Source organism: Babylonia areolata, chromosome 27 (genome assembly GCF_041734735.1).
Source record: "Babylonia areolata isolate BAREFJ2019XMU chromosome 27, ASM4173473v1, whole genome shotgun sequence".
NCBI lineage: Eukaryota > Metazoa > Mollusca > Gastropoda > Neogastropoda > Buccinidae > Babylonia > Babylonia areolata.
The window spans coordinates 2,823,270-2,955,769 of record NC_134902.1 but is presented as its reverse complement, the minus strand read 5'-3'; the positions used below and the strand labels follow the sequence as shown (position 1 = coordinate 2,955,769).

Genomic DNA, 132,500 nt, shown 5'->3' with positions numbered 1-132,500 from the left:
GACATTTTCTCTGCAAATACTTTGTCAGTTGACACCAAATTAGGCATAAAAATAGGAAAAATTCAGTTCTTTCCAGTCATCTTGTTTAAAACAATATTGCACCTCTGGGATGGGCACAAAAAAAAATAATAAATGAAGCCTAATTATATGCAAACTGCATTTACTGTTATATTTATATTTTTTGTATTCTCTAAACTTGGCACTTTGATCTGATATTCTGACCCAAAAACAAGAGCAGTCATTATTATCATTTTTTGTTCAAACAGGAACTTCTTTTGCTAGCATGGAAGTTTTATTTATTTTGCAAACGTTTTGGTGCAGATAGTAAAAAAAAGGAAATTACTCTGTAATTAATGCTAGGGGACTTAATTCGCTTTAAACTGATCTTTCTCATCTTAAACATTACATTTTGAAATTATACACAATACATAAAAAGCTTCGATTTTTTTTTCAGTGTATCACAAGTGAGGCTTGAAGGCCTTGCCTCTCTTGTTTGTTTTTTGTTTTTCAAAACTGATCAGTTAAACAGCTTTTCACGTATTCTATGAGTTCTTTATTGTTGTTGTTTTGGTTTTCGGTTGTTTGCTGCTGTTGTGTTTTTTGTGGGGTTTTTTGGTTGTTTTTTTCTCTTTCTAAACTTACCAGTTTAACAGCTTTTCATGTATTCTACGAGTTATTTGCGTAATCTTTATACGTTTGTCGTTTTGCCACTGATCTCTCTTTCTCCGTCTCTTTCTCTCCGTAACTGTATGCGTTGATTCATCCACTTATCTATCAGCTTGTTTTTACTGTTTGTAAATGTTTAATATCAGCTGTTTCTTCTTTTTGTTCATTGATTATAGTGTGTGTGTGTGTGTGTGTGTGTGTGTTTGCCCCTGGCAAAATTTTGTAGAAAAATCCACTTCAATAGGAAAACAAATAAAACCGCAGGCCGAAAAAAAAAAAGGAGGCACTCTCAGTGTAGTGACGAGCTCTCCCCGCGTTGAGCAGTCTGAATTTCACACAGTGAAATCTGTCAAGTAGTGACAAAAAGAATACAGACAAGACAAGACAAGACAGGACATTACAATCTTGAGGTACAGCACTGTGAAAAGCTACAGGGTCTTGCTGGCTTTACAGTAAAATTGTGTTTTAAAATATGAATTTAAAAAAACGTGATCCAGGCGAGATATTAGGTGATGGTGGTGGTGAGATAGTCAGCAAAGTTAACAGTTACCAAGGTGTGGTGGCTCTGTGATAAATGTAGTAAACAAATCTGCCCCATCCTTTCTGTTACTGCCAGAGAAATATAGATCTTTAACTCACTCAGTACGGCCAGTCCTCTCTTCTCCTCTACACAGACCCCTCGGATGTCCAGTGGGTGTCTGAATGACCCAACCTTTAGCATCCGTCGTAAGAATTGTGGTATTCTTTGTCAACATTCACCTCTTCAGTATAAGAGCATTCCGCTTGCAATATTTTGATGATGGTAACTGGGATGAAACGTTGTTAACGTCGTATCTTTCGCCGTTCGTATGGAGAGAGTTAAAGGCTTTTCCTGCAGTGAAACCATGTGATACGCCAAATGACTGTGGGCCTTCAACTGAAAATGACCCCCATTTCACAAACACACATTCCCTCTTGCAATGACCTGCCAGTACCTGAACCCCCTTCGTATGTACACGCATGCAGAAGATCAAATATGCATGTTAACTCTCTCCATACAAACGGCAAAAGAGACGACGTTAACAGCGTTTCACCCCAATTACCATCATCAAAATATTACAAGCGGAAGGCTCTAAAACTGAAGAGGTGAATGCTGACAAAGAATACCACAATTCTGACGACGGAAGCTAAAGGTTGGGTCATTCAGACACCCACTGGACATCCGAGGGGTCTGTGTAGAGGAGAAGAGAGGACTGGCCATACTGAGTGAGTTAAAGATCCTGTAACCCATGTCAGTGTTCGGTGGGTTATGGAGACACGAAAATACCCAGCATGCATGAACCATGATAGAGTCATCGGCAAGTCGATGTTGGTCGTGTAACGGAAAGAAGAACAGAAGTGCACTGCCAACAAGTATGTACAAAATATGACACAGGCAGCAGAAATGTAATTAGACACACACACTCACACATACACACACACAAAAAGCATGTGCACACACACACACACACACACACACACACACACACACACACACACATCAATTCCATTAAGTTTTATTTTTCTGCATGAAATCCATCTTCACTTTCATGCTATCCAAGCATGTACAAAATATGACACAAGCGGCAGAAATGTTATTTGACACACAGACGCTCACATATACATTAAAAAAAAAAAATCCATGTGCACACACACACACCATTCCTTTAAGTTTTATTTTTCTGTATGAAATCCGTCTTCACTTTCATGCTATCCTACAATGTTCACACAACCAGCATACTTTCATGTGATAGAACGCCCACGACGCAAAAACGACTTACTCTACCAATACTGGTCTCCAGTAAACAACTGCATGCTGTGTGCGGAAAACCCAGTTCGTCCTTTCTTGGTGTGGTAAATTCTGCAGCAGTTTCAGTTTCACCAGAGATGCCTACGAAAGATCCTCGGCATAAAGTGGCAAGACAGGGTCTCCAACCTCCAGGTCCTAGAGAGGAGCGGCCTGCCCAGATTCGAAAGCTGAAGGAAGGCCACTGCAAACTTGGAAGACCCTGCAAGCGCTTCAAGGACACCTTGAAGACAAACCTCAAAGCCTGTGACATAGACATCGCTGAGGAGCAGAAAGAGAAACTGATGCCCTTGACCGCTCTCGCTGGAGGACGCTGTGCTCTAGTGGCATAAAGACGTTTGAAAACAAGAGAACGCTGGCCATTAAGGAGAAGCGTGAGCGAAGGAAGCAGGGCTCAACTTCTGGAGACGTTTTCCCTTGCAACACCTGTGGGAAGTGCTGCGCATCCAGAATCGGCCTCTTCTCCCATATGAGGACACACACCGACAGATAAGCCTGCCTGCCTACTCATCCGTCGGTCCGACGGGAGACTCCATCAAATTCTGTCAGTCTCTACAGGACTCGCGCACCATGTACACACACTCTTCTTCCTCTGTTAATCAAACACTACAAACTGCAGCGCCACACACACTCCAAATGACCACAGCCGACATCAACAAATCCAAGGGTCTTGAGTTCCATCCCAGCTCCTCGTGGATTAAAGGAACAGTATCTATCCCCTGGCCCCCTCCCCCTGGTCTTCCAGGTTTAAGATACAGACCTGCAAGTGCCTCAAAACCCCTTTGCCTGTGCACACACACAGAAGATCAAATTCACACGTTAAAGATCAATGAACTCACCAGAGGGTCTCACTGGGTTATGGATTTCACAAAAACACCCGGCATCCATGCCCCAAAAGCAAAGTATGGCTGTTGTCAGGAAATAAGTTGTACAGAATTTTCATTGCTAAAGAAGGTAGATTACCGCCCTTGAGATGACGCAATTCTCAATTGACGTAACTCAAAGTTCCAATGGCATGACTCATTCTGCGCGGGGTGGTTCAGGGCTAATTTGCGCTTGAATATATATACTATATAATCTATAAAATATGTATCTAAATTAATAAATTTTATGTGCTCTGGTGTGTAAATAGTTTAATGAACCGTCCTGGCTTTAAAAAAGTATATCCTTCAGTCAGCGATTTTGGGTAAATTCGATAATTGTTGATAAAGCTGGAACCTTTAACACTTATGTTATTGAAATGGGAGCGAGCGAATGTAAGCGCTTGAATTATTGGATTTTGTGGGGGACATGTGGTTTGAGTTGACCAATCAGAAGAAACCCACGCGCACAGAGCGCGTGAATTGGGCTGTGTAAGAGAGTCGATCATAGAACAGCGAAGAGGAAAGACGTATGAAGGCTTGACGGTTGAAGAAGACCGGTTTATAGCGCCCCAGAGAGTAGGGCATTTGTGACGTTGGAGATGCAGACTGGACAGTCTACACGGTTCCGGGGTGGAGCCAAGTCTTTGGTATAAGGTCAGCCGTGGAGGGTTGACTAGGAACAGCCTCATCGTGTACGTCAGTTCCTTGGAGGAGGAGTAGCTGTTCAGAGGCAAGGAGGTCAGCAAGGAGAGTTGGCCAGTAGTGCCTCGACGACGTCCGCCAGGCTGGAACTGTCCCTAGTGGGCAGTGCGACCACTGCTAGGAGCTGTAGTGGGTGCCGGGGTGTGGAGGTACTGTGTAGTGCCGGGTTTTGTGTTGTTCAGAGGCGTGGTGGAGCGCCCAAATTGTCCATGAGTGTAGGCACTGTGTAGTGTCCTGTTGTGTGGTGTAAAAGCGCGGAGTAGCGCTGGTGTGCTGCCAAGAGTGTAGCAGAAATCTGTGACTAGTGTGAGAGGCTGTTCTACGTGGAGGATTCTTGTGGACTTCTCGACTGCTTCTCGAACTATAAGTGTTATGTGAACTGTACAGGATTCTTTGGACTTTCTCAAATGCTCTTCAGACTAAAGGTACTTGCTGTTGTGTGAGTGATAGACGGTGTATCCTTCTAATAACTGTTAAATTGTGAAGACTGTGAATAAAAGAAAAACAGTAGAATAAATCTGTAAATAAATGTGAGTATTATGACATGAACCAATTTGTATTATCAGTATTTTTATGTGTTAATAAAAATTGGTGGCAGATAACAGGAGTTAGATCTATTATATTTGTGTAAAGTCCCTGGTTAAGAACGCGCGAGTCTGAGCGAGAATTGTGTTATATTGTGTGTTGTCACATAGCCTTTTCTCCCTCAACTATCTCTTCACAGCTGTCTACATGACAGGGTATCAACAGATGTGTAGACCCGCCTCTAGAGAGCAGTAATCCTCTTGGTGTGTATACACATACAAAAAATCAAATATGCATACGCAAAAGATCAAACACACACAGCAAATGATCAAACATACACATTAAAAAAAAATCCAGTAACCCACGTCAGGGGTCTCTGTGGGTTATAGAAACGTGAACACAACCAGCAAACACCCGCCCCCCCACCCCCCCCTGCACCCCCACAAAAAAAACAACAAAGTATGGCTGTCAACATGGCAGGACAGAAAATGGCCACACAGAAAAAACACACTGACAGATCTGCAGGAGTGACCATGGGAAGCCGCAGCCCATGGACGCAGAGAGAAGGGAGGGAGGGAGGGAGGGAGGAAAGAAAGGAAGGAAGGAGGGAAGGAAGGGAGGAAGGGAGGGAGGGAGGAAGGAAGGAGGGAAGGAAGGGAGGAAGGAAGGGAGGAAGGAAGGAAGGAAGGAAGGGAGGGAGGGAGGGAGGGAGGGAGGAAGGAAGGAAGGAAGGGAGGAAGGAAGGAAGGGAGGAAGGAAGCATTCAGGCCGACTTTTCTTTCAGGATGAGGTCCATGTAGGCACAGGTCAGCAGGTCGTCGTCCTTGATTCCCAGCTTCTGCATCAGGTCATGGGCCACCGCCTGGCCTTCCTCTGCCGACTGCCCTTCCTTCAGCATCACCTGTCAACCGACCACGTGTGGGTCTGAGGCAAAAATGTTTCCTGGCTCAGTATCGTACATATATATGACAGTCAGTCGTGTCCGACTATGACCACCAGAACAGCAGAGGAGGCAACTGCTGTTCCGACTATCTGGGCTAGAATTTGATTATAGTGGAGAGTGTCTTGCCCAAGTACATCCCCACTCTCTCGGCCAAGAGGGTTTTAGGACAGTCGGCGTTGGGATGGTTCCCAAAGGCCAACTAGCCCACAAGGCTGCAGCACTAAGAGCCAGTGCAATTTTGCCTCCTAGTTTGAGAGTAGTCCTTCACGAAAGACTAAGCTGTAAACGGTTTCCCATTGACTGGAGAAACCATTGATAATACAGCTCTCACTTTGCTGTTGGCCCAAATGTAAACTTATGTAACATACATACACACACAACAAAGTACCCGGCATTACTGACCAATGGCATTTCAATCTGAGTGGTCTGAGGCAAACCTTTCCTGACTCAATAACATACGTACGCACACATCAAAAAGTACCTGGCATTAATGAAGGTGAATTGATAGGATTGATAGCTGTGTGTCGCCCCAGAAAGCAGAGTATGGCTGCCTACATGGCGGGGTAAAAACGGTCATGCATGTAAAAGCCCACTCGTGTAAATACGAGTGAACATGGGAATTGCAGCCCACGAACGAAGAAGAGGTCCAGAGCAAACAAGAAGAAAGGAAGGCTGGGAGGTTGCGGGTTCCAATCCCAGCGGAGGTGGTTTTTTGGGGCCCGTGGCCGGCTCCTACCCAGAGTTGAGTGTGCTGTGGGCTTAAATGGGGAGACTGGGACCATACAGTCGAGTGTCATCCACTTCAAGGATGCGTCTTTGGGTGTGTTGCTCGAATTACTTGACCAACACTGCAAGTGTCTGTATCTCTCGGGCCTGGTTAACGCCGGGATATCATTATGACAGGAAGCTTAGAGTACAGCCTTGTCACGCAGTCCCAAACCAAAATGGACCTCCATAGCAACATCATCATCGTCATCGTCATCCTCATCTTCCATCGTCATCAATATAAACAAAACAGTCTCAAAGTCTTTGGCCTTTCGTGCCCTGCTCTCATGGTGACCTCAGTTTCAATACCCCTCCACTTCTGTGCTTGGGGTGAGTCCTGTCAATGTCTTCAGTGTCGGCAGATTCATGGGGGGGGCTGTTGTTTGAGGGACGTGGTGGCAGTCTCCACTCTGGGAGGGACGCTCACTCAGTCTGGCTCCGCGACTAAGCCATTATTGTCGTTAGTAGGGGGCTTAGTAGGTGGTGTCCTAAGTACGTTAAAACAGAACAGGCACCACTGAACACCACTGAAGTGACTCAGCAGCAGTGCAGGGTCTCCTCTGGTGTGTGGCCTCCTGGCGATCTAACATTGATGGTTCCCTGCGGACTGCCGACACTGGAACTGTGACGGATGAACCCGGGTGTAGCCGTGTATGGGGGAATGTAAATGAGCGGTGTGGTAGTAATGAAACGGTGCAGATGATGGGGCAGCAAAAAAAAAAAAAAAAACACACACACAAAAATGAAAAAAAAAAAAAAACCCAAGGTAGACAGATCTGACCACCATCATTCATCCTTCCAGTCCAGACACTTTCTGACTAAAAACCCTGGGTACCTCCAGCTCCATGAAGTCGCCCAGACCGTGGACCTGATCGACGTGAACTCTGGTCTGACCCACCATGTACAGAAAGCGTTTCTTCTTCACCACTCCCCGCACACCCAGCGACAGACCCAGCACCTTCTGTCAAAGGACAAACAGAATCAGGCACAATAATAATAATAATAATAATAATGATAATAGGAAATTTTCTATCTAAAATTACGTTTAAATAACATACTTACCGTGACCCAACTAGTGCAGACTCCGGCAGGGGTCTGACATTCCTGTCCTGTGCAAACTACTATCCGCCTATGCGGAGAAAACGTAAGTACTACAGCCGATAACCTCCCGGAAGTAGGTAACCTCCCCTTTGTCCCACTGGCTAGCACCCTCTTTTTCCGGCAGCCATTATGACTCCTGTTCCTGTGCTCTTCATATGGCTAAGTTTTTTTGTATTTTCTGTCTGTCTGTCGATTTCTCTGGTATTTATATGGGGCAAACTCCCCATTTAATGGGCTCCAAGCGCCTTACATAAAACAACACGTACACAATGGTGCACTGGAGTGGAGTGATGGCCCAGAGGTAACGCGTCCGCCTAGGAAGCGAGAGAATCTGAAAGCGCTGGTTCGAATCACGGCTCAGCAGCCGATATTTTCTCCCCCTCCACTAGACCTTGAGTGGTGGTCTGGATGCTTAGTCATTCGGATGAGATGATAAACTGAGGTTCCGTGTGCAGCATGCACTTAGCACACGTAAAAGAACCCATGGCAACAAAAGGGTTGTTCCTGGCAAAATTCTGTAGAAAAAATCCACTTCAATAGGAAAAACAAATAAAACCGCACGCAGGAAAAAATACAAAAGAAATGGGTGGCGCTGTAGTGCAGCGACGTGCTCTCCCTGGGGAGAGCAGCCCGAATTTCACACAGAGAAATCTGTTGAGGTAAAAAGAGAAATACAAATACAATACAAATATTGTATTGTATTGTACTGTATTGCATTGTATTGTATTGTATTGTCACAACATATTTCTCTGAGTGAAATTCAGGCTGCTCTCCCTGTGATGAAAGCATCTCTATAGAGCAAGACCACCTCCTATTTTTAGTGTGTGCGTGTTTTGTTTGTAGCAGCAACAACAGAGCAGAGCAGATGTCGTAGCAGTGACAGTGATAAGAACTGTTACCTTGAGATCCTCCGGGTTTTCCACTTGCACTTTATGAAAGTCGCTGAGTTTGGGCCCCGCCTGGTCCGGTCTGTCATAGTAGATCAGTTCGGCTGGATTGTCCTGCTCACACACACACACACAAACATTCAAACATATACAGACACAAACACAAACACACATACATACACACACGATACACACGTGCACACACAAACATACATACACATGCACACACACACACACACTCATGCACACACACACACACACTCACCCCCGCACACAATACACACACTCATGCATACAAAAACACATACACGCCCATACACAGTAGAAAGCAGTAAGCAAGAGCTCTCTAGAGATGATCAACAGGCTCAACAGCCAAGTAGTTAAAGCATTGGACTTTAACTCACTCAGTACGACCAGTCCTCTCTTCTCCTCTACACAGACCCCTCGGATGTCCAGTGGGTGTCTGAATGACCCAACCTTTAGCTTCCGTCGTCAGAACTGTGGTATTCTTTGTCAACATTCACCTCTTCAGTATAAGAGCGTTCCGCTTGCAATATTTTGATGATGGTAATTGGGATGAAACGCTGTTAACGTCGTCTCTTTCGCCGTTTGTATGGAGAGAGTTAAATCTGAGGGTGTCAGGTTCAAATTTCAGTCACGGTGCCTGGTGAGTAAAGGGTGGAGACACTTTCCAGTCTCCCAGGTCAACAGATGTGAAGACCTGTTGATGCCTGGAACCAGCTTCATGTGTTTTGTATTTGTATTTCTTTTTACCACAACAGATTTCTCTGTGTGAAATTTGGGCTGCTCTCCCCAGGGAGAGCGCGTCGCTACACTACAGCGCTGCCCATTTTTTGGTATTTTTTCCTGCGTGCAGTTTGATTTGTTTTTCCTATCGAAGTGGATTTTTCTACAGAATTTTGCCAGGAACAACCCTTTGGTTGTCGTGGGTTCTTTTACGTGCGCTAAGAGCATGCTGCACATGGGACCTCGGTTTATCGTCTCATCCGAATGACTAATGTAATTACAATGCTCTTACAGAAGATCAAATATTAACGTTAAAGATCCAGTAATCCATGTCAGCGTTTTGTGGATTACATAAACATGAACAAATCTGGCATGCACCCCCTCGAATGGCTGCTTACATGGCTGGGGTAAACAACAGTCACACATGTAAAAGCCCACTCATGTTTACAAGTGAACGTGGAAGTCGCAGCCCACAAAGACAGAAGACAAACAATGAATACAAAAAAATGAATCACACACACACACACACACGTTCTCGCTCTAAAAAGCTAGGCTACACACACAAACTTACACACACACACACGCCACAAAGCATACCTTCAATATTCTCAGTTTCAGTCGACCGTTTTCACACACAAAAAAGGTATCTTCTTGCTCCAATATTTCTCCATCTGAGCCGCTCAGCTCTTGAGCTCTGGTCCTCAGATCAGCACAGTTGTTCACTCGTGCCTTGATTTCCACGTTGCTTGGCATTGTTCACTTTGTCTGCAACAGCAGAAATTAAAAATCTATTACCAGTGAACAACATATGGAGTGATGGCCTAGAGGTAACGCGTCCGCCTAGGAAGCGAGAGAATCTGAGCGCGCTGGTTCGAATCACGGCTCAGCCGCCGATATTTTCTCCCCCTCCACTAGACCTTGAGTGGTGGTCTGGACGCTAGTCATTCGGATGAGACGATAAACCGAGGTCCCGTGTGCAGCATGCATTTAGTGCACGTAAAAGAACCCACGGCAACAAAAGGGTTGTTCCTGGCAAAATTATGTAGAAAAATCCACTTTGATAGGAAAAAAAAAAAATGCACGCAGGAAAAAATACAAAAAAATGGGTGGCGCTGTAGTGTAGCGACGCGCTCTCCCTGGGGAGAGCAGCCCGAATTTCACACAGAGAAATCTGTTGTGATAAAAAGAAATACAAATACAGATATACCATTACGCAGTTTCAGTTTAAAGGAGGTACCGAAGAGTGTGGACTGATCCATTTGAACGACATCACACTGGCTTAAAAATAGATAATAAAGGAAACAGATGCCCAAGAACCTTCGTCGTTCCAACTCCCTCACCTCTTTCAAATGGTCTCAAAACTCACCTCTTCCCTCAGCAGTAAGTTTAGCTGTGGTAGGTCCACTTCTTTGCATGTGGTGTGCTCGACAGTGTGTATACATATGTATGTGCACACATACACACGTATGAATGTGTATTCGTGACTGTATGCTTAATGATCGCACGCACATGTGTGTATGTGCATCTGTGTGTGTATATGTGTGTGACTGTGTGCATCTGTGTGGAGGGTAGCTGCTATGTACATATGTATGTTAAAATGTGTATATATATATATATGTGTGTGTGTGTGTGTGTGTGTGTGTGTGTTTGTGTATGTGTGTAGTTTGTTAGTAACATTTTGGTGTGTGTACTTGACACTGATGTCATGTGATATAAATGTAAAAAAAAAATTTTTTTACCTGTTTTGTAAAGCACCCAGAGCAGATTTCTGGATAATGTGCTTCATAAGTATCCATTATTTTCATTATCATTTATTCCAGGCCTACAGTTCACACAAACCCAACTTGCCAATGAGGCCTAACATGACAATAAACAAACGAAAACCAATATTGTTTCGTGGTACATATCGTGGTACGTGGTGATATAGATCTATCAGAAGTACAAAGAGACCAGATGAAGTGCTTCTGTGCAAGCTATGTTTTGGGTCCCCCCCCCACCCCCACCCGAAGGGATCATCAAGAGTTGTTTCCCTTTGGTTTTCTATACAAAGCACGATGAATGCATGCATCAAACTACAAATATAATGCAGTGGATAATAAACATATATTATGATATAATAATGATAAAAAGTATGAGCATAATCACAAGAAAAGCTTTGTTACCTTAGTGGTCATACAAAAAATTACAAGCAAGCTTTCAACTATTTTGTCATCTTCTCTCACATATGGATGTAAACACATTCCAACCTCATGCGCATAGTGACACCCCCCAACCACAGACATTACATACATAATGATACATTCACATGCAGAGATACACCTTACTTCATTTCAATCATTTGCTTCAAATGTGTATCATTTTCATTATTATATTCTAATTATTCATTTATTTGCTTATCTATTTAATTTCCTATCGTTTAATAGAATCCTAGGTAGACCCTCAAGACCTGGCCAGCAAGTTGAGTCTTGTTGCAACTATATTTGTATTTGTATTTCTTTTTATCATAACAGATTTCTCTGTGTGAAATTCGGGCTGCTCTCCCCAGGGAGAGCCCGTCGCTACACTACAGCGTCACCCTTTTTTTCTTTTTTTTCTTCTTCCTGTGTGCAGTTTAATTTGTTTTTCCTATCGAAGTAGATTTTTCTACAGAATTTTGCCAGGAACAACCCTTTGGTTGCCGTGGGTTCTTTTACGTGTGCTAAGTGCATGCTGCACATGGGACCTCAGTTTATCGTTACATCCAAATGACTAGACTGTAGTCTTGAGTCCAGACCACCACTCAAGGTCTAGTGGAAGGGGAGAAAATATCGGTGGCTAAGCTGTGATTCGAACCAGCACGCTCAGACTCTCTCGCTTCCTAGGCAGACGCGTTACCTCTAGGCCAGCCCTCCATTCTGCATCCTACTTAGCAAGATCAAGACTATGCTTATTGTCAGACATTTGCTTAAAAATTTTTTTTTTTTTAAAGCAGATGTGGTGCTGAAACACACACACAAATCAATTTTTTTTTTCTCCAGATAATGATGCCATGCAGTCACCAGACACACTCTTTGATCAGCTGAAGTGTTGTTTCTTTGTCATTGCATGTGCAACACATTATTAAAGGTGTTAGTGTGTGCACTTCTGTGTGTTTGGTATGTGTGACTGAATGTGTATGAGAACACTTAAAAGCACATTGTACATGAGGGTGTGTGCAAAAATATGTCAACGACAGTGTGTGTGTGTGTGTTGTGTGAAATGTATAGATTTGTGTGTGAATATTTCATGTTTCAAACCGAATCAAAGGCTGTGTAAGTGTGTCACACACAGAGAGAGAGAGAGAGAGAGAGAGAGTCACACACACACATACAGTGACACACACACACACAGTGACACACACAAAGTGAATGGCAGTGGACTGTGGTTTTCACTTTCGGGAGGGTGCGGACTGATCCCTCTACCCGATACCACATCGGCTGCAAAGAAAATAAATGAATAAACAAATAAACAAGGAAATAAAAGGCAGCATGCTGTGTCAAGTACAACGATAATCCCAGAATCTTCAACTTGACGAAGGCGGGCAGATACGAATGAAGATACGAAAGAAGCAGCCGGACGTTTAAACCCCTCCGTCCCTTCTCAGGACACCTCTCCACCACTGGTCTGTGTTCCTACACCCCAACTCTTCCCCCAGAATGACTCATGGGTAACTATTATGTCACATACGACGACTTCGAATTACTACAGCAGTCCGAGTGAACGCCGACGCGTCCATTCCCACAAGCCGAGCAGGAGGCGACTGTCGAGCACACAACTGCTTTCATTATTATTTGATGGCTCAAACTCCCCACAAGCCGAGCAGGAGGCGACTGTCGAGCACACAACTGCTTTCATCATTATTTGAAGGCTCAAACTCTACTATCTAGTTCGTTGTAAAACAGAGTTTGGACGACAAGGTAAGAAATGCTGTGTTGTTTAGGAAAATTTACAATGGATTCAGTCCAGTAGCAACCATACCTTGCTCTGAATGTTTTGCCTTGATCCAAATTTCTTCCTCCGTTTTGTGCTTGAGTGACGAAATTTTTCGCGCGCAAAGTGACAGGCGAATGAATTGGCGTATGAACAAACATTCAAAAATTTAAATGACTAACCATTTGATCTTCAGCCGTTTCTCATCTTTTACAACATCTGTATTTGTCGTATGAAATCACAACACATTCGATGTGTATTTTGTAATATTTTGTCAATATGTGTTTTTGTATAAATTTTGGTAAAAAGATGCTTCCGTGCGACGCTTCCGTCAACAAAACAGAAAGTTGTCATTGTCTTCGTTTCCCACATGTGTGCGGACTCGTCAACATCGGTATTCTCAGAGAGGTTGCTGAAGGACTTGAGACTCAGGTTTGCGCACTTTGGGAACTTGATCAGTAAAGTCCTATTTTAGAATCCTACGCTAAATTGAGGAACTTATTTTACCTGCAATTTTTGTGCATGTATGAAACGATATAGTAGTCGTGTAGGGACTGGCATTTGACTGCCCGGTGGTCGGTTGTCTGTGTGTGTGTGTCTGTGTGTGTCTGTGTCTGTGTATGTCTGTGTGTCCATGGTAAACTTTAACATTGACATTTTCTCTGCAAATACTTTGTCAGTTGACACCAAATTAGGCATAAAAATAGGAAAAATTCAGTTCTTTCCAGTCATCTTGATTAAAACAATATTGCACCTCTGGGATGGGCACAAAAAAAAAAAAAATGAAACCAAATTATATGCAAACTGCAATCACTGTTATATTTATATTTTTTGTATTCTCTAAACTTGGCACTTTGATCTGATATTCTGACCCAACAACAAGAGCAGTCATTATTATCATTTTTTGTTCAAACAGGAACTTCTTTTGCTGAGCATGGAAGTTTTATTTATTTTGCAAACGTTTTGGTGCAGAGGGTAAAAAAGGGAAATTACTCTGTAATTAATGCTAGGGGAATTAATTTGCCACAAGTGAGTCTTGAAGACCTTGCCTCTCTTGTTTTTTTGGGGTTTTTTTAATGTCCCCTTCAATATTGCAACTTGTGCAAGTCAGCAGAAACCAGTCTCTGCCCTTTTGCCCACTCCTGACATCCTTCCATGGAGTGACCACAATCATTTTTTTGATCATTCTGCCCCAGATGGGAGGTCTGCTGAAAGAAGAATGAAATCTATCCTTAAAGAAGAACCATTGTTTGGCAGTACATGGGAAGTGACGGATGTTGTGTTGTTGACAGAAAATGCTGGGCAACATGGGAGAGCAGCAGGGGAAGCATCACGTGGTCTCCATGGTTAGGAGCAGGGAGTACGGCCACACAGGTAACCAGCTGAGGACCTGTCATCGCATCCTGCGCACACTCGTTTGTGGGGTATGTTTCTTTGTCATGATTAACACCCAGACTGCCCTCCTCCTTGATTAGACCACTGAAGAGTTCCGTGCTTGCATGACGTAAAGGGGAGCGTCACTTGATACATGCTCACGAAGCTGATTGGCTCTCAGAAATTGTGAGTGCTACAAAGGTGATTGTGAGAGGCAGAAGGTGCAAAACAGCAGGCTTCTTTTTTTTTTTTTAACTTTTTGCTTCATATTTTGGTGGGTTTTTTTATTGTGAGTACGATGGCACTTATTGTACAGAGCTTGGTTTCAGCAATGGAGGCTATCAACTGAAGAAACGGAGGATGGCACATGTTTGCTGCTTTTGCCTATGTCGATTGCTTGCGATTTCGAGTATCAGTAAATGTGTGTGCGCAAGATCTGAGATGACTGCGGAACTCTCCAGTGGTCTATAAATATCCGAGCTCTCAGAGCCATACGTAACGGATGTATTTGAAAGGGGGAGAACTAGTGACTGATGTCGACAGGCTCAGAAAAGATTCCTAAGAGGGATCTGCTTCCCTTTTTTCCAGCTCATCAAGTCGTACAGGTCTCAGGAAAAAAGAATTGTTTTCATAGCTTTTAGAGGCGTTTGATTGGCTGAGAGCGGACTGGAGCAAGACGGCTCGTCTTTTCACTGTTAGCCACGCAAAATTTGGCCAAGCAGAGCAAACCGATAGGCCTAGTTTGCATCAGTTTGACATGGTAAATATATGTAACACCAAACATGGAGTATAATACAAACTCCTTCTTTTTCCCCTAAAAACTGAAACCAGTCTTTTTTGCTGGTTTTTTGGGGTTTGTTTTTTTTATACAGGGGATGGGTGTGTGGGGGTGCTGGGTATGATACTGTTTTCTGCGTGTCTGTGAATATACATTTGATGTATTTTATAGTCAGATGCATGCACTGGCTTTTGATACTTCATAGCTTCAGTCTTAAAGTTCTAAGTGTTAAATTCCATATAGTTTGGGGGGAAAAAAATGACAGATCTCTTTGTTCCAAGCAAATTGTGTACATTGTGTTGGTGGTTTTCCATGCTTGTCACAACATTGGAATTATTTTTATGATTAAACGCAACATTAGGTTTCCTTTCAGGCACACACGTGTGTGTGTGTGTGTGTGTGTGTGTGTGCTTTTCAAAAGAAATCTTGTTTAACCCCTTGACTGTTGCTGACAAGAATGATGATCAGCGAAGCTGAGCCAAGAGCTGAGCACTTAAATCGTTGGACTTTCAGTCCGAGTGCCACAGGTTTGAATCTTGGTAACAGCGCCTGGTGGGTAAAGGGTAGAGATTTTTCTGATCTCCCAGGTCAACATATGTGCAGACCTGCTAGTGCCTGAACCCCCTTCGTGTGTATGCGCAAGCAGAAGATCAAACACGCACATTTTAGATCCTGTTGTCCATGTCAGCTTTTGGTGGGTTTTGGAAACAGGAACATACCCAGCATGCACACCTTCTTCTTCTTCTTCTTCTGTGTTCACTCGTATGCACACGAGTGGGCTTTTACGTGTATGACCGTTTTTACCCCGCCATGTAGGCAGCCATACTCCGTTTTCGGGGGTGTGCATGCTGGGTATGTTCTTGTTTCCATAACCCACCAAACGCTGACATGGATTACAGGATCTTTAACGTGCGTATTTGATCTTCTACTTGCATATACACACGAAGGGGGTTCAGGCACTAGCAGGTCTGCACATATGTTGACCTGGGAGATCGCAAAAATCTCCACCCTTTACCCACCAGGCGCCGTCACCGTGATTCGAACCTGGGACCCTCAGATTGACAGTCCAACGCTTTAACCACTCGGCTATTGCGCCCGTCATGCACACCCTCAAAAACAGAGCATGGCTGCCTACATGGTAGCAGTTGTGGTGTAGCATATATGGATTTATCCAAATGCAGTGATGCTTCCTAGAGAAACTGAAACTGAAACTGAAATGTGCAGTCAAAGGGTTAAGTAGGAGATTTGTGTTTGTCAGAATGGTAGCTGGGTGCCTTTTTGAAATCCTTTCTTCATGGCATGGCTCTTCATACCTGACCTCTTTCTTTCTTTCTGTTTTTTTCTCCAGGACAACTATATCTTTAGAAAAGTGTGGCAAAAAGATTCCAGGCACATGATCTGCTTTGAAGGGTAAGTCTTATTTATTTGTTTATCAACATATTAAGTTATCTGTATGTTCATTTTCTTATTGTACTGATTGTATTGTTTGTTAGTTAAATGTTGTTATCTTTTGTTTACATCAATGTATTCCTGTTTATAGTTAAAATTTCCATTGTGGTGGGGTTTTTTTGTTGTTTTTTTTTGTTTTTTGTTGTTGTTTTTTGTTAAACATAAATGTATTTAAACAGCGTGAAAACTAAGTTAACCTCTTCGGTTTCTTTGGATTCTCTGGTGTGTGTGTGTGTGTGTGTGTGCATGTGACAGAGAGACAAAGTGCACAGAAAAAGGGACACACACACACACACACACACACACACACACACACACACACACACACACACAGATATATATATATATATATCTATGAAATAAGTCATTGACAGTATTTTTTTTATCTTTTCTTTCCTGCAGGGACAAGGTCTTCATGGACAACTACCAGACCGCATACGATGGGTAGGTATATCTTTAACTGTAACTGATCCCTCCGTTTTTGTTCATAGTTTGCATGACCCTCCCGTATTTTTCTGTTGCTGATTTTTACGGAGGGTGTGCAGCACGCTTTCGTGGGGGACTTTTCGTCGCTTGCAGAGCGGGAAGTTTTTGTGTGTTTTTTTTAACTTTTTTTTAATTTTCCAAAAACATGTATACAATACAGAGAATAGTATCAAACAAACAATATACAACGAACAGTAGCATCTTCCACTACAGAGAGAGAGAGATAAAACAAAATAAAACAAAACAGACTAAACAATGCAAAACAAATCTGTAACAATAACATCAACAACAACAACAACAAAGAAGATTTGTCCAATCATTCAATCAATCAATGTTTACACCTTAATGATTGTAGTAATCATGATGATTTAAGATGACATTAATAATAAATAGCCTGGACCAGTTGTAACATAGCAACAGCATCAGTTGTGTCAACTATTACAGGAATGGTATCTAGGGTAAGGCGAAAGCGAGTGGTGGCATTAATATCATAATGATAAGGAGCATGAGTTTACCGCTTCTGCATTATTGGGAAAGAAAGATTGTAGTTGATCACATTGTAAAGACAACAGCAACCATAAAAGTTCAAGAGCGAGAAGTTGATTATACGACGTCATGGGCAGCCCACAACCATAACACAGCCCTTTGTTTGGATATCTTTTCGGTAGAGTTCGTAAATGAATCGGTTTGAATACGTAACGGCAGATATATGACAAGAAATTACACTCAAAGAAAACATGGAAGACTAAAGCAAATGATGGGTGTAATTGTAAAACCAGCTATCCCATGTAAACGTGCAAAAATAGTCACTGGAAATGTTCAAAATCCTTTTGTCAAAACAGCAATTTGGTTTAAACAGTATTTTATTTGGAACATGTCACAATACAACACAAATATCGATGAACAGGACAACAAGAAAATCTTATATAAAGTCCTGTCCTGTCACATGTACATACTGAATATGTGACGGATGTCATCATAACTAGAAGACGTGAACATACATGAGTTTTGAACAAAAGTAAGCTGAGATATAAATAAAGTGAAGAAAATGAATTAAAAAAACGAGTGGTGGAGGAAGAAGTCAATAGAGAGAGAAAAAGAAGCATCAACGCTGGGGCACAAGCACAGCAAGAATTAACTTGGCCGACAAACAAAGCGGCGAAGGCCAACCGTCCCCCTCAGTCTCCACCCCCCCCCCCCCCCCCCCCCTCCTCTTCACCCCTCTCATACGGTCACTTTATCCAGTTCTCATCAGACCGCATTGGCTGAGTGCCAAGAAAAAAAAAAACGGCAATTTTACGATACACACTTTACCGTGACCCACTAGTGCAGACTCCGACAGGGAGCCCAATACCTCTCCTGTGCAAACTATTATCTGCATCGCTACACTGAGAGCGCCACCCTTTTTTTTTTTTTTTTTTTTTTTTTTTTTTCCTGCAATGTTATTTGTTTTCCTACCGAAATGGAGTTTTCTACAGAATTATGCCAGGGTCAACCCTTTTTGTTGCCGTGGGTTCTTTTACATGCACTAAGTGCACGCTGCACACAGGACCATGCTTTATCGTCTCATCCGAAAGACTAGCGCCCAGACCAACACTCAGGGTCTAGTGGAGGGGGAGAAAATACTAGCGCGTGCAGGGATCGAACCAGTCCGCTCAGATTCTCCCGCTGGATACGTTCTTGTTTCCATAACCCACTGAACGCTGACATGGATTACAGGATCTTTAACATGTATTTGACCTTCTGCATGCGTATGCACACGAAGGGGGTTCAGGCACAAGCAGGTCTGCACATATGTTGACCTGGGAGATCGGAAAAAGTCTCCACCGCTTTTACCCACCAGTTGTCAAGACTGGGATTTGAACCTGGTAGGTAAAAGTCTCCACCCCTTTTACCCAACAGTCGCTGAGACCAGGGTTTGAACCCAGTACCCTCTAAGGCTTTAACCCTTTGAGCCCTGAGTTCCTGAACAATTTTAACCCTTCTGCCTGAGCTCCTGAGCCAAAATTTGCAAATAATTGGTACTTCCGGGAGGTTATCGGCCTGTAGTTTCGTTTTCTCCGCATAGGCGGATAGTAGTTTGCACAGGACAGGAATGTCAGACCCCTGCCGGAGTCTGCACTAGTTGGGTCATGGTAAGTATGTTATTTAAACATAATTTTAGATAGAAAATTTCCTTTTAATGTGTCACGGCAGATATAAAAAGAGTGCCCTGACCACCGCTTTACCGGTGGTAGAAAAAAATGACATAATGCCTAGCCACCGGTTGAGCGGTGCGTAAATACTTGTGGTGTTTTGCTATTGGTTGACTTATATTGAAATCGATCTTTTTTATCCAAAGCACATGCACAAAACACAGTGAAAAGGTGCGGCCATGTTGGTACTACGTTCGCTGACATCGGAATATTACGGTTTTTCTGATTGGCTCTTCAGTATAAGTCAGCCAATAGCAAAACACGGCACAAGTGTTTACGCAGCGCTCAACCGGTGGCTAGGCATTATGTCATTTTTCTCTACCACCGGTAAAGCGGTGGTCAGGGCTCAAAGGGTTAATCATTCAGCTGTTGCGTCCGTCACCACCAGTGACTGAAAGAGAGACTGTTTGCAGGTGTGGGGTACGTTTTAGGGCCCCGGTGAACCGCTTCTCCGGGCAGGATAAGCTTCCAGTCAGGATGTTGGACTGTCTTTTTTCAAGCCCCCCATCTGTGAGTATTATGAGCAGTTTGTGTGTGTCTGTGTGTAGTATGAGCAGTGTGCGTGTGTGTAGTATGAGCAGTTTGTGTGTGTGTGTGTAGTATGAGCAGTTTGTGTGTGTGTGTGTGTGCATGTCTGTTTGTTTTTTTTTGTGGTTGTTTTTTTGTTTTGTTTTTTTACTTTCTTTTGGTACTAAGGCATACATTTTGGTTTGTTCCAGTATAAAGACATGCATTTCAAATAAGCAGTCCCAGGATTCTTTATGTACACTTTTCAGTTACTCCCGCCCATGCAGCATGTAAATTCAGGAAGTGTAACCTTTGTTTGCATTTTGTTTTATAGCAAAAATAAAGACTTTTTTTTTCTTCTTCTTTAATCAATGCATAAAAAAAAAAATGTTGTGTCTGTTCAGACAGAGGCTCAGCACACAGACTCAAAGACTGGAAGTTTAGGGGCGAAACTGTACGGCATCACCCAGGATTCGTTGCTTATCACTGACTACAAGTCAGGTCAAATCATCGTGGTGGCTGAACTCCTAATTGGCAGTACATTAAAGCTGAAGTGAGTGCATAGTAATTTTTTTTTTTTTTTTTTTTTTTTTCAGTGTTTGTTGTGTTGATCTTCTTCTTCTTCTGCGTTCGTGGGCTGCAACTCCCACGTTCACTCGTATGCACACGAGTGGGCTTTTACGTGTATGACCGTTTTTACCCCGCCATGTAGGCAGCCATACTCCATTTTCGGGGGTGTGCATGCTGGGTATGTTCTTGTTTCCATAACCCACCGAACGCTGACATGGATTACAGGATCTTTAACGTGCGTATTTGATCTTCTGCTTGCATATACACACGAAGGGGGTTCAGGCACTAGCAGGTCTGCACATATGTTGACTTGGGAGATCGTAAAAATCTCCACCCTTTACCCACCAGGCGCCGTCACCGTGATTCGAACCCGGGACCCTCAGATAGACAGTCCAACGCTTTAACCGCTCGGCTATTGCGCCCGTCGTTGTGTTGATCATGTGCGGGTCAAACTTGAATGTGGGTTGAGAGACTGTGTCGGTGGTGAGTTACATGCCTGTGGGGGGGCACAAATAATTTGCAGTCGGTTGAACAGAAAGTACTTTTTGCCAGGGACAACCCCCTCTGTTGCTATGGGTTCTTGCTGCTTGTGAGGCCTTGGTTTTGTCCTCTCCTCTGAAAGAGACTAGCACCTTGACCACCACTCAAAGTCGAGTTGGGGGATTCGGGGCGGGGGGTGGGAATAAACTCCTGAAACATACAGGATTCGATCTCATTTACACTGGCTTCCTAGTTGGATGCATTACCAGTAAGCCACTGCTCCACCCATGTATAGTTCTATTTGTACAGGATCAGTATTGACAGTTTTTCAACCCCGCGTTGTGTGGTCATTTGACATCGTTCCTGACGGGCGCAGTAGCCGAGTGGTTAAAGCGTTGGACTGTCAGTCTGAGGGTCCCGGGTTCGAATCACGGTGACGGCGCCTGGTGGGTAATGGGTGGAGATTTTTACGATCTCCCAGGTCAACATATGTGCAGACCTGCTTAGTGCCTGAACCCCCTTCATGTGTATATGCAAGCAGAAGACCAAATACACACGTTAAAGATCCTGTAATCCATGTCAGCGTCCGGTGGTTATGGAAACAAAAACATACCCAGCATGCACCCCCCCCGAAAACAGAGTATGGCTGCCTACGTGGCGGGGTAAAAACGGTCATACACGTGAAAGCCCACTCGTGTGCATACAAGTGAACGCAGAAGAAGAAGAAGACATCGTTCCTGTATTTTTTGTCCAGCCGATTGCACAGAGCAATATCAGGACTGCCCAACTACATAAAAAGTTCAACGTCAAAGATCCTGTAATCCATGTCAGCGTTCGGTGGGTTATGGAAACAAGAAGATACCCAGCATGCACAGCCCTGAAAACGTCGTATGGCTTATGTTGAAATGTAAGGAAGCCGGAAGGAGTTGACGGGGTCTTGTGGTGCAACCATGTGTCTGAAAGACATGGTGCTTGATGGCTGCCAGAAAAAGAGGGCGCTAGCTAGCGGGACAAAGGGGAGGTTACCTACTTCCGGGAGGTTATCAGCCGTAGTTGCTTTCATTTTCTCCGCATAGGCGGATAGTAGTTTGCACAGGACAGGAATGTCAGACCCCTGCCGGAGTCTGCACTAGTTGGGTCACGGTAAGTATGTTCTTTAAACGTAATTTTAGATAGAAAATTTCCTTATGGCTGCCTACATGGCTGGGGTAAAAAAAAAAAAAAAAAAAGACAAAAATGGTCATGCACGTAAAAGCCCTCTTGTGTCCATACGAGTGAACATGGGAGATGCAGCCCAGGGACAAAGTAAGAAGAAGATCTACCAACTTTCCACATTGTTGTTCCTACAAACACTCGACAGGGGTTATGTATCACTAACGACCCCTGTTTAGCGGAGAAATGGAAAGTAGGTGCAGCTAGTGACCTCCCTTAGTACATTACCTCCCTTCTGCATGTCTATGCAGTGCCCCCTGATCTTCCATATTTTAGTGGGATAAAAAAAAAAAAATTATTTAAAAAAAAAAAAGGATTGCTTTTGTTTCTGCGTGTACAGTGTCCCTATATCTTACATGATGATGATGGACGTCAAACGAAAATTCAAAAACACATTCCATCAACAACATAGCCATCCACCTGATGACCAGATGCCTCACCTGCAGCGATTCCAGCAGACAATCATATTCCGACTACGCACGGGGCACTGCCGCCTGCGAGACCACATGTACCGAATGAAGCTGTCACACACTCCTGACTGCCCGTGTAAGACAGGCCCACAAACCCCAGAGCACATCCTGCAGTCCTGCCCCCTGTATCAAGATGCACGGACGCAGCAGTGGCCCTATGGAGCCACACTGGCAGAAAAGCTCTGGGGCACCTCATCAAGACCACCACCTTCATTTCCAGCATAGGACTGCAAGTCTGAGACCATGATCACGGGGAACGCAGAAGAAGAAGAAGATGATGGATATTCTGATGTCCTATCTCTGAAGAGCCCAGAGCATTTACAAATACAATTACTACTTAAACGTAATTTCCTTACACATACGTACATTGATGCAGATACATTTCATAACATTCATTTGCCTCTTACGCATCACAAAATAAACAGGTCACATGCGTGCCCCACACACACACACACACCTTCCATGTTTCAGTGTGTTTTTTTTTAAAAAAAGGATTACTGTGGTTTCAGAGACATCAGCTGGGTGGAGATGGAGGAGAGCTTCGTGGTGTCGTCCACCGTGAGCAAGGCCCAACAGCAGCAGCAGCAGCAGCGTCAGCGTCAGCGACAGCGGCAACGTCAGCGTCAGCGGCAGCGGGATTCAAGTCCTCCAGAGTCAAGGCTGCCCAACGTGGCCATGGTTCTGGCGCTCTTCACCGTGCAGCCCCTCCGTTTCGTCTGCATGCTGCAGATTCAGCGGGACGTGAGTGACAAACGGAGTATGGCTGCCTACATGGCAGGGTAAAAACGGTCACACGATGTAAAAGCCCACTGGTGTATGTGGGAGTAAACGTGGGAGTTGCAGCCCGCGAACAAAGAAGAAGTGGACCAAAAAAATTAATAATAATAATAAATAATAATAAAAAAAATTTTTAATTTTAATTTAGAAATTTTTTTTTTTTTTTAATTTAAAAAAAAAAAAAAAGGAAGTGGAGAGTTCTTCAGGCATCTTGGATTTTTTTCGCATGTAAATTTTGAGCGATGCCAAAGGTGATCAACACAGACAAAAGCAGCAAAACATGCGCTGTCCTCCATTTCATCAGTTGACAGCCTCCATTACCGCAACCAAACTCTGGTCAACGAAGTGCCTTCGTATGCACACACATAAAAAAAAGAGCCAAAAAAATTGACGAAAGAAGCCTGCTGTTTCGCACGTTCTGCCTCTCTCGATCGCCTTTTCTTGCTTGACATTTCTGAGAGCCGATTAACTTTGAGAGCACAGATCGTGTGACGTGCCTCAGTAAGTCGTGTAATGATAACGGAACTCTCACAGTGGTCTAATTGTGTAAGGTAGTGTGGGTTGTGGGGGGGGTAGTGGCGTGTGTGTGTGTGTGTGTGTGTGTGTGTGTGGTCAAAGTGGTGATGGTTCTCTCTCTGGTTCGTCGTGCATCCCTTCTGCTTTGTCTGTATGGCTGGAGATCACAGGTGATGTGAGTGGTGTGTGTGTGTTGGGGGAGGGGGGAGTGTGTGTGTTGCGGGGGGTGTGGGGGCAATATGATTGTGTGTGTGTTGTGGGGGAGGGGAGTGTGTGTGTGTGTTTGGGGGGTGTGGGGACAATATAATGTGTGTGTGTGTTGGGGGAGGGGAGAGTGTGTGTGTTTGGGTGGGTGTGGGGGCAGCATAATGTGTGTGTGTGTGTGTTGGGGGAGGGGAGAGTGTGTGTGTTTGGGTGTGTGTGGGGGCAGCATAATGTGTGTGTGTGTGTTGGGGGAGGTGAGGTGTGTGTGTGTTTGGGTGTGTGTGGGGGCAATATAATGTGTGTGTGTGTTGGGGGAGGGGAGTGTGTGTGTGTGTTTTTGGGGGGGTGTGGGGGCAATATAATGTGTGTGTGTTGGGGGAGGGGAGTGTGTGTGTGTTTGGGTGTGTGTGTGTGTTTGGGGGTGTGTGGGGGCAATATAATGTGTGTGTGTGTTTGGGGGGGGGGGTGTGGGGGGCAATATAATGTGTGTGTGTGTGTGTTTGGGGGTGTGTAGGGGGCAATATAATTGTGTGTGTGTGCGTGTTTGGGGTGGGGAGAGTGTGTGTGTGTTTGGTGATGTGAGTGTTGTGTGGTTTGATGTAGTGTGTGTGTGGGTGGGTGCGGGTATGTGTGGTCCTGTTGTAGGTGTGAGCGTTGTGTGGCTGTGTGTGTGTGTGTTCGTCTGTATGGTGGAGATCACAGTACTCAGTAGTGTGGGTGTTGTGTGCGTGGTGTATGTAGGGGTGTGTGTGTGCACTTATGAACCTCTTCTTAATACAGTGCCGTAACTCTTGCTTTCTGTCATTCCTATTAATGCAGGGGCGCATATTTTGTGTGTGCGACTGTGCGCGTGCATGCATGCGACTGGGTATGCGAACGTGTCGTGTGCACGTGCGTGTGTTGCTTGGGATGTGAGTGTTTTGGTACGGTGTGGCGGTGACCTTTGACACACTCTGATCCTGGTTAACTCTTTCGCAGCCAAGTTTCTGTGTGAAAAACACTCCCCCCGGCGCCAGATATTTGTGACACAATGCTGTCTGTCACGGGCTTCGGTTCATGTCAACACGACACAGTGGACCTGTTCACTTGAAACTAGGTCAGGGGGCGAAGGTTAATCATTGTTCCATGTCAACACAACACAGTTGACCTGTTCACTTGAAACTAGGTCAGGAGGCGAAGGTTAATCATTGTTCCCTGTCAACACAACACAGTTGACCTGTTCACTTGAAACTAGGTCAGGGGGCGAAGGTTAATCATTGTTCCATGTCAACACAACACGGTTGACCTGCTCACTTGAAACTAGGTCAGGGGGCGAAGGTTAATCATTGTTCCATGTCAACACAACACAGTTGACCTGTTCACTTGAAACTAGGTCAGGGGGCGAAGGTTAATCATTGTTCTGTTGCCTGGGAAACTGACTGCAGCTGTCAAACTTTTGTTACAGTGTGATACGCGGCCCTTCTAACATGATCCCTAACTGTCGGCTTAAGTTGCCTGCGGGCGTGGAAGAGTTAAACACGGTCGCTTTTCATTTTCAGGTGTTTGGCCAGGATGTGTCGGGCGCTCAGATAAGAGACGGGCTGCTCGTGGTGACACATCACAATGAGACCGTCTGCTTCTACAACTTCAACCGTCTCCTGGAGGAGCGTAAGGTACTAATCGCTTAGTGTCGGAGTCTTCGGTTTCACTTTACGTCTTTCTACTCCTTGTGATGTGGTCAGGGGGGGGAGGGAGATAGGGAGGGGGAGGGGGGGTGGAAATGTGACTGTGTACATGCATGCTTTTGTGTGTGTATGTTTGCGAATGTGTATGCATGTGTGTGTGTTGTGTATGCAGGAGTATGTGAGTGTTCATATGTGTACGTTTGCACACGTGTGTTTTTGAGAATTAAAAGGAACAATATGGAATATAAGCAAAATGATGGTGGGTGGGCGGGGAGGGGGGGCGGGGGGGGGGGGGGCACTTTGGCATGTTTCCCCAGAAGTCTGATTAAAAAAAAATTCAGATACTGTACCTGTACCTGTAGGTAGAGGGCCCTTACGATTGAGATTGCGCCATAATTTTAGCTCGATCGGCCAAATGAGCTAAGTAAGTCTGTGACCTGATACAAGTCTTCGTCAGATTTGTATTTGCATTTCTTTTTATCACAACAGATTGATCTGTGTGAAATTCGGGCTGCTCTCCCCAGGGAGAGCGCGTCGCTATACTACAGCGCCACCCATTTTTTTTGTATTTTTCCTGCGTGCAGTTTTATTTGTTTTTTCCTATTGGCGTGGATTTTTCTACAGAATTTTGCCAGGAACAACCCTTTTGTTGCCGTGGGTTCTATTACGTGCGCTAAGTGCATGCTAGCACACGGGACCTCGGTTTATCGTCTCATCCGAATGACTAGCGTCCAGACCACCACTCAAGGTCTAGTGGAGGGAGAGAAAATATCAGCGGCTGAGCCGTGATTCGAACCAGCGCACCCAGATTCTCTCGCTTCCTAGGCGGACGCGTTACCTCTAGGCCATCACTCCACTAGATACAAAACATAGGTGTCAGAGAATCGATAAACAGACAGAAATACGAAAAAAAAAAGCCGTATGAAGAGCACAGGATCAGGAGTCAAGATGGCTGCCGGAAAAAGAGGGCGCTAGTCAGGGATGCACAGGGGGGGTAACCTACTTCGGGAGGTTATCGGCGGTAGCTACTTTCGTTTTCTCCGCATAGGCGGGTAGTAGTTTGCACAGGACAGGAAGTCAGACCCCTGCCGGAGTAATGAATGGTAAATGAATAAAGAATACAGAACACATGATGTTTTCCAATTTTATATATTTTCAGTGACATGCTGTTGTTTTGAAATTAGTATTTTGTTTTTTTGTCACGTTTTCAACTTGTTCATTACAAACATTAGTCAGGTGATTTGCACTGAAATATCCTATTTTCTGGACAAATGGATAATACCTGCACTCACAAATTATACCAGAACAACAACAATAAAAATATTTTTTTTAAAAGAAAGCAAAACAAAAAACAGACAGATACACAATGCATTGTGACTTCTCCAAGTGATAACATGGATGTGGGGCCACGCCCTCTCAGTCTCCACCCCCCCTCCTCTTCACCCCTCTCACACGGTCACTTTATCCAGTTCTCATCAGACCGCGTTGGCTGAGTGCCAAGAAAATCACTCACACTGTGTCCTGCTAATAATTTGGTCACTTTCTGTTGTCTGCTACAGCTGTACAGCCGGCATCACTCACTGATAGTCGTGTCTTGGCCAGTCTCTTCATTGCTCCCTTTATTTTCTATCAAATTGTCCGATAAAAGTTCGTTACTGTCTTCTCCAAATTTTCGCTTCAGTTCTGTCTGAGCATCAGCTAAAGAAAGCAATCTTGGTTGATTTAGTGCATCATGATCGCATGTCTTGAGCACGGTGTCCGACATTTTGTTGAGCGAGCGAGGAGAGGAGCCAGGCAAAACACTGCGGCCAGTAACCCAACCAAAACGTTCAGATAAAGGACTGCCCCATGACGTAGATGGAGTTTCTAGCTATGAATAGAATCTAGAAAGATTCCCCGAGCTAAAGCTACCAGTATTTTTGTCAGCGAACTCAATGCAAACCAGGGAACAGTCAGAATATTTCGATGACGAGTTATTTCATCATTGTGGCAACGAAGCGTACATGCTTGCGCTGACGAGTTATCTCGTCATATAAGCAGCCTAGGGGTTAACAATGTAAGTGTGTAAATGAATGAGTACACATGCAACAGGTTTTATGTTGTTGTTTGATGCCAAGGTCACTGTGACTGTCTTCTTCAAATTTTTGCTTCAGTTCTTTCTGAGCATCAGCTAAAGAAAGCAATCTTGGTTGATTTAGTGCATCATGATCGCATGTCTTGAGCACGGTGTCCGACATTTTTTTTTTTTTTTTTTATTATTTATTTATTTATTTATTTACTTGTTTATGTACGCTTACCTATTATTTATTCACCTTTTTTTTTCTTCTTTTTTTTTTTCTTTTTCTCAAGGCCTGACTAAGCGCGCTGGGTTACGCTGCTGGTCAGGCGTCTGCTTGGCAGATGGGGTGTAGCGTTATATGGATTTGTCCGAACGCAGTGACGCCTCCTTGAGCTACTGAAACTGAAACTGAAACTGTGACTGTTAATTGCAATGTGTTACAGATCAAGCCTCAGCTGATTGAAGACGGATCTCGGTTGAAAATCAATATGAAGTTGACAGGTAATATTTTGATCTGGTTAGTTTGGAGAGTGTGTGTGTGTTCGTTGTTTGGTTTTTTTTTGTCTGTATTTCGTGTGAGTGTGTGCGTGTTGTTTGCTCATTTATATGTCTGTGTGTCTGTACATCCACATATAAATACATATATATAGATATGTGTATATAGATAGATATATTTTGTGTGTGTGTGTTTGTGTTTCCCACAGTGCCTTTTAATTCATATTGAGTTGTTTTGTTTGTTTTTTAGCATCCAGAAAATGTCGCTCCCTTGTAATTCTGACTGCATATATACAGGGATGCTGTCGTAGCTATATAACGTTCTGAATTTAGTCTGTTTCAAACTCTCTATGCTTTCTTGGATTGATTTACAAGTCATCAGTGTGTGTATACAGGGATGCTGTGGTGGCTGAATAACGTTCTGAATTTAGTCTGTTTCAAACTCTCTGTGCTTTCCTGGAGTCGTTTACAGGTCATCAGTGTATGCAAATTTGGAACAAAATTGGCACAAGAAGGGAGGAAGTTATTTTATTTCGTCCCCAACTAACTCGTTATGTTACTGATCGGTTTGGATGAATTTAGTTCATAGATTCTTAACATTCATTTTTTGGCGATTTCATTTCTCACCCATGCAAATGGGTGGTCAGTGTGGAAAATGAGAGGCGCTGACTGGCAGTGCCATGTTAAAACACAAAAATTAATCTGTATGTGCTGAGTTGCCAGCTGTTTAAAACACAGAAATTAATCTGTATGTGCTGAGTTGCCAGCTGTTTAAAACACAAAAATTAATCTGTATGTGCTGAGTTGCCAGCTGTTTAAAGAAATTAATCTGTATGTGCTGAGTTGTCAACTGTTTAAAACACAAAAATTAATCTGTATGTGCTGAGTTGCCAGCTGTTTAAAAAAAATTAGTATGTGCTGACTTGCCAACTGTTTGAAACATAAAAATTAATCTATGTGTGCTGAGTTGCCAACTGTTTAAAACATAAAAATTAATCTGTATGTGCTGAGTTGCCAGCTGTTTAAAACACAGAAATTAATCTGTATGTGCTGAGTTGCCAACTGTTTAAAACATAAAAATTAATCTGTATGTGCTGAGTTGCCAGCTGTTTAAAACACAGAAATTAATCTGTATGTGCTGAGTTGCCAGCTGTTTAAAAAAATTAGTATGTGCTGACTTGCCAACTGTTTGAAACATAAAAATTAATCCATGTGTGCTGAGTTGCCAACTGTTTAAAACATAAAAATTAATCTGTATGTGCTGAGTTGCCAGCTGTTTAAAACACAAAAATTAATCTGTGTGTGTTGAGTTGCCAGCTGTTTGAAACACAAAAATTAATCTATATGTGCTGAGTTGTCAACTGTTTAAAACATAAAAATTAATCTGTATGTGCTGAGTTGCCAGCTGTTTAAAACACAAAAATTAATCTGTGTGTGTTGAGTTGCCAGCTGTTTGAAACACAAAAATTAATCTGGATGTGCTGAGTTGCCAGCTGTTTTAACACAAAAATTAATCTGTATGTGCTGAGTTGCCAGCTGTTTAAAACACAAAAATTAATCTGTGTGTGCTGAGTTGCCAGCTGTTTGAAACACAAAAATTAATCTGTATGTGCTGAGCTGTCAACTGTTTTAAACACAAAAATTAATCTGTATGTGCTGAGTTGCCAGCTGTTTTAAACACAAAAATTAATCTGTATGTGTCTGTGCAAAGATTAAAAAAAAGAATTCAATCTCTCAGTTAGCAGATCTGTCCACCTGTTTAAAACACAAGATATAATCTATGTGGTGACCTGTCTGACTGTTTAAAACAGAAGACTAGTCAGGGGTGCAAAGGGGAGGTAACCTACTTCGGGAGGTTATCGGCCGTAGCTACTTTCGTTTTCTCCGCATAGGCGGGTAGTATGATAGTCATGTCCGACTATGACCATCAGAACAGCAGAGGAGGCAACTGCTGTTCCAACTATTTGGGCTAGAATTTGATTATTGTGGAGAGTGTCTTGCCCCAAGTTACATCCCCACTCTCTCGGCCAAGAGGGTTTTAGGACAGTTGGCGTTGGGATGGTTCCCAAAGACCAACTAGCCCACAAGGCTGCAGCACTAAGAGCCAGTGCAATTTAATTACACATACTTAACCGTGACCCAACTAGTGCAGACTCCGGCAGGGGTCTGACATTCCTGTCCTGTGCAAACTACTATCCGCCTATGCGGAGCAGACGAAACTACGGCCGATAACCTCCCGGAAGTAGGTAACCTCCCCTTTGTCCCGCTGGTTATCGCCCTCTTTTTCCCATTGACTGGAGAAAACCATTGATATAGTTTGCACAGGACAGGAATGTCAGACCCCTGCCGGAGTCTGCACTAGTGGGTCACGGTAAGTATGTTATTTAAACGCAATTTTAGGAAGAAAATTTCCTATATAATCTCTGTGCAGACCTGCCAAACTGTTTGAAGCATAAAAATTCATCTCTGTGTGTGTCTGCGTGTGTGTAAAGAGCTGTCAACTGTTTGCTTAAAACACAATGATTAATCTTTGTGTCTGTTTGCAGAGCAGCCTGACTGTTCCAAACACAATGATTAATCTTTGTGTCTGTTTGCAGAGCGGCCTGACTGTTCCAAACACAATGATTAATCTTTGTGTCTGTTTGCAGAGCAGCCTGACTGTTCCAAACACAATGATTAATCTTTGTGTCTGTTTGCAGAGCACCCTGACTGTTCCAAACACAATGATTAATCTTTGTGTCTGTTTGCAGAGCGGCCTGACTGTCTGTTCCAAACACAGAGCGAGGGGAGCAATGTCCAGATCGGAGGGAACCCCTGGCACTATCTCATCTCCCCCAGATACTCACTGGACGTCTTTCAACTGCACTCTCTGAAGACCGGTCAGCTGGTAAGTCCATAAAAAAAAAAAAGTTTGAGTCTTTGTTTTTTTCTTCTCCGTTTGTTGTTGGGCTTCAGCTCCCACGTTCATCCATTTGTACAGGTGGGCTTTTATGCGTGTGACTGTAATGAAGATTTATAAGAATTTGATTCCCATACAAAATCAAGGAGCTCAAAGCATTTACGCAGATAAGAAACAAGTATTTCACAATAATTATCAGGACACACAAACAGCCTCACTCACACACACACACACACACACACACACACACACACACACATATTGAAATCGATCTTTTTTATCCAAAGCACATGCACAAAACACAGTGAAACGGCGCAGCCATGTTGGTACTACGTTCACTGACGTCAGAATATTACGGTTTTTCTGATTGGCTCTTCAGTATAAGTGTCAACCAATAGCAAAACACGACACAAGTGTTTACGCACCGCTCAACCGGCGGCTAGGCATTATGTCGTTTTTTTCTCGACCACCGGTAAAGCAGTGGTTAGGGCTCAAAGGGTTCTTCTTCTTCTGCGTTCGTGGGCTGCAACTCCCACGTTCACTCGCATGTACACGAGTGGGTTTTTACGTGTATGACCGTTTTTACCCCGCCATGTAGGCAGCTATACTCCGTTTTCGGGGGTGTGCATGCTGGGTATGTTCTTGTTTCCATAACCCACCGAACGCTGACATGGATTACAAGATCTTTAACGTGCGTATTTGATCTTCTGCTTGCATATACACACGAAGGGGGTTCAGGCACTAGCAGGTCTGCACATATGTTGACCTGGGAGATCGTAAAAATCTCCACCCTTTACCCACCAGGCGCCGTCACTGTGATTCGAACCCGGGACCCTCAGATTGAACGTCCAACGCTTTAACCACTCGGCTATTGCGCCCGTCGCTCAAAGGGTTAAATCATCCGCACTTTCCCTGCTCCTCTCTCCTCAGTTAGCATGAAAAAGAATGTGTACAAAAAATCATTTGCCCCCTCTCCTCTGCTGTTGCTGTGATAAATGATTCGCTCAAATAATGTTTTTATTCCATTGCCTGTGACTTGTTTATTGTTATGATAAATGATTCGCTCAAATAATGTTTTTATTCCATTGCCTGTGATTTGTTTATTGTTATGATAAATGATTCGCTCAAATAATGTTTTTATTCCATTGCCTGTGATTTGTTTATTGTTATGATAAATGATTCGCTCAAATAATGTTTTTATTCCATTGCCTGTGATTTGTTTATTGTTATGATAAATGATTCGCTCAGATAATGTTTTTATTCCATTGCCTGTGATTTGTTTATTGTTATGATAAATGATTCGCTCAAATAATGTTTTTATTCCATTGCCTGTGATTTGTTTATTGTTATGATAAATGATTCGCTCAAATAATATTTTTATTCCATTGCCTGTGATTTGTTTATTGTTATGATAAATGATTCGCTCAAATAATGTTTTTATTCCATTGCCTGTGATTTGTTTATTGTTATGACACAAAACGATGCATGCACACGCACGGACACACACGCAACACACACACAGTTGTTACACTCTGAATCGTAATGTAATAGTATTTTACCCACATGTTTTTCTTTTTACATAATAATTGATGTGTGCATGGTGATAAGTGAAGGGTGTGTCAGTTGTTTTTTTGTTGTTTTTTTTTGTTTTCTTGCTGACGGGCATTTTATTTTAAATGAGCCTATAGAAAATTTTCTGTTTTTGGTTGAAGCAGATAATAAAGTATTTTGAATTGAATTGAATTGAAAAGAATATAACGACGTGCGCAATAGCCGAGTGGTTAAAGCGTTGGACTGTCAATCTGAGGGTCCCAGGTTCGAATCACGGTGACGGCGCCTGGTGGTTAAAGGGTGAAGATTTTTACGATCTCCCAGGTCAACATATGTGCAGACCTGCTAGTGCCTGAATCCCCTTCATGTGTATATGCAAGCAGAAGATCAAATACGCACGTTAAAGATCCTGTAATCCATGTCAGAGTTCGGTGGGTTATGGAAACAAAAACATACCCAGCATGCACACTCCCAAAAACGGAGTATGGCTGCCTACATGGCAGGGTAAAAACGGTCATACACGTAAAAGCCCACTCGTGTGCATACGAGTGAACACAGAAGAAGAAGAAAAGAATATAACAAAATAAAACAAAGGAACTAGTCAAGCAGTAAAGTTACAACAAAGTGCCAGTGGGGCTCCTAATTAAACTCTGAACTATTTCAAACACACGATGATTCTCATATAAAACGGTTCTAATGGAAGCAGGTGGATCTGCAGATTTTGTAAATGAAATAGGTAGATATGTTTTGTAACTGTTCACATTTATGGATGATATGCTCAGGGATAATTTTGTGTGTGTGTGTGGCTGTTTTGAAGGTGGAGAACGGCGTGTTACAAACGTCCACATCCGGCATCGAGAGGGATAGAGCAATATTTCATACAGACGACACCAACCGCGTCATTCACATCTGTCGCAATGAAGCCAGGTATGATGATATGTTGAGGTGATCTGCTGGGACTCACCTGTTATTGTTGTACATCCTTTTTTCTCTCTCTCTCTCTCTCTCTCTCTTTTTAGAGTTAAAGTATTGTCCCCTTTTTTCTCTCTCTCTCTCTCCCTCCTTTGTAAACTTGCTGTTGTAATGTATTTCTCTTTGAGCACAACAGATTTCTCTGTGTAAATCTGGGCTGTTCTCCCCAGGGAGAGCGTGTTGTGGCAGTGAGAGTGAAGCCCTTTGTCTCTTTCCTGCCTGCAGGTGGATCTGTTTTCCGTTCAAAGTGGATTTCACTACACATACTTTACCGTGACCCACTAGTGCAGACTCCGGCAAGGAGTCCGATTCCTGTCCTGTGCAAACTACTACCCGCCTATGCGGAGAAAACGAAAGTAGCTACGGCCGATAACCTCCGGAAGTAGGTTACCTCCCCTGTGTATCCCTGACTAGCTTCCTCTTTTTCCGGCAGCCATCTTGACTCCTGATCCTGTGCTCTTCATACGGCTAAGTCTTTTCTTATTTCTGTCTGTCTGTCGATTCTTTGACACTGATGTTTTGTATCTGATGAAGACTTGTATCAGGTCACAAACTTACTTAGCTCGTTTGGCCGATCGAGCTAAAATTATGGCACAATCGCAATCGTAAGGGCGTTCTACCTCGGGTTTCTACAGGATTTTGCCAGGGACAATCCTTTTCTTAGTATCTACTTGTATCATGTGTGTGTCGGTTTTAACTTCGTATCTATGTGTATCATGTGTGTGTAGGTTTTACCTTTGTATCTGCGTGTCATGTGTGTGAGTAGGTTTTAACTTCGTATCTATGTGTATCATGTGTGTGTCGGTTTTAACTTCGTATCTATGTGTATCATGTGTGTGTAGGTTTTACCTTTGTATCTGCGTGTGTCATGTGTGTGTGTAGGTTTTAACTTCGTATATGTATCATGTGTGTGTAGGTTTTAATTTCTATGTGTATCATGTGTGTGTCGGTTTTAACTTCATATCTATGTGTATCATGTGTGTGTCGGTTTTAACTTCATATCTATGTGTATCATGTGTGTGTAGGTTTTAATTTCTTATCTATGTGTATCATGTGTGTGTAGGTTTTAATTTCTATGTGTATCATGTGTGTGTCGGTTTTAACTTCATATCTATGTGTATCATGTGTGTGTAGGTTTTAATTTCTTATCTATGTGTATCATGTGTGTGTAGGTTTTAACTTCATATCTATGTGTATCATGTGTGTGTAGGTTTTAATTTCTTATCTATGTGTATCATGTGTGTGTAGGTTTTAACTTCGTATCTATGTGTATCATGTGTGTGTAGGTTTTAACTTCGTATCTATGTGCATCTTGTGTGTGTAGGTTTTAACTTCGTATCTATGTGCATCTTGTGTGTGTAGGTTTTAACTTCGTATCTGTGTGCATCTTGTGTGTGTAGGTTTTAACTTCGTATCTACGTGTGTCATGTGTGTCGGTTTTAACATCGTATCTGTGTGTATCATGTGTGTGTAGCAACGGTCAGAGACTCAGTGCGGTGGAGCGGTTCACATACCTTGGCAGCACACTGTCACGAAATGCGACCATCGACGATGAAGTGAACGTCAGGATTGCAAGAGCAAGCGCAACTTTTGGTAGACTCAATGCAAATGTCTGGAACAGAAGAGGCATTAGTCTTGAGACCAAGCTAAAGGTCTACAGAGCAGTAGTTCTCCCCACACTACTGTACACCTGCGAAACTTGGACAGTGTACCAACGACATGCCAAGAAGCTGAACCACTTCCACACAACATGCCTCAGGAAGCTACTGAACATCAAGTGGCAAGACAGGACCCCAGACACAGAGGTGCTCGCAAAAGCCACCCTTCCCAGTATCTTCACCATCCTGATGCAGTCCCAGCTTCGCTGGGCTGGACACGTGGCGCGCATGCCAGACCATCGGCTGCCCAAAAGGCTCTTCTATGGCGAGCTGCAACAAGGGAAGAGATCACATGGAGGTCAGAAGAAGCGCTTCAGAGATACTCTGAAAGTCTCTCTGAAAGCGTTTGATATCATCCCTGACTCCTGGGAGGAATCTGCAGTGGACCGTGACAAATGGCGTGCTGCTGTGCACAAAGGCGCCAAGTTGTGCGAGGCCAACAGGACTGCTGCAGCTGTTCAGAAGAGGCAGGCCAGAAAGTCACGGGCAAACAAGCTCCCTGACAAGGGTATGCCTGTCTTTGTCTGCCCCAACTGTCAGCGAACATTTCGTGCGCAGATTGGACTATTCAGCCATCTGCGCATTCACAGATAGATTCATGAGCATCCTCCCCCCCACCCCACCACCACCCTCCCCCCATTCCCCAGCTGGATGACAACGATGGTCATCATCGATCTCGGTGGACACACCACCACCAACCTACTTAGGGAGGTTATCGGCCGTTGCTACTTTTGTTTTCTCCGCATAGGCGGGTAGTAGTTTGCACAGGACAGGAATGTCAGACCCCTGCCAGAGTATTAGGAAGAAAATTTCCTTTCATTAACATTATTTCTTTGTATACGTTTTGGATTTGGTCTTGCAGGTTCCTGAGTTTCCATGAGAAAGACGGCAAAAGTGTCCTGACTCACGACTTCACCATCACTGGGAGAGATCAGATTCACCATGTATGTATATTTCTTTCTTTTTTTATTTTTTCTGCCCCATAATCTGCATCATTTTAGTAGCATTACTCCCTTTTTTTCTGCCCCATAATCTGCATTATTTTAGTAGCATTACTCCCTTTTTTCTGCCCCATAATCTGCATCATTTTAGTAGCATTACTCCCTTTTTTCTGCCCCATAATCTGCATCATTTTAGTAGCATTACTCCCTTTTTTTCTGCCCCATAATCTGCATCATTTTAGTAGCATTACTCCTTTTTTTCTGCCCCATAATCTGCATCATTTTAGTAGCATTACTCCCTTTTTTTCTGCCCCATAATCTGCATCATTTTAGTAGCATTACTCCCTTTTTTTCTGCCCCATAATCTGCATCATTTTAGTAGCATTACTCCCTTTTTTCTGCCCCATAATCTGCATTATTTTAGTAGCATTACTCCCTTTTTTTCTGCCCCATAATCGGCATTATTTTAGTAGCATTACTCCCTTTTTTTCTGCCCCATAATCGGCATTATTTTAGTAGCATTACTCCCTTTTTTCTGCCCCATAATCGGCATTATTTTAGTAGCATTACTCCCTTTTTTTCTGCCCCATAATCTGCATTACTTTAGTAGCATTACTCCCTTTTTTCTGCCCCATAATCTGCATCATGTTAGTAGCATTACTCCCTTCTTTTTTCTGCCCCATAATCTGCATCATTTTAGTAGCATTACTCCCACACAGTTTCTTCTTCTTCCTCGTTCGCCTCCCGTTAGATGAGCAGCCCGGTGTCCTCGATGAAGGCTGCCGTCCGTCGCAGCTCCTCCAGGGTGCCGTACAGTTTGGCTTCCACTGCTGTCGGTGTTGGCCAGTACTTCCTCCAGGATGCTGCATGCGTCCTACAATCTTGAAGGATGTGGTCGGTTGTCACTGGTCCTCACCACAAGGGCACTCTCCACTCTGTCCAGTGCCAAATTTTGTGCGCATGTGGTGGAGCAGGCGGTTGTGTCCAGTCCTCAGGCAGAAGATCTTGACCTGTTCCCGTCGTTCCAGCAAATGGTATCTGTCTTCTGGGTTATATTTTGGGTGCTGGAGGCGCCACTTTATTCCTTGCTGTGCCTTGATGGTTGTCTTGATTTCATCATATGACACCAGTTTGTTGGCCTGCTCCTTCTGTGCACCGTCTTTTGCCAGAATGTCTGCTTTTTCGTTGCCTCTGATGCCACAGTGTGCTGGAACCCATTGTATCACCACTTTCTCCACTCTGGCACTCAGGGCAACAAGGGCTGAAGTGAGATGGTTCTGTTCTTTGCAGCACTCCCACACAGCTCATTCCAAGTCCTCCCCCACACAGCCAGTCCACAGGGATCTATCAGTGTTAGGTCGCCAGGAGGCCACACACCAAAGGAGACCCTGCACTGCTGCTGAGTCGCTCCAGTGGTGCCTGTTCTGATTTAATGTGTGTAGCCTCTGCTGACGACAGTAGTCGCATTCACGTTGCCGGACTGAGCGAGTGTCCCTCTTAGAGTGGAGACTGCCGCTATGTCCCTTCAACGACAGTCCTCTACACAGATGGTTTTTTTTTTTTTTTTTGTAGATATAGTATTTATTCTTACACCAAAGCGATCATGTTTGTTTGGTATGTACACTTCTTCTCCATAGGGTTTTTTGTTTTGTTTGTTTGTTGTTGGTTTTTTTGGTAATATTTCTTTTCATACCAAAGAGAATCATTCATTCTATATGTTCATTTCTTATACAGATTTTTCTTTCTTTGATATTTATTTTCATGCCAAAAAAAACACATTTATTCTCTATGTGCATTTCTTCTCCAGAGTTTAAAAAAAAAATTATGTAACATTTATTTTAATTATACATACTTAACCGTGACCCAACTAGTGCAGACTCCGGCAGGGGTCTGACATTCCTGTCCTGTGCAAACTACTATCCGCCTATGTGGAGAAAACGAAAGTAACTGTTGTCATTTTTATACCAAAGAGAGCATGTTCAATCTTTATATTTATTTCTCGTGTAGAGTTTGTTTTTCATGTTGTTGTTTTTGACTCACTTGTGTAAACAAAGTAAGTCTATGTTTTAACTAGGTGTTCGGTTGTCTGTGTGTGTGTCTGTGTGTCCGTGGTAAACTTTAACATTGACATTTTCTCTGCAAATACTTTGTCAGTTGACACCAAATTAGGCATATAAATTAGGAAAAATTCAGTTCTTTCCAGTCATCTTGTTTAAAACAATATTGCACCTCTGGGATGGGTACAAAAAAATAAATAATGAAGCCTAATTATATGCAAACTGCATTTACTGTTATATTTATATTGTTTGTATTCTCTAAACTTGGCACTTTGATCTGATATTCTGATCCAACAACAAGAGCAGTCATTATTATCATTTTTTGTTCAAACAGGAACTTCTTTTGCCATGGAAGTTTTATTTATTTGCAAACGTTTTGGTGCAGATAGTAAAGAAGGGAAATTACTCTGTAATTAATGCTAGGGGACTTAATTTGCTTTAAACTAATCTTTCTCATCTTAAACATTACATTTTGAAATTATACTCAATACATAAAAAGCTTGGGATTTTTAAAAAGTGTATCACAAGTGAGTCTTGAAGGCCTTGCCTCTCTTGTTTTTTTTTTTCTTTCAATGATGTAGCTAATTCATCTGTCTCTGTTTCGTCCCACTTTACTAGCAATGGTCAACGCAAATTCTCCCCGACCTGACGTCTTCGGGCCGGAGGGTGAAGCGTCGGTTTCATGATTTTGTGATGTACAAGGACTACGTGGTGAGTCCAGCGTCCTCTGACAGTCTTTGTTGTGAATGTTGCCCTTGACCTTGTGTACCTGGGTTTGAGGATCTGTCCTTGACCTTGTGTGCCTGGGTTTGACGATGTGTCCTTGACATTGTGTACCTGGATTTGATGATCTGTCCTTGACCTTGTATACTTCTGTTTGATGATCTGTCCTTGTCCTTGTGTACCTGGGTTTGACAATCTGTCCTTGACCTTATGTACCTGGGTTTGATGATCTCAGACACTCCTTTTGATGCTGACGTAGACATGTGAATCGGATGCCCAGTGTTACCACATGATTGTGTAACTGAGTTAGTAAAAGTTTAGAACAACAAGTAATCCTTTGCCTGTTATTAGACAGCATTTTTTAAAATTTACCCAAGAGGTGAAAGAATCTTATGATAAATGCTTCTCAAATGACATCTCTGAGAATTTCACTATTTAACTGTGTGCCCTTTTTTTTTTTTTTGAAAGCATCACATAAAATGTTTATCTAGATATTATACAACCTGCCTTAATTCCATTTGATTATAGTGCTAAAACTCGAAATCTGTTGTGTCTTCTGTGTACAGTTCTTTTTAGTAAAATTTTGTCTGTTGATAGGGGGTGGGGGGGGGGATTTGTTTGTATTGTTAATGAAATATTACTTGTTAATGTGTATTTGAGTGATTGTACAAAAGGGCTTTTTTCTAGTTTATGACATCACTCTTTTTGTTTGTATGGTCTTTGTGAAAGATGAATGTATGTAACGTTTCAGTGCACACAGGGGACATACAAAGCATACTCTTTTTTTTTTCTTTTTTTTTTTTTCTGCTATCTGCACCGTTTCAGTGACATTACTCCCATTCCAGTCACTCCAGCCCTGGCCAACCACTAAGGCCATCTCAAGGCTGTTGCCACGTTCCAAAGTATCTAGTAATTACAAGTGTACCCTTAGATGGTTCTCCCAATCATCAAGGCACAGCGAGGAATAAAGTGGCGCCTCCAGCACCCCAAATATAACCCAGAAGACAGATACCATTTGCTGGAACGACGGGAACAGGTCAAGATCTTCTGCCTGCGGACTGGACACACCCGCCTGCTCCACCACATGCGCACAAAATTTGGCATTGGACAGAGTGGACAGTGCCCTTGTGGTGAGGACCAGTGACAACCGACCACATCCTTCAAGACTGTAGGACGCATGCAGCATCCTGGAGGAAGTACTGGCCAACACCGACAGCAGTGGAAGCCAAACTGTACGGCACCCTGGAGGAGCTGTGATAGACAGCAGCCTTCATCGAGGACACCGGGCTGCTCATCTAACGGGGGGCGAACGAGGAAGAAGAAGAAGATGGCTCTCCGACCATTGCTGAAGACTCTTCCATCAGACTTAGTGAAATGCTGCTGAATATTACAGAAACCTCTTGGTGAAAAGCCGGAACTGGCCATGCAGTACCGAAGCCATTTTGCGAAAGTTCGCTCGATTTCCGTCACCTGTGAAGAAACCTTGGCAAGACCAGCGCGCATGTGGGTGAGCACAGACTTTGAACACGGACTGCATCTGGCTGTCAAATGATGAGCACCCAGTGGCAGCCGTCAGTCAGCTCTACCCAGGTAGGCAGGGTGTGGTGCAAATGACCCCAAGTTCGTAAAACACTTAGAGCTTGGTCTCCGACCGAGGATAGGCGCTGTATAAGTATCCATATCAAATCGAATCAAATCAAATCGAACGTGTGTGTGGGGGGCTTTCAGTTCATCCAGGATGTGTGTTACGAGGACGAACTGGACCTGATGACGGTGTCGTTTCTGGGCGATACATTCGACGCCACTGCCAGGATGGGGCTATACCACAACACCACCGGTGAGCAGCTGAAATTCATCACCCTGGACATGCCACCGGACTATGTGAGTGTCTACCGCTGTGTTGAGAGAGGGTGCTTTTGGTTTGGTTGGGGTTTGTTTCTTCTTTTTTTTTCTTCTTTTTTTGGGGGGAGGGGGGGGGCGGTGGGGGTTGTCTGCTTTGTTTGGTGTTTCTTTGAGTCAGTCACATTTTATTTGGGGACAAGATGTGGGGGGGAGCGGGGCATGAATATGTATATATATAGAGAGAGAGATATATAGATATGTATATATACTTGTGTGTGTGTGTCGGTATGGGAACAATCCTCTCTCTTTCTCTCTCTCTCTCTCTCTCTCTCCCTCTTTCTCTGTCTCTCCCATCTTCATTGGAAATTTGTCTTGTTCCTTCACTTTTTCTTTTCCTTCTATTTTTTATAACTTGTTTTGTTTGGTTTTTCTTCTTTGTTCTCAACAGCTTGTTGTGTTTGTGTATGTGTGTGTGTGTGTGTGTGTGTGTGTGAGTAACTGTTGATATCTGGAAATTTGCAGTATCGACTTAGTGTATTACTACACATGTATGTGTTGTTTTTTCGTGTGTAGAGGTATGTTGTATTGTATTTCACTTCTTTTTTTTCTTTTTTTTTCGTCACAACAGATATCTCAGTGTGAAATTCGGGCTGCACTCCCCAGGGAGAGTGCATCACTACACTTTTTTTTTCCTGCGTGCAGTTTTGTTTGTTTTTCCTATAGAAGTGGATTTTTCTATTTTCTACAGAATTTTGCCAGGGACAATTTTTGTTACCATGGGTTCTTTTACGAGCACAAAGTGCATGCTGCACATGGTACCTCGGTTTATCGTCTCATCCAAATGACTAGCATCCAGACCACCACTCAAGGTCTAGTGGGGAGAGGGGGGGGGGGGGGGGGGGAGAAAATTGACTGCCGGTGTTATTCGAACCAGCGCGCTCAGATTCTCTCGCTTCCTAGGCGGACGCGTTTCCACTAGGCCATCACTCCACGGATTTATTATTATGCACTGTTGTATATGTATTGTTTCATGTGAGGTGCTTAGAGCCTGTTATGATTACGGGGAGTTTGCTTCACATGAGTACTACCAGTTATTATCAGTGTTATTGCTATTATTATATGTTTTACATTTATCTGCTTATTTATCATCACTGTTGTCTTTTTTATTTATTTATTTTATTTTGTTATTCTTCTTCTTTTTTCTTTTTTTTTGGTACGCTTATAGTTAACTTCATCAAGTTTTTGCACTGTATAAATATTACCATTAGTAGTAGTAGTTCTTTTTTTATGTATTTATCTATTATTTTTATTTACTTATTTCTGGGTTGTTGTTTTTTGGTGTTTTTTTAATAATTTATTTTATTTTATTTGTTTATTTATTTATTATTATCTTTTTTTCCTTCTTTTTTTTTTCTCAAGGCCTGACTAAGCGCGTTGGGTTACGCTGCTGGTCAGGCATCTGCTTGGCAGATGTGGTGTGGCGAATATGGATTTGTCCGAACGCAGTGACGCCTCCTGGCTCCTGGAGCTACTGATACTGATACTGATACTTATTATATTCGCATGACTAGACTGAGATTTTCCTGTCAAAGTTGGGAGAAAGGGCAAGACGAGGGAATGGAAGCCAGACCCGCGGGGAGCACTGCATGTAAACCATTCTTCTAACACCGCCCCCCCCTCTCTGTGTTGCAGTTCAAGGAGAGCCGAATGGCACTGGACAGGGACACTATCGTCCATGTGATCAAGTTAAAGAACAACCATTTCCGTGTCCAGGTCTACCGACTGTTTGAAAACGCTGCCCCTGACGAGTTCGGAAAGACTCAAAAGCCGCCGGAAGGTATTTTGTCCAATCACAATTTGCCAGGACGACGACGACGACGACGGGGATGGGTATCCACTGACTCTGACAGTGATTGATGGTTTTTGCGGCGTAGATGGGACTGAAGTCTTACTCAGTGAGTGAGTCAGTAGTGAGTGATGGGCTGGTTTCTTCCACTTGCGTATGCGGAGTTTGATTTCCGGTTATGGCACTACATGGTGGGGGAATGGTGGTGGTTTTTCTGATCTCTTCGCGTGTGTGTGTGTGTATGTTTTCGTTTTAATTGTATCTTTTGGTTTTCATTTCGACGGGCGCAATAGCCGAGTGGTTAAAGCGTTGGACTGTCAATCTCAGGGTCCCAGGTTCAAATCTCGGTGACGGCGCCTGGTGGGTAAAGGGTGGAGATTTTTACAATCTCCCAGGTCAACATATGTGCTGACCTGCTAGTGCCTGAACCCCCTTCGTGTGTATATGCAAGCAGAAGATCAAATACACACATTAAAGATCCTGTAACCCATGTCAGCGTTCGGTGGGTTATGGAAACAAGAACAAACCCAGCATGCACACCCCCGAAAACGGAGTATGGCTGCCTACATGGCGGGGTAAAAACAGTCATACACGTAAAAGCCCACTCGTGTGCATACGGGTGAACGCAGAAGAAGGTTTTCATTTCGAATGTACCTTCTGCTTGCAGAAGACTTAAGGGTCAAAACTGTTATCGCACTTCTTTTTGTCACAACACATGGCTGTGTGGAAATTCGTGCTGCTGTCCCAAGGGGAAAGTGTGTCGTTGCAGTGCTGGGCTATCCATAGTGTGTGTTGTCTTGTTTCTTGTTTTTCAGTCCTTGTCCGAACTGTTGGAGCACAGGAAATTTTTGTGTTTTTTGAAAGTTGTTTTCTTTTTATCTGATCTGGGGTATGCTAATTCTTGGTAGTCATTATTTTTTTTGCATGTTTATAACTGGATCTGTATGTCATATCACTCAGCAGAGAATTTTGTTTTTTGTTTTTTTTTAGTTCTGGGGTTGTTTTATTGTTAACAAGTTGAAAGGATTGTGCCATAGTTTGATAGGTGTTGGACTTCTGATCCAGTGATCAGAAAACGGAGTATGGCTGCTTACATGGCGGGGTAAATAAACAAACTGGTCATACAGGTAAAATGTTAAATGTCTGTCTGAGTTTGTGTGTGTGTGCGTGTCAGAAATCTGAGTGAACAACAACAGGAAACGAATGATGAGCGCCCAGGGACAGCTGTCAGATGGTTCTACCCAGATAGGCAGCCTGTTGTGCAAATGACTCGGTGTTTGTAAAGTGCTTAGAGGTTGGTCTGTGACTGATAAGCGCTGTTTAACTCACTCAATACGGCCAGTCCTCTCTTCTCCTCTACACAGACCCCTCGGATGTCCAGTGGGTGTCTGAATGACCCAACCTTTAGCTTCCATCGTCAGAATTGTGGTATTCTTTGTCAACATTCACCTCTTCAGTATAAGAGCGTTCCGCTTGCAATATTTTGATGATGGTAATTGGGGTGAAACGCTATTAACGTCGTGTCTTTCGCCGTTCGTATGGAGAGAGTTAAGTATCCATATCATCATCATCATCATCATCATTTCACCTGTTGATTGCTTCCAACATTCCTATCATCTTCTGTTAGGAGCTGTTGATTCTATGAGGGTAAATGAGGCAGGCAACTCTGTGATTAAAATGAACTCTTGATATGAACACCTCAACTAATAGGGCATTCACAGCTTGATCATTGATCTACAGTCATCAGCTTATGCAAAACCTGTTTCTGTCTTGATTTCTATCACATTAATCAGTGTCACTTTATTTTAGGCAAAGTGGTCAGCAGTGTTATGTCCTGTTATTTTGACATTGTTTCTGCTGATCTTTAGCAGTGAAGCTTTTGTGTATTGGTGCCGACAGAATTATACAAATGAATAATTGTCAATTTAGTATGAAACATAACTGTGCACAAGAGATGGAAGGCACTGTGTGATATTGTATACCGTACCAATAGTGCATTGATTCAGTAATATCCAAAAATAGTATCACGGGGTTTATGCTACTTATCAGTAGTTGGGGTTGTTTTTTTTTCTCTCTTCTTCTTCAGAGTTCTTTATCCCTACCTTATCGATAATCTGCACTCAATCAGTGGCATTTCTCCAGTGCTTCTCAAACTGCCACACCAGTGTTTGCTTGCCACAGTCTCAGTGCCAGCAGTCCACAGGAATTTCTAGGATTTCTATCACATTAATCAGCGTCACTTTATTATCAGTCCACAGCAGTCCATCAATGTTTACTATTTCGCCGTCAAGTTTCTGTTTGAAAAACGCCAGTGCCAAGTATTTTAGACTCGACACTGTCACACAATTCACTTGTTTTAGAACATAGTGGCTTTATGACAGCAGGGAAAACTGTTTGTTTGAGACGACCCCTTGATATCATCTTAAGTCACACATGGTGAACTGTCTAGTTGACTTGAGTTACCTGTGGCAGCAAGAGTTTGATCACCAGGAGGCTGCACACTTGAGGAGACCCTGCACTGCTGCCTAGTCACCTTTATGGTATTCAGCAGTGTCTGTTCTGAATGGAAGTTTGTAGGACACCACCTTCTAAGCCCACAACTGATGACAATAATCGCTGTGTCACAGAGCCCGACTGAATGGGTGGCCACCACATGAATCTGCTGATACTTAATGCTATGTTCAGAGATGCCAACCCCTGTCAAATGTTTGTTGGAACAATCAGGAAATCTGGAAGGAACATTCAGAATTTGGTAGGAACACTTTGACTCCGAGCAACATTAGCAAACATACATAGCTTAATCCACCAGTCACAGACGCTGTCTGACTGAGACACAACCAGATTTAACCATGTTCTCTCTTGTTCGGGCAAATGTTTGTCCTGATTCATCTGACGTCATGATTGATAGGTCTAGAGCATGTGGGTAATGTTACAACAGGAAAGCATGTGACTATGCTATGTAGTCAAAAATTAGCTTGTCAGAACAGTTTTGACGTTTGCGTAGACGGGCGCAATAGCCGAGTGGTTAAAGCGTTGGACTGTCAATCTGAGGGTCCCGGGTTCGAATCACGGTGACGGCGCCTGGTGGGTAAAGGGTGGAGATTTTTATGATCTCCCAGGTCAACATATGTGCAGACCTGCTAGTGCCTGAACCCCCTTCGTGTGTATATGCAAGCAGAAGATCAAATACGCACGTTAAAGATCCTGTAATCCATGTCAGCGTTCTGTGGGTTATGGAAACAAGAACATACCCAGCATGCACACCCCCGAAAACGGAGTATGGCTGCCTACATGGCGGGGTAAAAACGGTCATACACGTAAAAGCCCACTCGTGTGCATACAAGTGAACGCAGAAGAAGAAGAAGAAGACGTTTGCGTAACATCGGAACAAACTGTAATTGAGCGTAACAGAATACGGCAAAATCATAAGTTGGCATCTCTGCGTGTCGGGACTTAACCCTTCAGGCAGTAGCGTGAAAGTGGAGGAGACAGTAACCAAGATCACCATGAAAGGGCATGAAAGCCACAGAATCTAGGACTTTTTTTTTTTTTCTTTTACATGCTGATCATGACTGGGGATGACTGCGGTGGTCCATTTCAGGTTAACGGCTTTGCTTCATGACTGTAGCGTACACTTTTGATAACTGTATCCTAACCTGTACTTGTTTCAGGGATGACATTAACCAGGCCCTTGACCATGTTACATTTGATATTTAAGCCACTTATTGACAGTGCAGTGCCTTGCTCAGTTTTGACTGTAAAATGGCATAGTTCTTTGTGTTACAAGAGTTGTGTGTCTGACTTTGGGATTTGTATATTAGAATCAAGAATAGTCTAGAGAGTTTGGCGTATCGTTTGTGGTTGACAAAAATGTGATAATTTTCTAGAAATATTTGGTGCACGATTTGTTGTAAGAGTCATGAAGAAGTGAACAGTGCCAGACACCGTTGTAAAAAAAAAAAAAAAAAAAAAATTATCGTGTTGAAAGAGTGGTTTTATAGAGTAAATGTATTAGACAGATTTTGTGTGTTACTGTGTACTTTCACTTTCTCAGGTCATTGGAACTTAACAAGACTTTCTTAGGATATATATATTGATTGTGTGTGTGTGTGTGTGTGCATTATTACGTTTTGTCACAACAGATTGCACTGTGTGAAATTTAGTCCACTGTCCCTTTAGAGGGCATTGCCACCTTTTTATATATTTTCTTCTTTTTTTTTTTTTACTACTGTCTGTATTTGTTTTACAAAGTAGATTTTTTTAAACAGAATTTTGCCAGAACAATCGTGATGTTGCTATGGGTTCTTATATATGCACTAAGTGCATGTGTCTTACGAGACTTTGGTTTATCACATCATCTTGACTTGCAATATTTTATGACGAAAATGTGGTGTGTCTTTTGTATGCAATGTTTGCAAATAAGCATATGCTTTGAAGATGAGTTTGATAAATTCATCAGTTTTTGTATACAATATTTGCGTCTTGATGTTTGCTTTGAAGACCGCTGCTTATTCATGCATGCTTTGAAAATGGGTACAAAATAAATGCATCAGTTTTTGTATGAAATGTTTGCCTGTTCATTTATGCATTGAAGATGAGTAGAATATAAATGTGTTTCTGTACGAAATGTTTGCATATTGATGTGCACTTACAAAGGAGTTGGATATAAGTCTTTAAATGCATAATTATTTAATTAATTTTTTGCATATTAATGAATGCTTTCAAGATGATAACAAGAGGAGGAGTTGTGTGAAATGTTTGCTTACTGATATATCCTTTGTTATTGATGTATCCTTTGAAGATGTATGCATTCTGATGAATGCTTTGAGTATGGTATAAATGCACGTTTTCTTTTTATGAAATGTTTGCTTATTGATGTATCCTTTGAAGATGTGTGCATACTGATGAATGCTTTGAAGAGTATGGTATAAATGCTGAAAGGTTTTTTTTTTTATGAAATGTTCACTTGATACATCCCTTGAAGATGAATACATATTGATGTTTTGAAGATGAGCAAGATCAGATATAAATGCATTGTTTTTGTATGAAATGTTTGCTTATTGATGAAAGCTTTGCAGATGAGTGGACAACTGAAAAGGAATAAACATGAGATTGAAATTTCAGTAACAAAACCGGTCTTTTGCCTCCATGTTATTTCCATCCTTCCCCTGTTGGGATGCCGAGGGTCTTTCAGTATAAATACTATCCCCGCCTTCTGGAAATTCTGTGCTGGAAATTTCCTCTTTTCTATCACTCTTATTTAACAACACATACTTAACCGTGACACTCACTCTTATTTTCTGCCCTTTTTTTTTCTTTATTCATTGTTGTCTCCATTTTCTGCCTTCCCAGTCCATTCCTCTTTCTTGTTTTCAAGCAAGTCTAGACACTTTTTTCCCTTTTTGGAGAGTCTGTGATGTACTATCTGTGCCGTTTTGCTCTAGCGACAAGGTTGTGAGATGTCAACACTGGGATGAGCACTAGCTGCCCATTCTGCAGTGTTATTTGCCTTTATGGCCTTTTTTTTTTGTTTGGCATTAAGTATTGTTTTTCTTTCCTTTTTTGATTTTTTTTAAATCTGGGGATGATAAACTTTAGCGGAATGGCTGGCATCCTCAGCAAGGCCTAGTCTTATTTGCCATTAAGGAGCTAAATGGTTAGGATACTATGTCATGAACTGTTTTCTGGATTTGTCTGTTTTTTGGGGGTGTTTTTTTTTTGTAGATGTGACAGTTTTGTGTTGACACGGTTGAGCGTTTGTATGGTTTGACAGTCCTGATACGGCCCTGTGCTGTGGGCTGCACTATAAGCAAAAAGAATAATTTCCATCCTTTGTTTTTCTTGTTTTCCAGGGGTTTTTTGAGGGGGGGTGGAGGTTCTGAAGCATCTTCGGTGTAGTGTATATGGAACATTCTGCACGCTTTGATGCCTTCCTGAAAATGGCAACTGTTCATTCTGAGTGCAATCATTTCCGAGTTGGGTGACAAGCTTTGAAAGAATGATTACCGAGTGTGGTGTCAAAATCACTGTATATAATAAATCATTAAAAAAAGGTTCCACATTCTGTACTTGCATGTGTCCGATTATTTAAAATAACTTTAGTTCTTTCTTAACATGTCTTATGCTGAGAGAGAGAAAACTTAGATTGGTCTCTTTTCCATGTCTGTCTTTTACAAGTAACAAAAAAAAAAAAAAAACACTGGGGAGGATATAAGCGACATCAGAAGAAACATACAGGTCTTAGAGACGAGTGTCTGCCAGGCACTAGCATCAAACACATGACCGAAATAATGAACTTCCCAAAGTGCCAAAGGCTTTAGTGCCTCCACTGACAACAGCAACTTTCTTCCCTTGGTGTGTGTGTGTGTGCTACTATTCACGTGTCTTTGTATGTGATTTCTTCAAAATATTTTCTTAAACAATACCAACAAAACAAAATGGAGGCTGTTGAGGATTATTATAGAGCTGACCGGCATACTGAATTGGAAGGAGGCAGAAGGGTTGTTTGTATCAAGACCTATCCATAAAACAATTGCCGGACATTTTCTGTTCTCCAAATGATCATTTTCAAAGGAACTGTTCAAGACAGGAAAGTGAACTAGGCAGGTGAAATGGAACTCCCCCAAGAAACAAAAGTTGTAAAAGTTGTGATTCGGAGTTGTTGGTGGTTTTTTTTTTCTGTAGATGAATTCCATCCTATAATAGAGTATCAAAACTTTAAAAATCCTTCTTGTATTTCCAAAGTTAAAAAAAAAACCCTTTCTTCCCTTGGTTCCGTCCGTTCCTTCCACCACATGGAGGTTCCTTCCAGTTTATCGAAACCATAATAAGAACCTTATTATCGAAACCACCGATAATCTTCACCATACCCCACTCCCAAGCAAGTAGGTTTCTGCATGTTGCTCCAACCAGCTTTCACATCAATTCCGGTTTTTTCTTTTAGGAAGAAAATTCCCCCCCTTTTTTTTTTCCCATGCAACAAACCCTACCCTCCTATTTCAATTTCTCTTGACAAGCACAGAAAGTTAAAACACCATGGGATTCAAACAACAGAATTCACAAACCCCCAAAGATGAAAATGAATGCACCAAATACCTGACTATCATTTTTTGTTGTTTTTTTCAATTTTACCCTGCACACTGCACTTTTGCTTCATTCCTTCACAAAGAAAGGATTTACTTTAAATATTTGGTAAAGCATCTAAGGGAACCACCCCCCCGCCTGCCCCACCCCCAGCCCCCCTCCTAAAAATGTTTTACCTAATTTACTACCACGACCAAGTGATACAGACGTCGGCAGGGGTCCAATTCCTGTCCACTGCAATGTACTACTCCGCTCAGGTAGAGAGACTGAAAGTTTAGCCCTATGGAGAGCACAGGACAGGAGTCATAATGGCTGCCCGAAAAAGAGGGCGCTAGCCAGCGGGACAAAGGGGAGGTTACCTACTTCCGGGAGGTTATCGGCCGTAGTTTCATTTTCTCCGCATAGGCGGAGAGTAGTTTGCACAGGCAGGAATGTCAGACCCCTGCCGGAGTCTGCACTAGTTGGGTCACGGTTAAGTATGTGTAATTAAAAGTATATTTCCTCCATTCTGGATGCCTGTGCAACACCCTCTGCACCAGCAAGTCACACACACACCACAATAAGTGTAATGAAAACTTTTGTGAAATTAACCACATATCACTGGCAAGAACATGAGGATTTTTTTTTTTTTAAGACTATACATCAATGTGTGTTTTGAGTGTGGGTGTGCGGTCAAAGTGATTTTCAACAACCACAAACATTCCTGATACACTCTCCATCCAATATCATGATCAATACTCCAGAGAGGCAGCAGAAGTCTTTCCTTTTTTTTTATTGGACACATCCAGACACACAGTTTACTCATCCTCCTCAGAGCGGAGGCGAGCGCTGGGGTTGGTCACTTTGATGGACAGCTGCTGTGCGCGCTCCACGATGGCCTTGCGTTTGCGGCTGGACACGCAGTGAGCAATCTCGGCAGAGAAGCGGCGGTTCTGCATCATCAGCACTTCCAGTTCCTGAAACACCAAGAATGGAACCCAACTTCAATGAAACATGTCAATAATACACCGTGTGGCCATGAAACAAGATCCAGTGGCCGTGCGAACAGTAAAACAGTCCAAAATATGGCCATGTAACAAGATCTAGCAAGGCAACAGTCCACAATATGGCCATGTAACAAGATCTAGCAAGTCAACAGTCCACAATATGGCCATGTAACAAGATCCAGTGGCCGTGCTAACAGTAAAACAGTCCACAATATGGCCATGAAACCAGATCCAGTGGCCGTAACAGTAAAACAGTCCACAATATGGCCATGTAACAAGATCCAGCGGCCTATCTAACAGTAAAGACAGTCCACAATATGGCCATGTAACAAGATCCAGCGGCCTATCTAACAGTAAAGACAGTCCACAAATATGGCCATGTTACAAGATCCAGCGGCTGTGCTAAGAGTAAAACAATCACCTTGAGACCTGTTGAATGAAGGAGGCAGAAAGGAAGACTGATGGCACAACTGAGAATAGCTAGAGTAGTGCAGAATGGAAACCACTGTGGTGTGGTGGCTAACTGGTAATGTGTGCACCAAGGAAGTGAGACTATCGGAGCATATGGGATCAAATCTATGGACACCAGTCATTCAGACGAGACAATTATACCCAAACCAAGGACCTACAGTGTAGCATCCACCTCACTCATGTATGACATGGCAACAGGCGAGCCGTCCATACCCAACGTTTAGAGTCAAATCCATTCAAATATACAGGGCTCCCACTCTTCCACGAATTCAACAAAAAGTACACATGTATTTCCATGTATTTCAACAAAAAGTAAAAATGAGATTCAGCAGCAACAAAAAATTTCTGATTTGCTCAGAGTGATAAATGGTAATGTAACTGTGAGACACTACTGGAGCTGTGAAGGTGAAAACTGAGAAGCGCTGGTATGTATCAAGGCTTTCTTAATCCCTGTAGATGTAAGACTCGGAGTGCTCTGTGTGAATTGCAGATTTATGATAATGGCAGTAAAGTGCTATGAATGTGCTCCGATTTGCAGCAGATTGCACCATTCGTTTTCCTCAGTGGAAACCCTGAATATACATGTGAATATGCACATGACGTATGCCTAACTGGATGGCACAGGAGACAATGAGCACCTGAAGACAGCTGTCACTCGACTCTACCCAGACAGGCAGTCTGTTGCGCAAATGATTCTTTTATGTCAAGTGCTTAGAACTTGGTCATGCCATACTGATGCCAAAAAAAGGCAGAATATACGTTTTTCTTCAAAATGATGTGTGGACACATCTGGAAACATTGTAAAAGTCCGACCCTTTCCTAGCAATTTATACGTATGCAGGAATGTGAAAACTATTCAAATCAGACAATTTTTTTACGTTGGGCACTGTGCTCAATGAATGATTATACATTTCATGTTAAATTGTAGTGAAGAAGACACACTTGCTATTCATTTCCAGGCCAACATTCTTCCCCAAATCGTTTACTAACAGCACATATAGCTTCCCTCAAGCATGGCCAGAATTCCATCACTTCATCCAGTTTTGAGGGACAATATTACCTTCTGTCTCTTTTTGGGGGGTGGTCGTATCACATACTTTCGGGTTTACAAGCAGTTCTTTTTCCAGAGAAAAAGAGTATATGATTATGAGGCAAGTAGCAAAAATATTGCACATCAAAACTGAAATGCGTGCGTCATTTACGCACATATGTGCGGAATCGGGAACACAGACTTCCTCACTGAAAGTAGATCAACAAACAAGCAGGACTGTCTGATAAAATCAGTAACACACTCAGGACCAGAAATTGCCCCCCCGAACAAAGCAGCCATCACTGAACCAAGACCCTGTAGTCCTGAACAATCTGACCTCAACCCGGGTGCCAGCTAGAAAGACCAACTCATCTATATCCAACACACAGAACAGGGGTTTACCTTGGGAGTTTTTACAATCAGAAAATAATGCATGCATGTAGGTACCTGGACATGTGCCTGAAGATAAATCATGCGACACTCAGTGATGAAATGGAAATGAAGAGGAAACAGAAGAGGGGCTCAGGTAAGAGAAAGATTGCTGATGGTACTAATTCCAGTACCTAATGGCCAGACTGCTTTTCCACCCTCTCCTTTAAAAAACCATAAAGCGCAGATAACATTTCATTTACATGTGTTTTCATCAGTCTGCCACTCAGTCTTGTGTTTAGCAAAAGTTAAGAAAATATTTTTAAAAAGGAAATAAGCACTATTCACACTGTAATTTGAGATGACATTCTACACAACCTTGACAGCGGAGTAAAACCCTTACCTTCACGTTCCTGACAACAAACTTTCTGAAGCCATCAGGGCAGCAGTGGCGTGTCTGCTTAGCACTTCCGTATCCAATGTTGGGCATCAAGTACTGGCCCTTGAAGCGCCGCCTCACACGGTTGTCAATACCTTTGGGTTTGCGCCAGTTTGGCTGAAATAAACATACCTCTTATTCATTACAAGGATTTTGAAAAAAATATAAAACAATGAGAATTTTCATTTCTGTCATATATTTCCTTCTCAAAGGAAATTTGCACATCACTATTACAAGCTATTTAATTCTAAACATACCTTCCCCTCCCCCTCTCCCAGCCCCTTTTCCCTAATGCACATGCCAGCATTTCAATGACCAAATCAATATAATCCAAATTCTTAAAATACTTGATACCCTTTTGTTTTTCTTTCTTTGTGTTGCATCCTGCTCTCACTGGATAGGACACCTTTCCACTTCAGAATGCACACTTCAAAACTGACATATGGTCATAAAGGTCCACATGCAAATGCACAGACCACATCCAAGTAGAATATAAAATTCATTTTTTCAAAACAAGACAAAAACTTACCTTGACCCGCAGGTACCTATCTGACTGGTGACGGATAAATTTTTTTGTCCTTTTCTTCACAATATTGGGCTTGACAAGTGGTCTGAGAGCCATGATCGCGATCTGAAAATGTGGAAAATGATAGATTGAACTGCTTCTGGATCAGAATGAGAACTTAAGAAATGCAGAACAATTCACAGAACAAAACTGAAGGTGTTACATACATTAATCAGAAAGCAAATTCTGAGTATATTACAGTTTCTTTTAGACATGATGTTTGATACTGGTAATCTAAAAGCTATTACCACTACTGAGAATGTGTCTGAAAAATGTGAAGCGACTGTGAAAAAAGTACTCATAGAGGGAAAGAAAATTTCCACAGAAATATCAAATCTATCAATGTGGGCAAATAGCATCGGCAGACAGGTCTAAACTCTACCGAAAATAATGAAAGAGTAACGAATGGTATGCTGTAGAAGCCCACTGCCTGACCCATTCATTCATGTGTGCTGAAAAGTTGATAAATCAACTGACCCGCTCTTCTGATTTTAGTGTGTATGCGTGCGTAAGAGCTGGTGTGTGCTTGCGTGCGGTGCTGTAAATGTGTGCATTTGAGCGCAATCCATCCGCTACTTCAACCCTTCACGCTGAATAACTGGAAGAAACATCTTTTTCACTGTCGCGAATGGTGGTCGAACAGGAAAACCATGTTCAATGATCGGTAACTTATTTCAGAGAAGTGAAATATTTTAAGCCGAAATATTGTTATAAAACATATCACATCTCTATTCAAAGCAATATCACAAAATTCAGTTGAGATTTACTATACCAAAAGCAAGATGATTGCATTGATTTTGCCGAACCCTAGCCACACTCACCTTTCAACACGACCAAACAAACGGAAAAGGAAGTAGCTGTCTGTGGAACAAGGGAGATCAGTGTCACTGGCTTTATCTGGGTGGCTTGGTCCCATTCCACAACAGCACAGACAAAAAAAAAAAGTCAAAACAACGCAGCATGAAACACTCACTAACTGGGGGTGGGGGTGGGGGACATGAGGGGGAGAGAGGGGGCAGAAGAGAATGAGGGGGAGGGGGGGGGAAGAAAAAAAAAAAAAAAACAGTCCCATTCGCAGACCAGTTATTCAGTCACACACGACACAATTTTGCAGCTATATGACAGCATCATAACTGTATTTGCATACAACTGAATGGGGCTGTCCCTCGGGTTGTTTTTAATAGTAATGAAATCGAATAACTGGACATTTATGACCGCTTTCCTCATTGCACAAAACGCTTTACAATCCACATTACAATGCGCATTACAACCCACACAGACACGCATACGAAACACACTCAGTCCTCAACTCACAATCACTGTCACTCAGTGATGCACAATAAACATATATCCAGCGCATCAGTACATATATGCAGCGCATCAGTACTACTGAATTCGTACGTCAGTACAATACAAACATACGTACATACATACATTTAAAGGAAGGCAGTCAGCGTATGCAAATCAGCTGAATGGCTTATGCATGTCTAGTGTGTACTATATAGAATCTTAAGCTTAGCTGAATAATGTTGTGTGTGTGTGTGTGTGTGTGTGTGTGTATGTTCTTTAATACTGCAGTGTTATTACTGTTCAGTGTTAGCTTTTAGGTATTGAGTGTTGTATTTTAATCCCAGGGTGTGCCTAGTTTTTAGTATTGGACAAGGAGTCTTCATTTATTCATTCGTTTATCATTATCATTGGTAGTTGTAATGGTGGTGGTGATTGTGGTGGTAGTAGTAGTGGCAGTGGTTGTATTATTGTTGTTATTATTATTACTCTTGTGGTTATCATTATTATTGTCATTATCATTATTATTATTATTACTATTGTTGATATTGTTATTGTTGTTGCCATTATTCATGTATTTGATTATTTGATTATTCATCTATGTTATAAACTCTCCTTGATTTGGGGCAGTTATTTATTATTGTAACCTACTTGTTCATATTTGAAGATCGTTTTGCATGTTTTTAGTGATTTTGAGTGTGAAATGGAGACTGATGGCGGACGCATGGATATTTGATGCAGCTGAGATTGTGGGCTTCTGAGCGTATGCAAATCAGCTGAATGGCTTATGCATGTCTATATTTGTACTATATAGACTTTAACTGTGTGCCACCACACCAAGCATCTCCATTTAAGGGCAATAAATTATCTTGTGATTTTGTGATACATACATACATACATACATTCGACACGGCACACCGACGGCGGAAAAATGCAGTGTTACAAATATACCTACATAATCAACTAACTACTTTCACTGACGATGTATGAGAGACTGGGGCCGGTCTAGAGGAAATGCTGCTGAAAGAGCGGGAAAGTCTTGACGGGTTAGATTTAAAGGAATGCAGTGAGCGGGGGCTGCCGGTGACGGACGTGGTGAGGCAAAGAGTTCCATATTTAAACAGCAGATGACTAATGAAAAGGATCGACCACCGTGCTGTTCTCTTTTGTATTTTGGGACGCGGGAGGTTCTCTGTCATCGGCAGGAAAGCGCGAAGAGAGCGGCCTAGGGAGAGTACATGGATTCGAAAGATGTCAAAGAGGTGTCAGTCCGCGGGGTGCCGTTCCAGATATGACATGGTAGCAGAGACAGGCGGCTTTGTATTTGATTCTTTGCTCTGTGGGTAACCAGTGCAACTCTTTTAGAAGGGGTGTGCAGTGTGCGGATCTTTTTGCTTTATAAAGTCAATTTGGCGGCGGAATTTGTACCTGCTGTAGTGGTCTCAGGAGTGTTTGCGGACAACCGATGAGAAGAGAGTTGCAATAGTCTAATCTGGAGAATATGCAAGAACTAACTAGTGTTTTGGTTGCATCAGGAGGTAGTGGCGTATGGAGCTGATTCGTCTGAGTTCAAAGTAGGCTGCTTGACAGGTTTTGCTGATGTGATACTGCATGGAAAGATCTTTATCGAGGATAAAGCCAAGGTCACGGACATCAGTGATCAGAGAATGAGTTTTTGTTGTTGTTTGTTTCCTTGTTGTTGATTTTTCCTGCTTCCACTGACAGACGTTTCAATTATTTTGGTGTCAACGTTCTCCTTTAAATATTGGAACGGGAGTTTTAATGGGGAGTGAGTGTGAGAATGAAAGGACTTCTTCTTCTTCTTCTTCTTCTGCGTTCATGGGCTGCAACTCTCACTCGTATGTACACGAGTGGGCTTTTACGTGTATGACCGTTTTTACCCCGCCATGTAGGCAGCCATACTCCGCCACTTTCGGAGGTGTGCATGCTGGGTATATTCTTGTTTCCATAAACCACCGAACGCTGACATGGATTACAGGATTTTTTACGTGCGTATTTGATATTCTGCTTGCGTATACACACGAAGGGGGTTCAGGCACTGGCAGGTCTGCACATATGTTGACCTGGGAGATGAGAAAATCTCCACCCTTTACCCACCAGGCGCCGTCGCCGAGCTTCGAACCCGGAACTCTCAGATTGAAAGTCCAACGCTTTAACCACTCGGCTTTTGCGCCAGAATGAACGGACGAAATGTGGTGATTTTCTGTATATATTAGAAGTGAGACAGGACCGTGACTGAGTACCCCCCCCCTTTACACTACCCCTCATCACACACACACACACACACACACACACACACACACACACTATTCGCCCTGCCATCAGTAACAGTGGCACTCAACTAACCAGGAATGGTCTCGCCAACGTGATAGTCCATGCAGTCAACTTTCTTCTTTGGGAAAATGCAACAAGACTCCCAAAATTAATTTTATCGCAGTACAGATATGAACATACAAAAACAAACAGAGCAAATGTGATAACTGAAATGAAAACAACACAACTATCCTGAGATTAAAAAAAACCCAAAGAATTATCATTGTTGCAAACTTAGTGAACACTCATGGGAACATCCACCAGTCGCACCAACTTAGATACTGGGTGTGTTTATAGTGTGCACGCTTTTAAAACAAAAATAGTCGTGTTGTTGTGACCATAAGAAACAAAACCTGAGTGACAAAGATAAAAGAAAGACGTTACCAAACGTAACCACTACTAGTGATTCGCCATCCGTTCTTGCTGTGCAGTTCTACAATACTGGAAACACTGAACTGAATCAAGGGTGCTTCACTCTCTGGCAAATTTGCATAATATTCATAATGTGATGCCAGTGTGTTTTGTCTGCCTCAAAAACACTCATGGGAACATCCACCAGTCGCACCAACTTAGATACTGGGTGTGTTTATAGTGTGCACACTTTTAAAACAAAAATAGTCGTGTTGTTGTGACCATAAGCAACAAAACCTGAATGACAAAGATAAAAGAAAGACGTTACCAAACGTAACCACTACTAGTGATTCGCCATCCGTCCTTGCTGTGCAGTTCTACAATACTGGAAACACTGAACTGAATCAAGGGTGCTTCACTCTCTGGCAAATTTGCATAATATTCATAATGTGATGCCGGTGTGTTTTGTCTGCCTCATATTATACATTTATCATTTAGTAAATTAATTTAAGCTACCGTTTGGTGCACACACACACACACACACACACACACACACACACACACACACACACACACACACACAAAAGCTGCGATTTTTTGTTTGCCGGCTTATATTTCTTCTTCTTCTCAGTCTTCTTCTTCGTTCGTGGGCTGCAACTTCCACGTTCATTCGTATGTACACGAGTGGGCTTTTACTGACGTGTATGACCGATTTTAACCCGCCATGTTGGCAGCCATACTCCGTTTTCGGGGGTGTACATCTGATGCTGGGTATGTTCCTGTTTCCATAACCCACCGAATGCTGACATGGATTACATGATCTTTAACGTGCGCATTTTATCTTCTGCTTGCGTATACATACGAAGGGGGTTCAGGCGCTAGCAGGTTTGTACATATGTTGACTGACTTGGGAGACTCGGAAAATTTTCCACCCTTTACTCACCAGGCGCCGTTACCGGAGATTCGAACCCAGGACCCTCAGATTGAAAGTCCAACGCTTTAACCACTCCAGTGACGGCTATTGCGTGCGCCCGTCTTATCAGTATCACTTAAAAAATGGCGGCAAAATCTGAGACATGTTCATGGGTACTCACTTTGCGGCACTCTGTGAAACCTCTTTCAGGTGGCAAATACGCCGCGGCTTTACACCGCAATAATTATCTTATGTTTCTCTTTAGTGAAAGACAAATCACCTGCATGTGTTAAGCAACAGTTTGTGAATGGCTTAACAAATGGCTTATAGTTGAACTTCAAAACTGCCTCTTTCGTACATCATTTTCGTGTCCTGTTCCGTCGTCTGCATTGCATCCCATGTCGTGGTCAGTGCCTGCGCCACAACTGATAATTTATTGGGTGACTCCACGCACCGTCAGTGCCGCTGTATCATTACATATCACTCGTCTGACAACATCCAACAATGCACTCAAAGCAAAACAAAACTTTCATGACCCTCAGTATAGCCTCAGCTCAGTCTCCCCGCCCCGTCCTCTTTCCCTCAGTCAGTGAAAACTGAAGGGACAATACAAATTTATCTCTTTCTTTCCTTCTGCATTTTTAGGCAAAAGTGACAACTCTCACGTTCAGCCGCGGCATACAGGCCACACAGAGTATTACAACTCATGTTTACTAACTACATGTATGTAGTTAGTCCTCGGTTTTACAACTTTCATGATCGCACGCCTTACTGTCGGCCGATCAGTGACAACTCCTTTGTGCAAAAGTGTTCCTCAGTGCATGTCTTCTTCTGAGTCATTCTGTTCAGCATACACTTGGACCAAAGAAGTTTGCCTCCTTTGTGCTAAAGTGTTCATGCATGTTTTGTTCTGAGTCATTTTGTTCAGTACACACTTGCCGGGACCAAAGAGGTTTGCCTACCATGGTTTTTATTTAATGTCAACTAGAACTGTCTTTGGCCGGAAACCCACTCTCGATGCCACGGTATCATGTTCCAGAACTTTGGCTGTTAATGTGTCCCAATGCTCAAGTTTGCAGTGTCTTCAGTCAACTGAACTGCATGCATGGATGAAGCCACATGATTTCTTAATTGTACTGATGTGTGTTTGCGGCTATCTGCGCATACCAATACCCACGGCTTGTCCCAACACTCAGTTTGAGGACAACTTGAGACTGAAGACATTGCTGCACAGCCGCTCAGACTGCGTCTCATTTAGAATCTGAAATAAAATGACAAGTTCTGCTGGTCGGCAGATTACCGCTAGACATTCTTACGAAGTTCATGTTCTCGTTTACCATAGTATGCGGCGGCAGTTTCCCGTCACTGACTCGAATGAATGCTCGGCGCCGGGCTCAATATAATTATAATTACGGGAAACCAGATGTCACGTTCTCCACTACTCCTTCAGTGGAACCGGCTGAGTCAACTGACTCATAACTAGAAGAGTTAGTGACTAAAACAAGAAAAAAAACCCAATCAAACAAACAAACAAAAAAGAACGAGAACTTTTTTCTCTATCTGAATGTCTCAGTCGTTACGTTTATGTACTTGCACATAACTTCAAGACTGAAATACTGAAGACAGTTCACTGACTAGATGCTTTGTGCCATATTGTTGTAGAGCATATGGATCCGGCAGTCAGTTCACTTTGATTTCTCCTACAAACTGAAACCGAATATGTTGCCAGCTTTTAATGCCAAAAGCTTACATCGAACTTCAAAGTTGGGCCGGTTACGTCGTCACAAACTGTCGTCTGTCCGTTCACAGCTTTTAATGCCAAAAGCTTACATCGAACTTCAAAGTTGGGCTGGTTACGTCGTCACAAACTGTCGTCTGTCCGTTCACAGCTAGTTGTCCTGAGGCAATTCTGACTGGACTACTCAGTCAAGTTGTGGGACAGCACTGACGAAGTGCAATAGGAGCCTGTATACAAACGGTGACACCAGAGCACCGAAACAGTTCATGAGTCGGTTTCATTGTAAATCACCGGTTAATACCCGATAAATGTGGGGATTCGCCGTTCGGGTTCCGCACAACTTTAGCCGGAATGATGGGGTCATCAGAGGTCACGGAGGGGAAATAACCAGGTCACGTTAAGTTCCGTGTGGTCGCCGGCAACAACCTAGCGCTGTCAAATGCATGTGTTGCCCAAAGCTTTGGGACATGCCCCAGAATGACCAAGTGCTATATTAGGTGCATTAACATTATCATTGTAAATATTGTTGTCGTTATCGTTATTCATTTATTGTTATTCAGTATTCGATGACTAAAATGTGCTCTGGCAACAACCCGAACTTTGACTGGAACGTGGCATGTACTGATAAAGATCTGAGCACAGCAGGCCGCGGTTTCAATTATTTTAGATAATGAGATGTCAGAAACTTCCATTTAAGAAAATGCAACATTCCCTTCAACTTTCACACATGTTGACGTTAAGTGGCCGGGGGTAAAATATAAAGCCCTCACTCTCTACACACTGTGCTTCAGTGTAAACAAAGCACTGCTATTATTTTAATATAAAAGTGGGATGCGATTTTTAGTCGAAGCTTTGAGTGCCTTTCTTCGCATCCATAAAGATTCAAAACGAATTCTACTGATTAAAGGAATAAAGCCTGATTCTGTTTGGTTTCATTAAAAAATACGACAGAAACCGTGCACGGGAAAAGTCAGCCCTGGACGGTTGTCCTCAGTAGAACCCGTGACCTCAAATTGACGTCACTTCCTTCTGATTTCTTGCGCATGCTAATTCGCGCATCTATGAAGAGACCAATCTCCATCCAAAATATTCGCATAATTGTTGCATTTAGTCTGCATCGACAGGGCGTCTGTGGGACTTCTGCAGATTAAGGTTAGTGGATAGGTTGCTAGTCTCCTTACCGTTTTAGTGGTCACATTAAAAACGCGTCCGAAGCATGCATAGGTGTGCTTTGTTTTCTTTTTTGCTCCAGGAACATCAGCAGTCTCCCAAAGTGTGTCATTTGCCTCGTTTTAGCAGAGACAACCTTGCCGACAGAAGTATCTTGATATGAGGGAAAATGTCACGATTTTGTGACACATATTGAATGTTTACTCAAATAACGAATGGCCTTAACTGATTGTGTGACGAGGACTGAAGCGCGTACCCGGAGGTAGGCGGGGTAGTCTCCCAGCTAGAGTGCCGTCACAGTCGAATGAGCTCGATAATTTGGTCACCTGGAACTGAAAGCTCCGGCATGTGAAAGAAGAGCAGACTACAATTACAGGTCGAATGCCTGTATTTATTTCCGAAAAGGAATCACATGTATGAATCTTTGATTGATCGAGAGACCACAGATTTCCGTATCTAATAGCTAGTGACCCGTTTTTTTGTATCGTAACCATCCAAGACTCCCCAGACCGATTACACATTTGCACTGCAGCATTTACGATCCAGACAATAGTGACTAACAGTTAACACAATGGTTGTGTTGTGGTGCTGATTCACTGCCTGCTTGGCTGGGTTATGGTTTTTTTCTTGTCATTCTTGTTTTTGCGTACAACTTTCAAGGACAGACTTGACACTTGGATTGTAAAAGATGTAGTAGATCAGCATTTATTATATTTTAATAGTGTGAATCAGAAACTGATGTATAGACTGATGGAGGTAATGTTGTTGATATGATAAGTGTACAGCCATAAATTGATAAGATAAAAGTACATTCTGGAGTGTTTACATCACAGTAGTACTACCATGTGATGCTGATGCTATCTTGGTACAACTGTCTGTTGTATAATTTGTGTTGTTTGTATATTTATCCTTGTCAGTGATGTTAGGTTTTCATTTGTGTGTTCTTGTCCCATCAGAAACATTGCACAATCTTCTGTAACTTTGCTCTCTTAGTGTTACAAGCTAAAATGTGAGAAATCTGAGTAAGCTGTGACTCATCTTACTATTCTTAGTATGACCATGACAAATTTGTAAGAGTTAAAATACACTTTTGAAATATATATAAAGTTGGAAATATGCAACACTATATAATTTATATAACAGCTGATTTCTTTATTCTCTGTATTATGTTGTTATAGTTTATTAATACATTTAATTTCAATGTAAAAGTACGATATTATTGTGTATTATTGTTATTTTAATAAGGAGCAGTTTTTTCTTTTCTTTTTTTTTTCTTTTTTTTTCCAGTTTTTTTTTTTTCATTCTGGCTTTGTCAGTAACCAGGGCTATAATTTGTAGTGTTCAGTATTTTGACAGAAATTGAATATATAGCGTATCAAACTAATCCAAGCTATAAAAAGCAATGATTTTATTATTAGATAATAGGACTACTATGTTAACAATAGATGACTGAAGTGCATGTTTCAGAAAATAGAAAAAGAGTCGCATTCAACATATTTATTGAGATAGGGGACATAAGGCATTGTTGAAAAAACCCCAGCCAAACAGCCTGCCATTTAAAATTTATATAGATACTGGTAGATACGACAAAATGAAAAAAGTAAACTCCATCACCCATTTTTGATGCCCATCCCTATGCATATTTATCAGTTTTTTTTAATAGTTTATTTTATTTTACGTGTGTGTGTGTGTGAATGGCTCTATGCATGGAAGCATACAAGTCTGTACATATGAATGTGTGTAAAACTATTTTTAGAAAAGAAAAGGCAAGACTTAAAGCATGTCAGATGTTGCTCTTTTTTCTTTTCTTTTTTTTTTTTTTTATCTGGGATCGGTACATCACACACACACCCTTCCTCACCCCACACCCCTTTTTCCCTACATATGTACACATACATTTTTGAACAGTGTCTTTACTTTGCCCAGCCTATGTGTATATTTGCGTTTAACACACACAGTGTTGCACATGCACGCATATTTGTGGATGAGTGTTGTACTTCAAAAACGGGACAAGTCCCTCTCCATGTCAGATTCTTACCATGTGCTATCTGGGATCAGTAAATCAAATTGTAACTTCCTGTTTCTGTTATTGAGTGTGTTTGGTAAACGTTTAACACAGGCATTTTCTAGGCGATTGTAAGTGGTGTAGTTACAGTAAACATGATTGAATGGTAGATATGAATAAGATCTTTGAAGTCAGTCCCTTTGTGGTGATGTGGAAAGCAAGCTCAAAGGTTAAGGTCTTTGTTTTGTTTTTTCAAAATAAAGCTTCAAAGGGTTAATATTTATATGGAATTTTTTTTAAAATTATTATCAAACTTGATACAGTGATCAATCCTGGTGACATTTCCAGCATTCTCCCTTTTGAAATTCATCAAAGGTCAAGATCACAGTGTGTCATATGACCATGATAGGAAAATCTTCTAGGTGAAAAAGAAAGGAGGTCTTCTATAAAATTTTCGTCAAATTTGGTAATTTGAAAAAAGTGGGAATCAGACTTGAGTTTTGAAGATACTGTTATTTTTGTGTGCATTTTGACAGATAAACTTATTTTCACAGGCTCTCAGCCACACACAGACTGCTACACAGAGACTGACACACACACATGCATGTTTTACATGTATACATGTATACACACAAGCATGCAAAGTCTGTTGAGGTTTTTAAATCCATGACTTTATGGAGAAATGAAGATAGTTATATTGAGGGCATAACAGGGCTGAAAAGAATACTTGTATAATAATAATAAATAATACTACATTGTATCAACAGCAGCTTAATATATGATGGATTTTTATCAAACAGTGACAAAGCATTCAGCAAAGGCCAGCACTGAGTGATGTGGAAAATTGTTGAGGCCCAGAATAGTGCCTGTGTCAGATTGGCAAAGTTGTTCCATGTACATAATGTTAATATAAAGAAAAACACACACACAAAGAAAAACATTGGCATCAACTTGATTTTATTGTTTTGGCCATAATGTACAGATGTTTTTCGTCTTCTGCTTGGCAGTGTTGTTCTGGACTTAATGTGTGTGGTCTGGCAAACTGGTGTAAATTGCAAGAGGGTAGTGTTACACAACTGACAGTGGTCAAGAGGTCAACTGACCTGTGAGGTCAGTCATGCAGTGAGGGGACCTTTTGGGCAAGTGTGTCAAAATTGGTGCTGTTTGTTTTTGTTGTGTTTTTTTTAACTCCTTGACTACTGAACCATGGTGACACGAAACCAGTGTGGTTTGAGTTTGAAGTGCAGTTGATTACTTTCTGTGGACTTTTCTGTGGTGTCATTGATTTTGCTGATCAGAAGTAATGCTATCCCAGGAGGAGGAAGATGAGACAGGGAATGGTGGCTGTCATCCTGATCTGTAAGCTCTGCCTTACCTCAGTGATTTGACAGGCCTTCACTGAAATACTGATCTGTAAGCTCTGCCTTACTTCAGTGATTTGACAGGCCTTCACTGAAATACTGATCTGTAAGCTCTGCCTTACTTCAGTGATTTGACAGGCCTTCACTAAGATACTGAGCTGTAAGCTCTGCCCAACCTCAGTGAGTTGACTGCACTTCGCTGACATCCTGAACTGTAAAGTGTAAGCTCTGCCTTTCTTCAGTTAGTTGACAGCGTTCCACTGACATCCTGAACTGTAAGCTCTGCCTTACCTCAGTGATTTGACAGGCCTTCACTGAAATACTGAGCTGCAAGCTCTGCCCTACCTCAGTGAGTTGACTGCACTTCGCTGACATCCTGAACTGTAAAGTGTAAGCTCTGCCTTTCTTCAGTTAGTTGACAGCGTTCCACTGACATCCTGAACTGTAAGCTCTGCCTTACCTCAGTGATTTGACAGGCCTTCACTGAAATACTGAGCTGCAAGCTCTGCCCTACCTCAGTGAGTTGACTGCACTTCGCTGACATCCTGAACTGTAAAGTGTAAGCTCTGCCTTTCTTCAGTTAGTTGACAGCGTTCCACTGACATCCTGAACTGTAAGCTCTGCCTTACCTCAGTGATTTGACAGGCCTTCACTGAAATACTGAGCTGCAAGCTCTGCCCTACCTCAGTGAGTTGACTGCACTTCGCTGACATCCTGAACTGTAAAGTGTAAGCTCTGCCTTTCTTCAGTTAGTTGACAGTGCTCCACTGACATCCTGAACTGTAAGCTCTGCCTTACCTCAGTGAGTTGACAGCACTTCATTGACGTACCAAAGGCTTAATTTGAAGAATTAGTAGACAGTGGTTTCTATCATGTTGTGCATTGAAAAGGTTTACTGTTTAGTCAAGATGAATACATAGTTTACGAGTTTTCAATGGAAATTTGAAGAAGAAAAAAAAAGTTTTAGATTTTGCCAGAGTCTATTTGATCATTGACAAGTATATTAAAAAACATTGAGCTAAAACTGCTGAAAAGGCCCTTGTGTTGCTGCTATAAAGGCTGTGTCTTGTTACTATTATTGTATTAAATATGATGTATTTTCTTCAGCAACTAGAAAAGAAACTACCCTGAGGCGTCTCAACAGGTCTGTGTTTTTTTTAAGCGTGTTGGGATATGCTGCTGGTCAGGCATCTATCTGCTTAGCAGATGTGGTGTAGAATATATGGATTTGTCCCAGTGCAGTGATGCCGCCATCATTAATGGGGCTGAACTGTGGTTTGAACCCCAATCCTGCCTGATGGGTGAAGAATGATGGTTTTCACGACGTCTGAACACGCATAGCACCTGCCTCCCTGACTGTTTGAAAATGAAAAGGATGGTCTGCATGTTCATTGAAGGGGTCCTGTGGATGTTCTCAAGTTATGGAACAAAGGCTTCAGAGAGAGTTGCGTTATCAATGTTAGTCTGACACTGGGATTGTTTGCTACAAGGAAGAGTTGTTTCCCTTCCCCGGTTCTTGGCTCAGAATCCGTGACTACTATGACTAGCAGACATGCCTGCCTTTGTATGTGTGTAGCAGTCCACATTTGATCATAGAAATTGCAGCGGTAGGTGACCCTATGAAGGTAGTCTGCAAAATGAGTCCTTGAGACTCCCAAGATTTTTAAATCAATCAGAAGCCCTGATCTTTCCGATTTCACAGCTACAGGCCAACATATGTATAGATCAGCCTGTACCGTAATGTTTTTCCTGCATACACATATGAAAAAAAATAATAAAAAAAGAAGAAGAAAGAAACCATCCAAAACAATGAAAACAAAGCGCTCATTTTTCAAACCTCACCTCCAAGTCAGGTCAGCATATGCTCAGATCTACTTGGACCTTAATCTTCTTTGTGCATATGCACATGCAAACAAAACAGAACGAATAACAAACAAACAGATACATGTGTTAAAAGATCCTGTCATAACCCTTGTTAGCACTCGTATGCCGATATGCGTTAATGAAACTTGAAAGGCAAACATAACCAGCATGCATTATTAGGACTGAGGACCCTCATACAAACATTTCCTCAGGGTTCAGGGGACTCTCATATGAGAAATTTACTTTAGAGGTCCCGACAAAGGGATCATATGACAGCACCATCTGTGCAGCCACCAATGGCTGCTGCTTGGTATGCAAAAGACATCTGATATACCAGATCTGGATTCTTGTTGTGCTCTTGTGACTGTTCTCCTGTGTAAATTTGTCTCGGATTTCGTTCCCATAGAGGCCCTAAATGAGTTCCAGCAGGCAACAAAAATAACAATAGTAATCATAGAAAACCTCTGTGATTGGATCTGTGGGAAAAGTACCAGACTTCCAGACAGATAGACTGTTGAGTCTTGGCAACCATTCAACAATTTATTTATGCAATTTTAATGTTGTGATGGGTTTAAGAACACACAGACACTTTGGATGGGGAGCCACTATTGTTAGTAATATTATGAATTTATTTAATGTTGGGTTGTGTGTGTGTGTGTGGGGGGGGGGGGGAGGATTATGCATTCTTTTTTCAGTCTGTTTATTTTAAACTTGGTAGTTGTTTTTGTGGCTTTCCATTAGCTAAAGTATTTTCAAGTGTTGCTCAAACTTTGGACAAATGTTGTATGCACACACACACACATGCATGCATGCACGCGCTTACGCACGCAGAGTTCAGTTTGACAGAAAAGACGGAGATGGAGTTGATAACTAGTGAAGGAGATTTCTTTGTTAATTCACGTTTACCTTTGACTAAGGCGTTGAGCTGTACTGAAGTAGTGAATGCCGTTTGCAGTACTGCTTTGAGCTTTTATTTACTGTCATCTATGACCCCTTCATTTCATATGTATATATGTGATGTGTGTGATTGGTTTTGTGTTGAGATCGTTTTAACTATTGTGATACAATTGGAAGTATTGTGATATTGGTGTCAAGTAATGTGAAATGAGATGTGCGTGATTACTGATTCGGGTATTATGATGTATAATACATATGATGAGTGTGTAATGTTTTTTTGTGTATAACTTTAATCAATGCATATTTGGTTGAATGTATGCGCAGGGTTATGTATGTATGTTTTTGTTTCAGCGTTTAAATATACATGTTTAACACATCAATTTTTACACTGTACATTGCAGTTGAGCATGTTTTAAAATGGAAAGGTGCTGTATGATTATGCCATTATGCCCTCCGGCATGTAGGGCAGTAATGAAGAACTGCCAGTTTTGCCTGATTTGGACCAGTCTCTGAATGGTGCCCCAGGTGTGCTTCAGTGTCTTGGGTTCTCCTGGACTGTTCTGTGCCTGGTGTTCTTTTGGCCTTCCTCTCTTGTGCCTACCTTCTGTGTCCAGTGAACGGCTGTCCTGAGTGATGTGATAACGCCTTGCTGTCTTTGAATGAAGTGTCCAATCCATTTCCACTGCCTTCTCAGTGATGATCTCTTGATTGCAGTGGGCAAGTATAAGCTCTTAGCTCGTTGCTCTGCTGTCAGTGTGTACATGTATAACATGTTTACTGAATAAAAGATTTGTTTAAACCAGTGGGCAAATAGTTGATTGGAGATAGTATGTGGCCAGATTTGCAGGATTCTTTGGGGGGGAGGTGGGGGGGCGGGGGGTTTTTGTGGAAGGTTGACAACTTCATCTGCTACATAAGGTTAATGCTACATAAGGTGATTTAAATTTAGATAAATGAACTCAAATTGAATGTTTTGTTTTGCAGAAGCTGCCCTTGTGGCGGGTCGACTTTCTTTCTCCTGATCTTGGGACCGAGCCGCAATGTCAACACGCAGAAGTCGGTCTCGAGACAATTCAAACTCGGAGGCGGCAGGTAGACTTGCGAACTGGCAGAATCCCCCCGACGCCTTTTCCCCCTACTCTATCGGCGGTGCTGAGTCCCCAGACGTGGAAACCATGCGTGGGGGTGACGCCAACATGGAAGACTTGGCAGCATCCCTGGACACTACCTCTCTCAAGGACGAAAAGGAAGCCAGAGCAGTGAGTAGCTGGTTTCTTTTTCTTTGTGTGTGTGTGTGTGTGTGATTTGGATGGTGAGTTTTTCATGCATGGGTTGAAGTGGTTTTGCATTATATAGTATTTGGAATTGGCATTTTTGTGATTAAAAAACAAACAAACAAAAAAAACACCCCAAAAACCAAACCCAACTTCATTTTACTTTGTTTTGGTTTAAAGACACACACTTCGGTTGGGAAGCCCCTTGACCCTGGCTGAAAATATTTCAGTATTATAGAAATTGGTCACAGCCACCCATGTAAATGCTGCTTTTTTTTTTTTCTCGTGTGTTTTTTGTTTGGTTGGTTGGTGGTGGTTGTTTTTTGTCTGTTCTGTTCCTTGTCCATTGGTGTTGGTCAGTGCGTGTTTTGGATACATCTTCTGTTTTTGTACTTTCACCAATTTCCATACAGTTAAACAAATAACATGCAGGGATTTTTTTAATGCTTTTTTTTTTTTTATGGGTCGTTATTTGACCAGTGGGAAGAAGTGGTCAGATCAAATGTCTCTCAGTTAATTTGTTGACTATCTTTTCAGTGTCTTTGTGTTTTTCTCCTATTGCTTGTTTGCTTTTTTGTTTTTTTTCTGATAATGAAAATGATATAAATGAAAAGTTGTTATTGAATTGTCTGTCTTTTGTTTCAAGCTGGATAAATATCCTGTGTTCAAGAGTGGTTGAATTCAAGATTTTTCGTATCTATCTATCTATCTATCTATCTATCTATATATATATATATATTTTTTTTTTTAGAAGAAAGAAATGCTTTGAAGTACACTAGAAAATAGTGTTTTTCGCTGGTGAGCAGGTGTTATCATAATATTTCCACCAGAATACAGAAAGCTGGATTTGTAAAGGTGGTTTCTTGGTCTGAGTGTGCAGTGCATGTGATTGTGTCTGTGTTCATTGGTTTTTAAAAGTGTCTACAGTCTTTTTTGGGCCAAGAAGTAGTGAGGGGAAATCTTTTTTGGGCCAGGAAGTAGTGAAGGGAAACAACTGGTGACGATGGTTGCAGCAGACGTGAGCTCCCACACAGGATTTCCACTCTTTCAATGCGTTCACAGTCTTGGCTCCCTCTTCCTGAACATTGCAGTGCATACTCAGTGCATTGTGAAAGTGGTGGGACACCGTTGAGTGTCATACTCAGTGCATTGTGAAAGTGGTGGGACACCGTTGAGTGTCATACTCAGTGCATTGTGAAAGTGGTGGGACACCGTTGAGTGTCATACTCAGTGCATTGTGAAAGTGGTGGGACACCGTTGAGTGTCATACTCAGTGCATTGTGAAAGTGGTGGGACACCGTTGAGTGTGTTACTCAGTGCATTGTGAAAGTGGTGGGACACCGTTGAGTGTCATACTCAGTGCATTGTGAAAGTGGTGGGACACCGTTGAGTGTCATACTCAGTGCATTGTGAAAGTGGTGGGACACCGTTGAGTGTTGGCCTAGTGGTAACACATCTGTCTAGGAACCGAGAGAATCTGAGCGAACCGGTTTGAATCCTGCCGTCGACGGGCGCAATAGCCAAGTGGTTAACGCGTTGGACTGTCAGTCTGAGGGTCCCGGGTTCGAATCACGGTGACGGCGCCTGGTGGGTGAAGGGTGGAGATTTTTACGATCTCCCAGGTCAACATATGTGCAGACCTGCTAGTGCCTGAACCCCCTTCGTGTGTATACGCTCGCAGAAGATCAAATATGCACGTTAAAGATCCTGTAATCCATGTCAGCGTTCGGTGGGTTATGGAAACAAGAACATACCCAGCATGCACATCCCCGAAAACGGAGTAAGGCTGCCTACATGGCGGGGTAAAAACGGTCATACACGTAAAAGCCCACTCGTGTGCGTACGAGTGAACGTGGGAATTGCAGCCCACGAACGCAGAAGAAGAAGAAGAAGAAGAATCCTGCCGTCGCCAGTATTTTTTCCCTCTCCACTAGACCTTGTGTGGTGGTCTCGATGCTTGTCATTTGGATGAGACGATAAAGCAAGGTCTTATGAGCAGTATGCACTTAGCGCACGTAAAAGAACCCACGGCTACAAAATGGTTGTCCCTGGCAAAATTCTGTTGAAAAACCCACTTTGATAGGAAAGCAAATGAAATTGCAGGGAAGGGGAAAAAAATACAGAAAAAAATGGTGGGACCTTCAGTGTAGCGGCATGCTCTCCCTCGGGAGAGCATCCTGAATTTCACACAGAGAAATCTGTTGTGCCAATAGAACAATAGAATAGAATAGAAATTAGAATACAGTACAATACAATACAGTACAATATGGTACAACAATAAAATATAGTACAGTACAATGCAGTACAGTGCAGTACAGTACAATACAATACAATACAGCCAGTACAATACAGCCGGTACAATACAGTACAGTACATACTTACGGATCATCAGAAGTCCTACTTTGCACAGTTTTTTGACGCACAGAGTGAACTGTTCTCAGCTGATATTTTGATTTGCAGTAATGATGACTGACCATTTCCAAGAGTCTTACCTGTCACTTTCGAGGCAGATATTCTGTGATTGTAGTTGGCCAGTTCTTCCTTGAGAGAGTTGTTGAAGTACTTGAAATAGTAAAATAGTGTACCTTTGTGTGAGTTGGTATTTTGTGGATGAATTGTGTTGCTGTTTACAGTTCCTTTGCACTGGTGTTATTTTTCAGTATTGATTTTTTTCCTCCAAAATTACGATGGATCGCTTGCATCCAGTTAAAATTCCAAATCATTGACCTTTGACTGGTAGAGGGAGGAGTGGGGATGTGGCATGTGCACACACACACACACACACACACACACACACCCACACATGCACACCCCACACATGCACACCCCCCCCCACCCCCACACACACACACACATGCACACACCACACACACATACCACCACACACATGCACGCACGCACAGTCACTCACGCACGCACACATGCATGCATGCATACATACATACATACTGATACTTGCACAAGCACATGTATGCAACCCACACACACTCACACAGTGATACATATAACACATGTTTGTACAAATTTATGATTTTCATTTTGTCATCTTTGTTGGTTTATGTACACAGACCTGTTTGAGAACAGAGGGTGGCTATTCATTATCACTTCAGAAAAGAAATGTTAAAAAAAAGAAAGAAAAGAAATGTTAGGAGTGAGAGACACACTATTGATCTCAGAGTGTGAGATAAATATATAGTATTATTTATAGTAATAATCATGTGAATGAATTGTGGCCATAAGTAGGGCAGTTGTGGATTTATCAGTGACGTTGGGTCCAAAGTTTGAAATGTACGATGCATGTTGGTTGGTACGTAAGTAGCTGTGACAGCCAAAAGCCCAAAAGATAAAGTAGGAATGTAGTCGTGGGCAGGAAGTGTTGTGTTTGTAAACAGTGGTTGCATTGTGTACGGTGGATCCTGCACATGTCAAGGCTTACGATTGCAAGCATTAGTAGCGTCAGTCAGGCCAGTAGTGTGAGCCCTGTTGGCAGGGATGGGTGGTGGTGGTGGTTGAGTTTCTGTGAATTTAGTTTCTTATTGATAATGGTAAATTGTGTGTGTGTGTGTGTGTGTGTGTTATGCTTGGATGAGTAAGAGAGTGAGAGAGAGAGAGAGAGTGTGTGTGTGTGTGTGTGTTCTTGTTCATTGATTTTACGTCTTTTCACTATGAGGGGTTGGTGGGTGTGCCTGCATGCATTAGTTCATACTGATGTTGGTTGTCAAGTGAAAGAAGTGCATCAACTCGACTGGCTTTTGATTTTATACTGACACAGTGTAATATATCCAGGAGGAAAATGTATTTTATGGTCACTGTTAAGCAGGTAATGTGTGTTTTAAAGAGGCAGGAGATAGGATAAATAATATCAATGGTTGTCTATATTTTACAGGTTTTTTCATTTGGCTTTGTCAATTTTTTGTTTGTTTGTTTTTTTTTTTACACATGACTCACAAGGCAATATATTGTAAGGTTAATGATCTGGATGCCTGAGAACATTTCTAGCTTGTGAGTTACAAGTTTGTTTTTCCCTGCATAGACTTTTCATGTTTGATTCAGTTTGTACTTTGCTGTGGGCAGTTTATATACAACCACTGCAGGCTTCCATGCCTTATTGGATCAGAAAAAACTGCAGAAAATAAATTGATTTCCTCCAAATTGCATGTGGAGACATCCAGAAATGCTGTAGTTAGTTCCTTTCTTTATGGTGTATGCATGATTTGACGGGTGCAATAGCTGAATGGTTAAAGCGCTGGACTTTCAATCTGAGGGTCCTGGGTTCGAATCTCGGTGCACCTGGTGGGTAAAGGGTGGAGATTTTTCCAATCTCCCAGGTCAGCGTATGTGCAGACCTGCTTAGTGCCTGAACCCCCTTCGTGTGTATGCGCACGCAGAAGATCAAATACGCACGTTAAAGATCCTGTAATCCATTTCAGCATTCGGTGGGTTATGGAAACAAGAACATACCCAGCATGCACACCCCCGAAAACGGAGTATGGCTGCCTACATGGCGGGGTAAATAAAAAACAAACAGTCATACACGTAAAATGTTACATGTCTGTCTGAGTGTGTATGTGTGTGCGTCTGAAATCTGATTGAATGACACAGGAAATGAATGATGAGCGCCCAGTGGTAGCCGTCAGTCGGCTCTACCCAGGTAGGCAGCCTGTGGTGCAAATGTCCCTGTGTATGTAAAGTGCTTAGAGCTTGGTCTCTGACCGAGGATAGGCGCTATAGAAGTATCCACATCAATCAATCAATGATTTATGTGTCTATGTGGAAACTGTTTTAACGAAACTGTTTTAGATGCCAGAGCAGTGCTTGGGCGCTGGATTCACTGAGTTGAGTCTCATACTCTAATGGGTTGTGTGTGGACTGATTTAAAAAGAAAAAAAAGGGGGGGGAGATGGGGAAAGTAGGGGCGGGGATTAAAATTTAAAGGAGGAGGTGGAGGTGATGATACTCTGGGGATGAATTAAAAAACCCACCGCTGATCTTGAGAACAGGTCTGGAAGAGTGAACTAGGTCTGGGAGAGGGAATGCCGTACACCTTTTGTAGTGATTTGTAAATGAAATAGATATTCACTGCACTGACGCTTGACCCTTGACCTCAGAAGTTTGTTTGTTTGGCAAGGATGGTGTGTGGTTTTTTTTCCCCACCCACAGAGTTGAGGTGAGCACAGAGCAGGAGACTTACTGGCCATCCCTAAGTACTGGTACTAAGTGTTATGTCCCCCTTTATCCTTTTGTATGGGCTTATTTAACACAATGGACATCAGACGTAATGGTTCATTCTTTTTCATATACACTTGCTTCCTGCTCTGTGTCAGTTACTAGTCGGTTGGTTAACCACCTAGTGCAAAGTAATGTACTGTTGTGAGGAAGTCGGGGGGGTTCCCCTTTGCTTGTGTGGTATGGCTTATCAAATGTCGTGCATCTGGACTGAGTCCTTTGAGGAAACCGAAACTGAAACTATTACAGTGAGCACAAGAAGCGATGACAGCATGTGTGTGTGTGTGGAAGTGGCATGTGCCTAGAACATAGATGGGTGGGCTGATCCTGCATGTGGCGGGGTTGTCAGTGTCTTGTCAGTGTTGTGTGGAGAGGCAGCAGCAGCAGACGGGAGTGGACTGGGTGCTAGCACTGACCTGACTGTGGTGTCGGGGGTGGGGGGTGTGTCCTCTGATGGGTGGCTGCATGGTGACTTGCTTTTTTTTATTTTTTTAATCTCTGTTTGCCCGAGTTGTACCGGTGTGGATAACGGGGCTGGGTTTTACATGTAGTGTTGGATGACCACAGAGGAGCTTCTTCTCTTCAGGGACAAAGTCAGCATCACTTTATGTGCTGTTTTCAAGGCTGAATTTCTTCTCTCTTTTTTTTTCTTCTCATAATTTTTTTTCTTATAGTTTTCTGAACTCGAGGGTCCAAAAGTTTCAGTTAAAAAAATGTCTGCTGTATGTGTCATTCAGAATCAGAGAATGTTTACTGATGGATTTTTTTTTTTTTTTTAATGCACGTATGACTGGTTTTACCCCATGGTTTGGGCAGCCGTACTGCTGTTTTGTGGAATGTGCAAGCTGGGCATGTTTGTGTCTGCATAGTGCACTGAACACAGATGGCTTCTTATGCACTTTTGGACTGGGACTGTGACATTGTGATTTTGGGTTTGGTTGTGTGTAGGAAGCTGTTTTTTTTTAAATTTATTTTTTTAATAAAGGGAAATCAGCCATTTTCGTCATCCGGGATGACTGGTCTATACTGAGACCATCCATATTTTGTTGTGTCTGTAATGTACTTTGTATTTGGTTATGTCCATTTTTGTCTGTTCATGGTTCAGAGTTGGCTGTTTGCTATTGTATGTTTCTGTATGTCTGTGGGTTCTCTTCTCGTGGTTTCTGTCGTTGTCTCTTGTCCTTCGGGTTAGTCACCTTTTTATCCTCTGACTTCATCTTCAGAGCTGCAACTCGTTTGGTTGTTGTTGTTGTCTTGGGCTTATTCTTCCATCCTGCTGATACATTTTATCTTCTTCCTCTGGTTGTGCAGGAAGCTGGTGGGATCAGTATTGGAAAATGGTGCTGAAGAAACTTGGCACATGGTTGAGAGAGAGAGAGAGAGACTGACAGTGACATGAAATTCATTTGTGAAGGGCACCAACCCATGCACAAACGGGGAATGTCAGCAGACACAGAAAGCCATTTTTCAGACACTCATTGATTTATGGATTTTTTTTTCTTAATTTTTTTAAAAAATTTTTTTTTTACAGTGTCTGGCTGTAGGGCTGTAGCAGAGTGCCTATAGGTAGGTGTGTGTGTGCATGTGCTTGCACACGCATCATACAATGTCAACTAATGAAATCTTCAATAACAAAAAAAAGCACAGACACCCGAAAAATAAACCAAACCAAACCAAAAAAACACCACCACCACCACCAGAAACAGTGAAGAGTGCAGTGAAAAACCCTCTCTGACACCTTCAACAACACAGCCCTAATCTTCGGTTCAGTGTTGACTCTTTAAACAGACACTTTCCTCAGCCAGCTGTAAGAGTCAGTGTTTGATTTACTCACTACCACTATGACTGCAGTCTTCACTCTGAGTGATAACTTGACACACTTATGACCTCAGTCATTCCCGTCTTTCAGAAACAAGTGCGCCCACTTGGGCAGGCTGGGAACACTAATAACCTGATTCTTCGTGCCCACTCTTGCTCTGTGTGTGTATTGCTGTTCACTGAATGCACCACGCAAGAAGTCTTCAACAAGTTTCATGTCTTGGGGAGAAAAAAAGAAAAAAGAAAAAAAGAGAGTCTAACTTAACCCTCCTGCTCTCTCTCCAGACACTGTTAACACTGGGGAAGTTTCTGTGAGAAGTACATGAATGCCAAAGGGGTTAAGGTTCAGCTTTGTGTGGTTGAAGCCGCTAGCAGTTCAAGCAAGCGAACGAAAGAAGCAGGAACTGATGGTGATAATAAGCATGAGGTTCACAGATCCGGAATGGTTTGAAACATTGGTGTGGTGCTGGAAGGGGAATATTGGTGACTCATGTCTAAATGTGGAGCAGTGATGTGTTGTGCAGCATTCACAAAGATGCTGCTGCAGTGTCAGCTGGGAAGAGGAGAAATCCATGTCAGTTACAGGATTTTGTACAAGTTTTTTTAGGATAAACAGTTTGTGTGTGTGTTGAAATAGCCTTGTCCTGGAGGTGTATATGCTTGTGTCGGTTGCACGATTTGTACATTTTTAAGATCCAGTTTTTAGTGTTGAAATAGCCATGTCTTGAAGGAATGTGTCTTAACTGTATTCAGAGGAGCTTTATTGTCTTTATTGGATTATTTTAAAGGAGTGAAGGTTATTGGTACTGTAGCATTGTATTATTTGATATTTACAAATTAATGTTCCTGGCTCTTTAATGTTTGGCACTGTACCAAAACAGTTTCAAGGGGTTGTGCTTCGTTTCATCTGTCAGTCCATAGATAATGTTCAAGGCCTGAAGGTCTTTTACAGTGCAGGTTCTTCTTCTTCTGCGTTCGTGGGCTGCAGCTCCCACGTTCACTCGTATGCACACGAGTGGGTTTTTACGTGTATGACCGTTTTTACCCCGCCAGGTAGGCAGCCATACTCCGTTTTGGGGGGTGCAGTGCAGGTTCAATTCATTATCATGAGGAAAGATAGGCAGGTTGAATCATCTGTGTGTACAATGCTTCTGATGCTTCTGTTCCACATTATGATTATGATGATGGTGATGGACGGTGATGGCAGGAATGATGATGACAGTGATGATGACGATAATATTGACTATGATGACAGTGATGATAATGATGATGGAAGTGATATGATGGTTATGGTAGTGATGATGTAGGCATTGCAGTGATGATGGTGATGATGATGGCAGTGATATAATAATGGTTATAGCAGTGATGATGATGATGAAAATGATGACAGTGATGATGATAATGATGATAGCACTAATGATAACGATGATGATGGTGACAATGATGATGATGATGATGGCAGTGATGACGATGGCGGTGATGATGATGATGGTGGTGGTGGCAGTGGTGAAGATGATAGCAGTGATGATAATGAAGATGATGGTGGTGATGATGAGGATGATGATGGTGGTGGTGGCAGTGATGATGAAGATAGCAGTGATGATGGATGATGATGAAGATAGTGATGATGATGAAAACGATGATGATGATGGCGGTGCTGATGGGTGTCTGTGTGTGTGGACAGTCTCAGGACAAGAAGAGCAGCGTGGGTTCAGTGGTGATGGATCCGAACACGAAGCGCCAGGTGTCGGTGACCGTGCCTGGACAGAACAAACCCAAGTTGACCGTCAGTGGACGACCCACCGTCAAGGCTGATTTGGTGAGTTTGTGTCTGTGGGTCTGCGCCTGTGTGTATCGGTATGTGTGTGTGTGTGTGTGTGTGTGTGTGTGTGTGCATGTGTGTGCGTGAGTGTGTGTGTGTGCATGTGTGTGTGTGCGCGCACAAGTCAGAATATGTGTGTGTGTGTGTGTGTGTGTGTGTGTGTGTGTGTGTGTGTGTGTGTGTGTAAACAAACAAGGGGGAGCTAGAAAGGTTATTAAACTTGACACACTGAGCTACAATCACAGTGTGTGTGTACAAGATTGTCTGTATCAATGTGGGTATGTGCCATTGTATCAGTGTGGGTATAGGTGTGTGCGCGTGTGCTTGAAAAAAAAAAAAGAAGAAGAAGAAGAAAATAAAAAGACGAGACGTAGCGTAGCGAATATGGATTTTAGTCTGCACCCTTGAACCTGAAACTGAAACTGGTTTGCTGTCCTGGGTAGTGAGCAAACAGACCCCACTACCATCGAGGTTTTTGTGGAACAGCCAGTCTGTCAGTCAGTCAGCAAGTCTGTGCAGCTGTTGTCATAGTTTGTAGAAGCAGCTGATAATAGTTTGGGGAGGAGTGGGTGGGTGGGAGGGGGGGTGGTGGATTATTTTTGGTGGTTTTTTTATATTTTATTATGGCTGACGTAATGCTCTGTGTTACTGGGGGGGAGGGGGGGGGAGCTGTCTGGCAGGGGAGGGGGTGTGTGGGGGTGGGGGAGGGGGTATCCTTGTCTGTATGCTGTCTGGGATTCAGACTCCCCCCCCCACCCCTCCCCACCGTCCCCTCTCCCACCCCCCATGCTCCCCAAACCAACCACACACACACCTCTCTTCCACACATCCCTCCACTTTTTCTTCACCCCCATCCCCCCCCCCACCAGCCCTGTCCCCCTTCCACTCTCCATCTCTGTCGCTGTTGTTGTTGTTGTTTTCCATATGTCTGTGGTGTTGTTTTTGTGATGGTTTCTCTGCCCCAAATATCGACACATGATATGGTGCATTTGTATCTGTGTTTGTTTTCAGTTTGTTGAGCGTGTCAGGTTGTGTGTGTGTGTGTGAATGTGTGTGTGTGTGAATGTGTGTTTATGTGTGTGTGTGTGTTTATACGAGTGTGTATGAAAGTGTGTGTGTTGGTGAGTGTGTATGTGTGTGTGTGAGTGTGTGCGTGAGTGTGTGTGCACTACTGTGTTGATGTGTGTGTATGTTCGAGTATGTGTTGTATTTATTTGCATTCTTGTGTGTGTGTGTCAATATGAGCGTGTACATACAGGCATGCATGCATGAAAGGTTTCTTATTAATTCAGTTGTGTGCAGTTTATTATTAAAATTCTTGAAAATTTCGGTTCATTTTCCTTTCTTGAAAATTTTGATTCATTTTACTTTTTTTTTTTCTGCTCCAAAATGACAAGTAAAATAAATATATACAAGACCTGCTCCACTCAACAGAGACTTGACAAGACAAAGTTATCCTGCATGTTTTCCATTAAAAAAAAAAAAAAAAAAGTTTTGAAGTGTAAACGTTTGGTCATAAGTTGAAGCTGATTTGCATTTGCTGTGTACAAGAGCAACAGCAGTAACATGTGACGTGAGGATTACTTTATCAAAACATTGGACCGCTACAGGCTGACAGTTGTGTTTGTGAAATGTGTGTGTGTGTGTGTGTGTGTGTGTGTGCCCCCTCTGTGTGTGCATGTGTGGCGTACGCATGTGCGCCATGTGTCACCCAGTGTGTGCACGCTGCTGAGCGTTGAGGGGGAGGGAAGGAGAGAGAGAGAGAAGAGAGAGAGAGAGGATAGGAATTGATAGTGGGGCTGTCCTTGACCTAGTGTTGGCAAGGTGAGGGTGACACAGGCTGTGTTGACATGTGATGTTGATGGTTGTGTGTGGGGGGTGGGGTGGGGAGGGGAGACAAGCGGGGCAGGGGGGGACTGTACCTAGGTGAAGGGTAGCAGACTGGCTCCACTGTGATTTGTAGGTCACAGTGTGTCAGTTTGATAACCTTTCTGGCTTCCCCTTGTTTGTTTACACACACACACACACACACACACACTTGTAGTATACACACACACACACATACATACATACATACATACATACATATATATATATATATATATATATATATATATATATATATATATATATACACACACACTCGTATTGTGACTTACGCACACACACACACACACACACACACACACACACACACACACTCTCACTCACACTCACTCACTCACTCACTCAAACTTACCCGCTCACTCGCTCATTGACACACACGTGCCTGCGCATGCACGCACGCGTGCGCACGCACGCACGCACGCACGCACACACACACATACATACACAGGCAGTCTTTGGCACTCTTCTTGTTAATCCTAGTGCCAGGTTGCTTGTGGGGGCCAAAATGTGCTCATTATGCTGTTGATGTGTGTAATATGCATGTGTATGTGTTCGCTACATGCATGCATATCAAACATTTTAACAGTGCCAGTGTAATGGACAAATGGAGGTGCTGTTTTACTTTTTTGCAAAGCCTGGGAACACGATTGTATCACTATTTTTGTGCAGAAATTAGGGTATGTTTCACAGACAAAAGTGGGTTATATATATATAACAAGCAGATCATTAGGATTAGAAATGATAAAACAAGAACAACAAGAAACATGGAGAAAAAAGGGGTGAAAGTGTCCGAAAAAAAATGTGTGTTGTACCTGACTACTCCCAGTTATGTCTTTATTTTCTGAGTAAGTTTTTGAAGTAGATGTAGATAATGGTAAAGTCTTGTTTGTCCATCACCTGATTTCATGCTGTTGACTACAAATTTATGAGTATGTGTGTGGTGTGCATATTGTGTGTGTGTGTGCGCGCGTAAGTGCGTGTACACCTTTGTGTGTGTGTGTGTGCCTCTCTGTATCTCTTTTCATTTGTACGTGTGCCCCCGTGTGTGTTGTGAGTGTGTATGTATGTACACATGGATGTCTGTGTGAGTGTTATGTTTGTGTGTGTGTGTGGCGCGGGGGGGGGGGGGGCAGGATGGGGGGTGGGGGGGGCACGCATGTATTGTGTGCCTCTGTGTGCGTGTGCGTGCATGTGCGTATGTTTGCTCCCATCCTCATTCTTCGCCCTTATCGGAGAAAAGTGACAAGGGACCTTGAAATAGCCATTGAAACAAACCAACCAACAAAAAAGATAAGTGGATATGGAGTAGGGTGTAATGCTATATATAGAGCAGTCCACACACTGCGAGCCCTCCCCATCCCCTCCCTTGTATAGCTTCTCTGTTTCTTCTATCTCCTCCCCCTTCTTTCCCCTTCAACTTTCCATCACTCTTTCTGTCTTTTTCCCTGGCCAGCTGTGTTAAAACACCACTTTGGCAAAGGAAATTACACGTGAGCATGCACACTCACAGGCGCACAACAGAGAAACATGCATGCACGCGCACACGCGCGCACGCGCACACACACACACTACCTGTCTTAGCCCCTTTAGTGCCATAGTACATAATTTGTACGTGCATGATGATGTCACCGATGACAGTGGAGTGATGGCTTAGAGGTAACACGTCCACCTAGGAAGCGAGAGAATCTGAGCGCACTGGTTCAAATCACGGCACAGTCACCAGTATTTTCTCCCCCTCCACTAGACCTTGAGTGGTGGTCTGGACGCTAGTCATTTGGATGACACGATAAACCGAGATCCCATGTGCAGCATGCATTTAGCGCAGGTAAAAGAACCCGCGGCAACAAAAGGGTTGTTCCTGGCAAAATTCTGTAGAAAAATCCACTTCTATAGGAAAACCAAATAAAACAAAACAAAACAAAACAAACAAACCTGCAAGCAGGAAAAAATACAAAAAAAAAAAAAAAAAAAAGGGTGGCGCTCTCAGTGTAGCGGCACGCTCTTCCTGGAGAAAGCAGCCCGAATTTCACACAGATATGTTGTGACAAATATGAGAAATGCAATACAATGCAATACAATACAATGCAGTACAATATAATACAATACAATGCAATGCATTATCAGAAGAATGGAAATTTACTCACTTGATCAAGAGTGGTATATCGCCACACCAGTTTCTCAGTTTTTGGCGGATTGTCCTGGGTATTGATTTACAACTTCAAACACCATTTTCTACTGTATTGTTCCCCAGACGCTTAAGGCCAGACACGGTAGTACAAAAACGTATGAAATATACTTGAAGTTTATGGCTTTCTGTGACATGGTATGCAAAGATATTGGACTAAACATGTCTAAAAAGGTCATTTTGTGCAATTTGTTGTGACGGTTTCCATGGAAACGAATCCAAAATGGCCGACAAACAAAAAAATTGAAAGCTTATAACTTCGGTACCTTTATAGATATGTTATTTCTGTTTGTTTTATTTGATTTATTTGTATTTGTTCTTTATTATAGTGCAGTGGTATTTTGGAATTTGAATAAATACATTTATTATTATTTTTTTGTTGAAATGAGTATAAATTCCTTGACATCATTTTTTTCAAATGAGTGTATATTCATTCTTTTACTAGTACTATACAAACCACTGCACTATAATAAAGATGAATACATAAAGAAAGAAAGTACTAAGTTTGAACATGCTATCTTTTAAAGTTTTTGAGCATTAGCATTTTGAAAAATGGTATTATGAGGACAAAACACAAAACAGAGAAAACAGGAAAAGAAAGAGATGTGCTTGTACTCAAGAAATCACACATGTTGATGTTCCTTTATTTAAAGGAATATAGTACCCAGGTGAAACGGACTATAAAGATTAGATGTTGAAGAAGCAAATTATGCGAAAAAACGAAAATCACAAAAAATCATGAATTTTGACGTCTGGCCTTAATGGTTAAAATGGAGAGACTAAAACCACTGATAAACATGCATGTTTGATTATCCATGTCATGGAGAACAGTTTTTGATTAGAGTTGTTAAGATTCTTTATTTTGGGGGGTGGGTGAGACCGTGAGTTCATTCTCTGTCATGAGCTTTGAGTTACGTTCTGAAATTAACAGCCCCCTCCCCCCCCTCCACCCACCCCCATAAAAATAGCATCCTTGACTTAAGGAAACTCGGTGCTAGAATTTTCCTCTTTTCTATTGCTGTCTTTAATTCTGCCTTTTTTCTTCCTTCACTATTGTCTGATTTTTCTGCCTTCCCAGTCCGTTCCCCTTTCTTTTTTTTTCGAGCAAGCCTTAACACTTTTCCTCCTCTTTTCTGCATTCTGTGATATACTGTCTGTGGTGTTTTGCCCTGGCGATTTGGTAGTGAAATTGTAAACACTGGGATAGACACTAGCTATCCATTCTGCAATGTTATTTGTCTGTATGGTGGGTTTTTTAAATGTATTTTTTTGTTTGGCTTTGAAGTATTATTATTATTTTTTTTTTAGCGATTTTTTGGTAATCTGGGGATGATGAATTAAACGGCATGGCTGAGGTCCTCAGCATGGGCTGACGTCCTCAGCATGGCCTAATCTTATTTGCCCCTAAGGAGCTAAATGGTCAAGATAGTGTGTCATGAACTGTTTTGTAGGTTTATCTTAATCGGGTTTTTTTTTTGTGTGTGTATGTGTGTGTATGACAGTTTTGTGTTTAACGTGGTTGGACATTTGTGTACTAGGGCAGTCATGGTCTGTGTGGTCAGTTGGAACAACAATGATAATAATGATTAATTACACCTCCACCTGCACCCCCCCCCTCCCCCTCCAGTCCTTTTCTGTGTGAAATGTTATCACATATCAAACCTGCAGCAGTTGTGTTCTTCCGATGAAGACTGCAGACATACACTTTCCTGTGTTTCATGGACAGAGTTGTATCTTGTGTCTTGTGCCTTGAACATAGTGTCCAATGAGGATGCTGCATTTATCTGCCTTACAGTCTTGACGGCAGAAAACTTTTCTAGTCACAGAACTTTCCACCGTCTCCAGGATGCTATGTTGGATTTTTGTTGTTGATAAATTGTATTTGCTTTATTGTACAGTTTTTAGAAAAGGGGGGGGGGGGGGGGTTGGTGCAGTTGTGTTCATATTTAATGGGCCATCATTTTTTTTAGCCCCTTAAATACTGAACATTGAAATGAGGTTAGTGTGGCATCATTCTGAATTGTACTTACTGCTTTCTGTGTACTTTTTAGTGGTGTAAATGATTTTGCTGGACAAGATTAATCCAGTCCCAAGAGGAAGAATCCAGATAGAGAATGGTGACTTGACACTCTGATGTGCATGCTCAGTTTTGTCACAGTGGGTTGACAGTGTCAGTTTCAGTGTCAGTAGCTCAAGGAGGCGTCACTGCGTTTGGACAGATCCATATACGTTACACCACATCTCCCAAGCAGATGCCTGACCAGCAGCGTAACCGAACACGCTTACGGCTTAGTCAGGCCTTGAGAAGAAGAAAAAAGAAGAAGATAATAATAATAATGATAATAATAATGATGATGATGATAATGATGATGATAATAATAAAAAATAAATGATGATAATAATCAATAAAAATAAAATAAAATAAAAAGACAACAATGATGATAAATAAGCAAATAAATGTAACACAGACACACACACATCCACAACAGATAAACAACAAACATGCAGTGTCACGGATATGAAAGCATAAACGAATACACATAAACGTACATGAGCCCCGACACACACCATCTCCCAAATTGCGCTGCACCCCCCACACCCCACCACTGCCTTCCCCCACACACTCGTTCCTAGGCTACGCATCGCAGCTTCCACGGCACACACACACACACACACACACACACACACAGTGCATTGACAGCGGTTTAGTGAGGAGCATACTTGTCATGAGCCATGAGGTTAATTGTGCCGTGCTTTATGTTGCAGGATGTGACAAAAGAACTGAAGAAATGCAAAGAAGAAGGAGCCAAGAGACTAGATCTGAGCAAATCTCAGGTAAATTAACGGGCGAAAAAAGAAAAGAAAAGGAAAGAAAAAAAGAATCTGTTCGAAATGTGGTCTTTAGGTGTGTTCTTTTTTTCTGTTGTGTTTTCATGGAATCTGTACTTCTTGGAAACTTGTGTATATGTACATTGTCGTTGACGAGATGTTTCTGTGTTTGTGGGCTACAAGTCCAATGTTTTATCGTTTCTGCAGGTAGTGTTTTACTTGTATGACTGTTTTTGTTCTGTAATTTAGGTAATGGTTCTATTTTCCTAAAATAATGTTGGCTATTCCTGACTGAGCAGCGTGACATTGATTATGGAATCAGTAACATATTGTGTGTGTGTGTGTGTGTGTGTGTGTGTGTGCGCAGATTTGGAGACTTATGTGTGTTTGTGTGTGCATGTACACACACACACACACACACACACACACACACACACACACACACACACACACACACACACAGAGATTAGGAGACTGACTTGGACAAAGAGGTGTGTGCATAGGCTGTCCATGGAGATAGGAAAAAGCTTTGTTGTTAACCCGAGTTAGGAAAAACCTTTGTTGTTAGACGCAGACACTCTGGTTGAAAAACTGTGCTCTTGCTACTCAGCTGTCTTGACTTTATTTGATTGGAATTTTTATTTTTATCAAGCAAAAGAATCAAAATTGTGTGTGTGTTCATGTGCAAGTGTGTGTGTGTGTGTGTGTGTGTGTGTGTGTGTGTGCGTGCATCTATGACAGCTGTGTATGTGTTTTCAGTGTGTGTATGTAAGCAAAATGAATATGTGTGCCATTTTATTTTCTACTTTATTTCATAGGGTCAGAACAGCAAACACAGAAATAACTTTTCATTGTTAGATTTTTATGCTTTTTTTTTTTTTTTTTTTTTAGTTTCAGTTACAATTGTTTGTTGAAAACTTTCAAGGACACGGAAAATAGAAACAGTGTAAAAACAGTAGATTAAAAGAGTGCTTGAAAATGATCAGATTTACTTTATTCAGTGTCTGTATCATTGTGTTTCAGATTTCCACTCTTCCCAACACTGTCAAAGAGGTAATTGGAATTTGTATAATTGCCTCAGTTATGTATTGAATAGAATAATAAAGATTTCTTTTCTGTATATTCATTGATGAAATTTGGGTTTAAGCACAAGTAGAACGTGGACATGATTTTGTGATCTGTGAGCTCATGTGCTAGCATCAGAAATCATGTTTGGTTTTAAGATTAGACTTTTTAACTGACGGGGGGTAATGTACTTGTACGTTGAACTTTGATGTTGTTGTGGCACACATCACACTGTGATAACAAATATACAGTGATGGTGATTGTGTCACATCCCTCCTTCCCGCCTTTCATGATGGTTTAGATGCAGTTTACTTCTATGATGGAATGACTGTTGTTATTTGTTTAAGATTTTTGTGGGATTTTTTAAATCAAAGTTGATGCTTTATATTTGACGTTGATGCTTTTTAATCAACGTTGACGCTTTATAATTGACGATGATGCTTTATAATCAACTTTGACGCTTTAAAATCAACTGTGATGCATCATAATCAACGTTTATGCTTTAGAATTGACGTTGATGCTTTATAATCAACGTTGATGCTTTGTAATTAACATTGTTGCTTTGTATTCAAAGTTGATGCTTTATAATCAAAGTTGACGCTTTACAATTGATGTTGATGCATTATAATCAACATTGATGCTTTATAATTAACATTGTTGCTTTGTATTCAAAGTTGATGCTTTATAATCAAAGTTGACGCTTTACAATTGATGTTGGTGCATTATAATCAATGTTGATGCTTTATGAGCAACATTGATGCTTTATGAGCAATGTCGATGCTTTACAATTAAACTTGACGCATTTTGATCGATGGTGTTGCATTATAATGAACGTTGGCACTTTATAATCAAGGTTGACGCACTATAATCAACGTTGACTCACTGTAATCAGCTTTGATGCTTTGTGATTGACATTGACGCTTGAAAATCAATGTTGACGCTTTATAATCAACGTTGACGCTTTATAATCGACGTCAGTGCACTATAATCAACGTTGACTCACTATGATCAACATTGATGCTTTATAATTGACATTGACGCTTTATAATCAATGTCAGTGCACTATAATCAACGTTGACGCTTTATAATCAACATTGATGCTTTATATCCAAAGTTGATGCACTATGATCAACGTTGACGCTTTCTGCCCGCCAGTTGAGCCAGCTGGTGGAGCTGTACCTGTACGGGAACCGGCTGTGCACGTTGCCCCCGGAGATGGGGTCACTGGTGTCGCTGCAGACACTGGCGCTGAGCGAGAACTCCATCTCCTCCCTGCCCGACTCCCTGGCGGCCCTCACCAAGCTGCACGTCCTTGACCTTCGGCACAACAAGCTGCAGGAGGTATTGTTGTTCGTGTTCGTTCTTTAGTTTGTCTTTTCACTGTAAGTGATATTAGACGAGGGAAGGAAAAAAATCGAGTGGGAGGAGGGGGGGCAGGGAATTACTGTGTACACATACGAGTAAGTGAAAGTTTGTGTGTGTGTGTGTGTGTGTGTGTGAAAATTATTGATTTAAGTTTTGTTTAAAAAAAATAAACAAAAAATCATAACAATATAACATATTTCTAATGAAAAACTAACAGCGAACCAACTGGACTGTTTAACAAGGAGTTGAAAAAGTCATACATTAGCAATGGACTGCTAACATATCGCAAGTTGGTATATGATCGGCTGTTATGTGAGCACCACAGATGCAAGAAACATTACTGACATATTTTGTCCTAAAACAATTCATTTTCCATCTGCAGATTAGAGAAATGATTTGCCTCTTATGAAAATCATTATGATAATGTTTTCCCATGAAACCATACATTTTCTTTATGTTCTTATGTAACTCCGAGTTACCAGTGTGTTTTTCTTCAGACTGAAATTTTGACCATTGTGAGGTGGTGTGGTGTTTTCTGTGTTGTTGAACTGGTATCTATTGGGTCAGTAATATCACCATGAGTTTATTTTGAGGGACGCAGTAACCAGGTGGTTAAAGCATTAGACTTACAATCTGAGGGTCCCGGGTTTCCAATCTCGGTAAGGTCGCCTGGTGGGTAAAGGGTGGAGATTTTTTCCGATCTCCCAGGTCAACATATGTGCAGACCTGCTTGTGCTTGAAGATCCTGTTATCTGTGTCGGCGTCGGTGAGTTATGGAAACAAGAACATACCCAGTATGCACACCCCTGGAAACGTAGTAAGCCTGCCAACATGGCGGGGTAATAAGGAAAATGGTCATACACGTAAAATAGTAAAGAGTGGTAACTCTCTCCATTCACAAGGTACACAACTTCAAGTCAGTGCTGCTTATGCTATCGATTCACCTAGCACACAGGTAAATAAAAGGTACATTGGAACAAACCCAGACACTTCCTCAAAAATGAAAATAATTGGTGCTCTAAAAATGTTTTTTGAGTTGTTTTACGTTATGTATGTGTTTGGCATCTTTATTTATTTATTCATTTGTATATTAGTTGTTTTAAGTCTTTTTGTGTGTGTGCTTTTTTTCCAGATCCCTAAAGTTGTATACCAGCTGAGGTCTTTGACGACACTCTTTCTACGCTTCAACCGGATACGAATAGTAGAGGATGACGTTAGGAATCTTGTAGTAAGTATGAACACACTTCTCCTGCTTGTGTTAAAATTGCGGTAAAAAATCAAACTGAAGTCTTGAAAAGCTAGGATTCAGTGGTGTAGTATTGGGGTGGAATTTCTATACTGTGGAATGGGTTTGACATGATATTACAATGAGTTTGGTGTCATATACTGTACCATGTCAAACTGATGCAAACTAGGCCTATCGCTTTGCTCGGCTTGGCCAAATTTTGCGCGGCTAACAGTGAGAAGACGAGCCGTCTTGCCCGGTCCACTCTTAGCCAATCAAACGCCTCTAAAAGCTATAAGCGTTGAATCATTCCTTTGGCCAAGGCTGTCCACGCCATCTTGTCAGGTTTACGCTCTGTCTCGTCTTACGCTATTAAGCGTATTCATTTGGCCTTATTTTGCTGCATGCGGCTTGTGTTTATTGTATTCTTACATTCTGTGTACTTGATTCGACTCGGCCCCCTCAATTCGTTCGTTTTTCTCTACCTCTAAGTCGATCCTGTTTGTTTCCGTTTCTTTGAATTATAGAGTTGTGTAAAAATGTATTATTGGATGCCTTTTCTCAGAAGCGAACGCTGCTTTCAGATCAGTGACTCACTCTGCATCTGTAGGAAAGATTACCTCCCTTCCCAGACTGTCGTTGGAAAAAAGTAGCTCAGGTGTGAAGTGTTTAGATATTGTCAGAGGGAGTTTGTGCAGCAAATGTTTAATGATGTGTGTTGAGTGGTGTGTGTTTGTGCCCATGGCATGCTGATGCATGCTCACACTCATGTGTGTGAGAGAGAGAGAGAAAGAGAAGTATGTCATCCGGCCCTTTACAACAGAAATGAGAATGTCCTTGTCCCTTTAAAATCCACATACAATTTACAGATATTCGTAAGATAATAACATGTATATATAGAGAGAGATTGGATAAGATGAAATACATTATGAAATTTTTTCATATTATTTTATTAGTGTTGTTTTTTTAACTCGTTTCATTGTTGTCCCGTTGCAGAATTTGACAAAGTTCAGCTTACGGGAAAACAAGATCCGTGAATTACCTCGAGGCATTGGACAACTGGTGAACCTCCTGACCTTTGACATTTCCCACAATCACCTGGAACATTTGCCCGAAGGTGTGTTGTGGGGCTGCGAGGCTCGATTGCTGAGCCATTCATCCATCCATCCATCCATCCATCCATTCATCCATCCATCCATCCATCCATTCATTCATCCTTCCATCCATCCATCCATCCATCCATCCATTCATTCATCCTTCCATCCATCCATCCATCCATCCATCCATCCCCCTGTCCTTTGTTTTGTTACCCACCTCACACTGGCCATCAACTGCTAGAGTGAAAAAGCTGTTGGAATCATTTTACAACTTTTATATTTTTCATTCTTAATGTTGTTAATAAGCAGTTTTTTCCCCAGCTGATAGCAGTTTGAAAGATTTGCTGGCTTTGATTAACCGTGACCATACATCTCACCGTTGAAAAGTATTTTTTTCCTTCCACCTTCTGGCAGAATGGAAACTGCTGGCTATGAATAACTATGATATTTTCTATTATTATTTTTGTTTGTTTGTTTTTGTTTTGTTTTCATCCACATACTGTTAAAGTGGGAACCGCTAGGTTTGAATGCGATATACAACAAAGTAAAATTTTCATATCTAGTAATACGAGTTTGTTGATATTATTATTATTAGCATTTATGCCTAATCTTAAAAATAAGCCATAGCCGTTTACAAATAAAAGACATATGTAAATATCAAAAAAGAAGAAATTGACCACAAGATACCAGGGGGAAATCCAAAGCATACAGGTGTCAGAAGAAGAGCGGAGTTGGCGTGAGGGTATGTAAGGATGAATGAGATCATAAAGATACTGTGAATACATGATATATTGACCTGTTAACATAAAAATATTGAGACGTGTGTGCACTACTATACTGCTGTTATGAATAATAATATGTTTCAGGATTTGTCAGCATGAAATACAAGTAGAATTTGAAAGAACACTATCACTTTGATAATAAGAATGTTGCAGTGTTTTGACTTTGATTATGCAGAATGACAGTGTGTTCACAGGTGACCGTGAATCACAATTAATTGATCGCAGACATTGGTAACTGCGTCAGTCTGAATGCTGCTTTGTTTTGACTTTGATTATTCAGAATGACAGTGTGTTCATGGGTGACAGTGAATCACAATTAACTGGTTGCAGACATTGGCAACTGCGTCAGTCTGAATGCTGCTTTGTTCTGACTTTGATTATTCAGAATGACAGTGTGTTTATGGGTGACAGTGAATCACAATTAACTGGTTGCAGACATTGGTAACTGCGTCAATCTGAATGCTGCTTTGTTTTGACTTTGATTGTTCAGAATGACTGTGTTCATGAGTGACAGTGAATCACAATTAACTGGTTGCAGACATTGGCAACTGCGTCAATCTGAATTCCCTGGACCTCCAGCACAATGAGTTGCTGGACATCCCAGAGAGCATCGGCAACCTGCGTGCTCTCAACAGGCTGGGCCTCAGGTAGGGGCCATTTTCACAGGATACAGTCACAGAGATGCCAGCTGTTAGGATTTCGCTGTATTATGTTACGCTCGATTGCATTTTGTTCCAACGTTACACCAATGTCATAATTGTTCTGAGAAATTCATTTTTGACTACATAGCATGGTTACATGCTTTCCTGTTGTAACGTTATCCAAACGCTGTGGACCTATCGATCACGAGGCCAGGGCAGTCACTTCTACCTTGGTCTCATGTGGTGATGCTCTGTTAAACTCGTGTGTGTTTAAATTGTTTGTATGCCTTGTAGATAAAACATATGTTTGCTGATGTGGCTCAGAGTCTGTTTTCCAACCAGATTCAGAATGTTTCCACCAAATTTCCTGATTGAAATGTATGTTTGCTGATGTGGCTCAGAGTCAAAGTTTTCCAACCAGATTCAGAATGTTTCTACCAAATTTCCTGATTGAAATGTATGTTTGCTGATGTGGCTCAGAGTCAAAGTTTTCCAACCAGATTCAGAATGTTTCTACCAAATTTCCTGATTGTTCCTTCAGACACTTGACAGGGGTTGGCATCTCTGTGGTCATAACTGAATCATGATTACTTCCCTTAGATCTGGGAATGAATTCCCAACTTGAGTGTTTTGTGAAGGCCTGTGAATTAAACTGGGAGGCAGGACTACACTGGTTCTTAGAGCTGCAGTCCTGGGGGTTAGTTGCTCTTTGGGGACCATCCCAACGCCGACTGTTCTAAAACCCTCTTGGCCGAGAGAGTGGGGATGTAATTTGGGCACGACATTTTCCACTTGAATCACATTCCAGCCCAGATAGTCGGGACAGCAGTTGATCAGACATGACCATCATGCAAAACTTGACTGGCATGTTGGGTGTATGTATAGATCAGGCATCTGCTCCCACATGCCTTAGTTTTTTTCTTTCTTTTCTTTTCTTTTTTTGTACATGATTTTGATGGGCGCCATAGCCGAATGGTTAAAGCGTTGGACTTTTGATCTGAGGCTCCCGGGTTGGAATCACGGTGACGGCGCCTGGTGGGTAAAGGGTGGAGATTTTTCCCATCTCCCAGGTCAACATATGTGCAGACCTGCCAGTGCCTGAACCCCCTTTGTGTGTATACGCAAGCATAAGATCAAATACGCACATTAAAGATCCTGTAATCCATATCAGCGTTCGGTGGGTTATGGAAACAAGGACATACCCAGTATGCACACCCCCGAAAGCGGAGTATGGCTGCCTGCATGGCGGGGTAAAAACGGTCATACACATAAAAAGCCCACTCGCGTATATATGAGGGAACGTGGGAGTTGAAGCCCACGAACGCAGAAGAAGAAGTAGTACATGATTTAACCCAGAGTATTATTTTTCTGTAAGGCCCAGCTGCCTCAGGTAGGGTGCCTGATTCTATTTTCCACACCTCAAGGCAGGACTGAGTGCGTTGGGTTACACTGCTGGTCAGGCATCTGCTTAGCAGATGCGGTGTAGCGTACATGGCTTTGTGTGAACTCGGTGATGTCTCTTTGAGTAACTGAACTGAACTGAATTGTTCAACTTATTCTCCCCACCCCCACACCCACCCAAGGGGATCAATATTTACAGGGTTTTTTTTCAGCCTTGATTAGACCCTGTGTGGTCAGCTGGGTAATTAACAATGATGATTATGATGATGGCCTCATTTCTGTGACATGTTCCTTTGTCGACATGGACATAGTCTCTCAATCTTTGACTTGTGGAGATGACTTTTGTTTTCATTTTCAACGGGCGCAATAGCCGAGTGGTTAAAGCGTTGGACTGTCAATCTGAGGGTCCCGGGTTCGAATCACGGTGACGGCGCCTGGTGGGTAAAGGGTGGAGATTTTTACGATCTCCCAGGTCAACAAAATTCTGTGCAGACCTGCTAGTGCCTGAACCCCCTTCGTGTTATATGCAAGCATAAGATCAAATACACACGTTAAAGATCCTGTAATCCATGTCAGCGTTCGGTGGGTTATGGAAACAAGAACATACCCAGCATGCACACCCCTGAAAACGGAGTATGGCTGCCTACATGGCGGGGTAAAAACGGTCATACACGTAAAAGCCCACTCGTGTGCATACGAGTGAACGCAGAAGAAGACGACGCAGAAGAAGAAGTTTTCATTTTCAGTTTGTTTCTCAAGGAGGCGTCGCAGCGTTTGGGCAAATCCATACACGCTACACCACATCTGCTGGGTAGATGCCTGACCAGCAGCATAACCCAACGTGCTTAGTCGGGCCTTGAGCGCGTGCTTGTATATTTTGTGCACGAGTCAGAGTGGATTTCTTCTACAGACTTTTGCCAGAGGACAACGCTCTCCGCTGCCATGGGTTGGTTCTCTTGCAGTGCGCCAACTGCCCACGGGAGCTGGGTTTATCGTCTCATCTGAATGACTAGACGCTCAGTTCGATTTTCCAATCAAACTTGGGAGAAGGGGCGAGAGAGGGATTTGAACCCCGACCCTCGCAGTCTGTGTTGGCAGATGAGTGTCTTCCTCCCTTTTTTGTGTTTGTGTGTGTGTGTGTGATGTGTTGTTGTGTGTGTGTGTGTGATGTTGGATTGTTGTGTGTGTGTGATGTGTTATTGTGTGTGTGTCAATGTGTTGGTGTGTGTGTGATGTGTGACTGTTGTGTGTGTGTGATGTGTTATTGTGTATGTGATGTGTGACTGTTGTGTGTGTGTGATGTGTTATTGTGTGTGTCATGTGTTATTGTGTGTGTCATGTGTTATTGTGTGTGTTTCATGTGTTGGTGTGTGTGTGATGTGTGACTGTTGTGTGTGTGTGATGTGTTATTGTGTGTGTGATGTGTGACTGTTTTGTGTGTGTGATGTGTTGTTGTGTGTGTGATGTGGTAATGTTGTGTGTGTGCAGATACAATCGGCTGGCCAGCATACCTCGATCACTAGCCAACTGCGAGAACATGGAGGAGTTCAATGTGGAAGGCAACAACATATCACAGCTGCCTGTGAGTGGGGCTGATGTACTGCTAAATGATTTCCTGTGTGTGTGTGTGTGTCTGTGTTGGTTTGTTTGTGCCCTGTTTCCATGATTGTGATATGCAGGTTTTTGTGTGTGTGATATTGTGAGGTTGTGTGTGTTTGTGTGGGTTTACCTCTGTGTGTGTTTGTGTATATGTGTGTGTCTGATATTGTGAGGCTGTGTGTTTGTGTGGGTTTACCTCGGTGTGCGTGTGTGTGTGTGTGTGTGTGTTTATGTGATATTGTGAGGTTGTGTGTGTTTGTGTGGCTTTATCTCTGCGTGTGTGTGTATGTGTGTGGGGGTTGATTTTCTTTGTTTCATTGTTTATCAAATTGTGTGTGTGTGTGCATTCACAATTTTCATTAAGTGTTCTTCTGTGTGTGTGTGTGTGTGTGTGAATGATAACACAAATCCAGAATATTAAGAAGCAAGTATTGATAAGGTTGATAGTTGTGCATCTGGTGTTATTGATGACTGTGATAAAAGTGATAACAGTATTTAAGGTAATGGCATTGTTAATGGTAATGATGATGACAGTAGTGATGACAGTGTTTACGGGGATGACTTTAAATGGTGACGCCGATGTTGAAGGTGATGACAGTGTCAGTTATGGAAATGATGACGATGCCAACAGTGACGACGACGACGGTGTGTTACAGGAGGGACTGTTGTCCAGTTTGTCCAACCTGACCAGCATCACGCTGTCCCGCAACAAGTTTGAGAAATACCCCACGGGGGGGCCCTCCCAGTTCACCTCCGTCTATGTGAGTTACCTACCCTCTGTGTTCACTCTTCTGCTGATGGCTCTGCAAGTCTGTCTGTCTGTGTCATTGTCTGTCTCCTGTCTGTCTGTCTCTGTCTCATTGTCTGTCTATCTATCTCTATCTCTCTCTAACAGTAAGTATTATTCTTAGTCTTTCTCTTCTCTCTCTCTCTCTCTCTCTCTGTTTCGGAAAGATGTAGGTTTTATGTATGTGTACATAACTACATGCATGTATATGAATGTGTATTGTGTGTGCGTGTGTTGATGTAAGTTTGTGCCTGCCTATGTGTGCGTATGTGTTGGGGTAGCTGTTAGATACGCATGTATGTTAAAATGTATGTATACAGTGTGTGTGTGTGTGTGGGCGTGTGTGTGTGTTTGTGTGTAGTCACATTTTGGTGTGTGTATGTAACATAGATATAATGTTTTATGTTAACAAAAGCGTTTTTGTAAAGCACCTAGAGCAGATTTCTGGATAGTGTGCTATATAAGTATCCATTATTTTTATTTTTTTATTTTTTTAAGCCAGACATGAGAGAGAGCCTGTGTGCTGTTGTGTGCTTCCTGGGTTCCTCGTAATATACGTGTGTCGTCAGTCTGAAGGAAAAAGAAAAAAAGAAAAGCTACATCTTTATCAAGGCCAAAATTAACATAAAGAAGAGAACCGTACGGTGGTTCATGAATTTACATATAAAGAATATCTTTCAGGCTTCTAAATAAACGTTGTGAATTTTAAAAAACTATATAAACAATGACTATAACAACAGCCACAACAACAGAAAATCAATAACCCACAATCTTCTCATTCATTTGATGGACACCCCAGTCTCTGTGATTACCCACAATCTGACACTGTCTGTTCCCCCCCATAGAAGACTAAAAGCAAGTAATGGGTGTAATTATAAAACCAAACATATCTTGTAAATTTGCAAAAATAAGTCACTGAAAATGTTCAAAATCCTTTTGTCAGAACAGTGATTTCAACAATGAAATTTTAGCCTTTTGGTGACCTGGAAAACAAGGAAATGGAGACGAGCATACCGCACGTGGCTCTGGCTTAAGCAAGCCAGGGAACCCAGACGAAAATCCAGTGTAAGCGGGCCTGCACACCCTCTCTGCTAACTCCATGTGACTCTCTTTCTTGTCCCCAGTCCATCAACATGGAGCACAACCAGATCAACAACATCCCGCTGGGCATCTTCTCGCGGGCCACCTCCCTGACCAAGCTGAACATGAAGGACAACCAGCTGACAGCCTTGCCCCTTGACATGGGGTCGTGGGTCAACATGGTGGAGCTGTCGCTGGGCACCAACCAGCTGACCAAGATCCCGGACGACATCAAGTCGCTGCACAAACTGGAGGTGTTGATCCTGTCCAACAACGCCCTGAGGGTCAGTTTGAAGTGTGTGTGTGTGTGTTTGTGGAGGGTTGGGGGGTGTGATTGGAGTGCGTTGTGTGTATGGCAGGAGGAGAAGGGTTGCATTAGTGTGTGTGTGTTTGGAGCATCTCCAACAGTGCCCTGAGGGTCAGTTTGAAGAGGGTGACAGGGGGAGGGTTGGTGTGGTGTGTGGGGAGGGAATGGGGTGTATTGTGGTTTATGTGTATGTTGATCCTCTCCAACAACGCCCTGAGGGTCAATTTGAAAGGGGGCTGCGGAGGGGGGGGGGGTTGATTTGTGTTTTGATCCTATCCAACAGTGCCCTGAGGGTCAGTTTGAAAGGGGGAGTGGGATGGGGGGAAGGGTTGGTGTGGGGAGGGGTGTATTGGTTTGTGTGTGTGTGTATTTGTGTGTTTTGATCTTATCCAAAAACGCCCCAAGGGTCAGTTTGAAAGGGGGAGTGGGATGGGGGGGAGGGTTGGTGTGGGGAGGGGTGTATCGGTTTGTGTGTATTTGTGTGTTTTGATCCTCTCCAACAATGCCCCAAGGGTCAGTTTGAAAGGGGGAGTGGGATGGGGGGGAGGGTTGGTGTGGGGAGGGGTGTATCGGTTTGTGTGTATTTGTGTGTTTTGATCCTCTCCAACAATGCCCCAAGGGTCAGTTTGAAGGAGGGGGGTTGGGGGTGGGGGGGTTGCATTAATGTGTATGTGTATTTTGATTCTCTCCAGCACCCTGAGGGTCAGTTTGAAGGGGGAGGACTGGTGTGTGTGTGTGTGTGGTGGAGGGAAGGGGGTGCATTGTGTGTCTGTGTGTGTGTGTGTATGTGTTTTAGGTCCTTTCCAACAACGCCCTAAGGGTCTGTTTTAGGGGGGAGGGGTTGGTGTGGTGTGTTTGGGGAGGGAAGGGGGTGCATTGATGTGTGTCAGTTTGTGCGTGTGTAAGTGTGTTGATCCTCTCCATCAATGGTGTGAAGGTCAGTTTGAGGGAGGGTGTGTAGGTGTAGTGGGGTGGGTGTGTCATGTGCGGGGAAGGAAGGGGGTGTAGGGTGTGGGGGTGTATCTGTTTGTGTGTATGTGTGTCATTTTGTTTGTGTGTGTGAGTGTATGTGTGTGTCAGTTTGTGTGTGTGAGTGTATGTGTGAGATGGAGAGGGTACAAGAGGGAATTAGAATTGAAGTGATATTCAGCAAAGTTAAAACCAAAAGGGACAGGAACTTTGAACATCAACTTTTTCGTGTGACAGAAAGAATTTCCTAGTTTTATATATTGCAGAGAAACGAACAGTATACTTACACACACTTGTGCTCACATGCATGTGTGCACGCACACAGTGTTATAGAAAAAAATGTGATCCAGTCCTTTTCCTGTGTTGTTTTAATTGTCTGTCATTTGTGAATAAGTTAGTCTTGATTTAATCACTTGCACTTAATGTCATGTTATTGGAAGATTAGAATGACCACTACACCCCATCCTGTCCAACATTGTCTCTGGTGTGGCTGATGTGTGTAAACTGTGTGTGTGTGTGTGTGTGTGTGTGCAGAAACTGCCTTCCACGATTGGAGAGCTGAGCCGACTGAGGGTGTTGGACCTGGAAGAGAACAGACTGGAGAGTTTGCCTCAGGAAATTGGTGGGTCTTTCTTCACCCCTCTCTCTCTCTCTTATGCAGACAACAGGCAAATTTGCAGACTGTTCGCCCACCTTGTGCCAGACCATTTTGTTTAAAAAAAAATCTCTTCACTCGTTAGGGAATTTTGAGGATACAGGGGTAATAAAAGAACAAGAAAAAAAAAAGAGATTTACCATAAGAGCTGTAAGAAACCAAAATCATACGACAGACACATCAAAGTAACTGTTCACATTCTTTTTGTGTTCTATTGAACCAAACTGGGATGATGGAAAAATGGGAATTGACATGTTTGAGGTCTCTCTCCACTGTTTGCCACCAGTTTATCCCTGGCTACTGACGATACTTAGATCACCATGTTTTTTGTTTGTTTGTTTGTTTGTTTGTTGTTTTTTTCTCTCTCTCTCTCTGTGTCTCCTTTACTCACTCAATCCCCTCCCTCTCCACAAGCTCTACACCTAAGTACAATAATATGTATGTGCACACTGAATACTACCCTCAGGATTTTTTGTGGGCCTGACTCAGTGTTCTGGTATCTTAACGGATACTGATCATAGGTTACGTAGGCTGAGTTCTGATTCAAAGATAAGGTCAAGATTTTTGCACTTGCCGTATTTAAATTTGGAGATGGACAGTTTTGCTATTAACAATATCGTATTGATTTCCTTTCGTTTTTCATCAGTTGGAATGTCCATTTTTGTTGCACCAGAGCTACTTTTTCATCCATGTCACCATGTATTTGTTGATTCCCGCCAATATATACATATATAATAATACACACTACTTATGCTCGAGTGATGCCTGTCAGCAGCATGACCTTAAGCACTAGTCAGACTTCGAGTATGTGCCTATGAATTTGTGTACCTATCAGAGTGGATTTCTTCTGCAAAGTCATAGGTTCTTTATCAGAGCGCCAAGTGTGTGCTGCATTCAGGACCTTGGTTTATCGTCTCATCCGAATGGCAAGACGCTCAGTTTGATTATCCAGTCAAACTTGGGAGAAAGGGCGAGAGTGGGATTTGAACCCTGACCCTCACAGACTCTGTACCCCAGCCCCTGATTGATTGTGTACTGGCAAAAACACTTCGTATCCAGTTTGGCCACCTTTGTAATGGTAAGTAAGTTAAGTCAAACATAATTAAAAAAAAAAAATCCTGTGCAATAATGTCTAACTCAATCAGTACGACGAGTTTTCTCCTTTGCTTTTCCCCACAGACGGCCCATTTGTAAGGGTTTGGGGAAAAAGTTACAAAAAATACAAAATACAGAGTAAGAAAATGAAACTTTCAGAACTGGTTTATTACGTGTTGGGCTATTTTGTATACAAAAATTCAAATGTCTTATCTTATTTTTACAGTTTTGCCATTATGTAGAAAATAATGCCAATTTCCCCCACCCCCTCCCCTCTCCCGATTCACCATACCCCTGCTTGCTTTCTGCACTTAATTCACTTTCGTCTTTGTCATCATCCACCTCTTCAATGTCCAACCCTTCAGCATGTAGCATTTCAAGTTCTTCGGCAACACTAAAACGTTGCCGTCGCTGCCTTGTTCGCTCCACAACATTTTGAGAAGAACCCGCTTCGCTAACAGGCTGGCACACGAGCAGACGACCGGTCTGCGACTTTGTCAGCGTGTGTGCAAGACGGGCTACACATGGCAGGTGGCCAGTCATACCATTCGGTTGTGGAGTGACCCAGAATAGCACACTCTGCTTGGCTAATCACAAAATCACGTGTACAGCACGTGATGGATTTTTATTTTTGGAAAATGCTATTCCATTCTGTCGTCCGAAACCGAATACATTGTTTGTAGGAATGCTCACGCGTTCCGTCATCCGGAGAGAGTTAACTTGGAAAGCTGTAGAACATGGTATTTTGTTGGTGTGTAAAATGAGTTTTAATTACACATACTTAACCGTGACCCAACTAGTGCAGACTCCGGCAGGGGTCTGACATTCCTGTCCTGTGCAAACTACTATCCGCCTATGCGGAGCAGACGAAACTACGGCCGATAACCTCCCGGAAGTAGGTAACCTCCCCTTTGTCCCGCTGGTTATCGCCCTCTTTTTCCGGCAGCCATCATGACTCCTGTACCTGTGCTCTTCATACGGCTAAGTTTTTTCGTATTTTCTGTCTGTCTGTCGATTCCCTGGCGTTCTTGTTTGTGGTCAAATTATGTCTCCAACCAGGTCACATAATTATGTAGCTCGATTGGGGAATCGTGCTAAAATTAAGCCGCGATCGCAATCGATTCGCTGACACTCTGGGCCCTCTACTACTGGCCCTCTAAACAACGCCAACCCGCCGCCTTCTCCACTTCCTCCGCTCCCTCCGGTCGACTCCAGACCTCCGCCACCTCCTCTGGTGACTTCTAGAGGTTTGTGGTCACACACTCAGGTCAGTGTTACCTTTCATGTCATTTTTATCGATCCGCGAACTCACTCGACGCGATCCGCGTTTTCTCGGCCCTGCCAGTCGGCAGTGTACGAGTCGATCTCCTCTATCTCTTTACCATACCCACAGTTGCACCAATGGAATGGCCACAATCCCTTGGGGACAAAAAAAAAAAAAAAAAAAAAAAAAAAAAGGCAGCTTGTCTTGGATCCGCACGTTAGACTGGGCCCTATGTGCGATGCGTCCGTGGTGGCGGCCGTGACATCGGATCACGCGACCCCCCACGCGGCTTGCCTCGACCGTCTCGGATCCAATAGCGACCGAGGCGTGTAGGGATGCCCTCCCCTGGTGTAGGGAGGAAGGTGGACCACTAGGGGACACGCTTGCCCATACGCGTGCACCCTCTCCTTGTCCGGATCACCCGATCCAAGGGAGGCAACCCCTGCTTCGGCACCCTTGCCGGTGACTGCCGCAGTTATTTCCCTTGCACCGGCACTGCTCCTCGCCTTCAGTGCGAGCGTGTGCACGGTCCTACCAAGCTATGCGGTGATGACCCCATTTGCCACACCGCCGAGTGCTGCTGTTTCCCATCCACTAATGGTGTCTCAGCAAGCTACTCAACTAAACAATCAGCAACTCATCGCTAAACTTGCTGCAGCAATTATGCACCACTCTGCCTTCTGGTGCGGCGCCTTGCGCCCACAGAGCAAGTACGTGCACGCCCCATTGGAACTTTGGCAGTGTTGGATTCTTCTGCCCCATTGCCTAACTCTGCTGTTTCCCAGACTGATATTGGCACTTCCACGTTGGAGTACCTCTTATATCATATCATATATCAATATCAAGGCATGCAAGCCTGACAAGGCCTTTTACCCGCTTGAAGTGGGGAAGAAAAAGAGAGCCCCACGTATGTCTGTTGCATTTTTCAACATTGAGTGCGCAGTGCCTGAAAAATCAGAAAATATGTAAACGAGTTTTGTTTTTAAGTTTTCACAATGAATATCAAGATAATTCTTAAATGTATTAATAACTCGATCCTGCCTCTCGGCAGTGCTCGGGCCGATCTTGTCTATCACTTTATCCGTCAACACACAACTGACAACCGAACGTCGGTCCTCTCGCAGGAGCTATTCGCGAGATTGGACCGCCGTTCAGCAACAGGGGGATGCACATCCCACGGCAAGCCGACGGACTTGTCACCCCCCTCGTCCACGACGCCCATAACACTGGATTACGGCGCCGTCATGCTACATGCCCCGACCGTCTCGCGTACGATGGCGACCGATTCGGGTTGGGATGCCCACGGCACAAAGGGACATTATAATTATTCCCCTTGCGCTCGTTTTCACCTGTGTCGGTTACGGTGGCATCGAACCACGGACTCTCACACACAACATGACACTCCTCCCTGTCCAGCGAGGACACGTCGCACAAGGGGGATATGTGCTCTAAAGACACCTTCCTTTTCGATGATTTTCGGCGCCAAGGGAGGCAACTCCACATTTGTAACCTAGGCGCTTGAAGCTGTGGTTAGTTTCGCCGACACAGCACATCACTCCTGCCCCCCGTGCTGTCCACCAACGATGTTTTCTTTCGGTTTCTCATTGGGTCCTCATGCCCAGTCAGGGACTTTACACATCTTTGCATAGCAACTGCACTTTTCTTGCTGTTTCTCAGGCTATTGGCCACAGGAAATGCATCACAATATTTCCCCTTCTATCCATTTGATTTATTATCACAAGCAACAATCACGAAATATATATATATATATACATATTTAAAAAAAAAAAAAAAAAAAAAAAAAAAATCTATATATATGTATATATATATATATACATATATATATATATATATACACACACACATATATACATATATACGAGATATATTGCTACATTCAGACACATTCTGCTTTCACTTATAGATGCGTACTTATCCATCGGTATACACATGTGTATGTGCTTATGGGATAAGTTCAGACGACTTTCATATTAACATGTACAATTATATTTCTATCTCTATTCATTGACATCTATTCATTGAGATTCCCTACATAGCAATATAGGCACACTTGCATTTGCGGCCTTCTGTTCACAATGCCCAGAACTCTCTGCCTCTACGTACTGGCACTTTATTCATATGCGTATGTACATCTCATATGTAGGTGCATGGACAGATTCCTTTCCATTGATGATTATGCACACTTACCCACTTACTTGGGTATATCTGTGCACGCTACATGTATGCTTATACAGCCGCTTATTTCTTGTGTTTCGATCTCTTGTCATTGGCATACTTCTGACATCATCACTTGAGCTGATGGAAGTTTTTATTCCCTCGGCACATACATGTATTCATTGTCATAAATTCATCCCTACCTTGCTTTTGGAGGACGACTGCACTCACAAAAATAAAATAAAATAATAATAGCCTCATTCACGCCTGAATGTATGCTCCTTCACATTTCAGTAGGGGTTGGTCCTTTGGGATCCACACACACCCCCTTCACACCCACAGGGCTAAGAATGCCTCTCTTGGTGCAAGGACGGACAAGGCAACCCAACTCATTTGCCTGCAACAATCACCCATAAGGCTGGAGATGCACAAGGAAGGATGAGGCAGTCCAACTTAGAGGTGCCACTCTGGACACACATGCCTTTCATTCCTTCCAAGTTTGTAAGGCATCCCTTCTTTCTCCCCTTGCCTACAACAACCATCGGTTTGCACCACTGTGATTGTGACAAAAGCTCCACACAGGCCCTACATCCCAGCCATCCTTCCCATGAACAGGTGTCTATCCTGCCTTACAAGTTTTAGCGGACCCAAAAACTGCCCACTGGGCAGGAGACAATCACCCTCAGCCCATCTCTTCTACTCCTCTCTAGTAGCAGAAGGCCTGGGTCATAATTGTTTTACTCTACATTTGGGAGAAAGGCATATTGACGAGGACGGATGCGTCCCACAAAGCACAACGAACCGTCCATTAGCCACAGGGGTGTACCTTTCTGCCCACTCATACCAGCACGGCAGATGCCGCATTCAAGCACATCAGTTCACCCCATCACCTTGCTTGAACACAAATCCAGCATCAACGTCTCAAACAATTGGCATTTGAAAGCACTTTCTGCACTTAGTCTCCCCTGCCCGATCCTTTCGGCCTCTACACACAACTACTGCTGTGGTTACAGATGGCCATTCCTCCTCAAGCACTGTCTTTCCAATGAGACACTTCCAGAGGTTTCTAGCCTAGGCAGGCTATCCCATCATGGAGCCCCAGCCTTCGGTCAAGGGCCTGTCAGAGGATGACTTTGTTGTCACTTCGGAAGCAAGCACCATGTCTTTCTGACACACGGTTGCACCACAAGACCCCGTCAACTCTTTCCGGCTTCCTTACATTGCAACATAATCTGCATGGTGAACACCTTCGTCCCTGAAGCACACAGCAGCTGTTTCCTGATTTACCCATGCTGATTGGTGTCCTTCTAGGAACAGTATATGATAATCAGTCGTGTACGACAGTCTCCATCAGAACAGCAGAGGAGGCATCTGCTGTCCAGTCTATTCGGGCTGGAATTCGATTATACAATTTATAGTAGAGAGTGTTTTGCCCAAGTTGCATCCCCGGTCCCTCAATCAAGAGGGCCTTAGGACTCATCATTGGGACGGTTCCAAAAGGCTACCTAGGCCTAAGGCTACAGCACTAAGTCCCAGTGCAATTTGACTTCTAGTCTGAGAGACATAGTCATTCATGAAAGACTAAGCTGCAAATGATTTCCCTCTGCAATCAAGAAACCACTGATAATACAGCTCTCACCTTGCAGTTGGCCATACTAAAAACGTATGTCAGATCAGTGCCTTGATGTCAATAGCCAGTACAACACATCTTGAGCCACTTACCTCCCTGCCCCGCCCTGCTCCATCCCAGACTCAGTGCGCACCACTCACAGCCAGAGGCCTGTCATGGATCCGGTCCCCTTTCTCACTAAAGAACCTTCAGCAAAAATTTTCCCCATGGAAGCCCTCTTCCATTTGGGAATTCCACCACAGAATGAGACTCAGTGGCCTGTGGGCACATGAAATGCACTTCCACAGCCTGATCCAACCCAGCCATTGACTGCCGACAACTTTCTGCAGGTTACTCCAACATGCCACACTCAGGCAGAGAAGCCACCAAGCCTTCCGTATGTCCCTTCGTGATGGTACCTACCTGGGCAATTACACAACCCTGTCCCAGAGACACCAGGGACATCAAGTCTTTTGTTGCCAAATGTCTGCCATTCTATGCATAGGCAACATGCCAGTGCTGTCATTTTTTGACAACGTCAAAAAAGGGGGGAGGGGCAGAGGGGGGGGAGTGCCCATCGCCTATCAGCTCGCATGGAGGAGCTCCACAGATCTGGCTGTCATGCCTGAGGCAGGCCCAACACGGTGACCTACCTCTGTCTCATGCCACAGTTTCCTTCAAACACAAAAACCACTTCCACTATCGGCCCACAAATCCGTTGTGGAATCATCAGATCAAACCACATGCGCACCTCCTTGCATTGACGCTCATTCGCGCTCATCCGCTCAGCTGTGGTCCACAGACCTCCCCCACAATACAGCTGTGGACCTCTGTCTTCTTTACCCGCACTAATGTCCTTAGGCGACACAGTACACTCTACTTTCGTCAAATTCTACTTGAGGGACACCTATCGCCTTAGGGATAATGACTCATCGACTTCTACCAGAGAGATGTCGCACGCCTGCGGGTTGATGGCGCAAGAGCCATCGCTTCTGTGGTAGCTGCACAACAGACCATCACAGCACACAGACAGTAGAACAGGTGAGCCCTCCACCTTGTCGCGCTATTCTGCACTAGTTGGGTCACGGTTAAGTATGTGTAATTAAAAGGAAATTTTCTATCTAAAATTACGTTTAAATAACATACTTACCGTGACCCAAATTTAAGACCCTCCCGTCCTCCCCGCTTCCTGTTCTCCCTGCTTGCTGCGCTGGTGATGGCATATTGCCGTCAAAAGAGGGCGATAACCAGCGGGACAAAGGGGAGGTTACCTACTTCCGGGAGGTTATCGGCCGTAGTTTCGTCTGCTCCGCATAGGCGGATAGTAGTTTGCACAGGACAGGAATGTCAGACCCCTGCCGGAGTCTGCACTAGTTGGGTCACGGTAAGTATGTTATTTAAACGTAATTTTAGATAGAAAATTTCCTGTTGTTTGTACAGGAGCACTGCGAGAACTCCAGCGACTGGTAGTACAATCCAACCAGCTGACCAGCCTTCCACGCACAATAGGGTGAGGGTGTGTGTGTGTGTGTCTGTGTGTGGGTGTGGGTGTGTGTGTGTGTGTGTGTGCACCAGCGTGTTGGGTCTGGGCATAGGTGAGGTGTCTGCTTCCTTTTCTTCATATATATATATTTTTTTTTTAATTTTAATGCAGCAGATATGTTGAGTATATGGATGAACCCTCACACTTTGACGCCTCCTTGAAACTGTAAGTGTAACTATGTTTGCTAACGTGTGTGACTGACTAATACATGTCAACAGTCTTACAGCGTGGGTATGACAAAGTATGTATGGTTAACTTTTCCGGGTTTTTTTTTTTTTTTTTTTTAAACTGATGACTGGTTTTGAAAACCTTTGAAGATATTTCTTTTCCCACATTATTTCTGTTACTGTTTTCTTTGTTGTTTGTGGTAACAGCTGTTATTGAGTATCGTATATGTGTTGGGTTTTGGCAGTGTGATAAGAACTGACATTATTGTGTATATGGTGGTGTTTGTTTTTTTTTTTCACTGTGATAAGAGCTGACTTTGAGTATTGTATATATGGTGATGTTTGTTTTTTTCAGTGTGATAAGAACTGACTTTTGAGTATTGTATATATGGTGGTGGTTGTTTTTTTCAATGTGATAAGAGCTGACTTTTGAGTATTGTATATATGGTGGTGTTTGTTTTTTTCAATGTGATAAGAACTGACTTTTGAGTATTGTATATATGGTGGTGTTTGTTTTTTTCAGTGTGATAAGAACTGACTTTTGAGTATTGTATATATGGTGGTGTTTGTTTTTTTCAATGTGATAAGAAGTGACTTTGAGTATTGTATATATGGTGGTGGTTGTTTTTTCACTGTGATAAGAAGTGACTTTGAGTATTGTATATATGGTGGTGTTTGTTTTTTCACTGTGATAAGAACTGACTTTTGAGTATTGTATATATGGTGGTGTTTGTTTTTTTCAGTGTGATAAGAAGTGACTTTGAGTATTGTATTTGTGCTGGTTTGTTTTTCTGGCAGGTTGTTAAAGAACTTGCAGTATCTGGGATCAGGGGAAAACAATCTGACATCCATTCCATCAGAAATAGGTGAGGATAGGAGTGACTGGTGGTGGTGAGAGTGTGCCTGATGGCTTTCTTTAGTTTACAGTGGTGGTGAGAGTGTGCCTGACGGCTTTCTTTAGTTTACAGTGGTGGTGAGAGTGTGCCTGATGGCTTTCTTTAGTTTACAGTGGTGGTGAGAGTGTGCCTGACGGCTTTCTTTAGTTTACAGTGGTGTTGAGAGTGTGCCTGACGGCTTTCCTTAGTTTACAGTGGTGGTGAGAGTGTGCCTGATGGCTTTCCTTAGTTTACAGTGGTGTTGAGAGTGTGCCTGATGGCTTTCATTAGTTTACAGTGGTGTTGAGAGTGTGCCTGATGGCTTTCCTTAGTTTACAGTGGTGTTGAGAGTGTGCCTGATGGCTTTCATTAGTTTACAGTGGTGTTGAGAGTGTGCCTGATGGCTTTCCTTAGTTTACAGTGGTGGTGAGAGTGTGCCTGATGGCTTTCCTTAGTTTACAGTGGTGGTGAGAGTGTGCCTGGTGGCTTTCATTAGTTTACAGTGGTGTTGAGAGTGTGCCTGATGACTTTCCTCAGTTTACAGTGGTGGTGAGAGTGTGCCTGATGGCTTTCATTAGTTTACAGTGGTGGTGAGAGTGTGCCTGACGGCTTTCTTTAGTTTACAGTGGTGGTGAGAGTGTGCCTGAAGGCTTTCCTTAGTTTACAGTGGTGGTGAGAGTGTGCCTGATGGCTTTCTTTAGTTTACAGTGGTGTTGAGAGTGTGCCTGATGGCTTTCATTAGTTTACAGTGGTGGTGAGAGTGTGCCTGACGGCTTTCCTTAGTTTACAGTGGTGGTGAGAGTGTGCCTGATGGCTTTCCTTAGTTTACAGTGGTGTTGAGAGTGTGCCTGATGGCTTTCATTAGTTTACAGTGGTGGTGAGAGTGTGCCTGACGGCTTTCCTTAGTTTACAGTGGTGGTGAGAGTGTGCCTGACGGCTTTCCTTAGTTTACAGTGGTGTTGAGAGTGTGCCTGATGGCTTTCATTAGTTTACAGTGGTGGTGAGAGTGTGCCTGACGGCTTTCCTTAGTTTACAGTGGTGTTGAGAGTGTGCCTGATGGCTTTCTTTAGTTTACAGTGGTGGTGAGAGTGTGCCTGACGGCTTTCTTTAGTTTACAGTGGTGGTGAGAGTGTGCCTGACGGCTTTCTTTAGTTTACAGTGGTGGTGAGAGTGTGCCTGACGGCTTTCTTTAGTTTACAGTGGTGTTGAGAGTGTGCCTGACGGCTTTCCTTAGTTTACAGTGGTGGTGAGAGTGTGCCTGATGGCTTTCTTTAGTTTACAGTGGTGGTGAGAGTGTGCCTGATGGCTTTCTTTAGTTTACAGAGAACTTCTTCTTCTTCTTTTTCTTCTGCGTTCGTGGGCTGTAACCCCCACGTTCACTCGTATGCACATGAGTGGGCTTTTACGTGTATGACCATTTTTACCCCGCCATGTAGGCAGCCATACTCCGCTTTCGGGGGTGTGCATGCTGGGTATGTTCTTGTTTCCATAACCCACCGAACGCTGACATGGATTACAGGATCTTTAATGTGCGCATTTGATCTTCTGCTTGCATATACGCATATACACATGAAGGGGGTTCAGGCACTAGCAGGTCTGCACATGTGTTGACCTTGGAGATAGTAAAAATCTCCACCCTTTACCCACCAGGCGCCGTCACCGTGATTCGAACCCGGGACCCTCAGATTGACAGTCCAACGCTTTAACCACTCGGCTGTTGCGCCCATCGTTTACAGAGAACGACAGACCCTGTCCCCTCCTCTCCTCAAGGAATGGACTGTTCTACTTTTCTTTGTGTGGTTTCTCAAATTGATGATAAATAGACATGTGTATATGTATGTATATAGGTATCTGTGTGTGTGTGTGTTTCGGGATGAGCCCTCGACTTTGAACAGACCTCCTGAAACTCCTGCATCAATCCAACTCAGTAGAATCCTTTTGATCCACCAGTTTCTATTGTCCAACTGGACTGGATAATATGCCAAGATATCTGTTAAGAATGAGAGAGGGTGTGTGTGTGTTAAGAATGAGAGAGAGGGGGTGTGTGTATGTTTGTGCACAGACGTGTGTGTGTGTGTGTGTACATGCATGCGTGCACATTCAGGGAGGGAGGATGTGATTGGGGAAGGAGAACACAGTTCATTTGGTTGTTTCATGAAATGCATCCAGCAGATCTGTCCAGATGTACACACCCTTTAAACATTCATCATTATTGGGATTTGATGTGATGTACTGTATTTGTGATGTATTGTGATGTGTAACTGATGTGACGTGATGTGATATGATGTGATGTACTGTACATGTGTGATGTATTGTGATGCTTTGTATGACATGTGACATATTGTGATGAATAACTGATGTGTAATGTGATGTGATGCACAGCTGATGTGATGTGATGCAGTACATGTGTGACACGACGTGATGTTCTGTGCTGCGCATTGCAGGGTCGTTGGAGAACCTGGAGTCTCTGTACATCAATGACAACCCAGAGCTGCACAGCCTGCCCTACGAGCTGGCCTACTGCGCCAACCTGCAGATCATGAGCATCGAGAACTGCCCCCTGTCTCAGATCCCTGCAGAAATCGTCGCCAGGGGGCCTTCCCTCGTCATACAGGTAGGGGAAATACTGCTGCTATTCACAGGTATTGAAGTCTCTCTGTCGTACAGGTAGGGGAAATACTGCTGCTACTGCTATTCACGGGTATTGAAGTCTGTCATACAGGTAGGGAAATACTGCTGCTACTGCTATTCACGGGTATTGAAGTCTGTCATACAGGTAGGGAAATACTGCTGCTACTGCTATTCACGGGTATTGAAGTCTGTCATACAGGTAGGGAAATACTGCTGCTACTGCTATTCACAGGTATTGAAATCTGTCATACAGGTAGGGGAGATACTGCTGCTACTGCTATTCACAGGTATTGAAGTCTGTCATACAGGTAGGGGAAATGCTACTGCTATTCACAGGTATTGAAGTCTCTCTGTCATACAGGTAGGGGAGATACTGCTGCTACTGCTATTCACAGGTATTGAAGTCTGTCATACAGGTAGGGAAAATGCTACTGCTATTCACAGGTATTGAAGTCTCTCTGTCATACAGGTAGGGGAGATACTGCTGCTACTGCTATTCACAGGTATTGAAGTCTCTCTGTCATACAGGTAGGGGAGATGCTACTGCTATTCACAGGTATTGAAGTCTCTCTGTCATACAGGTAGGGGAGTGATGGCCTAGAGGTAACACGTCCGCCTAGGAAGCGAGAGAATATTAGTGCACTGGTTCGAATCACAGCTCAGCCACCGATATTTTCTCCCCCTCCACTAGACCTTGAGTTGTGGTCTGGATGCTAGTCATTCGGATGAGACGATAAATTGAGGTCCCATGTGCAACATGCACTTAGCGCACGTAAAAGAACCCACGGCAACAAAAGGGTTGTTCCTGGCAAAATTCTGTAGAAAAATCCACTTCGATAGGAAGAGCAAATAAAACTGTACGCAGGAAAAAAATACCAAAAAATGGGTGGCACTGCAGTGTAGCGACGCGCTCTCCCAGGGGAGAGCAGCTCGAATTTCATGCAGAGAAATCTGTTGTGACAAAAAGAGAAATGCAAATACAAATACTGCTGCTACTGCTGTTCACAGATATTGAAGTCTCTCTTGTCATATAGGTAGGGAAAACACTGCTACTACTTATCACAGTTATTGAAGTCTCTTTTGTCATACAGGTAGGAAAAACACTACTGCTACTATTCACAGATATTTAGGTCTCTCTCATCGCACAGGTAGCAAAAAGACTACTACTGCTACAACTATTCTCAGGTATTGAAGCCGCTGTCGTCATACAGGTAGGAAAAATACTTCTGCTGCTACAACAACCACTGTTCACAGATATTGAAGTCTCTTTCTCAAAGTCTAATCCCCACATCCCCTAAAGAGAAGGAAGGAGAAGACGTCACCAGTGTTATGAAATAGGTATACGTGTATGGATACTGTACAGGTATGCTGTGTTTGTTATGAAATAGGTATACATGTATGGATACTGTACAGGTATGCTGTTATGAAATAGGTATATGTGTATGGATACTATACAGGCATGCTGTGTATGTTATGAAATAGGTATACATGTATGGATACTGTACAGGCATGCTGTGTTTGTTATGAAATAGGTATACATGTATGGATACTGTACAGGCATGCTGTGTTTGTTATGAAATAGGTATACATGTATGGATACTATACAGGCATGCTGTGTTATGAAATAGGTATACATGTATGGATACTGTACAGGCATGCTGTGTTTGTTATGAAATAGGTATACATGTATGGATACTGTACAGGCATGCTGTTATGAAATAGGTATACATGTATGGATACTGTACAGGCATGCTGTGTTTGTTATGAAATAGGTATACATGTATGGATACTGTACAGGCATGCTGTGTTATGAAATAGGTATACATGTATGGATACTGTACAGGCATGCTGTGTTTGTTATGAAATAGGTATACATGTATGGATACTGTACAGGCATGCTGTGTTATGAAATAGGTATACATGTATGGATACTGTACAGGCATGCTGTGTTTGTTATGAAATAGGTATACATGTATGGATACTGTACAGGCATACTGTGTTATGAAATAGGTATACATGTATGGATACTGTACAGGCATACTGTGTTATGAAATAGGTATACATGTATGGATACTGCATAGACATGCTGTGTTTGTTTCAGTACCTCAAGCTCCAAGGACCGTACTGCCAGTAACTGCTGTCCCCCCCCCCCCTACATCCCCCTCCTCCCTCCCTCCCTGTAGCCACAGTGACGATGGTGGAGTGGTGGTGTTGGTGTGCGTTGCATGCTGCGTCGGATTGGACCATGCTTAGGGGTGGGCCTGTGCTGTGTGCAATCCTGGCCTGCAGTGCTGTGCTGTTCTGAGGACACTGCAGACACACAGAGAGAACCTTGGCTGCCAGTTCTGTGCTGTGCTGTGTTGAGGACACTGCAGACACACAGAGAGAGAACCTTGGCTGGCAGTGCTGTGCTGTGCTGTGTTGTCAGCTTTGTGAAAGTGGACACAGCAAACAGAGAAAGAGAACTTTAGCTGTCAGTGCTGCGGCGTACTGTGCTGTGGGCTGTGTGAAAGTGGACACAGCAAACAGAGAGAGAAAGAGAGAAGCAAGACCAGCTGACATCCTGTGCTGTGCTGTGCTGTGCTGTGGGTGTGGTGAAAGGGAACTCTGCAAACAGAGAAGACTGGAAGACCTGCACTGCTCTGCACTGTGGGCAGGGAACACCACCAAGACACACTGCACTGGTTGGCTGTGTTGCAAGAGCTCTGTGTCTTTCCGACCATGGCTGGCATCAATGCAAAACTGGCCAGCTTCAGCAGAATCAGTTCCACAGTGTGGTGTGAATGGGGACATGCTTGCCCCCCTCCCCCTACCCCCCCTGACCCCCACCCTGGGCTTGAGGCAACATGGTACTGAACCCAGTTCCTGACGTGGAAAGAAAAAGAATTGAACCTGAGGACAGCGGGAATGTGTGAGCATTGTACATCGGTGGTGTTGTGGAGTGGTTCCGTTGACAGGATGCTTTGTGAAACGTTTCAGTGTGGTTTCCGCAGAAAGGGATTTAACCAAAGCATTTGTATGTATAGCCTAGACAAGACATAGCCGACCATTTATAAGGATTCTATGTGACTTTTTGCTTGGAGAGTTCTATGATTTGGAAGGTGGATTTTTCGGGGGTGGAGGTGGGGGTTGAGCCTTTTTTTCTGAAAACAGTCCTGCAGTGCAATTGATGGAGAGAAGAACAGAAAGTGGAAAGTTGACAAACGGTGTTTAGTGGAGTGGTCGTGACAACGGTTTTTTGGGGGGATCAGCAGCAGTTTTTTCACAGCGCATACGTAGAGTGAAATACGCATACATGATGTGCTGTTAGATTGGAATGATGGGCGCTGAATTTCTAAGACTGTTGACTGTGGTGATATGAATAATGATGTTTTTGGGGGTTTGTTTGGTTTTATTTTAGCCAAGTCTGGTGGAGCTGCTGGCTGTCTTGAAACCTGTAGTGGTATAGTCACCAGATGATGTAGGACATTGTCAACAGGTCATAAAGCCGTATGAGCAATATGGACCTTGGTGTAGTTTTCTAAACTTTCAGTACATTGATTGTGGTGTTTGTTAAGCAAGAGGAAGCGTGTTGAAAGCATAACTGTTCGACAAACAAGTAGACATTGAATTCTACTATCGCTGTATGAAGTTAAGTGAATTTAAAACAGGTGTGTGTGTGTGTGAAGATCAGTTGAATTCTATGGCTGTATGAAGTAAAGTGATTTTTCAACACAGTGACTGGTGGGAAACGGTGAAGGGCCGTGCTTCCCACTTGCTGTTCTCAGCAAGCTCGCTCACTGTTTTATGCACCTTTTTACATCCAGTGCTTGGTATGTAGAGAGTTAGAGGTTTGCTTGCTTTTTGTTTTTGCTGCATGACGATGAAGAAATCACTTCAGCGTATGCTACAGAAAATGTGTATGTGTGTAAAAGGTAGGGGTGATGGGAGGTAGTGACTGTAACATCCTGATGATAGCGCAAGAGCAGCATAATGGTCATTTTTCTTCTTTTTTTAAATTATTTTTTAATATATTTTTTATCCCTACACCCACAAAAAGGGTCATCACATTAGGTGGTCGTGTCACTTCAGATAGACATTGTGACCACCCTGTTCTTAATATTAAACTTGACATAGATTTGCATCAGTGCTTAATAATTATGTGGCAAATTTCTAGCTTCCGATTCTGCAGGAAAAGGAACATAAGCGTAACGTATGTAGAATGTAACCAATTTTTAACCCGTTATTTCATGCTTTGAGGAAAACGATGGGCACGCAACAGGGGAAAAAAACAGTGCGCGGTGAGTGATGGAGTATTGAGTCAAGGGCTCACCACTGGTAGTAACGAAGGAAAAGTGAGAGTGCTGTCCCTTAGTTGAGGCTGTTGGTGAGAGTAACCACCAGACATCGTTTCAGTGACTAGGGGTGTGTGTGTGGACCTGTGGTTTGACAACAGAATGGTCGCCATTGGCTGGTCAAGAACGCAGGTTTAAGTAAGTGTGAGTACCGTGGTGTTGCAGGAGTTGCGGAACTTTGTCCACAAACAACGTGAGTTGCTCCACATGGGAGAGAGAGAGAGAGACATGCTGTGGTCGTTCCAAACCCAGGAAAAAGGGGAGAGAAACATTGGTGCTGCTGTGGGGGGAAAGGGGGTGGTTACTGCCCCTTGTGGTTATGGGAGGGAGAGAGACAAAGAGACGTGGAGACACACACACACACACACACACTGACTCACACTCACACACACACACACACACTCACACTCACACGTACACACACACACACACACACACACAGCACTCTCTTCTTGTCATCATTTGTCAGAAGCTGGTGCTTTGATGGCAATTCTTTTCATTGTGTTGGTGTGGAGTTTTTATATACTACTACTACTACTACTACGTGTGACGACTTTTTTTTTTTTTTGATGTCCTGTGTACATTTGTTCTTTAGCATCATGGAGTGTATTTAAAAAGTGTTGCCCATGAATGAGGTGTGCTGGTTGCTGCATGCCTGGAATGTCTTCTCTGTGTGTGGTGTGTGCGTAACGCTGTGTTCAAATACATGTATATATGTCATTTTAAAAAAAAGGGGTTCCTTGATTTTAAAAAAAATCCTTTGTGCGTGTGTGTGTGTGTGTGTGTTTTCCAGTGTCTGTGTCATTTCTTGATAAAAGAGTGGACTTGGCTTTTTCTGTGGAGCTTGTGGACTGTGGCTGTCGTGTATATTGTGGGGGGTGGGGTGGGGCAGCGTATAACTTTATTATTATAAACACGTACCCTGGTTTAGTATGTCGTGTATTCTGTGTACAACTGTAAAGGCATGCTGTACTTGAGAGAAGCGGTCCTTGAGTGATTGTGCTGGACTTTGTGTGTGGTGTGTGGGTGAGTGTGCGTGTGATGAAAAGACGAGTGTCTTCAACTAGTATGAATGTATTTTCAGACCGTGGTCGTCTGCTTGCGAGGAGTGCTGGGTCGGTGAGGTGACAGGGATTCAGTCGGAACAGGGGGTGTTCAGTGTGTGAAGCATCCACAACTGGGTTCTTGGGTCATAGCCACGCGTGTGGTGCTAGTTTGTATTAAATTGTAATATTGACAAGTTGAGGGCAAATTGTGTCGGCTTTATCTGGGATTAGAGGGCAGATGGAAAAAGTTCAAAAGGAAAAAAAAGTAGAACCAGGGCGGTGAGGATGGGGTATGGTTTTTCAGGTATCTGTGATAGTTTGGGGAAGGGAAAAGTTGTGGGAAGGAGGAGAGAGAGAGAGAGAGAGAAATTACAAAACAGAGTAAGGAATATGCACACGTGTGTACTGGAAGACAAAAAGATGTTCGATAGAGTGAAGTTTAGACTTAGAGCATTGAAATGTTTTTGCTTCTCAATATTTGCATTATTACCATTATCATGAAAATCAGATTGTGTTATGCAGTTACTGTTTACCCAAACTGAACTCAGAAAACACACTTCCTGTTTTTTGGCTTGTCATACTTGGTAAAACAAAAAAATTTGTCGTACAAGTGCTCAGTCCTGGGAGACTGGAAGTTATACGAACTTCTTTGTATTTTTCAAGAAGTATTTTATCCATGTATTTGATCAGCTTTCAATCGTTGGGACTGTCGTGATGGTAACCATAACTTGGAAAAAGAAAAGGGAAAACAAAAAAAAATGTTTGAAGGAAGGAAGGAGGTGGTAAGAGGGATAGGGGTGGATTGGTGGTTCGTCGGCTGTGCCGTGTTGAAATGAGTTTGTAGCTGTGGTTGTGGGAGTCCGTGAAGAGGAGAAAGAAAGGAGTTGATGAGGAAACAACCCATATTGACGCAACCTCTGTGGTAATATTGTAGCCTTCAACTTAGGAAGCAGGGAGGGGAGGGGGGGGGGGGGGAATCAGCCTTTCTTTCCACTTAACCCTTTCACCGCCATGGTCGCATTTCGGCACCAGCTAGGTAAAGCACCCATGTCACTGAAATGCAACCAGATGATGGGCCTTTTGTGCATTAACCTAATGCTCTTTAATTTTCAGTGGTAGGATTGGCTTTTTTTTTTTCTACACATCACAGGGGAATCCCCAGCTATTCTTAGACACCATCTTTTCTGTGGTTCCTGCACAAGGTTAATTTGCACTCTAAACTGACTGGCGGTGGAAAGGGTTAATGCTTACAGCAAACAGAAATGCTCAGGTGGTCGAGTACATAGATTTCTAGTAATTTATTTATTTATTTATTTATTTTATTGGTTTTATGTCGAGGGTCTGTTTTTTTCCACTCCTTCATCACATATGTTGAAAAATAGGAGTTACTTTTCTTGGAATGACATGACAGTAAAATATATTGCATGAGTAAGTGAACTTTTTTTATTTATTTATTTTTTTTTTTAATGATTTTTTGATTGTGTCCGAGTTAAAAAGAAGGGCGCAGTTCAAAGAGGTGATGCGATCTCTTTTTGAAGCGGGGGTTGTGAATGTAATTTTAAAGGATTGATTCTACTTGGTGTTCGATTTTTAGTAGCATTTTAGTTGTGAGGGGAAGAAAACAAGAAACAAGCAAACAAACAAAAAGAAAGGAAAAAAAACTGTAAGAAAATGAACTTTTAAAAATGGATTGGACAATTATGAAGGAAATTATCAGCACTAAAAGTGATATTTTAGTGCTGAATAGACAACAGTCCTTGATACAGCAGTTCTAGGTGAATGATGAGACGATAAACCGAGGTCCCGTGTGCAGCATGCACTTAGCGCATGTAAAAGTACCCATGGCAACAAAAGGGTTGTTCCTGGCAAAATTCTGTAAAAAAAAAAATCCACTTCGACAGGAAAAACAAAAAAAAAGGGTGGCGCTGTAGTGTAGCAACTCGCTCTCCCTGGGGAGAGCAGCTCGAATTTCACTCGGAGAAATCTGTTGTGATAAAAAGAAATAGAAATACAAATGTTGTGATGTTTATTAAGAACAAACGTGTGTGTTACCTGCCATGTTTGAAAGGAAATACAGCATGTTTTGCAGATATTATTGCACTTGTAGTAAACACAAACCATGTACAGTAGTATTTACACAAGAGAGGTATAGATCATCAGTAGAGAAAAACAAGAAAAAAAACAAGAAAAAAAAACTTGTTTTGGATCCGCACGTTAGACTGGGCCCTATGTGCGATGCGTCCGTGGTGGCGGCCGTGACATCGGATCACGCGACCCCCCACGCGGCATGCCTCGACCGTCTCGGATTCAATGGCGACCGAGGCGCGTAGGGATACCTTTCCCTGGTGTAGGGAGGAAGGTGGGCCACTAGTCAGACCCCTGCCGGAGTCTGCACTAGTTGGGTCACGGTAAGTATGTTATTTAAACATAATTTTAGATAGAAAATTTCCTCTTAAAACCACTTAATAAAAATGATTGTAAGAGACAAAAGCAAGGGGGGAAGAATGTCATGCCAGCATAATGCTTACATTGTAGTTCGGTGAATTCCATGTGTTGTTTAGAACTGTGTTTTGTGTATTCTTTTGATCAGTTTATCACCCAGTATTGCCGTGTATCTCTTTTGGTTAAAAACAACTACGGAACGGCCCACAGCAAAATAATGGAATGAATCTAAGCAAGGTAATAAGTATCAGAAGTTAATTCTGTATTTTTTAAAAAATTTCATTGTAATTTTATTCATTTATGTATATATTTATTTAGTTTTTTTAACTTTTACTGCTGGGGTGGAATAGGGGGGTTCTTTGTTTCCCCCACCCCATTTGAAAAACAAAGATGTGAGTGTAAGGCAGAGTGACTCACTGCTTCAGTGTTCTGATGGTGTACAGAAATGTGATCCCCAACAGTTGAAAAAACAAAATGAAACAAAAAAAAACAACCAAACATAATTACCAGGAGAACCAATGTTCACAGTTTACGCTCGACCCAGTATAGACATTTGTCAGTCTTGGGAGACTATGGAGCTGTGCTCTGGGTACTTCTTCTTCTTCTTCTTCTTTTTCTTAGCTGATTCACAGTGTCAGTCCAGCTTGTCTGGTGATTGACGTCGTCCTCTCCAAGTCCTGTCTGGAGACATGAAGCTTGGTGTACGGTAGGGTTGATGTTGGCCGCTCTGGGTGGTGATTGACACAGCGTGGGGTGTGGCTGGACAGGTCAGTACAGGACTGACAGTCTCTTCCACACTGTGCTCAGGTGAAGTCTGACGCTGTCTGTCTGTCTGGCTTTGGGCATTTCTCCTCGGAACGCTGGGCAAGCATCTCTTCGAGCTTGGAGAGGCCTTTATGCACTGTCTGCCTCCAAGCGGATCGTTCTGAGGCTGCAGCATCCCAGGTGTTGAGCTTCTCCTTCTTCTTCTTCCTCGTTCGCCTCCCGTTAGGTGAGCAGCCCTGTGTCCTCGATGAAGGCTGCCGTCCGTCGCAGCTCCTCTAGGAGGGTGCCGTACAGCTTGGTGTTGAGGTTGATGTTCAGGTTGTCAGATTCCTCCTGCAGACATCTTTAACTCACTCAGGACGACAAGTTTTCTCTCTTGCTTTTCCCCACAGACGGGCCATTCGTAAGGGTTTGGAAAAAAATTACAAAAAATACAAAATACTGTGTAAGAAAATGAAACTTTCAGAACTGGTTTATTACGTGTTGAGCTATTACATTAAAAAAAAAAATTTCTCATCTTATTTTTACAGTTTTGCCATATGTAGAAAATACTGCCAATTTTTCACCCCAAATCACCATACCCATGCTCGCTTTCTGCATTAAATTCGCTTTCTTCTTCGTCATCATCCACCTCTTCAATGTCCGACCCTTCAGTTTGTAGCATTTCAAGTACTTCGGCAACCTTAAAACGTTGCCGTCACTGCCTGGTTCGCTTCACAACATTCTGAGAAGAGCCCGCTTTGCTAACAGGCTGGCACGCGAGCAGACGACCGGTCAGTGACTTTGTCAGCGTGTGTGCGAGACGGGCCACACATCCCAGGCTGACCAATCATACTGTTCGATTGTGGAGTGACCCAGAATAGCGCACTCTGCTTGGCTAATCACAAAATCACGTGTACAGCGCATGATGGAATTTTACTTTTGAAGAATGCTATTCCATTCCTTCGTCCGAATCCGTTTTGTGTAGGAATGCGTGAGCATTCCTTTGTCCGGAGAGAGTTAAAGCACAGTTGGGGGTCTGCCTGTGGGACCTTTTTTATGTGTAAGTTCTCAGCAAAAGGAGATCATTGGGGATCTGGCCATCGTGCTTTGATGCGATGTGTTTACATCCCAGTTTACACTACAGCTTGCACTCCAGTTTACGCTACAGTTAACACTTGGGTTGACAGTTTACACCCTTATGTGTACAATTTGCACTCCTGTTTGCACTCTACAGTTTACACTCCAGTTTACAGTTCGCACACCAGTGTACAGTTTACACTCTACAGTTTACACTCCAGTTGACAGTTTGCACACCAGTTTACAATACTGTTTACGCTACATTTTACAGATTACACCACGGTTTATAGTTTACACTCCAGATTTGCAGTTTACACTCAGTTTTACAGTTCACACTCTACAGTTTACATTCCAGTTTACAGTTAAGTGACTGGGGATGGTCAGTATCCTCTCTCTGTTCCCCCCACAGACACCCCCTACGATGTCCAGGAGGTGTCTGGATGGCCCAGCCTGTAGCTTTCTTCCTAAGAGATGCCGTATTCTTTGTCTTCATCCACTTCTTAGTGTTGGAATCTTCTGCCTGTTCCATGTAAATGACTTCAGCGGAGGTTAAACGTCCTCCCTGCCTATTGTGTCGATCGTATGGAGAGAGAGCTAATACTGTAAATTACAGTTCACACCCCAGCTTATACCCAAGTTTACAGTGTACACTCGACCCAGGAGTGAAGAAAACAGGCTGACAACAAGTTGTTCAGGGTTTTGCGGTATGTCAAGGGGAGAGGTGGCCCAGCGGGCTGGAGAGACCATGCTGCCTGCAGGTAACGAGTAGAGCCCCAGGTTCAAGTCCTGGGTAGAGGTTGGTCCTGTCCCTGCGCGGCGTGGATGAGTGATGGCGGTGTGGGTGCTAGTCTTTCAGATCATGTGATACAACAAGTTCCCAGTGTACAGATTGAGAGTTGAGTCGGAGCACTTGTGGAAAGATCGTGTGGTGAGGGAGGGGGTGTCGTTAGCTAAACTGCAGAAACCTGCATGCATTCACAGTGACGTGCACACATACACACACACACACACACAGAGTGACAAACATACATGCCACCCCACCCCCACGCACATGAACGCACACACACAGTGGCGCGCACACACACACGTATACACACACACACACACACATGCACATGTACACAAACAAACACACACACACAAAGTGACAAACACACACACAACACACACACACACACACACACACAGTGAAGTATCCTGAACAAGTGATACTAAACAGAGACAACCTGTCTCTCACAAAGCCAAAGAAAACTTGACAGTACTGTGGGTCTGGCCCAACAACAACAGCAACATCATCAAAAACAACAACAGCAACATCATCATCAACAACAACAACAACATCATCAACAACAGCAACAACATCAACAACGGCGGCGACGACAATGACCGCAGCAACAACAGCAACTACAAAAACAACAATAATAGCGGACAACAACAAAAAGCACATTTCTTTTCTTCCCTGTCTCCGACAGCTCTGGTATTAATTTGTACCAGTTAGTTCTTTTTTTTTTCCCTGAATACCATTCATTTTTTTAATCAAAAAAAAAAAAAGGTGAATGTTGGCATATATCCACCCTTTCAGTTGCATCAGGGAAGGGTTGCTGTGAGCAATCCAAGCAGTGCTGAGTTTGTTAGTGTTAAGAATTTTCCTGTCTGCGTAATTCGAAACCAAGTGCTTGAGGAGACAACTACACATCTCCTACAAGGAGCACAAGACCAATGACTATGTGCGGAACCTGGTCAGCAACCTTGTTCGGCCCCAAGAACCACTGTTGGCGACTGTCAAACGATGGAAGATGGCATGGTTTGGTCACGTCATACGACATAACACCCTCTCCAAAACCATCCTGCAAGGGACTGTAGAGGGAGGGCGCAGACGGGGGCGGCAGAGAAAGAGCTGGTCCGACAACGTCAAGGAATGGACCAAAATGACGATGCCGGATCTCCTCACGACAGCTGCCAACAGAACGGCGTGGCGAGCTATGACATCTTCCTCATGTCCCCCCGATGACCCCAGCGGTCGAGGGAATGAGTGAGTGAGTAATTCCCTAGAATTGGGGAACATTCTCAGGAACATTTTCAAATGCCTGGCAAACTTGGCGCTGCTGTCATTGCTGTTGCAGCCCTCCCCCCCCCCCCCCCCTCAAGGTCTGAAATGTGTACAAGCTGTACAAAACCTGATTAACTAACATGCTTTTGTTAATCAATCTGCTTTAAAAAAAAAAAAAAAAATTAAAAAAAAAAAAAGTGAATAAACGCTTGGTATTTATAATAATGTAGGACATTGTATGTCCATTTCGCTTTCCCCTCTACCCGTTGTATTTATATAGTTGAAACCTGTGTACAATTCGTATTTATAGATGCGTAAATATGAGTACTGACGTGTGTCTGCTGGTTGAAGCCTTGTATGACTCGTATTCATAGACGTGTAAATATGAGTACCGGCGAGTGTGTCTACGTTTGAAGGATGTAAAAGATGTACCTGTTGGTTAGTATGATGTGCTGTTTGCAGCATGCAAAAGAAGGAACCTGGTTGAGTCAGGATGTTGGTTTTTTTTTTTGCTGTGGAGTGTATTAGCGTGTAAACTGGTAGTATGAGTATGCCATGGCCTGACCTTGCTTTGTTCATGACAGAGAGTGGGCGAGTAAGTTGGGGCTTGTGACGTTTGTTCACTTAGACAAAACTGTAATCTGTGCTACCGGTATAAGATACGTTCTGTCTGTACTAGTCTGTCTTATTCTTGCTCTTTCTCTTTCTCTGTCTGTCAATCTCTCTCCCCCATCCTCCCACTCTCTATAATTCTTGCTCTCTTGGTTTCTTTTTTTATCTTCAAAATGTTATGATTATGAAGTGTGATTTATAATGATTATTATGAAATCATTATTATAAACAGTTAACCTGGGTTGGTTTTTAAAAAAAATTTTTTTAATTAATTTTTTTTAATAAGATTTCATTCCTGAAGTCTGTTGCCTTTTTAAACTTTTATATATGTTTATTTTCTTTTTCTTCCTTGGCATGGACTGGGTTCCTGACAAATATCTATCGTTCAGTGAGATATACATAGATATATATATATATATATATATATATATATATATATATATATATATATTGTATCCTTAGATATTTAACAGTGATACGGACAGTTCATCTTATTGTGTGTGAGGTTTTCATTCCTGAAGTCTTAGTCCAGCAGGGCTTCTGACTGGGCAAAAATATGTGTCCAGTGTAAATGACCTTACTTTGAATAGACAATTCACAGATGAGAGGAAGAAATGTGTCCCTGACGCTTTGGACATGGAGAGGACACACTGTATTTTCGTCAGGCAGGTCCTTGGGATGTTCTGAAAATGTCGAAAATAAGCACATAGAAAAAAAGGAAAACAAGCATCATGTAATCATGCCTGCGCATAACGTGTATGATTTATGTTTTGTGACAGACGCCACACACACGCACATGCACACACACACACACACACACACACACACTTCTTTTTTTTTATGAATTAAAACATTTTAAAACTTTTAAAGCTTTTGGAACGCTCTAAATGTTTTGTTAATTAACAGATTTTAAAGATCTTAAATGTTAATTCATTATGTATGAGTTTTTAAAGTGAAGAAAACTGTATTCACAGTTTTATATGGGTTGGTGCGAAATTGTATTTTGACTGCATGGATGGTGACCAGATTTCTGAAAAGCTGGCAGCATGGATTGAGTGTGCTCTGGACGAAAGACTGTTTCTGACCAGTTACCTGGCACAGGTTATTTCTTTCCTGTTATAAAGGTTTGAGGGTACTGTGGTTGAATCTGGTGTTGGACTTGTGATCCAGTGTTCACCAGAGACCAGGGTTGGAGGCCCTGTTTGGGCGTGGTGGTGTGTCCTTGGGGGAAAGGCACTGTACTCCCATTTCTCACTATACCCAGTTGTGACTTAGGTCAAGGAGGGTTAACTCTCTCCATACGAACGGCGAAAGAGACGACGTTAACAGCGTTTCACCCCAATTACCATCATCAAAATATTGCAAGTGGAAGGCTCTTATACTGAAGAGGTGAATGTTGACAAAGAATACCACAATTCTGACGACGGAAGCTAAATGTTGGGTCATTCAGACACCCACTGGACATCCGAGGGGTCTGTGTAGAGGAGAAGAGAGGACTGGCCGTACTGAGTGAGTTAAAAGGGTTAAAACTCTTTTTCCTATTACTTCTCTCCTGTATGGGTTGTTTCTGACCAGTTAACAGAACAGATTTTGTGTTGCCTGTCGTAATGTACAGATTATTTCTCAGCAGTTAAACTGTACAGGCTGTTTCTCAGTTTTTATGAATACGCAGTCGGAATTCTTTTTCATTCAATACTCACTGCAGATTATTCCCTGCCAGTGACATAGTATATAACACAGAAAAGATTGTTTCTGATTAGTTACACAATAGTGAAGATTATTTCTCATCTTTTACACAGCACAGATCAGTCGATGAGGGGTTAATGATAGAGGCAAGAAAAACCATAGTCTCCTTTTTTTCCATTTCTTTCACAACTAGAAAAAACGATTTATGTTAACTGCATTGATAGTTTACTTCTTTTTTTTTTCCCCAACCACCGCAAACCACAGTCATGTTTGGAAACAGTTAACACCTGTCTTGACAAAGGACATGTTTGATTTGGATGATAATGAGAAAAAAAGAATTATTACACTTTTCTGAATATTTAGATATGTTTAATTTGGCGGAATAGGCACTGGACTTTGTATAGAGTGTTCACCAGTGATCAGGGTTAGAGGCTCCATTTTACCATGGTGTTGTGTGCCCTTGGAAAAGGCACGTAACTCTTTTCCTCACTCCATCCAGGTGTGAATTGCATGGGAACTATTCCAGGAATTCTGGGAAGTGTGAAGCAAAGGATTGGGCTCCGCCTTCCTGTGCTGAGCCTAGGACATTGTGGATATGAAGTCACTGCCCGGATCGTCGTCAGAAGATTAGGGTCTTTAACTGGGGTCATGAAAGACGTAAGTCGAAGTGGGAATTTTTTTTTTTTTAATTTATTTATTTTTTAGAATAACATTGCAGGGATTGCCATTTGATACATTGTTCTTAGTTGGGAATGTTTTATAATTCAGAATGACATTGGATGGGAATGCAGAAGGTAGTGGGTTAGGGTTTAAGTGTGAATTAGCAAGGAAGGTTTTGCTGGGTTAGGGTTTAAGTGTGAATTAGCAAGGAAGGTTTTGCTGGGTTAGGGTTTAAGTGTGAATTAGCAAGGAAGGTTTTGCTGGGTTAGGGTTTAAGTGTGAATTAGCAAGGAAGGTTTTGCTGGGTTAGGGTTTAAGTGTGAATTAGCAAGGAAGGTTTTGCTGTCCGCCTGCTTGTAAAAGAGAAAGTGTGTATGGTTCATTTGACTTTCACACCAGAGTGACTTGGATACATATGCAGTCTTTCTTTTATGGTGGTTGTTTTTTTTGTGTGTTTTTTCCTGAGATTATTTGTGAGAAGCCTTTGAATGGTTTGGGTTTTTTTTTTATGTATGTGGTAAACTTATTTGTCTTGACTGAGTGGCTGTACTGCATTTTATTATTATTTTATGATTTTTTTGTGTAAAGACTGATGTATTTAAAATGTTGTGTAGGGAGTTTGTGGAGCATTGCCTGTTTGCTATGGAGACTGGCACTGATGAAGTGTGTAAAATCATTGTCATTTTCTGTTCTTTCTGTTCAGTGTACAGGTCTGTGCTTTATATTATACTGTCATAAAATGTTGGTCCCTTCACAGTGTTTACACCTTTTTGTTATTGGGGTGTGCGTGTGGGTGTGTTTTTCTGGGGGTGTGGGTGGGTTTGCACACACGCATGTACATGTATGGATTCATATATGTGTGTGTGAATATGTGTGAGTGTGTTTGTGGGTGGGTGTGAGTCTTAACATGTAATACAGAAGTCCATATTTGTGTGGGTTTTCTGTTGCTTTCTTTTTCTTTTATTTGTTCATATAGTTTTACTTTGTTTGAGTATGAAGGCCTGACTAAGCGCGTTGGGTTACGCTGCTGGTCAGGCATCTGCTTGGCAGATGTGGTGTAGCGTATATGGATTTGTCCGAACGCAGTGACGCCTCCTTGAGCTACTGAAACCGAGTATGAAGACAAGTACTTGGGTCAAGCGGTTCCCTGAACCCTACTGTGAACTTGATGTTACAAAACTCAAGTCACTCCCACCCTTGTGAGCATTCATGTGAAATTCACAACAGCCTTGACACCTTTTAGTAACTGGTTAGAGGGGGAGAAAAAAGGAGGGATATGTAGGAATGTACTGGACAAATAATTTAAAGGTTGTTAATTTCTGGAGTTAGATATTTGCCGCCTTTTTTTTTTTTTTTTGTTTTTGTTGTTCTAAGTGGATATTTGCCCCTCCCCCTTTCTTTCTTTTTTTGTTTTGTTCTAAGTTTACGATTAACATTGTATTAAGTTCTTGCTCCTTTATATATGAATTCAATTTGATGGACTCCACGCCCGGCTGGTTGAAGCATTGGACTTTCAATCCGAGAGTCCTGGGTTCAAAACCTGATTGGTGCCTGAGGGCTAAAGGGTGGAGATTTGTTTTTTTTTTTTTTTTTCTTTTCATCTAAAATCACTTTAAGGAACAGATGTTCAGCTGAAGAATGCAAAAGACAATGCAGAATTGTTCTTTGCAGAGTTCAGAATAGCCTTGAAATTGAATATGTATCACTGTTCATTTTTTTTTTTTTTTTTAAATGACATACAAACCAGTCGGTGTGTAGTTTCACCGTTTTATTTTTTTCATAAAATGCAGCAACAAAACAAGGAACAGGCAGTAACAACTTCATCGGGGTTTAAAAAAAAAAATGCACCAATACATTTCTGGCAAAATTATATAAATCCACCAAGCTTGAATCTCTTCAACTCACACATCGGATACACCTTTTGTTGTTTTTTCCCCCAAAAGAATAATTTCACAAAAGGAATTAGTATGAAAAGCGTTTATGACAGAGATTCTTATAATCTCAAAGTTGAGCTACATTGAAAGCATACTTCAGCTGGGTTGATGAAATTGTCTCTGAGGTGGTAGGATTTTTTTCGTGCCCTAAAACAGGGAGATATTTCGATATGTGCAATTTATACGCATATATATGAATGGGAGTAGAATATTACTATATATATATAAATCACATCATGCAGATTGTATAAAAACACATCATTTTAAGAAGGTGTGAAAAAAGGGGGTACAGAGTGAAATCTCCAGAGCCACTTGCCCTATAGCAGAGTGAAAAGTCTCTCTCTCTCTCTCTCTGTGTGTGTGATGTCCAGCTACAGAAGGAGGAATCTTCTTTGTGCCTTTTTCTGGCATGATTTGACATGTGAATTTGATAAATAAATAATCATCAACGTTCAGTTATTTCTGCACATTCCGACAATATACAAATCAAGAACAAAAGCATACACCTAATTTGATACGTATAACGCTTGAAATTACAAATCAAGAACAAAAGTATACATACAAACATATACATATATATTCGAAATAATTTGGATCTTGACTTCAGATACTAAACATCTCATCAAAAAGGAGGGGTTGTTGGTAAACCAAAGGGGAAAAGTAGCACTTCTATATATAATATATCCCAGCTCTCTCATCTTCCAAGGACAACACACGCAGAGATCAGTTAGCATTGCATGACTGTAAACTGATATTTCTTCACTTAAAATCCCACCTCTCGTCTTCCAAGACGACACATGCAGAGGTAAATTGGCATAGCATGGTTGTATACTGGTGACAACCCCCCACCCCAAAAAAAAAAGAAAAAAAAAAAAAAAGTTCTGCCAGCTGAAATTGATAACCGAAACTGTTGAATTTTTGGTGATGCAAATTTCTTTCTGTCAGAGGGACAGACTGTGTCCCATGTGGAACTTGTTCAGATTTCTGTTGGTTTTTCCATCTAAAAGGAAGGGGAGGGGGGGGGTTCAGAGACCGTCCTTCATCGTCTCATGAAATCTTCAGTGAGAAAGCATCCTTGCTTTAAAGAAACTACTTTCATTCCGAATCATTTTCAACAGTTCCCAACCTGGGCTTGCTTCTTTTCTTTTTTCTCCCTTTTTAAACAAAAAAGTTTTATCGCAAAGTCTTGCAAACAACACCAAAAAAAAGCGCGAGCTTTTCAAAGGTCAGAACAGTGGGAATGTAATAAAGATAAATTCATCAGAAAAAGTTATTTAAAAAAAAAAGAAGATAAAACAAGAGGGTAGATGGCTGCCGTAATATGACATTTCATGGCAACCTGGGAAAAGATAGGGAGCCATGATACATCATATTTCTTTGTAAAGCATAAGACGCAAGTCAAAGGGGACAAAAAGAATGTGTGTGCGTGTGTGAGCATGCATGTGTGTGTATCTACCATGTATATCTTTTGGGTAGGTGGTGTTATACAGAATGACACATATTTCATCAGTGAAGCACAAGGCATAAAAAGGGGGTGTGTGTGTCTATGGCATGTCTGATGGGTAGGGGTTGTTACAGGTTTGGATTCAACTAAAAGGAAAACTAATTCTCTCTCACTTTTGGGTTTAATCAGAAAATCTTCCCATAGCTTTTAAGGTGACTCACACACAGAATCAAATTTCATCCTTGGACTGAAGCTGGAAAAACTTCCGAATATATTTAAAAGGCTAAACACACACACACACTACATACAAAATCAAGTGCACAATCACACTCACTCAATAGATCCCATTATCTTGACAGTCACAACAGGCACTCAAACACTATGATTAACTTCACATATTTGAAGTCACACACACGCAAAGTGCGCACATACACTCAGCCATTTCCCATTCTTTTTAAGGCTACACAAACACAAACTAAGAATAAAAAATGTGAACATGCACTCAGTTACCAGAACTTTACATAATTTTCAAATCTACTCGTGCACAGAATTGAAGCGCACACACACAGAGTCACCTCAATTTCTCATTCCTTTTAAAGCTCAGTAATCACTTTTTTCCACCAACAATTCCCCTCCCTTCCCCGCCTCCATAAAAAAAATAAAGAAAAATAAAATCATCCACACAATTTGCAACGCATCCTGAATCTCTCTCTCCCTCTCTTTCAGACGATGAAAAAAAAGAAGAAGATAAACTCATCTGCTTTGTCGTTGGATGAAAACAACAATCTTTCTCCTCAAACCGATTTGCATCACAGAAAAGTTCAGCTCATCGAGAGCCACAAAAACAACAACAGAGAATGATCGCAGAAGACAGCAACGTCCAACAACAGGAAAAAAAACAACTCACCAGTGTGAGTGACATGATGCCACATTTAACAGAATTCCTCCACAAAGCCCCAGCACCAAACGGCGAATACATCATTACTTCGCAACAAGCGTTTGAAAAACAAAACAAAACATGTTCCTCTATTTCTTTATTTGTTAGAGAAACATGTTCCTCTATTTCTTTATTTGTTAGAGAAACATGTTTCTCTATTTCTTTCTGCATCTTTGTTGCTTGCAGTTCATCTGACCACACAGGTCCATATCAGAGCTGAAAAACACCGACAACATTATCATTATTCTTGCTTATCGTCCAACCAACCACACAGGGCCATATCAGGTCTGCCCAACTACACAATGTCACAAATCTCACATATATTTTTTATATATCATTAAATACCAACAAAACACAGTTTAAGACACATTTATCTTAAACATTTAGCTCCTTTGAGCAAATAAGACTGGGTCATGCTGAGGACATCAGCCATTCCATTTCATTTGTCCTCCCCAGATTACAAAAAATCATTTTGTTAAAAAAGGTAAAAAAAAAACCCAATACTTCAAAGCTGAACAAAGAAATAATATTAAAAATAAATAAAAAGCTATATAGGCAAATAACACTGCAGAATGGCAGAACATTGAATAAAAATTTTTTTCTTTTTAAACTTTAAAGGAAATTGGGCACAGAAAAAAGTCACAGGCAAACAAACCCAGAATATGCCTCTGACTGACCGTCACATCTAATTTCCACCAAAGGATTAGAAGAAGAGAAGGAAAAAAAAAAAGAAAAAGAAAAAAAAGTAAGCTGAACAGAAGCATTATTCATAAAAAACAGAAGTTGGTTGCAGCTGTCAAGTTTTGTCACAATGTGAAGAACAGTCCTTTGAACATGACCCCTTCATGACGACCACTACAGCCACCCATGGCAACAGACACCACCGGCAGTCCTGGGTAACCAAAAGGACGCAGTACAGAAAAGACTGCACAGTCATCAAGTCCAGATAAAAGAGCCAAAAATGCTGTCAATCTCCAGAAAAATGTCTCAGGTGACGGACCAGCAAGGCAAACAGGAATGAAAGAGACAACAGAAAGAAAACAAGAGCCAGAAACAAAGAGAACAGAAACAGAAATGAGGACACCTCCAGCACTCCATTTCCAGAAGGTGGGGATACTGTCTATACTGAAAGACCCCCGCCCCCTCCTCAACTCTCCCCCCCCCGCATCCCCACAGGTGTTTCCTCCACTACGGCCTTTCTGTGTGGTGTCATCGCTCTCCACTCTTCCTCACCCAAACCAGCCCCCCCCACCCCTCCCCACAACCACTTCAAATTTCACATCACACCAACATTCTTTCCACTCCTCATCATTCTCTCAACTGGCTTTTTCTCCGTTCCTTCCGCCAACAGACAGCTCGGTAAACTGATCGATGTATCACTTTGACCCCATCCTGGGTCGGAGGAGGGGTGGGGGGGGGGGGGGGAATGTTGGAAATCACACTGTGTCTGTTGCATATCCAGTCCATCGAATCGAATCAACAAGTTCAGGTAAAAAACATAAGGAAATGCATAGAATCATTCGTATGTAGAAAAGCAAGCAGCTGAAACAATTCAGAAAGAAAGAAAAAAACAACAACAAAAAAAACAACCAAGATATGCAGCGATATATTTCTAAGCTGTAATCCCTTTGAAACTCATAAAACAAATAATTCTGTAGTTAACACAAAGTGATCTTTCAGCAACATACGATAAAGCTTTTTTTTTTCCCCTTTTAACCGCAATACGCATCTTTGATTTCATCTTCTTTCAAATCCCCCCCCCCCCTGTGTGTGGGAATATTCAAAGAGCATGATTCGATTCAACACGAACAAATGGAATGAAGAAAAGAATAAAGCTGCTCAGCAAATCTTTGTAAATAAATGGTTTTAAATCACTTGCAACCTCCTAGTCTTTATATCACATCTCAGCTATATAACAAGCATCATACTCACCAACGATCTTGCATAATCAAACATTGCTCATGAATAACAACAACAAGGCTAAAAAGAAACAAAACCAAAAGTAAAAAATAAAGGCACACACACACACACACACATGCTCACACAAAACCAGCTCCCAGAATTTTCAAAACAAATCCAAGAAACTTGTGGGGCAAGTCCAGCCTTAACCATGAACACATGAGCGCATCAGAGAACGTCGACACAGACTAGAAGTGTTGGCAGAGACATGGGAAGACAAAACAGTCCACAGAGAAGACACATCGAAACTTTGAGAACCGGAAAAAAAAAAGAAGAAAGTGCATGTCTGAGTATCCACCAGAACACAAATCCGGCTAAATCCATGATGAAACAATATCTAAATACAGAAAGTCAACAACATTAACCCCATTTCCCCCTCCCTGCCACCCTCCCCCCAAAAAGGCTAATAATAAAACAAAATAAAACTATTACCATATGAAGACAATGGCCTACAGCAAGAACAAAGTCTCATCATGAAACAGAAAAAAAAGATAATGTGCAGCTATATAAAAAAAACAAAAAAACCCCATCATCACACTTCATGAAGACAGAATGAATATCCATCCCAAAATAACATTCAACCAAAAGACAGAAACCATAGGTGAAAGAAAAAAAACAAAAAAAATAACAGACAAAAGCAGAAAATATAACCATGTCAAGGCTGAATATCAAACAATACCATCTCCAAAACCAGTACACCAAACCATGAAATGATTATGTCGAATCACAAGAAGACAGAACGCCTTCATTATGAAAAGATATTATCATGTAAATTGAATTACAAGAGAAAGAAAAAAAAACACCCACCCACAAGAACATACAAACCACAAGATGTTTTCAAATGGAAAGACAATCTTAACCAACAGGAAGAATACAGGATAACTACCAAAGTCACTCGCACTGATTTCACATTGCAGGAAGACACACACAACCATCACAAAATACTGCCTTACCGCCAGAAGACTCCAGAAGACAATATCTTACTTTGGGGGAAGACAAAATGCAAACCATAAGAAGACAATGTTTAATGCTAAAACCATATCTAATCCTGAACAATAAAAAGTATGGTCATAAGAAGAGAATATCCAAAGCCAAAGCATATTGTTCACATATGACCTTAATAAGAAGAGAATGGTCAATGCTAAAGCCGTTTCTGATCATGAATACTTAAAGGTCTGACAAAAATATGATGTCTCATGCCAAAACTGTACCTAACATGAACAATTTAAGACATGACCATAAGAATGCCTAATACCAAAAGTGTACCTAATGACAAGGAAAAACTTGTGTAAGCGAAGAAGGTGGTTTGACTGTGGGTAAGCAAAGACAACATGTAGGCGAAGACCTAATGGACCCTTGAAGAACAGCTAGCAAAGAAAAACCACTCTGTGTGGAGGAGAAGAGAGGACTGGCCGTACTGAGTGAGTTAACACCAGGCACAAACTGAGTAGAGAGTGACACTGGTGCTCCACACAACCAGACAGGTTCCAGTCACTGCTGGATCTTCTTCTTCTTCTTCTTCTTCTTCTGCGTTCGTGGGCTGCAACTCCCACGTTCACTCCTATGCACACGAGTGGGATTTTACGTGTATGACCGTTTTTACCCCGCCATGTAGGCAGCCATACTCCGCTTTCGGGGGTACTGCTGGATCAACAGTCCATCATTATTTCAGCATCTTTGATAGACTAGAACATAGCTTTTCTTTCGTTATTGTTTTTTGCCCGTTCCCCCCCCCCCCACCCTCCCCCCTGGAAAATCAAAATAGGTACATAATTCTGCACATAAAAAAATGCTCAATTAATGGAACAAAGTTTTCATTATTGTTTCCTTTTCTCAATCAAAATAAGAATAATTATTTTTTTCAAGGGAATAAAGAATACACAAACACTAGAACACAGTTTTCATTATTACTTTCTTGGCATTAAAAAAAAAAATATGTATGTTCTTTCAGGGGAATTAAAAAAAAAAAAAGTCCACTTGACAGAAGCTTAGATTAATACCATACATAGTTCAGTGTTTTCCTAAATTATTATTTTCCAAGCCAAAAGAATTCATTAAAAAATAAGCAACACGTATATGAAAAGACTCTCAAAAAGCAAAAGAAAAAGAGACTAGCATATCCCCCAGTTTGAAATGACTGGCGTACATTTTGGATAAAATATTGCAATCATAATGCAGCTTATAGTACATATGCAATCATGTGTTCGCGTACAAACCTTTTACAAAAGTTCACTGCTCATATAATGTTCAAAGATACAGAAGAAGATGTGAAAAAAGCAGCCATTTGTGGCAACAAACGCAATTATTTGTAAGAGACAAAATGGTGCACATATCACTGAAACAACAGTAAAACAGCAGGGTTTGAAAACGGCATTCAGATGACAATCAACGCTGGAATATAACAGAAAAAAATAGTATATATACACAATGTATGTACGGTATCAAGTGGAAACTTTCAATGCAGTACAATGGAAAAAGATTACTGCTGAATCTGATCTGAACATCAAAAACAACCCCCCCCCCCCCCCCCAAAAGACAGAATAAAGAGATGAGAGAAGAAAAAAAAGAAAGAGAAAGAAAAGACTACAGAAAGGAGAAAAATGATGATGGAAGGAACAAAAAGAAATTAAAAAAAACAAA

At 42.4% G+C, this 132,500-nt stretch overlaps 4 protein-coding genes across 11 annotated transcripts; 2 read left to right on the top strand and 2 right to left on the bottom strand.

Annotated features, from left to right (window-relative positions):
- Nucleotides 1-5,272: 5,272 nt before the first annotated feature.
- LOC143301435 (adenylate cyclase CyaB-like) lies at nucleotides 5,273-13,262 on the bottom strand. Of its 2 annotated transcripts, none has more exons than XM_076615725.1 (5): nucleotides 13,155-13,262; nucleotides 9,622-9,789; nucleotides 8,290-8,391; nucleotides 7,125-7,250; nucleotides 5,273-5,482 (listed from the first exon to the last, which is right to left on the bottom strand). In XM_076615725.1, the coding sequence occupies exons 2-5, from the start codon at nucleotides 9,775-9,777 to the stop codon at nucleotides 5,345-5,347; spliced, it is 522 nt and encodes a 173-aa protein (XP_076471840.1). In that variant the 5' UTR covers nucleotides 9,778-9,789; nucleotides 13,155-13,262; the 3' UTR covers nucleotides 5,273-5,344. The 2 variants fall into 2 exon arrangements, with proteins under 2 accessions (XP_076471840.1, XP_076471839.1); XM_076615724.1 differs by having other exon boundaries at nucleotides 13,021-13,159.
- Nucleotides 13,263-13,302: 40 nt separating this feature from the next.
- Nucleotides 13,303-47,779, top strand: LOC143301583 (DDB1- and CUL4-associated factor 17-like). The gene is made up of 15 exons (XM_076615967.1): nucleotides 13,303-13,404; nucleotides 14,265-14,396; nucleotides 16,473-16,534; nucleotides 16,976-17,017; nucleotides 19,668-19,764; nucleotides 20,166-20,314; nucleotides 23,003-23,234; nucleotides 25,529-25,642; nucleotides 28,157-28,214; nucleotides 30,959-31,095; nucleotides 33,476-33,585; nucleotides 36,151-36,232; nucleotides 38,905-38,997; nucleotides 40,738-40,890; nucleotides 42,544-47,779. The coding sequence occupies exons 2-15, from the start codon at nucleotides 14,268-14,270 to the stop codon at nucleotides 42,766-42,768; spliced, it is 1,683 nt and encodes a 560-aa protein (XP_076472082.1). The 5' UTR covers nucleotides 13,303-13,404; nucleotides 14,265-14,267; the 3' UTR covers nucleotides 42,769-47,779.
- A 2,760-nt stretch (nucleotides 47,780-50,539) lies between these two features.
- LOC143301584 (large ribosomal subunit protein eL32-like) lies at nucleotides 50,540-54,511 on the bottom strand. Its single transcript, XM_076615968.1, has 4 exons — nucleotides 54,462-54,511; nucleotides 53,605-53,706; nucleotides 53,040-53,192; nucleotides 50,540-50,736 (listed from the first exon to the last, which is right to left on the bottom strand). The coding sequence occupies exons 2-4, from the start codon at nucleotides 53,695-53,697 to the stop codon at nucleotides 50,578-50,580; spliced, it is 405 nt and encodes a 134-aa protein (XP_076472083.1). The 5' UTR covers nucleotides 53,698-53,706; nucleotides 54,462-54,511; the 3' UTR covers nucleotides 50,540-50,577.
- Nucleotides 54,512-61,306: 6,795 nt separating this feature from the next.
- Nucleotides 61,307-124,338, top strand: LOC143301581 (uncharacterized). Of its 7 annotated transcripts, none has more exons than XR_013057812.1 (18): nucleotides 61,307-61,415; nucleotides 68,544-68,818; nucleotides 77,562-77,696; nucleotides 84,538-84,606; nucleotides 85,624-85,653; nucleotides 86,821-87,006; nucleotides 88,163-88,258; nucleotides 89,252-89,372; nucleotides 90,673-90,781; nucleotides 93,665-93,758; nucleotides 94,432-94,536; nucleotides 95,687-95,926; nucleotides 97,453-97,540; nucleotides 105,157-105,226; nucleotides 106,225-106,292; nucleotides 108,746-108,915; nucleotides 111,034-123,799; nucleotides 123,923-124,338. XR_013057812.1 is itself a non-coding variant. In XM_076615961.1 (17 exons), exons 2-17 carry the CDS (start codon nucleotides 68,600-68,602, stop codon nucleotides 111,064-111,066), a joined length of 1,833 nt encoding a protein of 610 aa, XP_076472076.1. In that variant the 5' UTR covers nucleotides 61,307-61,415; nucleotides 68,544-68,599; the 3' UTR covers nucleotides 111,067-124,338. The 7 variants fall into 7 exon arrangements, 5 of the variants coding, with proteins under 5 accessions (XP_076472076.1, XP_076472078.1, XP_076472077.1 ...); XR_013057811.1 differs by having other exon boundaries at nucleotides 111,034-123,840; XM_076615961.1 differs by having other exon boundaries at nucleotides 111,034-124,338.
- The last annotated feature ends 8,162 nt before the right edge of the window (nucleotides 124,339-132,500 follow it).

Excerpts from the sequence above, each read along its gene's own strand:
- LOC143301583 (XM_076615967.1), top strand. The coding sequence starts at position 14,268 with ATGCTGGGCAACATGGGAGAGCAGCAGGGGAAGCATCACGTGGTCTCC. Across the intron at positions 36,233-38,904 it reads GGAGAGATCAGATTCACCAT|CAATGGTCAACGCAAATTCT; the intron begins GTATGTATATTT and ends CCACTTTACTAG. Across the intron at positions 38,998-40,737 it reads TGATGTACAAGGACTACGTG|TTCATCCAGGATGTGTGTTA; the intron begins GTGAGTCCAGCG and ends GGGGGCTTTCAG.
- LOC143301435 (XM_076615725.1), bottom strand. The coding sequence starts at position 9,777 with ATGCCAAGCAACGTGGAAATCAAGGCACGAGTGAACAACTGTGCTGAT. Across the intron at positions 7,251-8,289 it reads AAAACCCGGAGGATCTCAAG|AAGGTGCTGGGTCTGTCGCT; the intron begins GTAACAGTTCTT and ends GTCCTTTGACAG. Across the intron at positions 5,483-7,124 it reads GCGACTTCATGGAGCTGGAG|GTGATGCTGAAGGAAGGGCA; the intron begins GTACCCAGGGTT and ends GTCGGTTGACAG.
- LOC143301584 (XM_076615968.1), bottom strand. The coding sequence starts at position 53,697 with ATGGCTCTCAGACCACTTGTCAAGCCCAATATTGTGAAGAAAAGGACA. Across the intron at positions 53,193-53,604 it reads ATAGGTACCTGCGGGTCAAG|CCAAACTGGCGCAAACCCAA; the intron begins GTAAGTTTTTGT and ends TGTTTATTTCAG. Across the intron at positions 50,737-53,039 it reads TTGTTGTCAGGAACGTGAAG|GAACTGGAAGTGCTGATGAT; the intron begins GTAAGGGTTTTA and ends TTGGTGTTTCAG.
- LOC143301581 (XM_076615961.1), top strand. The coding sequence starts at position 68,600 with ATGTCAACACGCAGAAGTCGGTCTCGAGACAATTCAAACTCGGAGGCG. Across the intron at positions 85,654-86,820 it reads TTCCCAACACTGTCAAAGAG|TTGAGCCAGCTGGTGGAGCT; the intron begins GTAATTGGAATT and ends TCTGCCCGCCAG. Across the intron at positions 106,293-108,745 it reads ATCCATTCCATCAGAAATAG|GGTCGTTGGAGAACCTGGAG; the intron begins GTGAGGATAGGA and ends TGCGCATTGCAG.